Source organism: Rhipicephalus microplus, chromosome X (assembly GCF_043290135.1).
Source record: "Rhipicephalus microplus isolate Deutch F79 chromosome X, USDA_Rmic, whole genome shotgun sequence".
Taxonomy (NCBI): Eukaryota; Metazoa; Arthropoda; class Arachnida; order Ixodida; family Ixodidae; genus Rhipicephalus; species Rhipicephalus microplus.
The window spans coordinates 225,244,679-225,361,713 of NC_134710.1; the positions used below are offsets into that span (position 1 = coordinate 225,244,679).

The 117,035-nt window shown below is 46.1% G+C and overlaps 2 protein-coding genes across 3 annotated transcripts; one reads left to right on the top strand and one right to left on the bottom strand.

Annotated features, from left to right (window-relative positions):
- Window positions 1-42,326: 42,326 nt before the first annotated feature.
- Window positions 42,327-43,912, top strand: LOC142777105 (uncharacterized; the record flags this gene model as incomplete). Its single annotated transcript, XM_075881395.1, has 1 exon — window positions 42,327-43,912. A coding segment is annotated over one exon (531 nt), but the record flags the coding sequence as incomplete, so codon positions are not given.
- A 7,786-nt stretch (window positions 43,913-51,698) lies between these two features.
- LOC119187500 (ribosomal RNA processing protein 36 homolog) lies at window positions 51,699-109,245 on the bottom strand. 2 transcript variants are annotated; one of them, XM_075878707.1, is made up of 9 exons: window positions 109,108-109,245; window positions 108,955-109,045; window positions 108,851-108,866; window positions 108,730-108,790; window positions 108,514-108,585; window positions 106,405-106,471; window positions 95,568-95,747; window positions 81,500-81,611; window positions 51,699-52,027 (listed from the first exon to the last, which is right to left on the bottom strand). In XM_075878707.1, the coding sequence occupies exons 2-9, from the start codon at window positions 109,036-109,038 to the stop codon at window positions 51,891-51,893; spliced, it is 729 nt and encodes a 242-aa protein (XP_075734822.1). In that variant the 5' UTR covers window positions 109,039-109,045; window positions 109,108-109,245; the 3' UTR covers window positions 51,699-51,890. The 2 variants fall into 2 exon arrangements, with proteins under 2 accessions (XP_075734822.1, XP_037291527.2); XM_037435630.2 differs by having other exon boundaries at window positions 108,955-109,060.
- Window positions 109,246-117,035: the final 7,790 nt, after the last annotated feature.

The following is a 117,035-nucleotide window of genomic DNA, read 5'->3' on the forward strand; positions in this document are numbered from 1 at the left end:
GCGGGAATACAAAGGCTGACGTCATAGCCTCGGTAATGAACTTGTGGCGCATAAAGAGTGGGGGGAAGTCGTCACACTTATAAATCGCAGCCCTGAAATGACTGTAGTGACGCCCAGGGATCCGTTTTTGAAGAAGTCTATAGACCGTTATATGAGCGAGGAGGACCGGACTGGGACTTGGATGAGTGGCGTCGTCGAACAATTTTAGCATGTTTTAGATTGAACTGCAGACTTTTCTCTATTCTTGTTGCGATGTCAGTCTGCGGAAGATCAATGGGAACCATTGTGCTGTGTTTGGATGTTCTAACAACTACATAAAAAATGTAACCTCAGAATAAATATAAATGCGACGCACATCACCAAACGCAGAGTTTTTGCAGTTGCGCACACTTTGGGGTACATCGTTTGTGTTACGTTACAAGCATCGGCAAGTGCAGCAATATATCCCGAACGTCCAGTGTTGCACTCAGTCAAATGACAATCGGGTATGTCCAAATTGACGACCAAGCAAAAGCTTGGTCCAGTACGGCTGTGTCCGTTAAAGTGCATAACCTCTAAACACCACTCGAGCCGCCACCAGTGTTGTTTAGCTTCGTTTTGTTATTATATTTTAGTATGATGTGTTTGGTCAAAGCAATTAACCTCGTAGCTCGGTTCAACACGATGATCACTGCAGTTGATGTAGTTGTGTTAACACGGACGAGAAATCCCTTACTTCACAGCGGGCTAATCGGCATGATGTTTGTGCTCCACACCGGACTTACAAATGCGATAAGACTGAACGGATACATCGAAAAGTCGGCATATCAGCACTGCTACATATGCCGCAACGCAGTCACGAAAAGTTTAAGTAATGCCAGTAACGCGTAGGGTTGAAAAAACATCGCTGCTAGAGTTCGCGCCACTGCCCTATTACACAACACGTGACGGTTTTGTGAAGAAATAAATTAGTTTATCCTGCCAACAATAATTACTCGGTTGTCAGCGAGTGCTTTGAGGCGCGGTTCCTGCACCCAACCACGGCTAAAAAAATGTGAGCTTTCAATGTCTTGTATGACTTTAGCTGGTCTGGAGTGATGAAGCTTGTTGCATGGACGATGTCTTTGGGGTCTGTGAAAGCTATCTGCGGCAAAGGACTCGCGTCGCACTTCACCAATACTTCGTTCAAGTCAAGGGGGGTCAACACCACCACACAGGCACCCCTTTTCCTCTTAGCGCGACTTTGCAGCCCACGCAGGTAAGCGCTTAACAACATGCTAATAGAAGTAAGTCTCCTTGGGAAAACTTTCAAAAAAAACACGCAAAGCCAGGCTTTACTGTTGTAATATACGATGGCGTCTGCTCCCCAGACCACGGGTATGGCAATTACCACGGCCCCTTGCGTAATTGCCTTGAATGGGAAGGGGGTCGCAATCTTGTCGCTGTTTCCATATCACCAGTGACTGGTTGTTTCGCTCGCCACTAGATAACGCGAGAAAGGCTGTGGTTGCTCTCGCTCCACGTTGAACGCGCTGCCAGCAGCCGCCAGAGCGCGCATTCCACGTGCTCCCGTGTTCCCTTTCATAAAAAGTGAAAGTGTACGGATGGACAGCGAATCGATGCGACTTCCACAGTTCGTCATACCAACAGCAACTATACTCGATTTCAACGGATAAAAACACTTACACGGCATCACCTGCCGGCGAGCTCAGTCAGCTGTCCTCATCATCCCGAACATGATGTCATGAAGCTTCGACCAATTGCAGGCGGCAGCGAGACTCGCGTTGCCGGCCGAGGCACCTGTTGCTAGGTTTTGGCAAAATAAAGGTATCTGGAGTGATTTATGCAGATTTTCTACTTGATTTTTGAGTTCGCTGCACGAAATTTTGTATCATGACACCATAACTTTTTTTTGAATTGCTTCAGCCTACGCGCCATGAAGTCGCTACAAGCGTCCCGAGTATATCGACGGTGCGTATATTTCTGTTTAAAAACGCGGACAGATCTGAAGGTCTTCGCTGCTAAAATAAATTAACACTATGTTGTTTTTCTCGAAATTAATAAGCACTATAAATCACCGTCAAGCGAACTCAAAATGCGGAGCTCAGCAATTGTACTTTCCATTTCCTGTTGATAACCAGTTGGCGGTGCGTAACAAAAACTGTGGACAACTGTGCGCGTTTCCTCAGAGGTTCAATAAACAACGCGGAACATGCGGAACAGTGGAAAGCTGGGAATGACAGGGCGATTTCAGTACTGCATGCAGTCGGACGAGAGAGAAGTCGTCGTGACGCTACAGCCACGATGTCTCTTCCTTTCCATCCAAAGAGTACAACGGCCTTCCCCCTAGGAGTCGTCTTGCGCGCGGCACCCTGTTTCTCCCCGAGATTGCACAGAAGTTCCTAGCCCGAAAAAGAGAGAACCGGCAAGAAGGTCTTGAGAAAAAAAATGCTTTCGGCCAATCACTAGCCCTCTCCTGTTGCGATGGGAACCCAGAAGGCGGCGAAGAGCACGACGTGCTCTGCTCCCCATTTTGGTGCTCTTTCCCCCGCATTCCCCGGCCAGATTGATAGCGACATCGCAATCTCTCTCCTCTCTACCTCCTTGTGCATCTTTCGGGCACGTGTTTTATTCTTCGCGCACTTTCTCTGGCGCTCACTCTTCCTGGTTTGTTTCGCACCCTGTTTACCGCATCTCCCTTAGAGATTCGTCTTTCTTTATTTGCTTTCCCCGCGTAATGTCCGTGCGTTTTTTTTTTTTCCCCTTGGCCGGTTTATCCTATTTCAGGGGTCTCATTGGTTGACGCTGCTTTCCGGAGACAGGAACTGCTCTACCAGCCGGCTGAGCGGAAGCGTCTTCTTAGCTGCGTGGTGCAGGCAAGCAGGCCCCAGCGGTGCTGCAAGCCCAAGCAAAAGAGCGGAAGTGCAACGGCGGCCGCGGGATGAAGCAACCAGCGTCATCTGGTTTCCGCGGCGGAAAACGACTACTTGCTAGAAACAGTGCGCGGTTTTTCAACGCTGTTCGAGGCAGCCCGGCAGTTTGCAGCGGAAGCGTGATAGTTGAAACACTGTTGCCGGACAAACACTCGCAGCTTTTTCTTGAAACGAGTGGAGAATAAAGAAATAAAGAAAAAAAAAGAGAAATGAATAAATATTCAATAAAAAATAAATAAATAAATAAATAAATAAATAAAGAAGGAAAGAAAGAAAGAACGAAAGAAAGAAAGAAAGAAAGAAAGAAAGAAAGAAAGAACGAAAGAAAGAAAGAAAGAAAGAAAAAAAGAAAGAGAGAAAGAAAGAAAGAAAGAAAGAAAGAAAGAAAAGAAGAAAGAAAGAAAGAAAGAAAGAAAGAAAGAAAGAAAGAAAGAAAGAAAGAAAGAAAGAAAGAAAGAAAGAAAGAAAGAAAGAAAAGAATGACCAAGCCCCTAGAACGCAATGGAAACAACGTGACGCTTCTGCATGGTGTACAAGTGTAGGCTTCCGACAGTCCGGTTTGCCCCGCCGCGGTGGTCTAGTGGCTAAGGTACTCGGCTGCTGACCCGCAGGTCGCGGGTTCGATTCCCGGCTGCGGCGGCTGCATTTCCGATGGAGGCGGAAATGTTGTAGGCCCATGTGCTCAGATTTGGGCGCACGTTAAAGAACCCCAGGTGGTCAAAATTTCCGGAGCCCTCCACTACGGCGGCTCTCATAATCATATGGTGGTTTTGGGACGTTAAACCCCACAAATCAATCAAATCAACAGTCCGGCTTCTAAACAAGGGAATGCACTTGAACGAGGAAGAAAGCACCACGTGTCAAAGCGAAACCTACGAGGGATTATATTGCTATTCACGCTCTTTGTTTGCACAAATGACGGATTGTCGTCATGATATCACCACTCAGGCACTTCCCCGGTGTCTGAAGGCTGGTCGATTTGCGCTTTATCGCTCGTTATGGTGCTAGTAGACTGGCAGCTATCAAAGGATGCATAGAGAGAAAGAACGCAAGTGCGTAGTGTGCTCTCTTACTTTACCGTGAAGCCGTGAGAAGGGTGATTCACACACGCTCCCGTGGTCTCTACTAGTTTGGCAAGCCACTGTGCTTAGCGACGCATACTGCCAAATAAACTTTAACGCTACAGAATCCACGGAAGGCTATTAACTGGTTCATGGATAACACATAGGGCTTGGTGAGAAAACTTATGTTGCTGTAAGATGACACTTATGAAATAACTCAGTCACGTCTAGCAGCTGCGCAGTAAAGAAATTTTAGAAGCAGAGCGGGAAGCTACCATTCTTTTAGACACGCCTTTTTCATACTGAGACCTTTGTTCGCAGTGTTCGGAGCTTGTAGCGCCTGCTGTTTCACGTCAAACAAAATATATAGTATGCTGTTGGCCCATAGTTAACATAAATCAAGAGTTGCGTTCGGATATAAAGAAACGGTTTTAGTCCGATGACATAAACCAGCATTGGGCTCGGTCAGTACTTAGCAGGGAGACTACTTGGAAAAACCTGGTGCTGGTGGTAACTTTCTTCATTTTTTTGCACCTTTACCATTTCAACATTATTGATTACATATTTTAATTATATGCACGCAATGACGTATACTGAAAGCGAACTCGATGCGTGTTAGATAATTTCTGTGTCGTTAGTAAATGTATTGCCACAATATTATTTGGTATGCAATTGTTCATGCATACATTTGTACTGTAAATGAGCTCCTGATATCCTTAGCTATACCTTAACCTTAAAAGACAAAGCTGGTGTTACCAGACGCGCTCATCAGTGGACGTTTCCTCTCACGAGAACAAATTACGGAAATCAAACTCTTCAACTTCTCCTGCCAACGATCTTAAACAAATATCAAAAACACAATAGTCGCATACTAAAATATTTTGTAAGCTCCAGTGTATAGGAATCTTGTTTTTGATTTTGTTTGTGCATTAAACCTGTCTAGTACATAATTTTTTTTTGCTTCAACTGGCATTTTTCTATCTTGTATTCAGTTTTGCTCGTTGGCTGCGTTAGTTTCTCTGCCATGTGTGTCGCATGAATGTACTCTGTTGGACCTCCAGCACAATCAACCTATACAGTTTTGTAGCTTACGGTCTGATATACCTTCCACCATTTGAGTGGGAAAATAAAGATAATTATTGCTATTATTTCGTATACACGCGCACCGCTCAGTTATAAAAGTTCACTTAGCAGATGTGTGGCACATATAGCAACTGGATTTGTTCATTGTAACCTATCATACTGCTTAGACTCATAGGGATGGACCTTTAAAAGTTACCTCGATTCTGTCCACATATTACAAAAGTGAGCGCTCAAAATAATAGATAATGCGGCATATAGTGAAACCAGTGCGCCTTTGTTTCACAAGTTCAAAATTCTACCTTTTGATTACATACGGCAACATAAAACAGCAGTCACCACTAGTAATGTCAATGCACACAGTGTACCTTTCGATGTATCTATCTTTTCTTCCTCTTGCCACGTTATTAGATGCATGACATCGCGGAATTTCAATCTTCCACCTACTAATAACGTCTATGGTGAACGCTTACTACTATTCATAGGCGCTAAAGTGTAAAGTAACATACCACTTCAGATTAAAGATACTAAGGCTTTATCAAACGCGCTTGAAAATATTTGCTGCATGTACAACAATAGTAATGACCATGTACAAAGCCCTAATTGATTGATTGACTGATATGTGAGGTTTAACATCTCAAAACCACCATATGAATATGAGAGACGCCGTAGTGGAGGGCTCCGGAAATTTCGACCACCTGGGGTTCTTTAACGTGCACCCAAATCTGAGCACACGGGCCTACAGTATTTCCACCTCATCGGAAATGCAGCCGCCACTGCCGGGATACGAACCCGCGACCTGCGGGTCCACAGCCGAGTACTTTAGCCAATAGACCACCACGGCGGGGCATGTTCAAAACCCTACACTTATATTTTTTGTTTCGTCTCTACTTGCTTCTTTGTTTGATTATGAACTGAGTGTAACAATGTTCACACATTTGCCCATGCTCACACATTTGCGGACACACATTTGCCCATAGGTAAGACGTCGTACGGTAGCCTTCGAGGCGGACACGCTGACCAAGGCTGCACACCAGCCGGGCACCCCCATCCCCCAGGCCGTGGCAGCCAGGGAGTGCACGCAGGCTCGCATCAAGAAGCTCCTCGCCTCTGTCCACCCGGACAAGAGGGTGGCCAAGGGGCAGGAACCCAAGCGTCTTCCAGAGGCAGGGCTTACCAGGAGGCAACGAGCTGACCTGCTGCTGCTGTGGACCGGATGCATATGGACCGTGGCTCACAGCTACTTCAAAGGACGCTGCGCCTCCACCACCTGCAGCCGCTGCGGCGACCCCGAGACCCTCGAGCACCTCCTCTGTGCCAGTCCTGCCTTGGTACAGGAACGCTCGAAGTCGCCGCGGCCTGCCGGAGACATGGCCTTGCTGCAACCACCCTGGAGCACCTGCTCTTCCCGTCTCGTCCCCATCTACAGGCACTCCGGAGCCTGGTGGAGTTCCTGGACGAGACGAGAATCGCGGCCTACCGCTGAGAACGGGACCCTTGCCACCCCTACCCTAGCTCCCGGACTGCTGTTCGTGCTAAATACGTCTGCGCCACTGCTTACCTAACCTTTTTCTCTTCTATCCAATTTTCTCCCATTCCCCATGCCCGCAGGCAGTGCGCCGTGCTCCCTACTGTGCTGCAGAAATTAGGCGCCTTCTTCCTCTTCTAATGACTACCACCACCACCACCACCTTCTTCCTATTCTACCTATCCCTTTCCTTTGCAACCTTCAGGTCATATTAAATAAACCAGTCTTGAAACTGTCACGAACAAGTGGAGTCGCTCCTAAGGCTCCTGCGCGCGTGACCCAGCTGCCCTGCTAGTGGGCGCGAGGACAAACCGTGCCGCCACCCTGCGGAGGCATACCTGTGACGTGCGTCGTTGCATTGCGCCACCACCCTTCCGCGCGCAACCCGCAGTCCCTTTCGCGTCGCATTTTTTTTATAATTATTCTTCTGGTACTTCCATGGGCTGATAGCCACTCTTTTAAGGGGGGGGGGCGGTCCCTTGAAGTAACACCGAAGAGGGGTCGTGGTCATTACTTTTTTTACGAGCAAAAAACTCTGTCATAGCATATATACTGTTAGTGTGTGGTCAAAGTGGTCCCCCTCAAATTTTCTGATTGGTGACAGCAGGTGGACGGCAAGCACAAAACAGAGGGGGAGAGGGTGCCGACAGGCTTTGGGGGAGGGGGGCCGTCGCCCCTGCCACCCCCCCTCTAGGTCCGCCACTGGGTGCTTCACTCAACGAAATCCATAAAATACTGCTGGAGCTACTTCCCTGATTTTACGAGGTGCTACATAACTACCCCGGAAAAGCGTTGCGCTTCTCATATTGCCTGACTGCCAGCGTCGTGTGATGTGGCCACCAATTTGAAAACCACGGGGGCCGAGCGCACTGCTCCTGTAAAAAGTAACGAGTCATTCCGTGTCAAAATGAAGCATCAAATAAGTATTAACGGTAAATAAACGTATCTTTGCTGCAAGATATGCGTGCAAACACTATAAATATATCATTGTAGGTTTGAATCTAAAGACCGGCCGCGGTTGACTAACAAGCATGTGCAAGTTTACATTTTTGTTAAACACACATAGCCTTACGAAGCACCGCGCAAGGTAATTCCTCACTTTGTGGGAAACAGCACAGCATTAATACAGCCGCAACCTTTCTGTTATAATTGTGGGAAAACGTCAGAATCACACACGCACGTGTCTCATTCAGAGTTGGACCTTTTCTCTGTGGCACAATTCTGGTCTTTATAGCGCTAAATTTCTAGGGTGGTCACACGTGCGTTGCACTTCGATCCCCATCAATTGACACATACGTGAAAATGAATTATGAACGATTGGTTTAGTTCCAAGTACGAAAGTTATGAAAGATGGCGACGCCAACACGGTACCGAAGGCGCCACTGCTTCGAAATCCGCCGGGAAGGTCACCAGCCGTTTGGTAGCGTAGGTTTCTCAGCTCGCGACTGCTTCTGCGCAGAGCTGATAGACGAGCGGACGAGACGACGGTGAGTTAAACAAGGTTTATGTACAGCAAAGACATAGAGACGTTACAAATTCGGCACTGTGGCCGACAGCTTAGAGACTCGAACAGCCGAGCTCTCTTCTCTGACACATAGGTCTACTGCTCGCGACGCGCCACAGGGCTTTTTTTATATACACCGGGATGATTCTTTGAGAACCCAAACGTCTAACCCGAAGCGCCCCTGGCCGTGAAGTCAGAATCCTCCAATGGGGTCGCCGCGGGGCCGCGTCATTCTCATCGAATCCGGAGCCGCTGCGCTGCACGTGGCTGCACCCAAGGACGAGTGACGTCGCCACGCATTGCGTTAGACTTGCCAGACAGAAAGGCGCCGATTGCTTCGACGGGTTCGCTGTGCGTGCGCGACAGAAAGGCACCACCGCGTGATCACGCCGTTGAGTTGTTCGCATCAGGCGGGCTCGCGTGCTGGCCTTGACACCGATTGCCTTTTTCAGAGGCATGGACGTTCGGTATGGACTCCCAGGCATAACAGTACGTACCCCCGCCGCCAGACAATGCGCCGGAAAGACGAGCTGCTTCCACGTGGCTCGGATGTCAGGCGCACTCTTTTGCCAGGTCCCTCCAGGTTCGCCTCCAGGGCCATGGTGAGAATGCAGCTCCAGACTCTGTTCCGGGAACACATCCCATTCTTGAGGACGCATCCCCGCTCCACTGGCTAGTCGCCACAACTTGTCGACCAGCTTCGCTCGTCTCTTCTGACGATCTTTGGTCTCAGCACTTCTCGATGGTTCTGCAACTTGTCAAGAACGGTTCGACAACAGACAACACACGACACAAGCAAGTGCTCTCGGTCACCCGACAGAACACCAGACAAAGTATAGTACATCATATACCAAGCTACGTGTCTATCGGAATTTCGTTCCCTCTGCACCAAGTGGCACATGTGGGACACAAGACTCTTAAAATGAGAACTCAAATTTTTACACGTACAACAACATAACAAAATAGAATAGAACATAAAGTTGGCTCGTTGAAATTACTCTGGACGAGAGCGCTCAGCTAAGGCCGTGATGACGACAAAATTTGCCCCGCATCACCAGCGAGAAACCAAAAGGTGGAGAAGGTACTAACTAAACGCATGGCTTAATGCGTCTGCATTAGCGTTTAGCTTTCTTTTGTTTTTGTAGCAAACTTCAAAGTTGAGCTGTTGGAGTATCATGCTCCACCTCAGTAACCAGCCACATTTAGGCGACGATACCTATATGCGGTACCAACAGCTGCTCATACGTGCGACGTTGCACAGGGGAACAACGATACGGCTTGCTACGGATTGGCTCTTCACAAGTTAGCTCGATATCGTGTTCAATCACCATCGCGTTTCCTGGACGGTCCGAAAACACGTCTTCAAACTCGGAAACAATCCTTCTCAAGTCATCCTTCAGGACTTCACTTAACCTAGGCTCTAGGTTCAACTGCTCCAAGATTACCTTCGATCCCCTTTCTATTACATCACTAGAACTCAAAATTTCTGCTCCCTCTTCCTCTGAAGCATTCAACAGCGGATTTACGACCGCTTGACGTTGAACGTATGGTTTCATCAAGTTACTGTGGTAAATTTTCTTCGGCCACCTTCCTAATTCCACTTCATAATTGGTATCAGAAAGCTTCGATATTACTTTGGTGAGCCCTTCCCAATGAACCTCAAGCTTGTTCTTTATGGACGGCCGCAGCAGCATTACCTGACTACCAACTTCAAAAGCGCGCTTCTTCGCCGATTTGTCGTAGTACTCCTTCGACAACACTTGTGCAGCCTTCATGGGGCTTTCCACTAGATCTTTCGTTTTTCCAAGCCTCTGAGGGAGGTCTAGAACATACGCAACTACATTAGGGTTCTCATCAAATACCTCCCAGGACTCGCGTAGCATTCGCAGTGGTGTTCTCAAACTCCTGCAATACACAAGCTCTGCAGGGCTAAAACCAGTGCTCTCATGAGGATCTGATCTCAAAGCGAACATAGCGGGAGGAATACACGCTTCCCAGTCGCATTTGTGCTCGTAGCAAAGAGCTCTCAGTATCCGTTTCATTACGGAATGCATACGCTCTACTGGATTAGATTGCGGGTGATGGATCCAGCTGTGCACTACTTTTATTCCGCATTTATCCATAAAGGCAGAGGTAAGGCCGCTGGTGAAGACACTACCATTGTCGCACTGGATTTCAGAAGGAAATCCGACGCGTGCAAATATAGATAGCAGTGCATCCACGACATGAAGGGAATTGAGCTCCTAAGTGGTATCGCTTCCGGAAATTTTGTGGCTACACAGAAGGCCGTCAGGATGTACCAACAACCTTGCATTGACTCTGGCAATGGCCCGACGATATCAATTACTAGGCGCCGAAAAGGTTCTGCGATAATTGGTACAAGCTTCATGGGTGCCTTGCACTTGTCCGTGGATTTCCCCGCTCTCTGACACGTGTCGCATGAGCGTACGAAGTCTTCGATATCCTTGCAGCATTTCGGCCAATAAAACTCAAGGGAAACTCTAGCCTTGGTCTTTTTTATGCCGAGATGCCCTGCCCACGTGTTTTCATGCGCAAGTTCCAATAGTTGGCGACGATACTTTTGTCGCACCAAGAGCTGCTCATATTTGCGACCTTGCGCATTTGTGTAGCTCCGATACAGAAGCCCTGCTTTCTCAAAAAAGGAAACATTCTTTTTCTTTTTTCCCAAGTTTACGCTTTCCATTAGCGCTTTAATCGAAAGCTCCTCACGCTGCTCTCGAATGAGCGTTTCTCGATCAACCCTCGACAGCTCACTCCAACTTTCCGCTACAGGCGAAAGCGTTGAACTCCTCTCACTCTGACTCAATGGCACCATGTCGTCTCCTCCTGCTACGGAAACCGCGCCAGTCGCTTCGGCGACGGGCCGCTCGAGTGACTGCTCAAATGACTCACACAGAGAATTTCGTGCCTGAGGTTCTGTCGACTCGCCGCCAAGGTCACACAGATCTGCTGCTTTTGAACTTGTTGTTTCACTACATTGAACAAGATTAAGCTCCCGCGAAAGCTTCCGCGCTTGCGATCGCGTGAGGGCCATGTACGCTAAGTTGGAGAAGAACGATTTACCCTGCTCTTTAAGAAGCTGCTCTGAGTTCTTAGAGAAAATATAAGAAAAGCTATTGCGAAGCGCGACAGACACATCCGCTTCGGTGCGAAGCTTACCAAACGGGCCTTCAATGACAACCGTAGCGATTGGTAAGCAAAAACTCTGCTCCTCGGCGACTTGCCTAATCCTTGCGCATTCTCCTGCAAAGTCATCCGGAGACACCAACGAAGGATGGACAACGTCTATGGTTGCCGCCGAGTCTCGAAGCGCTCGACACGTTTTCCCATTCACACTGATTTCTTGGAGATACGGCTCCAACAACCGCATGTTCTTTTCCTATTCTCGGATTGTTGCGAAAGCAAACTTTTGCTTACAGTTTATCGCGATGTGCCTTTCCTTTTTGCAGTCATAGCAGATTAGCGGCTTCCGTGATTCAAACGTCCGTGTGGTATCAGTGCATTGTTTAGGAACCGCACTCGATTTCTGCGCTTCCGTTTGCCCTTCCCCTGCAGTGTCCTTCGTAAGAGACGGGTCCTTCTTGAAATTACGGTGCGGGGCGGGTTTCCGTTGATCAGGTTTCTTTGAAAAGCCCTCTTTTCTTTCATCATTTTCAACGCGCACTGCCCTGTTATGCAACTTTCGGCGAGTATAATACTCCTCAGCTTACTCTGCTGCCTTGTTTAGTGGTACTTCACCAAGTTTGTCTTGCAGCCAAAGCTTGACATCCTCCGCGATGCAGCGGTACAATTGCTCCAATGCAATGCATTTTACCACTTTATCGCGATCGTCATTAACACCTTCGCCCTTGAGCCATTCAATTAAATTGGCTTTAAGACGAAACGCGAAGTCAACGTGTGACTCGTGCCCCTTTTTAGCATACCGGAACCTTTGCCTGAAAGCCTCGGGTGAAAACTTATAACGCCTCAAGAGCACTTCCTTAACCTGGCCATAGCTCTCAAATGCTTCCCTCGACAAGCAAGTTATCGCGTCAGACACTACGCCGGGAAAAAGAGCTAACAGGTTCTGCGCCCAAAGAGACCGCTTCAAAGCATTTCGCTCACAGACGTGTTCAATTTTGACGAGATACTTCTCCATGTCATCGCAAACTACGAACGGTGGCAGTTGCTCGCGAATTCTCTGACCGCTGACCTGAACAGTCGCAGAAGCTACGCTAGGCGCCTGCGAACACTGTAGGATTGCCAATTCTATTTGTTTTAACTCAAGGCGCTCCTTTCTCTCGGCCTCCTCACGGCGTTCTCGCCTTTCAGCTTCTTCACGTTCGCGAACTTCTCGCCTTTCAGCCTCTTCGCGTTCGCGAACTTATCGCCTTTCAGCCTCCTCGTGGCGTGCTTTAATAACCACCCAGGCCTCATCGACTTCCTCAGCCGACACTCCTTCATCCTTCATGATCTCAAGGATCGCTTGCTTTCGTTTCGCACGGCCCAAAGTAATGCCGCGTTCCTCAAAAATTTCGATGAGTTCCTTCACTTCAAGGTTCTCCATCGTTCACACTAAAATCTTGCTGTTTGCCGCTGTTAAGAATCTACTTGCCGTACCCACTGTAAGTCTACTAGCAAGACGCACAAGCATTTTAACACTGCCGTGTTTACACCCTCCGTCTTAATTTTGGTTTCAAAGCGCTCTGACTTTGCTTGAAACGATCAAAGCTCACTCTAATCTTTCACACAGCCCTTCTCTAAACTACTATAACCCGAGCTAGAGTAATCTGGGGAACTGAGGGGAAAACATCAGGCACTCACCGCATCGATGTTGCTGACGCCGGCCGATCCCGCAGCTGCCAACCACTGTTGCGAAGCGCGCCTCCGACGACGTTACGAAGGGCGCCACCAATCTCACCGCTGCAACCACTGTTTACGAAAGACGGCGACGCCAACACGGTCCCGAAGGCGCCACTGCTTCGAACTCCGCCGGGAAGGTCACCAGCCGTTTGGTAGCGTAGGTTTCTCAGCTCGAAACTGCTTCTGCACAGAGCTGATAGACGAGCGGACGAGACGACGGTGAGTTAAACAAGGTTTATGTACAGCAGATATACAGAGGCGTTACAAATTCGGCACTGGGGATGACAGCTAAGAGACTCGGACTGCCGAGCTCTCTCCTCTGACACATAGGCCTACTGCTCGCGACGCGCCGTAGGCCTTTTTTTTATATATATATGCACCGGGAGGATTCTTTGAGTAACCAAATGTCCAACCAGAAGCGCCGCTGGCCGTGAGGTCAGAATCCTCCAATGGGGTCGCCGCTGGGCCGCGTCATTTTCATCAAATTCGGAGCCGCTGCGCTGCACGTGGCTGCACCCAAGGACGAGTGACGTCGCCACGCATTGCGTCAGACTCGCCAGACAGAAAGGCGCCGATTGCTTCGACGGGCTCGCTGTGCGTGCGCGACAGAAAGGCACCGCCGCATGATGACGCCGTTGAGTTGTTCGCGTCAGGCGGCCTCGCGTGCTGGCCTTGACACAGATTGCCTTCTTCAGAGGCATGAACGTTCGGTGTGGACTCGCAGGCATAACGTTCTCATACTGCCTGACTGCCAGCGTCGTCTGCTGTGGCCACCAATATGAAAACCACGGGGGCCGAGCGCACTGCTCTTGTAAAAAGTAACGAGTCATTCCGTGTCAAAATGAAGCATCAAGTAAAGATTATCGGTAAATAAACGTATCTTTGCTGCAAGATATGCGTGCAAACACTCTAACTAATTCATTGTAGGTTTGAATCTAAAGATGGGCCGCGGTTGACTAACAAGCATAAGCAAGTTTACATTTTTGTTAAGCACACATAGCCCTACGAAGCACCGCGCAAGGTAATTCCCGACTTTGTGGGAAGCAGCACAGCATTAATACAGCCGCAACCTTTCTCTTGTGATTGTGGGAAAACGTGAGAATCACACACGCACATGTCTCATTCAGAGTTGTACCTTTTCTCTGTGGCACAATTCTGGTACTTATTGCGCTAAATTTCTACGGTGGTCATACACACGTTGCACTTTGATCACCATCGATTGACACATGTGTGAAAATGAAATATGAATGATTGGTTTAGTTCCAGAGCTTCTACAAGGGGTAAATAGTGAAAACAAAATGCAATCAGCCAACTGTATCATTTTGCCCCCTTGAATGAGCATGCTACGAGGTCTTGCGTACCGTGAACTGAACGGCAATTTCATGTTTCAGTGAAATTCTTTCGGTCCTGTTTTTTTACAGCTTTATTTATAAGCTGTGTGATGTTTAGTAGAAGCTCTCAAAAGATGAATCAGTTTTTGAAGCCAACCACGTATTCGCTTGTACATCAAAACAACATTCAGAGGAAGTGACAGTGGCTATGGAACAATTCTATAGACGTAATCTGTTAGCGAGGAACCCTGTGAGTTGAAGTCACAGACGGCACAAATTTCTTTTTTTTTTGTTTTTGGAGGGGCGCACCTTGATAATAATTGGGCCCGGGCAGGCAGGCAGATGCGGTACACCGTTATTTTGTGCGCTATATACACCATAGGGAAAAATGAGAAGGCAGTGTGCTAGGGCTTGGTTTGCCACCTCCTGGCTATGTTACTGGCAGTGAGACGTCCCCGCTACGCCACCAATCGCCAAAGAGAGGGAACAACACTCAACCCTTCTTCTATCGGTTCCCTCTTGGCTACGTGTCTCAATCACTTTCCACATACAGGGATTCATGCTGGGGCCGGGAAGTAAGAGACGCTACGATCTGTTCCTGTTTACTGATGCATTTCATTTATTACTAACTGCAAACATCGTATGCCCGTGTACATTATCCACTACACAAAATTATAACACATTATTTGGACATTCGCGACGTTCGACACAGGGCAGGCACATAAAGAAAGTAACTGCAACAATACAAGGATATGCATATATAAAGGAGACACACGACGACACATTTGATGAGGTTATCAATGAATAAAGCCACGCAATGTCTCAACACGCCACTCCCCTTCCTGCAAAGCTCGTCTAAATAAGGTGCATAATGTTCGTCTCACGAATCGTCCATGTTGTCGGTCTTCATCGTCTTCGTCCTCTCTCAGCGATTTCCATCTTAATCTACTTTCATAATGTCCCGCAATCACTCGCTTCCTCGTTTCCCATCTCTAACTTTCATTCCTCGTCATACCATCCCTGCCTCAGTCTTCATCTCATCGACTGTCATCACATCATCTCCTCGGTCGCCGTTCCGTAGTCCCTTTTCGTAGGACACGACTCCGCCCCTCAGTGGCACCTAACCAATCGCCACTGTTGACACGACACATTTCTCTGTGAGTTGGTGTGTGTCAGCTTCTACGGCCGCCCCCGCGGCCCACACCAGTGGAAAAATCTCTCCCAAGCAAAGCCGAGCAAGTAACAATGTACAAACTCAAGCCTCAGAGAGAGAGATGGGCGAGCTGTCCGAAGACACGTGAATCACGGGCGAACAATAGTCCCAATGCTCCGACAAAGCGCGTCGTCCGAAATGGCCAACGTCCGGAGTTTGCAGTGTTGTGCTGAAATGTTTTTGGCCGAACCAATTTCCCCGGTTTCTGGTACCCGATGACCCGATGTCCAGATCGAGTCCCAACGCCTCCAAGCAACTCGGTGTCTCCCGCGAAATTCTCCGCCGCAGCCATTTCTTCGTCATTCAACGCCGCGGGTGGCCATCCACGCAGAACGCAGTAATGAGCACTGGAGCCACCGAGGCTGACAAAAAGTCAGGCTGGACCCGGCACAGGCTCTCCAGCAGAGTCGCATTCACCGAACCAACAGAAGGTGCTCTGCTGCTCCCCCATACCACAAATCTGAAGGGTGCGCGCGGAGTGTTACCACCGCACACTGTCACACTGCCCGTAGACAACAAGGCGCCACCCGGTCCTGGTGTTTGCGTGGGGGGGGGGGGGGGGACAGAATCGTCGACAGAATCCTTCCACGTACTCCACTTTGGAATGCGCATTCGTTACCCCGAAAGTTTCTCTTTTTCCTTTTTTTTCAATGCGTGGGTTTAAGAAATGAACGTAAACATCTTGAAAGGGCCGGGGTTCAGTCCGCGTTTGTGTGGACGTCACAGCAGATAGAAACCCGTGTGGTCGGCGACACACTGTTGCGTTCGACGAGCGCGTCACCTTTACGCGGGCACCGGGATCAAAAAAAAAGCAGCCGCTTCACTTTGTGAAGATAAAGAGGAGCGTGAAGATGGCCGGCTGGTTTTCATCAGACAGTTATAGTTTAGCGTTAGCGTGATAGCGTAGGTTAAGGGAATGGCGTTACCATGGAGCAAACGTTCATTGTGGGCAGCGTCTTATAGTTTAGCGGGATATCGTTTACGTGGTTTACGTGCCCCAGCTGGGACGGTGGCGCCACCTATTAGATGGTTAATAAGTTAAACAGTGAGAATGAAAAGAAAACGAGAATGTTTGTCTCTGCCGCCGCGCGAAGCATTGTTAGAAGTTTATTTTAGTGATAATACAAGTAAATAAATATGAACCACGCACCAAACGCGAAAACATCTGCGTTGCCGATTTGTTTAGATCGATCTTGTAGTTAGGCTTAGGCACGTTCGAAATGGGAAGCTATCTCGAAAACTACGCCATCTTATCCGTAATACTCGGTCATCGAAGCTGACTGAAGGCAAGCGAAGCCACTTTGAACAGTCGTTTGCGGCGGACAAGGTGAATCTTTCAACAATTACGCCAAAATCACTTCGAAGCGGGCGTCTGAGAGCGCCGCCATGTTTACGTACACTACGTACACCTACGCTACCACGGTAACGTGAAATATGAAAAATACCACGCGTACGAGAAGCTTTACGGGTGACGTACGTATCTGCGCATGCGCACTTCGATTCCGGTATCACGGTACACCCGGTAAACCCGGTAAGCCCGGTGTACTATAACTCTGTATCTACTGGGAGGCAAGGCCACAACACCACGTTTCCACCGAAGACGGAAGTTAGACCACCACGCTGGGCGTCTCTGACTGTTGGGCCACCGACGCTCTCAAATCAACACCAGATGTCTAGGCATTGGCCCTTGGAGATGCCGAGCCCGCGACCACCGTCCGACAAAACATGGGTGGTCGACCCCAGAACCCCGCTCGCTGGAAACAAGCTTGAGGGAGGCAGCGTCACTGGGACCATATGCGTGTTTGTGTTGTGTATGTGTGTATGTTGAGGGTGGTGTTGGCATGATGACGCTAGAAAGGACTGTAAGACCTGTTATTGGACAGTGTGGTCCAGACCTATTCCCTGATCTACAGATCTCGGGAGAAAGTACTATATATAATGAGCCCCCCCCCCCCCTCCCCAGCGCCTTCGAGGAGGCTCTCTCGAAATGTATACTATGTAAATATGCTCTCTTAAAGTCTTCTTTCCTCCGGCCTCGGCGTCATCATCCCGGACCTCCGGTGCCGCAAGGGCCAGTCGCAACAACACATGGAGACACACAGCCGGTAGGAGAGTGGGAGTGGCACAGACTGCGGTTACTTTACCTTGGCGAGAAGAGCAAGCTTTATCAAAGTCTGGAGCGGAACAAGTATGATGAAAGAAACAGGGTATTATCGAACCTGCTGGCCGAACATGCAGAAGCAACTGGCCACGAAATACACCGGAATAGGGTAAAATTAACGAAAATGAAGGGAAAATAGCAGGACTTCCGGGCTATATTTTGACCCTCCGATAATTCAGACAACGATGCACATTCCTAATATAATGGCAGCAACTTGCCCTAGTTGTAAACAACTTCGTCTCATTTTAAAATATACATAATTGGACTGCTTGCACATTCATTTTTTTTGTTTTGAACGAGGCTCCCGTGAAAAAACTGAAACATTCTGCTTTTATGTGACCATTCATGGTCGGTGCTCATTTAAAACCCATAGGCTCGAAGTAACAACCACAACAACAGAGTAAGAGAGGGGTGACAGTGGCGCAGACAGCGGCCATGATAGTGCACTCACGTAAACCTAGTGCACTGTGGCACGCTGCCGGTAACTTTTGCTGATACTTTCCGGATTATCTAGTCAGCAGGAGTCCGCACACAATGGGGCCAGAGCAACGCAACGCTGTTCCCAAATGAAAACACCGCGAAGTCGCGGTAAAAAGATGCATACAACTACCAGCTTTCCTTTGCCAAATCGAGGCGAGATCACTTTGTCACGAAGGCAATGTCTCGCGGAAAGCTTTTTTTTCTTTTTCAGCTACAGCTGGAGTTCATTCTTTGCCAGATGTTCTTGTTAGAGGCGCTATTTAACGTCTTTTCTTGAGGAGGGAGCCTCGACGAAGAATGAGAGTCTGGGGAGAAAAAGCTGCATCCTGTCGGTCACTGTGCGCCCCGCGCTTCAAACTCTGCACTGCACTGTGCTCCCGACCGGGCAACAGAAATTAGGTGCCTTTCCCCTCTTCTAACCACTACCACCCCCACCCCAAACGAGCTAGCCATCACTTGGGTCCTCTGGGGCAATTGGGGACCAAAATTTGAGCGCTTGTTTGCGCGTCAAGGCTGTTTTAGAGAATGCGCCTGTTTCAAGAAGCTGCTACAGTTTTTCGAGGCAGGATTCACGCGACCATGAAAACTCGTGTTGGGGTTGGTGTATCCTCGACTTGCCTGATTGGTCCGCATAAGCTATTTTCCAATTGGTACAAAACAGTGGTCTTCCACGTGGTCCGCGCACCCGAGGATGCTGTAAAACCGTATTTAAGCAGCGACTCGGGCCCTTTTTGTGGAGAGCGGACTCGGGGTCAACAGCGCATCTGACCACCGGAGACCAGTCATGCAAGCCGAGGGGTATTCCATCATTTTTCATGTATTGTATTTCTAGCTTAGTGCATTGTGTAAATTTAAGCTGTTTTAGATAAATGAACCCCCAATGAGTGCTCCTCGAAATCATCGTGTCGACTTGTCATCGCTTGCCTGCGCGGAATTGCTCCCACACTTCTTCGTCTACATGGTTATCAGATGTGTCTATAGCTTAAACGACTCTGAGGTTTCGCTACAAAGTGGTGGAGGTGCGGGGTAGCGATATTACCGCTCTAAAATTATGCCCCGAGTCAATAACAAGCATCAGAAAACAACCTCGAACTTTTCTACTATGACGGAACCCCCTACCTTCCTCTCCGCTATGTCTACCCCCCCCCCCCCCCCAAGCAAAACCTTTCGTCGGACCCCCAGTGTTCAGAGGCGCGCCGGAGGAATCTATTTCTGAGTGGATACTTTGCTACGAATATGTAGCGTGATTGAAAAATTCGGACCAAGCCAAAAAGGTTAATGTTTATATTTGGCCCTAGATGGGCATGCAAAACAGTGGCACACGACACAAATTCTAACGGGTGCCACAGATTCAAGGGAAGAGTATGGACGCTCTTGAGGACTTCTTTCACCAGTCGGCACTCGATTTAGATCACTCATTTGCGGCTACAAAACCGGACCCGACTGCCGTCTGAAACCCCCGAGCACTATTATTATGATGTTGTTCAACTTTGTGCTAGGGTCAACTCGTCTATGACAGAAGATGATCGGTTGCGGCACCTTTTGCGCGGTTCGCGCCTGGACATTCAAGAAAAATTTATAATTGCAAACCCGGAAACTTGCACTGCTTTCCTCCAAATTTTGCAGCGCATTAATCAGGCATCTTTATTGAGCCGTGCATCAAGGCCCTAGCCGATTGGCACCTACTATCCTACTGGCATGCAGTCATGGACACAAAACATCACGCCTCCGGTTGGAATAGCACCCGCCGCAGCAACAATACAGCCCCCTCCATGTGTCGTCAGCTGCGCCGCGGCCAAGTTGCGTTGCCCGCGGGAGGCTCCCGACCGCGAAAGAGACATAGAGCGACGCGATTGCTTACTCCATCACGTCGCTTTCCGACCGGCTAAAAGACATCGAAGATGAGATGCGCCGCCTCCAAATGCCTTGACCACCTAAAACTTCCCGTGCCAACGACGGGAATCCTAAATGCCAGATTCGCTCCCGCATTGGGCACATAGCACTGCAATGCTGTCACCGGTTCGAAGGCTGCAGAAACAACCATGAAGAGCCCGTTGAAAAACAGAATGGACAGCCTAACCCTTCGGGAAACGAGAACGGCCGGGCCTAGGGGGCCAGCCCGGCCGTTCTCGTTTCCCGAAGGGTTAGGCTGTCCATTCTGTTTCTCAACGGCCCGCCCGGCCGCCCCATCGCCACATTGTCTAAATGTCAGCTGATGACAGCCCAAGTTGTGCGTCAGTTTGAGCGGGCTATTGCCGTCACGCTTTCGCGCCTTCCTCATGATCCCACGCCCGCAAGCGAAGAAACCCCCTTGCCGTTTCCGGTTCTGGACCAGGCGAGTGTTTTAAAAAAGCAGAGAGAGGACTTGTGGATGAGAGGCATCATGCGACACCTCGAACAGCCAGGCGCTTCTGTTGTCAGAAAAATTAAAAGAATGGGACAGAGCTTTCGACTGGTCGACGGCGTATTGCATCGAAAGGCGCAGGGGTTTCGGGATCGCACGGCACTCGTTATTCCTCACAGCTTGATAACCGAGATTACAAGACATTGTCATAAAGACAAAACGGCAGATCACCTCGGATTCTGGCGAACTTGAGAGAAAGTGAGGAGGCGCTACTTTTCGCCGGATATGTTTGAGCATGTACACAATTACGTAGCGTCCTGCCCAGAGTGCCAGATGACAAAACCCGAACCCGGCGTCCGTTCGTTTTCCTTTCTTGCACGGCAGCAAACCAGTTTTACCCATTGACGCGAGCCCCCACTCTCAAATTCGGGAACGAGACAGTGCCGCACCTGCTCAACAAAGCCCGAAAAGATAAATGCAAAAGAAAACAGCGAGCAAAAAACAAGAAGGCCTAACGAAGCCAAACGACGCAGTGAGGTCTATCGCGAGGGGAACTTGCTGTACGTGTGGACTCCCCCACGCGCAAGGAGAAAGATAACAAAGCTTTATGGCAGCGACAGCAGACCTTACCGTCTTCTGCACGGCGTAGGCGAAAACATCTGGGAGATGTTACCCCAAGATGAGCAAAAACGTCAAGTTATTAATGTTAAGCGTCCAAAGCCCTACCGCGTTCGATGCCGACGATGAATCTGGTAATAGTCAGGAGGTGCGCAATCCATGTGGTGATGTGTGCGAGTGCAGTGCGGACAGTGATGAACAGAGATTGCATACAAATGTTGTGCGCGAGTGTGGTTCACGAGTGAGTCAAGAACTCCGTTTGCGACATGGTCTGCGCGGGACAAAGACCACTGTTCCGGTACAACAGCGCGAAAGCTCCGACACTGACATTGAACTTTACGCCTACTGGAAGACATTTTCGAGTGATAACAACGCACAACAGAATGTTGGCGCTTACGACACGGGCACTGACTTGTATTAAAGTGCCCACGAGTAAACTCTATTGATTTCTGTTTCACGATGATATTTTTGTTTTTCATTTCTGGTTTTAAATATGTGATTGTTTTCACTTTTTAGACACGTGTATAAGCATATTTAAATAAGCCCCTCACACACTTGTTGAATACAAAACCTTTTTGTGTTTTACTCTATTTGTTTTCGCGTTTTGCAGATAAAACGAGTGGGTCACTCTTTTTCGCAGGGAGAGGTGTCGCGAATGCAATGTATAGTGGAAAGCTTTTTTCTTCTTTTTCATCTAAAGCTGGAGTTCGTTCTTTGCCAGATGCTCTTGCTAGAGGCGCTATTTAATGACTTTTCTCGAGGAGGGAGCCTCGAGGAAGAATGAGAGTCTGAGGAGAAAAAGCTGCATCCCGTCGGTCACTTTGCGCCCCGCGCTCCAAACCAGGCACTCCGCCGTGCTCCCGACCGGGCTGCAGAAATTAGGTGCCTTTCTCATTTTCTAACCACTACCACCACCACCCAAAAGCGCGACGCCGCTTGGGTCCTCAAGGGCAACCGGGGACTGAAATTTGAGCACTTGTTTGCACGTCAATGCTGTTTTAGAGAATGCGCCTCTTTCAAGAAGCTGCTACAGTTTTGTTGCGAGGCAGGATTCACGCGACCATGAAAACTCGTGTTGGGGTTGGTTATCCTCGGCTTACCTGATTGGTCCGTATAAGCTATTTTCCAACTGGTACAAAACAATGGTCTTCCGCATGGCCCGCGCACCTGTGGATGTGGGAAAACCGTATTTAAGCTGCGCCTCGGGCCCATTTTGGGGAGAGCGGACTCAGGGTCAACAGCGCATCTGACCACCGGAGACCAGTTATGCACGCCGAGAGGTATGCCATCATTTTCCGTGTATTGTATTTCTGGCTTAGTACATTGTGTAAATTTAGGTTGTATTAGATAAATAAACCACCAATGAGTGCTCCCCGAAATCATCGTGTCGACTTGTCATCGCTTGCCTGTGCGGAATTGCTCCCACACTTCTTCGTCTGGATGGCTATCAGATGTGTCTATAGCTTAAACAACCCCGAAGTTTCGCTACAACGTGATCCAACCATGCACGTCACAGCGATTGCAGTGCTTGCGATTCCTGTGGTGAGCCCCGCGCCCATGTTGAATTCGCTTTCTAATTAGAGTCAGCCGACGAAGATTAGAGCCCATGTACTCATCTACACGCGCTATACACGTGACCACGGCTGTACCGTTTTCAGTGCATTATATACGTCTACGTCTCTTTGCGGCTGCAACTGTTGCTTTCTTATCCGTCTTTATCACCTCGCGTGCACATGGTCAGGCAGGATCTGACATGAAGCGGGTGCGAGAGAAATGCACATGGCATCGACGCGATGGCAATGTTGTCACGCTCCGTGTTCATGAGGATTTAAGGCGATGAAGAAGCACGGCCAGCAGCAGGGAGATTCGATAAATGTGTGCGAAAACGTGCCCGGCGTGCATCGTGGTCTTCCCTTCTTTCGTCTGCCTTTCAGCTTGGCTGCTGCTAGGTACAAACGCCATCATTACTTTGCAAAGTGCGTAATGCACTCGCCATTGCAGCCTTTAACTAACGTTTCTCGCATTGTGCTGTACGTTCGGCGCAAAGAGCTTTTTTGTGCTCTTCACTTCACGTATTATTTTCGTGGATCGCTGCACACGAAAAAGGAAAAAAAACTGTTTGGAATACTGCGCTGCATTTGCGAGAAAATCGTTTCTTGGCTCAAGAAAGTGAGTCGCCGCTCGCGTTGTCAGGTTTTCTTTGTGCCGATACACGTGTTAGAATTCACTTCATGAGTGAGATTTTGTGCATAATGCAGTTATGCTCAGTATGTTATATGTGGCGTTCGCAACTTGTTTAAAGCTGTAACGAGCGCATAGGTGAATCTAGAAAAAAATGTTTGTTAGCTAAAGCCTATACTTCAGTAAACACTCCTGCCTCGTTAACGGCAGCTTGCATGGCACCTAAAATCGCTTTGTTTTGGCCGCGGCATCTGCAATTGTGACTGTTTTTTTTTTTGCGAAAAAATGATGTGAAGCGCGTAAGAAAAAAAATTGTGCAAAGGTGGCAAAAAAACGTAAGCAAAATTTTTATTTTCTTTATTCAGTTCATTACGAAGTCAAGTGCTGTGGCAACTACTGCCGTGTTGCGTTGTGCAATGTATGTGTTGTGTGCATTTCTTGCAGTTTTACTGTTCTGTGGGTCTTCTTATAATGTTGCCTATAAGTTTATTTCTTTTGTGCAATTCATACTATTGGTGTGACAGCTGTATTTCCGCGTCTTGCAGTACAATCAATCTGTCTCTTCGTACCCGCGTTCATCAAAAAAGCGGTCATGTACTTACCAAGTTACCAAGTACCAAGTATTTGGGGCGCCTTTTAGGCACACCTTCGGCGTCTTGAAGATGCTGCAACCATCTTTCTTCGAATGCAGCTTATATGCCTTATATAAGGTGCAACTGCCACAACATGCAGCTGCACAGTGCACCATCACGCCAGCAGCGTTCGAGCGAGAGTGGCTAACTAGCCAGTGAGAGCGTTACAGTTAGCTGCAGTTGGCGCCAGCAATGCACAACCTCCTCGTTGCTAAGCTGCGAATGGAGACCTTCTGACAAAGAAGAAATCATTGCGATTCTATCTATCCAAGGCTGGCGCTATCGTGACAATGAGGTCAAAGCACAAGTAGAGGGTATGGTGGAGGGCTCACCTCCACTCCTGTATAGCTTGAGCTCCCCCTGATGCTGGCTCTGGATACTTCTAAGAGTGTGGCTTAGGTCCCTGTCTATTGACAATGGTCAGTTGGCCGTCCTGTCCAGCATCTTTATTAGAGGGACCTGTTTATGCCCACTTTTCATTTCATACTTTTAAAATTGGGATCATTTGCTTATACACCCAAACACAGCGATTGCGTAGCTGTTGGGATATCAGCCTCGCGTTAAGAGGCTGTGGTTCGATCCTGGAGAAGGCTGGCCCAAGTCACGCCACCGGGACAAACTGCGGAAACGCACTTGATTGCAGCCATTCTCTCACTAGCAGGTTGCTGAACTTTATTCCATGCCTCGTTAGTGAAGAAAGAATAACCGCCATGGTGCGTGGACGTACGTCAGGAAATGGTAGAAGGCCCTCTAAGCCGAAAGTAACCTCTTATGTGTCCTCCAACAAAGCCATAATTATTCCGGCAAGCACCCCCCTTTGTTGGGTAGCACCATCGGGTAGGCACTCTTTTCGGCAAGCCGGCTGAGCCGAGGGTTTTCTGTCTGCTTTGTCGTCATCATCTTCCAGCGTCTGACCCTACCGTGCTACCAACCGTTCCTGACCGGTGCCCTGCGGTGTTCTCCGACTTGACCTGGTTCCCGCCTTCTGCCTGCTGACACTGCCTTACCTGGCGTCATCGGCAGCCACTTTCAACGGCTCGTCCGCCCTCTCAATATTTGGCACAGACCCGAGCGTGGTCACTCCGGCTTTTGTTCCTGGCTGCCTGCCGCTCCAGCCGGCCGTTTCTGCCGGCCCTCGTCCCAACGGCTTTTGGTGGTTGGCTGCGGGGCGCACCTTGCATTTCGCCTCTCACATTCCCGCGGCTGCAAATCTTCCTGTCCGGTGTCCTTCAAGCGTGCTGGCGGCCCCCGCGTGCAGCCTTGCCCTGTTCCTTCTGGGCTGTGGACCTGCTTCCTGGCTATAAGTTCTCCCTGGTGTGGTGAAACTTTTGGTGGAACTTTGGTGTGACATTGGTGAACCACACACTCGTGTCAACTGAAGCGACTACCTCGCCTCTGGGCTACGACAGAAGGGTGCAGCACCCTTGTGCCGTGGCCTTCGGGTAGACGGCGCCATATTGCTGGCCATTGCCCCGTTGACCAGGCCCCTTGCGAATGAGCCGACCTAGCTACTTGGCTAGCTTCGGACAGCCTCTTTAACAGGCTAGCCTCGCTATTTAGGAGGGGTAATGTAGGAAACGAGTGCGCCCTCCCCTTTTGGCACCTCGCTTCAGAGCTAGCATGAGCGCTAGCGCCGTGCGGCTCGAGCGTCGGGAACATAGCCACCTTGGCTTCACCGCCAGGCCTTTTGTCTGGCGCAAGCCATGCGTCGGTTTTACCTGCACAGAGACGCGTGTGCGAACTTTCCCGGACAACGCTTCCCCCTCGCATCACGCTAGCACACGTCACGGTGTTCCACCGATCATCACTGACCACCCGTGACAGTCCATCTCCAGGTAGCTTGCATTCGCCCGGCGCTCGGCCACATCCCGGCAGATTCACACAGGCCTGTATGAGAGGTCCATGCGCTGCTTTATCAGGGGGCTTCTCGTGCGCACGTTAGGCTGCTGCTCTTTGCGTGATGGCCCTACAGCGCCTGCCGGCAAGCGTACACTCGGTCGGTCTTGCGGAGTTCCCTGTCGGCCCTCAAGCCCGTGATTGTCGCACTGTGATTAATCTTGGGTTAATAATCCCGTGTTTGTTGTTGACCTGCCTCGGATGCCATCTCTGCGCCGTGTCGGCGAGTCAACGAAGTTATTAGACCAAATTGTAATGTATATGTGAACAAAGAAAAGTGGGTGAAACATAACATGCCATGGGCAGGAACCCGAAGGTCACAGGTTCGGTTCCTGCCCACAGCAAGTTATCTTTTCAGCCACTTTTCTTTCTTCACATTTACAATACAATTTCGTGAAAGTTGTTTTTTCAGCCACTTTTCTTTTTTCACATTTACATTACAATTTGTTGTAATAACTTACACCAAATTGTAATGTAAATGTGAAGAAAGAAAAGTGGCTGAAAAGATAACTTGCTGTGGGCAGGAACCAAACCTGCGACCTTCGGGTTCCTGCCCACGGCAAGTTATCTTTTCACCCACTTTTCTTTACGAATCCGGCCGTAGCGTCTTTGTGCGCAACGGCAATGAAAAGCATCGCGTACCTTCCCGGTCACTTCGTAGGGTAATACCCGTGTCACACGGCCCCCATCGGACTCTGTTAACTCCGTTAACCTATATCTCGCCTAGGGAGTTCAACAGAGATGGACTTGAGGCAGTGTCACGGGGCAATGGCAAGGTTGCAATAGTTGCCGCTAAGGGGCTCAGCCGGCGCTGTTTCATTTTCACAGAATTTCCAGATTTCATCTCTAGTTTTTTTTTGTTGTTGTTGTTGTGAGTCTTTGTTATGCGGTTTTTGCGAAAACACAATATTAAGTAGGTCTGAAGTGAACAAAGCATTAAAAATTCTTTCAAATGAAAACGTATTCGCTAAATGTAACGATGCTGGCAGCGACGCTGCCCACCTTGTGCCTAACGCTATGTTTGTTTACAATTGTGCCATGCTCGACGACTAGTTGTTTTTTAGCTCGTGTACAAAAATTATTGCGTTTCCTTCCCTCGTGAGCGATCTCCAAGTTTGAATTAGGTAAGGTCCCATTACACATTCCTGCAGCCGTCGAAGCAGGTGACGATGATGGAGCGCTGTCAGTCATTTCTCTCACGGCCAAGCGCGAACACGGCAACGACATCAACCGCAGTCCCGGACGATATATTTTTAAATGGCGGCACCCAACCCGACTAGGAGAGCATCGGTACAGTGACCTCTAGCATCGGTAAAGCATCGGTGTGGAGAGTAGGTGCACTCTGGCGAGTGTATATATGTGTAAATAAACACACAATATGAATGAGTACTGCAACAAAATAACGTTTAATATTGCAAATGTGTATTGTTGTTCTCACTGTGGCAATCTGGTGCTCAAAATTTTTTTCTGACCAGCACCTACTGGGGACGAGAGTACCTCGTCCCGCTGCAAAGAGAAACCGTCGAACGTCCTTTGCGAAATGCTCCGTTTACTTTCGTTTGCGTAAGGGTGGTCGTGCGACATGGACCGTATCTCCCTGGTCGTAAGGACGAGAAAGTTAAACGATGTTCACGGGTACCCGTGTGACAGGGATATAAACCTTTAGCAAACCTATCTGCATATAACTGCCAGCTACCTCAGTGAGTAGAGCATGAAACTCTTAATCTCAGGCTCGTGGGTTCGTAACCCACGTCGGGCGCCACTGGTGGGATTTCCGCGCTCCTGGGCGCGGAAAGCCAACGCGTCCTAACGTCCCTAAAGGCTAAAATAGTTTTAAGAGGCGAAGCAGCCTTTTGACAAGCCTGTGTAACACTGACCCTACGTCCACACCGCTCCCCTCACCGCAGGTGTTCGAGCGGTGCCAAGTAGCTCACGCCCTCCTATAACAGTGCGTGGTAACGTCTCTCCCTCGCCTACCGCGCGCTCGCCGCGTGTCAGCTTTCTCTCGTTTCACCCTGTCCAGCATTCGCAACGCTCGATCCCACTCCTAACGTGGACATTATGTCACCCGCGCCCCCTCTATTCATCTGTCGGAAAGAAGAAGCCGTGAGTCGGCGGGTGCGCGTGCTGCGCGCCTCGAGAATCTCGCAGCGCCCATAGCGCCGACAGCGCGTCGCTGCTTGCCACGCAATCGTGCCGACGGGCGGGACGCCATCGCAGCGTCTTTCCCGCTAGTGTGCGCGTACTTTTCCTGGCTGTCGCCGGCGGTGCGAGGGTTAGCGAAGCCGATCACGAATGGCGACGTCAACACCGACGAGGCGCAAGCCAGGGAAGTCGTACGCAAGCGTCAGCAGTGGAAGACCAGCGACACCGACGAGGTGCGAGTCAAGAACACCAATCGCGTTCGAGATTACAGACAGTGCGCTAGTAACACCGACGAGACGCGAACCAAGGAAAGCGCGCGCAAGCGTCTTCAATGAGTCCCACCTCCCGTGTATTTTCGTTTCAAATAAACGTTTACTTGAGAAAACACTACACTAAGTTTCGCTTCGAACCGTTGTTCTAGCACCCGCGTCGACGCCCGTTTCAACCGGGTAAACACCGTGCGCCCCACTGCTTCTTCGCATCCCATCAGGATTCCCTTCGGGGAGATGGTCCATAGTTTTATTTTAGAAACTTTGGCAGGTCCGACGCAGCAGCGGCGCGGCGTGGCAGTTCGTCGCAAAAGGCCCACGCAGGAGCCGGCAGTTCCCTTTGGACACTACCCCAATTCTAGCCCCTGTATTCACAAACGCTCCTCGACTCGACTTCCACCCTTCACTTGACAGAGTTGAGCACTGCGCCACTACTCGGCTGAAAATGACACTGCGCTACTCAAGAATCGCAGCAGACTATCGCTGATATACAGTGACTTTCCATGCCTCGAGATGGCGCTCCCATCGGCTTTCTCAAGTGAAGCCGAAGCATTGGGTGAAGGGAGGTTCTAGAATATGGGGGTAAGTCCCTCTACTCAAGCCAGAAGTAGCCAAAATAGCAATATGCAGTTTAGTATATTATTGGCCGATTTGTAGCCAAATAGTACAGAAGCAATGTTTAATATAGCGTTTAGTACTAATCAATAAAAACTGCTATATTCAATAAGAGTGCAGTGTTAATAAGTGCGCAATATTTCCCCTATTGCTTGGTCTTCACTCCACAAGTAATTTGCATTAGGCAGATAAAATCTTAAATTTAATGCACGTGCATACAGTTTTTCAAGCAATGTTCTTTCCAGAGACAGAGTAATAGAACATTTTAGCAAGCAAGTCAGTAGGAACTTTAAATGTTGAAACAGTTTTTTAGGGGCGAAGCTCCTTATGGCTTGGCTTATGCATCCCTCGTAGTGCGTAACCACCGGTGGCACATACCCGAAAGAACGGTCCTTAGAATGTCCGCTGGATGGCGGCACTTGTGTATGCTGAATACAGGATGAAAACATGTGAGATGGCTGTACTTGGAGTGTCCACTAGATAGACGGGTGGACAGATGGACATACATATTGACGAACGGACTGACCAATGCACGGACAGACAGACAGAGGGGCAGACGCACGGACGGACGGACAGAGGGATGGCCGCACGAACAGACACGCCCACGGACAGACAGACAGACGAACGCATCGACGATCACACGGATGAACACACGTATGGACGGACGGACGCATGACCGAACGGAAGCAAGAACGAATGGACAGACAGAAGCACGGACGGACTGACGAACGCTTCGCCTCACCAATCACCATTCACTCCGTGGATATGCTGTGATTTTTTTGCGCAAACCGGATTTCATTTGTAGAGCTTACGTAATACTTGTACAGCATCAGATAGAGAAATGTGGTTAGTGATGAAAACACACTCTTCGTTTTGTTGCGGATCTCACTTTTGATAAAAGTTTACACGAGAACACGCACTGCACATAAGAATAACTCGCAGAAACTTGCACATATAAGCCAGGCAACATGAGCAGCGCTCTGGCCACGCGTTTGCCAACAAGCACCTAACTTTGCCACTCCGTATTTACAGGCACGCCTAGTATTACTTAAAGGTGCCTCGATGCACATCGCCCAGTTGCTGGCGCAGAGTGCACACGTACATCGGCTAGAACGACAGAAAAGCTAAAGAACAATGCATTTCATCTGCATATAGCAAGAAATTTTATTTCTGTTCTGTTCCGTGCCAAATCGCAAATTAAAAAAGAGCGATAAGGTAGCCATGGAGCCAAACCAGATAATTTTGTCACCAGTCGATGTCAAAAAGTAGCCACCAACAGCAACCTACAGCCCTGCACCACGCTCGATAGTACATGAGCTGAAAGAGTGCATTCAAATAAACCGTATTTCTTATATGAATCATTTATGGGGGCTATATGGCGTCAGGATTTGGGAACAATGTGTTTGTTCTGCAGTTATGTTTCAACACACGGCGACCACATGGGTTGCCTCGCTGGAAAAAAAACTGAACACCCAGCCTGTTTTTATAACTCCCCCTCCTCTAACCGCTATATTAATAACAATAGGTGAGTGAATACTTCAAGTTCCATTTAACAAGGGCACAAACATTTGTTTTTTGCGTACATGTGTGTGTGTTTGTTGATGGTGGCGTCATCGAATTTCGAGGCTAGAAGCCTCTCGTGGGTTCCTTCTGTATGCAAGGACACTCCGCGCGAATGGTCGGACACAGCAAACGTTTACAATATACTTTAATTCACTTCCAAAGTGTGCTGAATGCTCATTCTTCCAACCAAGGCCCATCGCAAGCGAGTCGAGCATTGACGTAGCTCCCTAGGAAGGGCAACGAAAGTTGTAGTGACGTCATACGTGGATCTGTAGTGAGCGTAGGCTTGCGCAGGTTTCGCCTTCAGAGGAGATGAAGCTTTATCGCAGCACCCCACCCGCTCCCTGTGGGGAGGTGTGACGAGCGCGGCGCTATGGTGGCTAGAAGGATAGCGGCGCTTTTCGCTTGCCGGAGAAGGCCCTTCGGCGCGCTGATGCCGCTAGAGGCGCTGATGGCAGTGGCGCGGGCAGTAAGCGGCGCACTTCACAGAGTTTTCCTCGGGTGCGCTAGCTGTTTTGTTTTGTTTTGTTTTTTCACAGGTTGTAGCTGCTTTACAAGAGCTTCGTCAGTCGGTGCTTGCGCTGGGTTTCTCTGAAATTTCTGAAGGTGTCAAGGACAAAAAGGAAGACTGTCACAAAACGAGCGCTCAAAATAGACCACGCCGCCGAATTCTCGCGACGAAGCACCGAGAGGTCAACGATAAAAAAGAAAACAAGCATCCAAAGACTCCCCGGGTGCGCGTCCCTCTTTCCTCGGAAGCGTGGGTTCACAAAGGAACCTCCTCTCATCGGCGCCCGAGCAAGCCCTGGAATGTTCTCGATGGAAAGGGGCGTGGTGATGCAGGGTTGCGTCATCCGTCGCGGACGGCCCTCGTACCGTCTCGCCCTTTCCCCAGCCTTCGCTGTGTATCGCGCCGACGAAATGATGAGAACTTTCTCGAATCTCGCGCGGAAGTTATTTAATCGAGCAGCCGAGATGGGAGAGCAGGAGAAGAAGGAAGTTAACGCCAGTGTGCGTAGGGTATCCCGCCGCGTCTGTCGGTGAAAATTTTGTCCTTAGTGACAAAGCAGGAGAAGAAGAAAGTATGCGCCAGATTGCGTAGGATGTTCCGCCTTGTGGGCGAAGCCTTTTGTCTTCCGTGACAAAGGCGGAGAAAAAGAGGATTTTCACCTGAGGGGCAAAGGCTCGAGCTACAGGCAAGAGTGTGTGTCTACTGCTATCGAGCGAAGACGCGTGGCAACAGCTGCGTGTGTGAAGCCGACGTGTTTCCGGCGAAGAAGTTTGAAGCTTGGAGAGTGGCCATTTGAAGACGCGAGGTTTCCTGGAAGAGAAACTTCGGGGGCAGCGGAACGGCAACAACGCTGGACTTTGAGTGAGTGATTCTCGGAAGAGTATCATCCAGACTTTTGTTCCAAGAACTTTGGACTGAATAGGTTTTCTAACTTTTTAGTCTTTAAGTGTCTTGGTTGTTCGATGCATGCGACTGCATTGTAGTGCGCATTGTTGTCTGTGTCCGTTGTTTCGAGAGTGGCTGATTGTACTGTGTAGTATGGTGTATGAATGGTGACATATTGTATTCAACTATTGTCGAGTGTGCATACTTGTGTATCGTATTGATCTGCCATAATTGAGAATATAATTTTGTTTTGTTTATCAACTCTCGGCTCTCACTTGTTCTTTGGGTCACAGCCGGCGTCCGCTGGCGCGCCAAATAGGACCACTTCTAAACTGTCGACGCTTTCGTGGTGCGGTTCGGGGGGCCGATACTTCGGCCCTTGGAATTAGCCCGGCGATCACCTCCCTAACTAACGGGACCTGTGACAAATAATCTGGAGTCTGCGACAGGACCTTTTTGGTGCACAGTGTGTCCAAAGTAGTGAGAAAGAGCCTCGAGTTGTTGATCGTGCTGACGGAACGGTTTTGTGTGTTGCTCAGTGTTCTCGTTAACAAGTGCAGGAGAGTGTTCCGATAGACTGATTTAGGCAGATACTTTTTGCACGCAGCAAGGTTTTATTTGCGAGACACAATGGATCTCGAAAAGTTAGTCGCTCTTGGTGAGAAGATGGGTCTTTCTGGTGCCAAACTACGGAAGTGGGTACGCCAGGAGGAGAAAGAGGCGGTGGAGAGAGAGAGGTTGGCAGCTGAGAGGGCCAAGGAAGAAAAAGCAGCTGAGTTGGAACGAGAGAGGTTGGCAGCTGAGAGAGCCAAGGAAGAAAAAGCAGCTGAGTTGGAAAGAGAGGGGTTGGCAGCTGAGAGAGCGAAAAAAGAAAGAGAGCAGCAATTGAAGTTGGAGGTGGAGAGAGAAAGACTGGCAGCTGAGAGGGCGAAAGAAGAAAGAGAAGCGGAGATGGCTGCAAGAGAATGGCAGGGGCAGCACGAGATGGAACTCGAGCGGCTCCGTTTGCAACAGCGAAGCGAAACACCGGTCCAAGCTAGAGTTGAAAGCAGCGAACGGGAAGATCATGGCTTCCGCTTGAACCCAAGCAAGCTGCTCGTAGCGTTTGATGAAAGGAAGGATGACCTTGACGCGTACCTTCACAGATTTGAGACGATTGCAAGGAGCCAGAATTGGCCGGAACATCTATAGGCAACTGCTTTGAGTACTTGCTTGAGTGGTGAAGCGCTCAGTGTGTACGGTAGGCTGACGCCGACCGATGCAGCCAACAATGCAAAGGTGAAAGCTGCTTTGCTGAAGCGATTTAGATTTACTGTGGAAGGATTCCGGGACAGATTTCGGACAGGAAAGCCAGCTGATGGTGAGACGGCTACGCAGTATGCCGCCCGACTTTGCCATTATTTCGACAGATGGATTGAACTTTCAGGGACAGCGCAGGAGTACGATGAGCTTAGAGAGCTCCTAATTAGAGAACAATTCCTTACTAGTTGCCACCCAAGCCTGTCGCTGTACTTGAAAGAGAGGAAGGCTGAGTCACTTGAAGGAATGCTTGAATTGGCTGATCAATTCTTGGAAGCGCAAGGTGGCACAAATTTGGCCAGAGTCAAGACGGAGTGTCCCGAAGATTCGAAGAAATCGACACCCGAACCAAAGAAGCGTGCACCGGAGAGTGTTCCGCGATGTTTTCTGTGTAACCGAGTGGGTCATCGCGCGAACAACTGTCGTACAAACTTTACGAGCCCTACGGTATTAAAATGTTTCAAGTGTGGTCAGACTGGGCACAAAGCAGACGCATGTCGTGACGGAGCGAGTCTAACTGACCAGGTATCCTGTGTGCTAGCAGCACCAAAATCCGATGATAATGCCGTCACCTACGGATTCGTAAAGTTGAAAAATGGGGAAAAAATTCCTATTGTGGGTGCTGTAATGTCAAAACAGCCAACCGGTGTTACGAAGGGAATGCCAACGCTGCCTGGAAAGGTTTCGGGCAAAAAGATTACGGTTCTAAGAGACACCGGTAGCTCCACGGTTATCGCGCGCAGAAATTTGGTACGGGAAAGTGAGTTGACAGGCAGAACGAAACCGGTTTGCCTAATTGACAGTACGGTTCGGATGCTTCCCGAAGCAGAAATTGAGGTTGAAACCCCGTACTTCAGCGGCAAGGTTACTGCTCTATGCATGACGAACCCCCTGTACGACCTCGTCATCGGAAACATCGACGGGGCGCGAGGGCCGAATGATCCAGAATGTTTGGGAGAAGACCCGAAGATGGAGTCCCCGCCGACACAGGGACCGCAAGATACAGCGGAGAAAAATCCCGTAACGGATCTTACTCGAGCCCAAGGTGAAGCCACGGTGCAAGAGACAGTGAATGAAAAGATGATCGTGTTGAACGAGTTCACGTGCTGGGCAGCTGGACTTACGTCGGCAGGACCTCAACCGACCGACAGTGTAAAGGTGACGGAGTCGGCCAGCCAGGCCCAATGTCGTGACATGAACAAGCGGGTAACAAGATCGGTTGAGCGTTATGACCCGCTAACAATGTCGGAAGTGACAACGAAGGCTGAGACGCCGCCTCAGATACCATCGGTGGAAAGGGCTCGCCGGAACAAAACGAGGAAAAACAAGAAGAGATCGAGCGAGCACCGCAAGAAAGAACGCAAGCGCTGCTCGAAGTACACGGTATAGGTGTTGAGGTCGAATCGGAATGTGTTTGACAGTGCTATATATTAAGTTAATGTGGTTGTTGTCCTGTGTCAAAACTGTATGTCGAGTGAGTCAAAAGTTTTGTTACGGTGATGTGATGTATAGTATGGTACAATTGTGTAAAGACAGACCTTTGTACATTTGTGTTGCTTGAAGTATGTGATGGAGTATTGTATTCATGTACCTGTGTCTATATTCTATGTGTTGTGAGATTGAATTGCAATGCACAATTGTATTGAGTGATCTATTGTGAGTGTGACGTGGCATGAGCGACGGACTAGGTTACAGTCTTTTAGAGTGTGGGGACTGTTCGCGCTCGTTTGTGTGGTTTTGAATATTATGAGATAATATTCTTAAAGTGGGGGGCAGTGTCACAAAACGAGCGCTCAAAATAGGGCCCGCAGCCAAATTCTCGCGACGAAGCGCCGAGAGGTCAACGATAAAAAAAAGCAAACAAGCATCCAAATACTCCCCGGGCGCGCGTCCCTCTCACCTCGGAAGCGTGGGTTCGCCGACGAACCTCCTCTCATCGGCGCCCGAGCAAGCCCTGGAATGTTTTCGATGTAAAGGGGCGTGGTGATGCAGGGTTGCGTCATCCGTCGCGGACGGCCCTCGTACCGTCTCGCCCTTTCCCCAGCCTTCGCGGCGTATCGCGCCGACGAAATGATGAGAACTTTCTGGAATCTCGCGCGGAAGTTATTTAATCGAGCAGCCGAGATGGGAGAGCAGGAGAAGAAGGAAGTTAACGCCAGTGTGCGTAGGGTATCCCGCACGTCTGTCGGTGAAGGTTTTCTTCTTAGTGACAAAGCAGGAGAAGAAGAAAGTATGCGCCAGAGTGCGTAGAGTGTTCCGCCTTGTGGGCGAAGCCTTTTGTCTTCCGTGACAAAGGCGGAGAAGAAGAGGATTTTCACCTGAGGGGTGAAGGCTTGAGCTACAGGCAAGAGTGTGTGTCTACCACTATCGAGCGAAGACGCGTGGCAACAGCTCCGTGTGTGAAGCCGACGTGTTTCCGGCGAAGAAGTTTGAAGCTTGGAGAGTGGCCAATTGAAGACGCGAGGTTTCCTGGAAGAGAAACTTCGGGGGCAGCGGAACGAAAACAACGCTGGACTTTGAGTGAGTGATTCTCGGAAGAGTATCATCCAGACTTTTGTTCCAAGAACTTTGGACTGAATAGGTTTTCTAACTTTTAAGTCTTTGAGTGTCTTGGTTGTTCGATGCATGCGACTGCATTGTAGCGCGTACTGTTGTCTGTGTCCGTTGTTTCAAGAATGGCTGATTGTACTGCGTAGTACGTTGTTTGAATGGTGACATATTGTATTCAACTATTGTCGAGTGTGCATACTTGTGTATCGTTTTGATCTGCCATAATCGAGAATATAATTTTGTTTTGTTTATCAACTCTCGGCTCTGACTTGTTCTTTGGGCCACAGCCGGCGTCCGCTGGCGCGCCAAATAGGACCACTTCTAAATTGTCCACGCTTTCGTGGTGCGGTTCGAGGGGCCGATACTTCGGCCCTTGGAATTAGCCCGGCGATCACCTCCCTAATTAACGGGACCTGTGACGAAGACCCAGCGTCGCTGCAGTGTGACTTGATGCCTCAGCTCAGCCTCTTAATGATTGGCAATGTGGAAGACTTCGTGGGGGAGTCTCTTCTATCTGTAGAGGGAAAATGCTACGTGAGACGGAATATGACGAGGAAGACTACGAAAGACTTCCATCTGATGCACTAGCAGTGTCTGTCGTTCATGAACAGTACACTGCCTGGGCGGCGGAGGGTCACCCTGTATATTATGTGGCAAGCCATGCTGCGAGAAATCTGGTACTTCGTAATAATCGTGATCAGTGCAAGAAGGCCGTCTTGTTTCCAGTGTTAGCGGTAACGCGTTATAAGTGATACCATTACTGGTATAGCACGTTACTTCGGTAATTTATTAGTAATTAACGCACTCGTTACCATGTAGAAATAGAGCTGTTGCTTGAATTATGCAGGTAGTAGTTGTCAGCAAGTGACACCTGGAACACGGTAGCGGTGTTTGTAAGTTCTGTTTCCAAAAAAAAGCCTCCTGCTGATAGTACAGATCACGGAGCATTTGCTGAATACGTGGAAAAACCAGTTAATCCTTGAACGCCTTTGCATAAATAATTGCAATTCTCGCGGGTCCTGTGTAGGTTAAACGGGCAAAAATTATTTACACAGCAAATATCTCTTTTCACGGGGATAAATAGTTGGGCATTTCTGTATTCGTTTAACACCTGCGATTATGGTCCCATAGCAGATATAAGCTGCCAGAATTACTGTAAATTTGTTGAAGCTAGAGATTACTTCTTTTGGAGAGGGTTGTTGGTGAAATATTATTTCTGCTTTATGTGACAATAAGAAATGGATTTAACATGTGCCACAGCGTTATAAGCCATCACGTACAACTCTCCGGTGCACATTATACCATTGTGTATAAAGGCATATCTCAGACTCACTCTCTGGATTTCATGCCGACCGGTTGTGCCTTCGCTATCTCCGACGACAGCGCAGCTCTAGCCGACTGGCTCGCCTACGCCATCTCCTGCCGCCGACACGAGCTCTCGCTGAGTGGTGCCCCGTCCTCGGACTCCTGCCACCGTGTCCTTTCCTATCTCCTCCTTACTTCCGTCGTTTTCTGTCGTCCGCTGTCCCTGCGCCTCGCTCTCTCCTTCCTCTCTCTCTCTCTCTCTCTCTCTCTCTCTATATATATATATATATATATATATATATATATATATATACACTTCAAGTGTCCTTCAAGTGTCCTTCTTTCCTATCTCCTCCTTACTTCAGTCGTTTTCTGTCGTCCGCTGTCCCTGCGCCTCGCTCTCTCCTCTCTCTCTAACTCTCTCTCTATATATATATAAATATATATATATATATATATATATATATATATATATATAATAACCTGCTCACGGCTGGTTATTCTTTCACCCACTTTTCTTTCTTCATATATACATTCCATTGGTTCTAAAAACTTTCCCTATACATTCCTTGGCATTACTGTCCGTTAGATCTCATTAATATTGTGTCAAAACACAAAAAACGAGCCCTTAGGTATACACTTCTTTCCCTTATATATATATATATATATATATATATATATATATATATATATATATATATATATATATATATATATATATATATATATATATATATATATATATATATATATATATATATATATATATATACATACATTTTAATCTAGTCTTTTTAATCCCTCGTGAGCTACTGTTGAGGTGTTGCACTCTGATGCAGACAGTTACGGGACTCACTTTTTTCTTCTTTTCTCTTTAAGAATCACAAAAGGCATATCCCGTGCTGAGTTTTCTAGTTACAACAGTAATTCACCAAAGTTAGCTAGTTGTTTTGGTTAGAGACTTCATTTCTTTTCTTTCGATAGCACGGGACTGAAAGCTCGAAGGTTTGACGAGGTACTGACCTCGTCACAAGTTGGCAAAGCTGCAATACACGACAGACATTCATACACGTAATATACAAAATAAACTTTACAATTTTAACATGACATCAAGTGTGTAATAAAAAAGTTATGAAAGAAAGCGCCACAAATAGAAAGCGAAGGAATACATATGTATAGTGATGACGTGGCGTGAACATCAAAATCAAAAATCAATAATTAATAAGAAGAGTGACCGAAATTCCGGAGATGTACTGTTCGGGAAAATAAATGAGTTGGACGAAGTGTCTAATGTGACGATATTTATTTATTTATTTATTTATTTATTTATTTATTTATTTATTTATTTATTTATTTATTTATTACATATTCCTACACCGTCCGACTTGGGCATTATTGTAGGTGATTAATTACACATAATATTAGAATGAAGTGTCATAATTCATCATTATCAAAACTATACACTGGTGCATAATGACATCACAGTAAAAAAGATAATACAGTAATAATAGTAGTGAAAAATGTGCAAGACAGTAAATTATGGCGACGTTTCTTGTAAATATTTTAATCGATTCATAGAAAGTTCTCAATGACAGAAGAAGGATGAAGGATCAGACGAAGGATCAAAATGTTCATAGTTTAGGGTAATTCGTACGTAAGGTAGCCTATAGAACAATCTTCATCATTAACAGTTCTGGGGGTAGATATTATCCACATTTTATATTGCCTAGTGAGACGAACTTTTGGGTTTAAGTTTAGTTTTGTGAGATTAATTATGATAATAGAATTATTTTAACGAATGCTTTATGACATGTCAAATATAAATACGAGGTTTGTTATAAAGTAATATTCTGGATCCCGTAGCAAGGGCACACTGATTCAAACTTCTCATCTTGGAGTATAACCGAAAACGTGCGTTATTTTTACTTCAGTAACGACAGCCCGTTGCCTATCTCGTAGGCAACGTAGGGTGGTAACGCAACTCTTCATTGTTAGCGGAGCAGGTAACCTATATCTCGTTACTTTTTTTCGGTCAGGCATACAATACTGCTTGCTTCTAAGGTATATAAATTTGTCGAATTCCCTTGGTGCGATGTTATTGCCTCAATCAGTCTCACTTTCTTTTTTGGAAGGCATGAACCAAACAGAATGAAAAGAGAGGGCAAATAGTAAAGCTAAGAGTGTTGTAGTGCATGAACACCTGACATGCATGAAAATGAAGTGTTATTGTAAAAGCTGTTCGCATGTCTGCTGCTGTAAACATGGTTAATGTGCTCTTTGTTTGTGACTCATACGAGTTAATGAGTAACTGTACACTGCTAAAACTGCTACATTCAATGGCCGATAATCCGCGCTAAGTGCGGATCATCGCATAACGTGTGCGGCTTGCACAGGATTATGCATTCGGAACAGCGAAACAGGGATTTGGTACCAACGTTTCTGCTCGTGGTTGAATGAATTTAGCATGTTCAAATAATTATGGAGCCTTCCATTGAATAACGTCACTCAGCGCACCTGCAGCTCCGCTGCGAAAAACCGGAATATCGTTAAGTCCACCAAAGTTGGCATCCAGTCTCGCTCGTCGGTCTTTTCGAGAATGGTTTTCAGAAATGAGACTTTAAAGTGCTTAAGTACCATGTACTGCCCAACAGTTGCTCGATCAAAATAATTTTACCGAAAACCGGTGACCACCCCATAGCCTGGGAGCGATTTTTGCGGAGAACAGCGCGTGCTCACTCGTTTGTCGCCTGCGCAAGGCTACCCACGCCAGTGCGTGCAGCGCCCCAAGCGGCGACGGCGCGCTTTGGGGACCGGTTTCAGCAGCCGCTTTTCACACCTCTGCATTCTAGCCACGCTAGCACGGCCACTGGATCACACTGTCTAGGCAGTATATTTCTAGGCACTGTAGCTGGATGAAAAAGCACACGAAAAAGTGCTCCGAAACCAGTGCTACCGGCGCGACAGGTCTAGTTACTCGGACCACCGCTGCAGCACCACCGGGGGGAGGGGGTTCGCGAGCACCCACGGAATCCCATGCGCAGCGCGCTTGCAGTAGTTACGATTGAGCGCGTGCATCTCTGTGTGACCCGCGAAATCTTTTATAACCATCTAGCGTATGCCCATCAGGTAATTACCGATGTTGCTTCTACACACATGCAGCCCTAGCAAATTTTCAGTATTGTTTTGCCCGAGATGCTACCCGCAAAAGTTATATATATATATATATATATATATATATATATATATATATATATATATATATATATATATATATATATATATATATATATATATATATATATATATATATATGTGTGTGTGTGTGTGTGTGTGTGTGTGTGTGTGTGTGTGTGTGTGTGTGTGTGTGTGTGTGTGTGTGTGTGTGTGTGTGTGTGTGTGTGTGTGTGACGTATCAAGTGATGGTTTGGAGAAGTAGAGAAGGAGGAAGTGCAGAGTAGAATAAACATGTGGTATGAGCCAGGCCACGTCACCCATTCATCATAAGCGTCACACAAGCCGACAGGATGAAGACCTCCCAGCCACTTCATCAGTGTCTCATCATCGACGCAGTTCTACACAAGACGCCCTGACCATACATCGACTACAGAATCATCTCCTAGCCGCACACAGCGACCAGCACCATGACAGAATCATCGACCGACCTTCCCATCCCCAAGTACACCGGAGCAGCGGATGATGGACCTGTACAGGACTGGTTCGACCTATTCGAGTTCCACGCTACCACTGCATTTTGGTCGGAACGGGAGATGGTTACGAACTTCAGTGACTACGTCACCGGTGAGGCATTTAAGTTTTACCTCACCCACATATTCGACAACGACGAGTCTTGGCAAAAGATAAAAAAAGGAATGATCATCTGGTTTCAAGACTATAATGAAGATTCGATTAGCACACGCACTCTATGCGCATTCAAACTCAGTCATCGCAGTCATAAGCAGCCTTCACGCACTCGAGTACAGAGCATGAATTTACAATTCCCGTCAGGTGAAGTTAGCCGCATGCTCACGGAAAGACCACGTGGTCGTGTTCGCAACCTTCCACCTGGTTCCTCATCCGCGAATATGTCACCAATGCTCAACTCACCGCTGCATAAAGGAATTGAATCCGCTATTGATGACCCAGATGCATTTAATACTTCATGCCGCATGCGTACTTTGCAAACTGACTTGGCATTCAGCTCAGCAGTGCCACAAAAACAGAAGCATTCACAATCAGCATCTTGTGAAGGAAAGTCTTCTGCAGAAGCGTCTAGTGTTAATCAATTACAAGATTGAAGTGACGTGAATCCAGTGTACAACCTCACTGCCAACAATGAAAACAAAAGCACAGGTGCGACTTCTGATGACACAAGTAATCTTCAGGCAACCACCAACAATGAACGATTTATGAATACAGAAGATTCAAGTGCACGAAACCCCGCACATTGTTTTGTGCCGGGAACATCTGCATTGGTTCACGTCGTAGAAGCCTGCGAAGAACTTGCTAAGAATCCTGACACAGCACGATCAATGTCACGCCACAAGCAAGTCGACGAAACCAAGAAACTACAACGTCAACGTATACTTCAACATTGTCTACGACGAAAGGAAACCTCATTGAAACCACTTTTAAGGCTCAAAGAACATTGCAAAAGGGCCCATCATCGTGTATACATTCTCCACCAGAGATCGGGAATGTGCCTTCCATCTAACCATCTGCGACATCGCCATGGAAAGGTCTCAAAGGGCCACAAGGGCACCCCTTGTGCTCGGCAGAAACACAGGCAGCGCCCAATCAACCTCGATCAGCGCGCACGCGGGCTGCCTGCACGACCTGTGCCACGACGAGGAATTCCATGCCTGCGATATCCGAACTGTCCATTCTGCAGGGTGTTCGAACCTCGTTTGTTCTTCACAAGAGTGCCGGCTGCGATTTCCGCTATCTCCACGTCCAAAGCATTCTTGTGTTATCCAGGACGCAACCATCAGCCTCGCCCACCTGAGGTCTCCTAGATGTCACTGGACTGCCTTCCCTGTGAAGATTTTTGTGCAAGTGCATGGAACTGCCGTGTTACATGGAACTATTCTATTTTGTGATACTTTTTCCTATGATGAGACACCACTTGTTCATGCTTCATAGTTTGTAGCTCGCGCATTCTTTCGGGGGGAGGGGGAATCGTGTGACGTATCCAGTGATGGTTTGGAGAAGTAGAGAAGGAGGAGGTGCAGAGTAGAATAAACATGGGGTATGAGCCAGGCCACGTCACCCATTCATCATAAGCGTCATATATATATATATATATATATATATATATATATATATATATATATATATATATATATATATATATATATATATATATATATGCTTTTAGGACTCTATCGTGGCCAGGGTTAGGGATGGCGTCTTCGAGACAGTGAAGGAAGATGGGAGAGTTAGGGTGGAGGCACAGTCAGGGAAGAGCATGGTGGATGCACTGGCCAAAGTTCAGGGGGTTGTATACAACAGCATGGAGGACGAAAATCTCGTCATTATTCATGCTGGGCTCAATGATGTGTTGAAGGGCAAGGATCAGAACCTTCAGAGACAGTTAGAGGATTGGATGGGCAAGCTCAGAGAAGCCTCTGGGAGTGTGCATGTGACCATATGCACCGTCCCAGAGGTCTGGGGGCAGTCTCGTGGGATTGGAAGGAGGGTAGTGGAGGCCAATTGTGTTATCAAGGGTATGAGCCGGCAACTCGAATACAGCGTAATGGAAGTTAACCAAGACGTGTACGAGCCCGGCGATCGCCCCTTTGCACAGGATGACATTCACTACAGTGGTGCGACGGGCAGGGGGGTCGGTAATAGAATGGGTCGTCAAGCTACAGCTTTTTTAGGGGCACCCAGAGCCATGAGGCCAACAGTGTAGCCAAAGACGGTTCTAAAGGGGCACAAATATTCAAGCCACACGGAGTCCGTGGGAGAAAAAATCGACGTAAGCACAAGGGCCGAGCTAAGTCAGACGTAGGCTATAATAACATGCAGGGTGGCAGAAATAGGTTAAAGTGGGAAGAGATAGAAGAGCAGTTGAGGGAGGAGGAGCTGATGGTATATGGGGTTGTGGAGACACATCCTCTGGATAGAGAGCAACCACCTTGCAATCCGGACTACGTATGGGAATATTGCAATAGAACAGAAGGCAGCAAAGAGGGGGGTGGTATTGGTGCATTCATACATAAGAGCATGGGTTGGCAAAGAGTCAAGTAGGGATGCATGGAATATTTATGGTTAAGAGGGAAAGTAGCTGGGAGGATGACACTCCTTGGTTTGGTGTACTTCTAGACGGGAGCGAAGGCCAGAGAGAGAAACCAGGCAATGGTGGAGTGTATATCAAAGGACATTGAGTAATTAGGAGGAAAGTGCAAGATAATTATACTAGGAGATATGTACGCGCACATAGAAGATATAGATGGGTATACTGACTGAACAGGCAAAATGATCATGGATATGTGTGAAAGGCATGATTTGATATTTTGCAACAGTACTGAGAAGTGTGAAGGGCAAATAACATGGGAGGTAGGAAGGCTGCACTCAACGGTAGATTACTCACTGATGTCACATAGGATGTATGATAAGCTCAGGGTAATGCACATAGATGAAGGTGGCTTCATAAGTCTGGGTAGTGATCACAAACGTATCAAGCTCACGCTAAGTTTTGGAAGAGCAGCAAAAGTGGGAAGGAGACAAGATGAGCAACTACAGGAAAGTTTTCATTCAGAAAGGCAAATATAAATTGCTAAACAAATTGAGAAAGTAATCACTGAGGATAATAAAACAGTGTGGACATACACAAATCTAATTAGACTGTTTGGACTAGAGCTTGCTAAGGCACGTGACAAGTCACCCCAGAAAAGAAGACACAAGCCCAAGAGTTGGTGGGATGAGGAAGAGAGCCATAGAAAAACGTCAAAAAGCCTCTAGGGAACACAGACATGCTGAGCAGCAGGGTGAACCGACAGATGGTGTTGAAAGAAAATGGGACATTTTTCTGAGTTCTAGAAGGGAAGCATCCCTCCTGATCAATGAAAAGATTAGAAGAAAGGGTGCTCAGTGGCTGGCCGAAGTATATAAAAAGGACAGAAAGGCATCTGCGAAGTTTTGGAACCATCTAAACTCCCAAAGAAATGAAACAAGCCTAGAGCAGAGGTTTGTAACTACAGCTCAAGGTGCTAGGCTAGAAGGGGACGAAGCAATTGAATATATAAAAACAAGGGTGACAGAAAAATTTGAACAAAGAAGTGCCTTATGCACCACAATAAAGAAGGATGGATCAAGTGGCGCAATGGCTTCATTTTCACAACGAGAGTGGGAAAGGGCTCAGAAGAGGTTTCCAAGTAGTACATCAACAGGCCCAGATGGCATTCCAATTATGCTGATAAAAACGTTGGGTCTGAAGTCTAAAAAGACTTTGAGTGAGTCAGTGAGCAGAACAATAATCTATGGTGAAGTCCCCGATGGATGGAAACTTAGCAGGATGAGCATGATCTATAAAGGAAAGGGGGACAAAGCTTACAAAAACAACTACCGTCCTATAACAGTGACATGAGTGGTCTACAGGCTGGCGATGCAGATTATAAAAGAAAGACTGCAGGCATGGGTAGAGGATGACGGGGTGCTGGGGGAACTGCTGAATGGGTTGCGGAAACACAGGAGGTTGGAATACAATCTGTTCTCACTGATGCAGTGCATCGAAATAGCAGAAAAGGAACTCAGGCCCCAGTGGCTAGCATTTTTGGATATCGAGGGAGCGTAGGATAGCGTGGTTCAAGAGGACTTGTGGGGAATACTGCACACACTAGGTGTGGAAGATGGAGTCACTAATCCTTTAAAGGAGATCTATAAAAGTAACAAGAAAAAACGGGTATCCGTTTTTTCTTGTTACAACAAGGAAAACTCATTGATCAGGCACTACCAGCAGTAATGTACGCAGATGACGTAGTGCTAATGGCCGACAACAAGGAAGATTTGCAGAGATTGATGGACATTTGCGGTAATGAGAGAGATAGGTTAGATTTCAGATTCAGTAAGGAAAAATCAGCAGTCATGATATTTAACGATAATAAAGGTTGTGAGCTTAGGATACAGGAAGTCACGCTAAAGATAACAGATCAATGCAAATATCTGGACGTATGGATAATCAATGGGACCGAGTACTTAAGGGAACACCAAATATACGTGACGACTAAAGGTAACAGGAATGCAGCAGTGATGAAAACTGGGCACTGTGGAATTACAATAGGTATGATGTTGTAAGAGAAATATGGAAAGGGGTCATGGTTCCTGGGCTGACGTTCGGCAATGCGGTCTTGTGCATGAGATTAGTAGTTCAAGCAAGATTATAAATTAAGCAACGTGGAATAGGTAGGCTTGTTTAGGAGCTCACGGGAATACACCAAATCAGGGAGTACAAGGTGATATGGGATGGACATCATTTGAGGGCAGGGAAGCTAGCAGCAAGATGAAATTTGAGAAGCGATTGAGTGAAATGGGGGAGGAGCGTTGGGCTAGGAAGGTTTTCAGCTACTTGTACATGAAGAATGTAGATACAAAATGGAGGAAGCGAACCCGAAAATTGACTGGTAAATACTTAGAAAACAACAGGTTGCCAAACCAAAAAAAAAAAACTATCGGTTAAGAAGAAAGTGAAGGAAACGGAGACTAACATGTGGAGAATTTGCATGATTAAGAAGTTCGCACTAGAGATCTATCGAGCTTTTAAGCAGGAAATTGCCAAGGAAAGGATCTATGATAATACTCGGGGTAGTTCTCTACTGTTCGAGGCCAGGACGGGAGTATTGCGAACCAAGACATATCGGGCCAAATACGAAGGGGTAGACACGGTATGCAGTGCATGTGGAGAGGAGGAGGAAACTGCCAAACACTTGATAATGTTCTGTAAAGGGCTTCACCCTATAGTTCAGGATGATGGCGCAGAGTTTTACAAAGCACTGGGGTTTAGGGACAGGGAGGGCAAAATAGACTTTAAGCGGGTAGAATTAACTAGAAGGTTATCTGATCGGTAGCTAAAGTCAAGGCACGAATGAAAATTAAACCCTTCACTGCAAAGTACCAGTCCTCAACTCCACTATTTAAAGAAAAAAGAAAAGATGAATCTAGTGGTTAGTTCACTAAGTATTACGGCTAGGTGGCGTTAGCCGCCGCCCGATCTAAATGGTACAGCCACATCCACCCATCCATTCATCCATCCTAGATGCGCTGGTTCGCCTCCGTTACACGCTCGAGGCACACTAACACAGCGCTTTCAGAATACCATTCACCGATTTTCTTGCGGAGAACATCAGATAAACGTTTTGATCAATCTCTCCAGACGCAAGGCTATCGTCTTTCGACGACATTTACAGTGTAACATGTAGATTCGGGCCAATTTTTTTCATCAAGCGGCCGTAGCATAGAGCCATTGTATATTAACTCTAAGGGTTGTGGCATGGGCCTGACTTTCCGTCCCTCGCATGAGTCACACCGCACCCTCCCTATTACGTCAATCTGCGGGACTGCCTTTGCGCCCCTCCTCTATAAATGACTGCAAAAATGACCCCCCCCCCCCCCGTGCGTCTGCTCGCGAGGACATACCACGTGGCGCCCCTATCTGGAGGCATCCCTGTGACATACGTGGTTGGATTGCTCCGCTGCCCTGTCGCGCGCAGCCTGCAGCCACTTTCGCGTCTCCTTTTTTATTGATTGATATGTGGGGTTTAACGTCCCAAAACCACCATATGATTATGAGAGACGCCGTAGTGGGGGGCTCCGGAAATTTCGACCACCTGGGGTTCTTTAACGTGCACCCAAATCTGAGCACACGGGCCTACAACATTTCCGCCTCCATCGGAAATGCAGCCGCCGCAGCCGGGATTTGATCCCGCGACCTGCGGGTCAGCAGCCGATTACCTTAGTCACTAGACCACCACGGCGGGGCTCTCCTCTTTTTTTTATTGTGCTTCACTCAAAGAAATCAGTAAAATACTGCTGCAGCTTCTTCCCTTATTGCCCCAGAAAAGTGTTACGCTTCTCACTATGCCCGACTGCCGGCGTCGTCTGCAAGGGCCACCTAAATGTAAAACTACGGCAGCCGAGCGCGCCACCTCTGTAAAAGGTGACGACTCCTTTTGTGTTTAATTGGAGCATTAAATGGGTATAAATGGGTAACGGTAAAGAAGCTTATCTTTGCTGCGAGAAATGAGTGCAACAACGTTGCTTCGTTCATTGTAGGTTTGCATCTTAAGGCGGGCCGCGGTTGATATGACAAGCAAGGGCGAATTACATTTATGTCTAGCACACATAACCCTACGAAGCACAGCGAAGCAGATTCCCCGCTTTGTGGAAAGCAACACAGCATTAATTCTTACCGCTGAATGCAGCCGCAACCTTTCTGTTAGATTGTGGGCAAACGTGAGAATCACGCACGCGTGTGCCTCATTCAGAGTTCTAACTTTTATCTGTGGCACGCACCTAATATTTATCGCGCAAAATTTCTACGGTGGTCACACGTTGCACATTCGATCACCATCTATAGCCACACATGGGTGAAAATTATGAATGATTGGTTCAGTTCCAGCGGTTCTACAAATGGGTGAATCGTGATTTTAAAAATGCAATGAGCCAGCCGTATCGTTTTACATCCTTGAGCATGTTGCGAAGTCTCGGGTACCATTATCTAAACGGCAATTTCCTATTTCAGTAAAATTGCCTGTGGCCAGTTCTTTTTTTTTCAGTTTCATTCATAAGCTGTGTGATATACTTCATGGCAGCTCTCCGAAGACGAGTCAGTTTTCGAAGCTGACCACGTTTTCACCTGTAGATAAATATAACATTAAGAGTATGTGACAGTGGCCATGGGTTCATTCTACAGACGTAATCTATAAGCAAGGAACCCTGTGATTTGAAGTCGTCGACGGCGGACGCGTTGACAGAATTTTTTTTCGGATGGGGCAACACCTTGATTAAAACTGAGGGCCGGTCAGGCAGGTGTGGGCAACCGTTATTTTGAGCGCTATACACCATGGGAAATTTCGGGAGGAGGGGGCACGGGCTTGGTGTGCCACCATATGTTCTGTGGTGCCACCGCCTGGCTACGCCACTGGCAGATGAAGACCCACGTGGTCGCGTTTACACGAATGGGGACGGACGCCCGGGGAGGAGGATGGTGATGGCGCAAACTGCGGTAAAAGTTACCGTGGCGAGAGAAGTAAGCTTTAGCATAGACTGGAGCGCACTTTTATGATCTAAGAAAGACGGTTTCGTCGAACGGGCTGGCCGAACACGCAGAAGCGATTGGGCCCGAAGTAGACCAGAATAGGATAAAAATAACGAAAACAAAGGGAAATAAACTAGACTTCCGGACTATATCTTGTCTCTCTGACAATTCAGAGTCCCATTTTAAAATATACATAACCGAACTAATTGCACATTCATTTTTCCTAGCGAACGAGACTCCTGTGTAGAAACTGAAACGTTCTGCTTTTATGTGAATTTTCATGGACTGTGCTTAATAAAGTTTCTAAAGTTTTGTGAATGAATGAATGGTCTGTGCTCATTTTAACCCCATGGGCTCTAAATAAAAACCACAACAATAAAGAAAAAGAGAGGTGACAGTGGCATCACGTACGTAGCGCACTGTGGCACGCTGCCGGTAACGTTTACTGCAACTTTCCGCATTGTGTAGTCTGCAGAAGTCCACATAGATGAAGTCAGAGCAATATAACGCCATTCAAAAATGAAAACACCGCGAAGTCACCGTTAAAAACAACGCATCCAACCACCAGTTTTCCTTCGCCAGAGCGAGGCGAGATCACGTGATAAAACCCTGGCACGTCACAGCGATTGCAGCGCTCGCGCCTCCAGTGGTGGGCCTCGCACCCAATAGTAATGAGGAGAGTGACCTCCAGGCCTTTGCCACGTACGTAACGGCAAAGCATCGCGGCTGCTGCAGCTAGCCACGGTGGTGGTTGTGGTTAGAGGAAGAAAGAGACACCTAATATCTGCAGCCCTTAAGAGAGCACGGTGCAGCGTCTTGTAGGGGGTTGTTGGAAGGGGAATAGAGTAGGAAAGTAGAAGATCGGGAGAGAAGCAGATCGCAGGTCGATAAACAAGGAAGGGGCAACTGCTGACGATGTCTCCGCATTTGTTTTGCAGGTGCTTGTGTGGCACATGTGTGCGGGAGCAGGCGATAATCAGCACGACGTGCGTCACCACCTTGTGTGGTCATGTGACTCAGCCTCGTACACTTCTGCGTCACTGCCCAACTCGGCGCCCAGAAACCGACACCAAAAATTGTCCCCATAACAAAAAGGCAATATTAATATTTTTAGGGAGAATCAAAGAATCTTGGTGCGTGTATCGTGCTTCCTTGAACTATAAGAAACGCTTGCAGCAAAGAAAGAACGTGCATGCCACAACATTTATGGTTGCACCACCCTTAAAGAACCCCAGGTCATCCAAAATTTCAGCGCACCCCACTACTGCATCTAATCATACAATGTGGTTCTGAGACTTAAAACGTCAACAATTACCACTTTTTAATTAGGCTCACTCGTAATTTTTCTTTGTTTTTTAGGATCCACTTTTCGTTGGTTTCTTACACCGTAAATCACAAATGCTTGCTTTGAACCAGCCAGCCAGTTCCTGAAGTGCAATCCTCGCTGTGGAAGATATATGGCTTGCTGCATGCTTTACAGAGGCAGTGTAGACTCCAAGGATGTCAGCGTAGCTGCAATCGCTGTCATTAAAGAGGTACTGGACGAAAATCGGAAAAACTGACGAAACTTCGAAATTCAACTCGAAAGATACCACTGTTCCGATAAACAGAGTTATATTCCCGTATTTTTGAACAGTTAATAAAATTTTTTAATTGTCACACGAAGGATCATGCAGGATGCACGTGTTCCTTGTCCTCCTCTTCCTCTTCTCAGCTTTTCTTTCCTCCCACTCTTCACCTTCCACAAAAACGAGGTGCTGCGTCGTGCTCCCTACCGGGCTGCAGAAATTAGGCGCTTTCTTTATCTTCTAACCACTACTGAAGCATTGTCTGCTGGTGTTGTTCATAGCAGTTTGGGGAACCGAAGTGAAAGTTCAGCGAGTCGAGAGACGCGGCGACAGCTGGCATTGTTGACTTGCCCACTCCAGGTGTGTGTGACATCACCAAACGTCACTTTCTCTAGTTCACGACGCAGCCGCTAGACGTGGCAATTTGTAGAAAACACACTAATTTCATTATTTTCCCGTAGTTTCTGCCTGGAATGAAGGTTGTCTCTATAGATTTCAGGGCCCAATCTTTCAATTTGGCTCAAAATCTAGGACACAAAAATTTCGTTCAGTATCCCTTTAAGGCCAAGCGAAATGTTCAGTTTGTCGACTGGTGCCCTACCGGATACAAGGTTCCTTCTTAGCATGCATTCCACTCATATTTTTCTAAAATCATGCTCACTAAGCTCATCGTAGTTTCTTTTCTTCTTTTTCAAGTCAACATAAACTGGTAACCACCAAAAGAGATTCTGGGTGGACATTTGGCCAAAGTACCACATGCAGTGTGCATGTTGTCTAACCCAACTACAATTGCTGGAGCTTGGGGTCATTTGAATCTTAAGACTGATCTTATGTATTCTAAGCAAGTGTTTGTGCACTGGTATGTAGGCGAGAGCATGGAGAGAGAATTATCCAAGGCTAGAGAAGACTTGGCAGCATCAAAAGAGATTACGAAGAAGTTGGTTCAGATTCTGTAGATGCTCCACAATATGTTACAGAATATTAAGCACATGCTCTACAAGGTGGAGGAAAATCCACTGTGCCAAGGCTTGTCTTTTTTGTCCCTCCACAGAAGCCAGAGAAGATTTGCAGACTGTGTTGGATTTTTTTTTTCTTCTTGCATAAACTTTCCTGTAATTTCATGCCCCAACTCTGATAAGTACACATACCACGGGGGTGCCCTCCACACGTTTGTAGAACAACAAACTCAAACCATGTACACACTAAGAAGTCGTGGGAAGCACAGAAACTCGTCCTTAACTTAAACAATCTACAAGCTATGGAGTAGTGGGAGGCCCAGAAATTAGTGACCTTTAGGGCCTGCCAAATGGCCTTTATTGAAGGAGCCAGCCAGGGTCCTGGGCTGAACTACTTTACCCACACATTTCACGAATCATTCTTGTTTATAAATGCTAATAGATGCTGTTGGTTTAAAGCATAGTGATGAGTTATAATACCATAAATTACCCTCCACCACCAGTGAATCAACATGTCAAAAGTTTGTGCGTGCAGTTTCAGTTGTGATGTATGCAAGTGCTAGCACCTTTTCGCAGACACTATCTCAGCCACCAGAGTGCTAGTGCCACGAACGCAGCACTACAAAATAAGCTAACTCTTGGAAGCTTGACAGCAGGGACCCATTGCTGGCAGGGTGGGCTACGACAATGCAAAACAAACAGATAAGAACTGAATTTAAGCAAGCTGTTTTATGTAGATGACACCTCAGCTAAGTCCACCAGGATGCTAGTGCCACATATGCAACATTGCAAGATAAGGCATCTCTTTGAAGCTTGACAGCAAGGATTCAATGCTGGGCAACGTGGGCACCGAATATGCACAACAAACAGTGCACAAAAAAAGTGGCACAATCAGGGCATGATTTGAGAATTTGCAGGACCTAAAAGCCTCTAGAAGTGCTCTTAAACACACAATTATACAGAAGAGTCCTCAGTTTCATTAAGACTTTCAGCAATTTTATTTATTTGTACACTGTAGCCACCTCAAATCTCAAAGGATTCCATTGATTTTGTATGTGCAAGTTATGTCGGTTATCTTCCATTGAGTAAATGCATCAGCATGGTATGCAAACAAGAGAATTAATTGAAGGAATACATGTATTTAAAACAAGACATACAAGCCAAATTCAAGTAACTGATAAAGGTAGTTTTTTCCGCTCCTTCTGAACATTCTTCTTGCGTCTTTTCTCCAGGTACTTGTCGAGTTTTCCAGCCTTTTTTAGAAGCTTGAACCTTTCAGCCAACTCAATTTTTCGTCTTGCAGCTGCAAACAATGATGAAGCAAGTGCAAGGTGGTGCATTCAATCCATGTGCTTACACACTATACCTAGTTATAATGAAATAAAGTATATGAAAAAGCAAACCAAACTCTCCTGGAAAACCCCAGAGAGGGGCGTGCACATGAAACCTTCTTTTAACAAAATAAAGTTGCCCTGCACATGAATACCACGAACTAAAAGAGTACCCAAAATTAAATCCCCGTGCATTCAGGTCGACAATATCTAGGCTTGTACGAATCTTCGAATACTTTCAATGAATTCGAATTTGCTTGGATTCAAATTTAATTTATAGAAAATTTCAAAGTATTTGAAGTGAACATATACGTGTTCATTAGTACGCATGTCCCCCTATAAAAGCGGTTTCACTGTAGTTGAGAAGTGAGTCGTGAAAGCACCTACAAAATCTATAATAGTTTGCATGTCATCTCCTATAAAGGAGGTTTCACTACTTCGAAAAGATGCCAAGCCACGCAAACACTTATCCGGAGGAAATTCACATTGCCGTGAAGCCCCACTTAAAGTTGAATGAACATGTTACCCACACATTCATTCATAAAACTTTTTTTCAAGTTTATAAGCTTGCTATACTAGCTTATATGCTCTGAGTATAGTAAACTATAAAATTTTGCATATTTTACAGGTTATCACTTAACATTCTACACAAAGTCAAATCTCTCTACTATTCAAAGTCGTTTCCATTTCCTTGTTCCAGCGACCTTGTTCCCCTTGTTAACAAATATTGCACAGGTTATTAACGTCATGACAAATACGTCCCTTTTTCTTTATAGTATACCTTATATACTATTCGAATTCAATTTAGAATTACTCGACTAAAACCACTGTTTTCTTTGAATTTGTTTCGGACCTAAAATTCACTATTCCAGGGGTGAAAGCGGGCTTCAGTCTTTTTGGAACAGCTTTGGGGGCAGGATTAGTAAGGTTTTGGAGTAGCTTTGCAGCAGTAAAAGGGGCGTTTTGTAGCAACTCTGGAGCACCAAAAGGAATGTATTGGAGCATCAAAATTTAGTTCTGGAGCAAATTTGTTGGGTCACCTCTGTTAATTATAATTTTTACTTTCTCTTTGCTTTCTCATAAACACAAAAAAAGTCATTGGTTTTTACTAAGCATTCAGTGCTAAATTGATATGTGGGGTTTAAAGTTCCAAAACCACCATATGATTATGAGAGATGCCGTAGTGGAAATTTCGACCACCTGGGGTTCTTTAACGTGCACCCAAATCTGAGCACACGGGCCTACAACATTTCCGCCTCCATCGGAATAGCATTCAACACAAGTCAAGTGATCAGGCTTACCCCAAAATGATATATATATATTAAGCCTTACAACATCAAAGCCGAAAGCACAGCAACTCAAAGAAAAAAACATAAGCTACTGAAGCTGCATAAGCGGCACTCTGAACAGCTACTCAGACAAATAAAAAATTTAATGTTGAAATGTTGCAATGTTCAAAATGTGATTAAAACACTGCATCAGCATGAACAGCAACTCAAGACTAAAGATAAACTAATATAATAAAAGTTATGTTCATGTTAAACCCCATGTTCCGATCAGTGAAGTGCCACAGCGGACATAATAATCGCGAAGAAATTTAGAAGGATTCACCACGCTATTGCAAGGCAATCAGGTAATTGTTCTTTTATTACAATAGGAACTATATGGACACTCGACGAGGTTTCGCCGTTGCCGCCGTGTTACGCGTAAACTACAAGTTGGTAACATTCCCCACACGGAAAATTGGGCAAGCTGGGGTGGTGAGCGCTGCTCAAGCAGAAATTAAACGATGCGTCCGATCTCGGTCGCTTGGAGGGCTCATGCAATAGATAGCACCCCATGCCGTGTTAGACCTGCCGTCGAATGCTCAAGAAGAGATGAAACACGTGGCCCATCTTGAACGAGGATGAAAAACATTAAAAAAATACACGCAGGAAAAGGGGGGGGGGGGGGGGGACCGTCACTAGAGCACCAGCAGTGAACTTTGATTCTAAGGATGTGGTTGCGATAAGCTGGGGCACGCGTTTCAGCAAGCATCAGCACGCGGCTCGTAAACCGTTCTACGTGGTGCGTCCCAAATGGGAATAGATTGTGCGATAAAAACATTTCTCCCCGGAGCGGCTGTACTTTTCCCTTACACCAGTGTTTTGTAGAATGTCAAAAGGTCGGATCCAAAAAAGTTAGCTTTCAGCCTTCATATTGTCCCGGGGTCGTGAGGTTGACGAAGGCAGCAGCCACTGTTTTCATGAGTGAACTTTATTTGGGCAAACCTGTGCCTGGAAAACGAAATGTCACTCTAGAAGCAATACAAGCTGTAGACCGATAGCAGCAAACCAGACAGTCAGCCATCGACAACCTGCCAAGCAGCACAGTGCGTTGACATTTATACATGTGCCATCGAAGATTCCAGCGTTATCGCTAGCAGCTCCGTAAGTTCCAGAACAAACTCTACAGTACGCATTGTACACATAATCTCATCGAAGGATTTGAAGATAATTTAGATTGTTTGCAGTCCTTTGGGTGCTGCTTGCGCAAGGCAGCGTTACAAGCATAATGGTGTAGTAGCAAAAATAGAAAGAAAAAAGTGCATGCGACCCTCCCATTACAACTTTACAAATTCTTGCTATTGCAGTCATCCCTTCGCCGGTGAAACTAATTTTTTTTTTAAGTTTATGTAGTTCGGCTAACAGCTTTGCTGTTAAAACATATATAGAGTCACATAATGAGGCATGTGCACAAACGCCACATCAACAAAATGCATGCATGAACCAAAATACGATGTGATCGAACTGATATGACATAGACGCAGTTGCGTCCTTTGTGTAGCCTACGCTTAGTGCTCGGTCGATGATAAAACTCAACTTAATTTGGTGTTGCACATGCAAATTGCCATTTTAGGCACTGCTTGGCGCAGCCGGTCAGATTCGCGCAGAATGGCACAAATGGCTCAACACTTGCACCCCTGCTATTCATACAAGTCTAAATATTTTGCTTTTCGCTGTATTCTATAGTCATTCATAAAGCGGCGGTTCAAAACTCCAGCCTCCAAACTCACTTGTATAAGCAAGTGGAGTACAAATCTGCAAGCAGCAGTACACACTATTTATTCACACTTCTGCCTTGCATTCTTAAGCTGTCAGCCCTCTCCCCCAACTCTCAATAATGACAACAGTGGAGTATAAGAGCAACTAGTGAATATATAGCGAAGTATAACAATACGGTTATGCAAAGATGACCATCACTCCCTTAACTACATAAAGCTGCTCCACTGTAATTCTGTTCTATCACTTGATGCCAAACATGTAATTTTTCATGCAAGCATGAACAGGAACCCGCAATTTTTTTCAATGACTAAATAAAGTAATTTTCTTGTAACAGTTTTTTTTTATAACTAATAGCATTGCCTGCTCTGATTAAAGTTCCCCTTATCTTCCTATCTGAAAAGAGTTGAAGATTGCTTAAGTGGGGTGGTGTGAGTAAGGCTAATTAAATTATTTCACAAAGCAAAAGCAGAACATCAGAGTAAGCATCTCTGATCAGTCTACAACTTACCCCTCGTTTATCTTTGAGTCAGTGCTTTATAGACAATAACAGTGGCTTACCTCGGGATAAACTTTATTAGGATGAACTAAACGGAAATTCTCATGTCTCCCAAACCACAAAGGAATGTTTGCTTCATTTTACTATCATTTAAAGTGACACTGGACCTTTTTCCAAACTTGCATGACCCCCTAGCAATGGGTGGCTAAAGAGACCAAATGAAAGCGCACCAGTGTCGCTATCATCCGCTAACACAGACAATTCAATCGCGATCATGACCAACGCCAACATCACATATTTTGTTGCTATTTTAGGTAGACGGTCAGTGAGCCTGATTTCCTCCAATCCCAGTAAATATTCAATTATCTTGCTTAGATTTTGTGGAGGTACAGTCACTAGAGATTGACTGATATGTGGGGTTTAACGTCCCAAAACCACCATATGATTATGAGAGACGCCGTAGTGGAGGGCTCCGGAAATTTCAACCATCTGAGGTTCTTTAACGTGCACCCAAATCTGAGCAAACGGGCCTACAACATTTCCGCCTCCATCGGAAATGCAGCCGCCGCAGCCGGGATTCGAACCCACGACCTGCGGGTCAGCAGCAGAGTACCTTAGCCACAAGACCACCACGGCGGGGCAGTCACTAGAGAGGACACTGGCAAACTATATCAGGAGACGAAAAATCACATTAAGGGACAAAACATGAAAGCCTCAAATGTGACCAACAAAATAGAGCTAGCGGAGCTTTCGAAGAATCAATAGGCGCAAGGTAGCCAACATCAGAAGGTATAACATGGAGAGAATCGAGCAGGCTGTAAAAAGCGGCAGAAGCCTAAAAGCTGCGAAGGCAAACTTACGCATAGGCAAAAATCGAATGTATGCATTAAGGGACAAAAAAAGCAATGTCATAACCAATATGGATAGGATAGTTGAGGTGGTGGAGGAGTTCTAAAGAGAGCTGTACAGAAGCCGAAAAAAACAAGATGAGAAGCAATAATAGCCCAGAGGAATTCGACATCCTACCAGTAACGACAAGAGAAGTAAGGAAAGCCCTATAGAAGGAATGCAAAGAGGCGAAGCCATTGGTGAGGATAAGGTAACGACGGACCCCCTGAAAGATGGCGGAGAAATTGTGTTATAAAAACTGGCCACCTTACATACGAAGTGTCTCTCGACGGAAACGGTACCAGAGTTTCCGAAGAACGGCAACGTCATCTTAACTCATAAGAAAGGAGACGACAAGGACTGAAAAAATTACAGGCCGATCAGTTTACTGTTCGTTCTCTACAAAAGTATTTACGAAAATTTTAGCAAATAGAATTAAGGCGACATTAAAGTTCAATGAACCAAAGGACCAAGCAAGTACTAAAGTGCTTATTTGGGCCGGTTGGTACATGGTCAACGAAGTGAAAAAACAGCGCGTAACACAGGACACAGGACAGAGAAGAGACGGACGAGGCGCTGACTTACAACCAAAATTTATTTCGTACAGGGGTGTATATATAGCACACGAAACTTGAAAAAAGAGGGAGAGAAGTCGAGTGACATGAAAGAGTAATTTTTGTTATGATTGTATGCGTATAACAAATAAACTGTGATTGCGCAATCATTCGCTTGTCAAATACGCCAATTCCCTGGTGAGGAGCGTTATCGAAGGTGCACTGACACACATATCGCCTTTCTTGATTATGCAGAATGCCTCATAAATCTCACGTGTCCTTTTATCTCTGTAGCGTCGAAGTATCTTGCATTTGTCAAACAATGCACGGCATCCACAAATGGAGCTGTGCGCAGCTAAGTGGCTGCCAACAGAACCCCGCATTAGATTGCGGTGTTCCCTGAGGCGGTCATTTATACAGCGGCCAGAATGCCCGATGTAACAGCGGCCGCAAGAGAGGGGAATTTCATAAATGGCACAAAAACAACATTCAACAAACTTGATTGCGTGTTTTTTATCACACACGCGAGGCCCTCTGTCCTCTCTGTTCACCTGATGGCACATACTAGAGAACTTATTTCTGGCTGAAAAAACAACTCTGATTCCAGCTTTTTGTGCTACCTTTTTTAAACAATGTGACACCTTATGCAAGTAAGGAATGACTGCTGTTCTTGACCGCCTCAGGGAACACCGCAATCTAATGCGGGGTTCTGTTGGCAGCCACTTAGCTGCGCACAGCTCCATTTGTGGATGCCGTGCATTGTTTGACAAATGCAAGATACTTCGACGCTACAGAGATAAAAGGACACGTGAGATTTATGAGGCATTCTGCATAATCAAGAAAGGCGATATGTGTGTCAGTGCACCTTCGATAACGCTCCTCACCAGGGAATTGGCGTATTTGACAAGCGAATGATTGCGCAATCACAGTTTATTTGTTATACGCATACAATCATAACAAAAATTACTCTTTCATGTCACTCGACTTCTCTCCCTCTTTTTTCAAGTTTCGTGTGCTATATATACACCCCTGTACGAAATAAATTTTGGTTGTAAGTCAGCGCCTCGTCCGTCTCTTCTCTGTCCTGTGTCCTGTGTTACGCGCTGTTTTTTCACTTCGTTGACCATGTACCAACCGGCCCAAATAAGCACTTTAGTACAGTTCATTTCTAATACATCGGGCTCTGTTATATCCTACCCCTTTCTCCGCTCTTCCGTTGTGTGTATAAACCTGCTGGCTACTGCGATCTGCAGGACTCGTCTTTATACGTTCGCCTTGAAGAATTCGTCTCTGCCTCCAGATGTTCTTCAACTTTTTGGTGGTTTAGCGCCATCAAAGGGTCATGCTGACAGAATATGCCGAATCTTCCGGTCGGAGGCCTGGCGACAAGTGCGGTTCTACTCGAACTGCCTATATGCTGCAAGCATGGGAAATGCATCGCAAAACAGTGCTCTGAGGGCCTACCGCAGAGACCTGGGTATTGCATCCCGGACAGCGGATTTTCTTTGGAAGATGATATTTGCCAGCCTGCCAAGAAGAAAGAAGCAAACATGCCAATCTGGACAAGAAGTTGTGACTCTAGGGAACGCAAGCATCCCTCCTGGAGTAAAAAGCGCATTGGAAAAGGGCCCAAAATTTTGCGAGCCACCAAAATTGGACCAAGTAGAGCTTTTGAGCTTAGTAAGGAGCACGGCGGCACGAGCCTCTGTTGATAATAGAGACAGGTGCATTCAAGAAGGCGTGGATTGTTTGTTGCCAACAAAGCAAACCGGAACATCACGTCAGCCTTCCGTGATTAAGTCGCTACGCGCTGCAGATCTCAAGCTCCTTCAGGCGGACAAAGAAGGCGGTTTTGTCCTTGCCCCGACAACCGTCTACAAAGAAAAGGCGGACGCTGCTGTCACCGAAAACTTCCAAGTCGCGAATGTAAAACCTTCCAAGGTCAAGGCAACAGCTAGCAAACTTTGTGAAGAGGCTGGCCTTCAAAAACTGGCGTCATCAGTGAGAGCAGCGAGGGGTGTGAACCTTTCAGTGTTCTTTTCAGCAAAGACGCACAAGCCGGAAGTTCCCTTCCGCGTCATTGTCTCGGAACAGGGCACATGGCAGCGCCTGGTGGGAAGGTACCTGCAGCGTTCCCTATCTGTCCTTCCTGTGGAAGACCCTTGCCTCATCAGAAAGCCTCAAATAGTATCCGAATTTCTTCAACAAGAGTGCCCTTCAGAAGTGAGCTTCTTTTCTGTGGACGTAAAAGACTTATACTATTCCCTGCCGATGGACCAGGTGTGCGCAGAGGTGAGCGACTGCATAGACCGCTATGGGAACGTCAAATTTCAGGACTCGTGCGGAATTAGCGTCAGAAACTTTTTAGAAATGTTGACCTTTTATTTACGTTCTACATTTATAAAGCATGATGACAAACTTTATATTCAAAAAGAAGGTGTTTGCATAGGTTCCTGTCTCGCCCCGATCCTAAGTGACATTCTTTTAGCCAAATATGACAGATCTCTCATTAATTGCCTACAACTGACGAGCGCCGTGAAAGTGTTTAGATTTGTTGATGACTTCTTGATTTTGTACCGGTCCAACCACTCTGAAGCTCAGCAACGTGCTGATCAAATTGTTGATGTGTTTCGCACTTGCTTGGGCTCACTGCAACTAACCACTGAATTCCCCATTGCTAACAAACTCCGGTTCCTTGACATTGAAGTTTTTTTGTCCGACCACGTGTGCTGGCAGTATGCCCCCCGCTCCAAAAAAAGTTTGCTACCCTACAGTTCTGCGCATTCAAAACTTGTAAAGCGAGCGATTGCAAAATCCTGTCTAAAGGCGGCCCTGATGCGGTCTTGCCATCACACATTGTGTACTAGTTTTGAGTCACAGGTGCGCAGATTGCGCAAGGCAGGGTACCCGGATAACATACTGTGTTCCATAGCTGAAAGTATCTTAAAAGACATCAAACAGCTAACCGAACCGACTAGTGGTCAAGAAAAAAGTTCTTTTTCAAGAACAGCAGTCATTCCTTACTTGCATAAGGTGTCACATTGTTTAAAAAAGGTAGCACAAAAAGCTGGAATCAGAGTTGTTTTTTCAGCCAGAAATAAGTTCTCTAGTATGTGCCATCAGGTGAACAGAGAGGACAGAGGGCCTCGCGTGTGTGATAAAAAACACGCAATCAAGTTTGTTGAATGTTGTTTTTGTGCCATTTATGAAATTCCCCTCTCTTGCGGCCGCTGTTACATCGGGCATTCTGGCCGCTGTATAAATGACCGCCTCAGGGAACACCGCAATCTAATGCGGGGTTCTGTTGGCAGCCACTTAGCTGCGCACAGCTCCATTTGTGGATGCCGTGCATTGTTTGACAAATGCAAGATACTTCGACGCTACAGAGATAAAAGGACACGTGAGATTTATGAGGCATTCTGCATAATCAAGAAAGGCGATATGTGTGTCAGTGCACCTTCGATAACGCTCCTCACCAGGGAATTGGCGTATTTGACAAGCGAATGATTGCGCAATCACAGTTTATTTGTTATACGCATACAATCATAACAAAAATTACTCTTTCATGTCACTCGACTTCTCTCCCTCTTTTTTCAAGTTTCGTGTGCTATATATACACCCCTGTACGAAATAAATTTTGGTTGTAAGTCAGCGCCTCGTCCGTCTCTTCTCTGTCCTGTGTCCTGTGTTACGCGCTGTTTTTTCACTTCGTTGACCAAGCAAGATTTTGTACAGGCTACTCTAAAATAGACCACATTTATACAGGTGATCAAGTGATAGAGAAAGGTGCAGAATACAACCAACCATTATACATACCCTTCATAGAATACGAGAAGGCATTTCTCGCAATCAAGACATCAGCAATGTTGCAGGCACTACGGAATTGGGGCATTGACGAACCCTACATAAACATACTGGCAGAAATCTACAGCAGATCCACAGCCACCATAGTTCTCCATAAAGAAAGTGACAGAATCCCAATAAAGAAGGTTGTAAGGCAGGGAGACACGATCTCTCCAATGCTATCCACCGCGTGTTTACGGGAAGTTTTCAGGGCACTAGATTGGGAAGAGTTAGAGAAAAAAGTTATCGAGAGCATCTTAGTAACCTGCGATTCGCTGATGACATTGCCTTGATGAGTAACTCAGGGGACAAATTACAGCTCATGATTACTGAACTGAACACAAAAAGCAGAAGAGTAGGTCCAAAAATTAATATGCACAAAGCTAAAGTGATGTGCAACAGTCTCGGCAGAAAACAGTGTTTCGCTATAGGCGGAGACGCTAGAAGTTGTAAAGGAATATGTCGGACAGGTAGAAACGGCAGAGCCAGACCATGACAGTGAAATAACTAGAAGAATAAGGATGGGACGGATCACATTCGGCAAGCATTCTCAAATCGTGAATGGTAATCTACCACTAACCCTCAAGAGGAAGGCATATAACAGCTCCATCTTGCCGGTACTTACATATGGAGCAGAAATCTCGAGGCTTACAAAGAGGGTTCAGCTTAAATTAAAGAGAACGCAGTGAGTGATGGAAAAGAAAATGATAGGTGTAACCTTAAAAGGATCATGACACCCAATTTCTGACCATAATCTACGTGGTGTGGATTGATCCTTGTATGTTCCCAGGCAAGTTGGCAAAATTTTTCCGCATTTGGTTGTGCCGTCTATATTGGTACATTTTTTTAAATTTTTATGTGACATAATAAATACGCCAAGGCACATCAAATATAACAAGCTTTATTTATTTTGATCGAGTTTGCCATTTTCCCAGATTTTTTTTTGTTCTGCAGTTGAGACGGCGGTCTCACTTTGGCGGCACGAACACACCGTTTTTGCCACTTTTTCAACCTACGTGGCGGCTGTTCTTCTTGTTTTGTATAGTTAATTTCTATATCATTGAAAAGCTTGACTTTTCCACTTTTCAAATACGTCTATTAAAATCAAATGAACTGTTACGGTTTGGGGATGGCAAGGCAAGAATAAGTGCTATTTACGCGGTTTGGGCTGACTGCACCTCACGTGTGACCATCTTCTGAAAAAGCTGCTACAGTTACAGCGCTGTTTCTTGCACAGCGCATTGAAGACATATTTATCTATCCCCTTCAATGTAGCGAATTTATGTAGAACTTCTACTTTATTGTTGGTCATCTTTTGAATACAGCCAAATTTAGTAATTTAACCTGCAGACTGGCCATTAACTACTCACTATAGGAGGTTCATTTTGAGGACGTACATAGAAAACAACAGTCGGTATCTGTGTGTTTAATTTCATTCTTTTATACACTACAGTTTTTTATTACAGTGATCTAAATTGGAAAATTTTCTCATAACTAGGATCCACTTTTGCCAATTTTTGTGGAAATATACCGATGTTCTGGGGCTGATTTTGCGCATAGATGAACTAGAGGCCCTGATCTATTTCCTCAACGTAGCATTTTTAAATGAAGCTAGCAGAAACAGAGCTCGTAGCTTCATTATACCCAAACGCCAACAAAACCTCAATAATATTCAAACTGCATTCAAATTTGAGCATGTGTAGCTTACTATACAATAGTTCCTGTCTGCTGATATAGGTATACACACGAATCATACACAAATGCTGCATAACCACTGAGAAATCAACCTTAAATTCACCATTACAATGAAAATCTTCTTCAGGTACCATCTAGACGGACAAAACGAAAGTAGTGCATCAAAAAGCTCCTGATCTTCCCGAGGATGACGTGTAAAAACATTTTACCTCACATAAGAAAGTTTTCTAACTTGAAATCATGCACCTTATGTCCCCCTTCAACTAGGCCCCGACAGGCCGCTCCTTGAACCCGTCTTCTTGCATTCCCTCAGAAGGAGAGCCGAAAAGAAGGTGCGCAATTCTTTGAAAGATTGGGATGAGGGTCATCAGGTGAAAAGGAAAATCCTGTTTCTCGAATATCCCTTGTGTGTATGCGTGTTTGTTTTGCGGCCCTACTCGTTTGCGGCTATACTTTGAATAAGCGAGGAGTGATCAACACAGACAAAACAAAGCATAAACACCGACAGTGCATGTGGATACAAGCAAAGTGAGTAGACGTGCGTGGGTGAAGTATGTTTTGAATATCACCTCTTTTTTTTTTTTTTTTTTTTGCAAAAAGTGCAGTTTTCAAGAAGTGTGGTTGGCTGGGCTTATTGGTATGAATTACGTAACTTAGAATGGACGCCACTGTGGTCACTATCTTCCGGTACCAGCTAGTTGAGATGCAGCACAAACTCTTGCTCGATCGCACGGAGCAAGAAACAGTGACATCCGATTAGTGTCGGTGCACCTCCCCCCCCTTCCTTTTTCCCCTTGACGTGGCTGGCGAACAGAAGGAAGCAGGCATAGCACAAAAGAATGCGAGGGGTGAACAACTCTGTCATCCCTTGCACTGGCACTCTCAAATGAGATGGAAAATTAATGTGGCCGCCATCTTAAAGTACCCAGAGCAGACAACATGTCTTTGACGTCACATGCAATAAACAGCAAAATACAAGACGAGCCACACATATAGAAATAACACAAAAACTGTTTTCTACATGCTTAGTTTCTTTCTGTTATTGCTACGGACCGAACTCCTCAACAAATATTCACAACCTCCGCGTCAATCCAATGTGGGACAGTCAAACTACAGCGTGGCAAGAGAGCATCTCGCTAAAGTAACTCACCAAGGTCAACTGTGCTTGCTGTGCTCTAAACTTGATAGATTAGGCTGCAAGTGGAAATTTGGCAGGATTTGCCCACTCCAACCAGCCGTGTGTTGATATACCTTAGAAGGTCATGCGTTGCATTGTTTAACTGGAGGAGGCAGGTTTGATTCTCACATACGACAGGTGTATTACCATTGCAGTGAAACGCAGGAACACCCGTCTGTATATTTTCGAGCACTCGAAGTGTTCAGGGGTTCCCCATGACGACGTTCTCCATAAGTTGATCAAACTTGCTCCAAGAGGACGCAGGCACTCGAGAACACTTAAAGCCGGCTGTGCGTATACATCATTGGTTTCAACAAAACACAGAAACAAATTATATTGCTACTGGGCGCCCAAAACGTGCCTCATCCAACTACGCAGCAACCAACAGCACTGCATCCAGCACTAAACGCACCGTTGTTCTGACCCAACCGCGTGACCCAGGCATCTTTTCAGACAGCGACAGCACTGACGTGGAGGAATGGCTTGAGCTGTACGAACAAGTGAGTGCTTTGTACAACTGGGATCCGATGCGCATGTTGGCCAATATTCTTTTCTACCTTGATGGCACGGCTAAAGTTTGGTTTTCCAACCATGAGGAAGAGATCACGAGTTGGGACATCTGCAAACAGAAACTTATCGACCTCTTCAGCAAGCCCATTGGGCATCGTCGTGCTGCGCAGGAAGAACTAGCATGCCGACTCTAGTCCTGCACCGAGTCATACGTTATATACATACAACATGTGCTCGCCCTCTGTCGGAAGGTTGACGACAAGATGCCGGAATCTGAAAAGATCACGCACATCTTCAAAGGAATCGCGGATGACGCCTTCACTCTCCTCGTGTTTCGAAGCTCATCAACCATAGATGACGTTATTAATGAATGCCGACGCTTCGAAGAAGCGTCGGCAATTTCTTGTTTCACTACACACTTTTCGCATCTTCCCAACACGGCTGCAACATCTACCTGCGAGGACGCGCATTTGCCACCAGCCCCTGCTTCTTCCAACAATATTGTGCGCATTGTGCAGCGCGAAATCGAGGCAGCATCTTTACTTTCTGACCAAGTCCGGGCCCCCAACGACTCTCGCGCCACGATTTCTTTGATCCAGAGTGTTGTGCGCCAGATACTGGCCAACACCGGACTTCAGACTCTATGCCCCATAAACCAACCTGGCTACTGGCTGCCCAGTACACCTAATATGTCTCACAGACCGAACAACTGCCCACGTTACCAAAACTCGACAGAATGGCGAACTTCCGATACTTCCCATGACAGGCCGATCTGCTTCAACTGTGAACGAGTCGGCCATATTTCATGTCATTGCTGCACTTCCTGGAATTGGCAGCCATGGTCACATTAGGTAAACACCCGGCGCTCGCCTGCTGGTTCCCGGATACCGATCCACGTGGAACAAGACGATGCTTCGCCATCCAGAACCACACAACCGAACGCAGGTACCGCTCAACTAACCGACGTCGCTCTCCCTCACCCTCCAACCGCCAGTCCTTGGAAAACTGACGGGCTCAGCTCCTAGAGGTGAGCCTGCCTTGACGACCCGACCCGAAATTCCTCTACACACGGTACCCGGACACAACAACTTAATTAAAGTAAATGTTGACGGTACTTTGTAGCAGCACTCATTGACACTGGCACTCACATATCAGTCTTTGTGCTCGACTCAAGAAAGTGCTCACTCCTGCTACGATCATTGTAGTCCGAGTAGCCTATGGTGCAACACCAGCGGTCACTGGGATATGTGCCACCCGCGACCCTGTTGCTGGACGTCATACCACTGTTCTGTTTCACATACTGGACCACTGCCCACATGACATTATTTTGGGACTCGATTTTCTGTCGGAGCATTCCACCCTAATTGACTGTTCTGCTGGTGTTGTTCAGCACATCCTACCATATGCCGTTAACCCTCCTGATCCTGCGCTGCCAAAACTGCTCCATCGACTTTATTCACCAATCTTGTCGAGCTGTGGCGTATATCGATGTCTCTTCTGATTCACCTGTGGCTGACGGCGATTATGTCGCGTCACCTAATGCTACCGTGCTCTGTTCGCTCAATGTTGCTTTCCCCCACAAGATCATCACTATGAAGGACAACGCGGCATGTCTCCCAATTGTGAACTTTGGACTTTGCTCTGAAGTGCTGCCACGAAGAATATCCCTAGCAACTTTTGCCCCAGCCGACAACTACCATATCTCCGCCTTAATAGAAGATACCCCGTCATCTGCCAGCCTTCAGTCGGGCAGTACACTAGGCTGCATAACTAAAATGATCGCCTCTGATCTCCCGGCCGAGCATGAGTCTGAGCTTCGTGGCCTTCTTCTGTCGTATCAAGACGTCTTTGATCTCCATGACCGACCCCTAGGTCAAACGAACATCGTAAGTATCAACACCGGCGATGCAAATCCAGTGCACCGGCGGCCCTATCAGATTTCCTCCACTGAGCGTCATGTGATCCAGGAAGAAGTCAACAAGATGCTTGCCCGAGACATCACTGAACCTTCTTCAAGTCTTTGTGCTTTGCTCCTTGTGCTCGTCAGAAAGAAGGATAATAGCTGGCACTTCTGTGTCGACTACAGAAATCTTAAAGTAACAAAAAAACACGCGTATCCTCTGCCACGGATAGATGACGCTCTTGACTGCCTTAGTGGAGAAATTATTTCTCTTCCATCGACCATCGTTCCGGGTACTTGCAGATATCAGTTGATGACCTGGACCATGAAAAGACAGCTTTTATAACTCCCGACGAGCTATATCAGTTTAAAATAATGCCGTTTGGATGATGCAATGCCCCGGCTACATTCAAACTGATGGACGCTCTCCTTCACTGTTTTAAGCGGTCAATCTGCTTATGCTACCTTGATGACATCATTGTGTCTTCACCGACTTTCTGAACTCACATCGAGCGCCTCTCAATAATTCTTTCGATTTTCCGCAAAGCACAGCTTCAATTAAACTCGTCGAAATGTCACTTCGGCCGCCGGCAGCTCACTGTCCTTGGATACCTTGTCGATTCTTCTGGTGTTCGTCCCAATCCAGAGAAAGTCTTCACCGTCAAAAGATTTCCCTATGCCGACCTCTGCGATTGAGGTTCAAAGCTTTGCCGGCCTTTGTTCTTACTTTCGTAGATTTGTGCGGAATTTCGCTGACGTCACACGCCTACTCACGGAACTACTAAAAAAACGTGACTTTTGTGAGGGAAGATTCGCCGCTAGGGGGCTGTGAAGCACTGACTGGCTTCACATGGGCTCCTGCTTTCCTGGCTTTTCAACTAGCATCACAGCTCACGACCACCTTCACTTTGGCATCCGCGTAACAGGAAAGATGTCAGCGATCAGCGGACACTAGCCACCGCCAAGTGAGTCCCTGATTTCTTTATTTTAGCGAGGCCACACACCCGCCCGGCTAAGCCTAACACAGAACGCAAACCCATCGAGAGACGCACCGTTAGCGCGCAGCGCCTGCTGGCGACGCTCGAGTGCTTCGGGGAACATTGCACCGGCGCCAGCTCACGCGGCGTCCAGTTTGCAAGATGAGCCAAGAAGGAGAAAAAACAACCGAAACGCACAGTGATCAGCTGGTCTATGATACGAACGCTATGCATTGGAACGCGACCAAAATGCAGAACGCTGAGACTTCTTGGCGTTATGACGAGAGCAGTGGCAGAACTATTGAATGTGAAAGCGTTTGGATCACGAGAGGAAGAAAAGGCAAGAAGGACGCAAGGGAAAACACGATGCCAGAAGAGAAACTTCTCAAGGAAAGAATGACAACGCAGCAACACCAATCGCACCGTAGCAGGCCTAAGATGCCACCCCTACCGTTTGACGACTACAAGGTCGTTTACCGCCCGCAAGCAGGCCTCGAGCTAGCAAAGTGGAATAATATCGCCATCATGCAAGCCATTTGAAGGGCCAGTGGTCTGTCACAGCAATATTTCGGCGAGAAAGTGTGCGTACAAGTGCAACGCCAAGAAAACCCGATTATAGCAAGCACGGCGGAATGGGAAGATGCGAAAAAACTTGAAGGCATCACCAGCATACAACTTGGCGGCACTTTCTTTACCACAAACGGCAACACGAGAACGCCAGACGACATCTCTCGCGGTGTCATAAGCGGACTTCTGCCTGGCACGACGGAAACAGAACTCAAAGATGGCCTTCGTGCACCAGCGCGGTACACGATTTTCCACGCCCGTATGCTTGGACAATCGTCAGCTGCAGTGATCTTTTTCCAAGGGCCGCATGTTCCCTATTACGTCCGGTTCTACGGTCTTGACTTTCGATGCAGACCGTATCGAAAAGCGGTGCAATATTGTAAGATTTGCGGCAACACGGGACACCATCACGATGTCTGCCCTCGGCCACTTCAAGATTTCTGTTCTAAGTGTGGCAAGGCCAACCAACCATCAGACCATGCATGCAAACCCGTCTGTAACATATGTGGAGAGGGACATGAAACTGCAAGCAAGGATTGCAAGAAAAGGCTTAAACCCAATCCGCCAACATTCCACATCCGACAGCAACGAATGAACAGGCTAAAAGCACGAGACTGCCGTAATAGTCCTGGGAATGAGGACTTGCGGGACCTAGGAAGCCAAACGACCAATTTGAGCAGCAGCGCTAGCATCACTCCTGCATAAGGTCGATCACGGACCATACTCCGATGAAGCTCACAATCGCCATCCCGATCACGCTCACGCTCGCCCATAAGAGTGAGCTATGCTACCGCAGCAAGTGGTTCGAGTAGCTCTGGAGCAACAAGCAAGTGTGTGCCTTCGTCACTTGACAACGAAGCCTTCCGATCACTCCAAGATATGGTGCACAATCAAGAAAGTGCATTACAGTATCAAGCCAGTCAACTACAAAGTCAACAAACCATTATCGACAAGCTGGTACATAGCCACCAGAAACAGCAAGACAGTATGAACAAGCCTCTTAAATCATGTGAGGAGCAAAAGAACCTGATAGACAAGCTTCACCAGAAATGCACTACCACCCAAAAGCATGATGGACAACCGGGTGCCCTCGTTCCCTCAACAAATGTGGAATCTAGTGTCGACGCCCGATTCCAGACCTTACAAAAAAACTTTAATGAGAAGGATCCACACTACCGTAGAGAATTTTGTACAGACAGCAATAGCGAATTTCGCCGTAAGCATAAACAACAAGATTACCACATTTGACGCCAAAGTGGACGGACTTGCAGCGCAGCTGAACAACTTCATAGCATACGTGAAGAAGATCTACGCCACCAAAGAGCACCTTGATACTTCTCTAAGTGACGCTCATCCTGACAGGAAGCGGGCACGAGCAAAAGGCCGAAGTGCTTCTCGTTCAGCTTCACCTACCCGCGAGCACCAGCAAAACCTGAACAAATTGAAGATGGCGGTCCCTTATAAGAAGGCAACAAACCTGCTCTCAACTCTCCGCATCTGGCAGTGGAACTGTCGTTCTTACCGTCCACATTTTTCTACTTTGCAATAATTTGTCAAGCAAGACCCACCCGACCTCATAGCACTGCAAGAAACAAAAACACATAATGTGCGGCTACAAGGGTACAACGCCCACGTCCAAACAAAGCGTACAGCAATCCTTACAAGAAAGACTCTCACGGTACAAGAATTAGAACCAGTAAACACACTTTTCGAGCGCACCGTGGTAGAAGTAATACTGGAAAGGAAATCACAAAACAGACTCATTGTTGCGAGCGTGTACAGCCCCCCAAAAGACCAACTGCCAGAATTTGACCTTCTGGTTCGAGAACTGAAGAAACGCGCTGATGGCCATCAAGTTGTTATAATGGGAGACTTTAATGCCCCTCACACAGCTTGGGGCTACCATACCACAACAAAGAAAGGTGCCCAAGTAAACGACACAGCTCAGCAGCACAGACTGTCTTTGTAGAACGATCCGCTCCAGACAAGAGTAGGGAATAGTGTCTCCAGAGACACAAACCCCGATCTCACGTTCACGTTAAATGTGCGTTCAGCGGAGTGGAGCTGTCTCCCAGAAACCCTGGGAAGCGACCACCACATCATCCAATTAACCGTAGCTCATACACGCAAACCCAGGAGGATTGGCACGGCCCAAATAACAGAGTGGTGTTCATTCCAGGGTGCTCTATATGTTGAGACCACCATAGATGCCGTAGACGATTGGGTGAGGAAGGTCCTCGACATTGTGGACCAACACACCAAAAGAATACAGCTGAATGAGGACTCACCAGTCGTTGACACGCACCTCCATCTCTGGGAAGCAAGAAGATCTCTTCTCAAGAGATGGAAGAGGCAGAAGCTAAACAAGAAACTCAAGAAGAGAATCGCCCTGCTCACTGAACAAGCGCAGGAATATGCAGAGAGGTTAGGAAGACAGAACTCGTCTGCATTTTGCGAAGCACTACAGGGAACTTTAAGGACAAAGAAAACGTGGCACATTCTGCGCTCTCTACTCGACAACAGCCCTACAAGGACGGAGCAGCGCCAAAATATTTGCAGGCTGATACACAACTATGCCGGATCACAGGAGGACCTCCTTCGAGAGCTCCAGAAGCAGCTCTCTGGAGACGCACCCATAACCCCGACGGCACACGACAAAGCCTACAATGGAAAACCAAACCCCGAACTTGATGAACCTTTTACGTTGACAGAACTAGGTGCAGCACAAGCTACACTCACTAAAAACATCAGCCCAGAGAAGGATCGCATTATGAACAAGCATCTCCACAACATTCCTCAACAGGCCACCGATGCCCTACTCCAGTATCTCAATGCTTGCTGGGAGAGTGGTGAGATACCAGCTACCTGGAAACATTCAGAGATTACTATGATCCCGAAACCCAACAAGCCCTTCAGCATCGAAAACCTGCGCCCCATTTCCCTTACCTCCTGTGTAGGGAAACTATTCGAGCACATGGTACACAACAGGCTAACCCCATACCTGGAAGACAAGGGATATTTTCCGAACACAATGTTCGGATTCAACAGGCTAACCCCGTACCTGAAAGACAAGGGATATTTTCCGAACACAATGTTCGGATTCAGGCACGCAAGACATCTTCCTTTTGCTCAAGGAAGACCTCATCGATCACCTCAGCACCAGAAGCAAATCTTCAATCGTAGCAATTGATATAAAGAGAGCTTTCGACCACGTCAGCCACGACGCAATCCTCTGCAATCTTGAACATCTGGACTGCGGGCCTCGGTTATACAACTACGTGAGAAATTTCCTCAAGCATCGCACGGCCACAGTGGGAATTCACAAACTTCGCAGCGACACTTTCCGACTACCGAGCAGAGGTACTCTACAGGGTTCGATCATTTCGCTGTTGCTTTTCAACGTTGCATTGATCAGGTTACCCAGCCTTCTCGATGCTATACAAGACCTGCCACATGCCTTTTATGTGGACGACATTACGTTATGGACAAGGGCCTCAAATACCGGAATGCAAGAAATGCGCTTACAAGAAGCAGTAGATATCATCAAGAGGTACTTGAAAAAATGCGGCCTCGAATGTGCTCCCGAAAAGTCGGAACACCTCATCCTGAAGTGTAGAACGAGAGGGCGGCCGGCCGCCTACATTGAACCTGATCCCAGCGTCACCGTCAACGAAAGCCCATCAAGAAAGTGGAAACATTACGAGTACTGGGGCTCCACATCCATTAAGATGGGTCAGGTGCGGCCACACTCCCTCGACTACAGCGCACGCTATCTCAACTAACGCATCTCGTCAGGCAAATCACGAACCGTAGAAGCGACCTTAAAGAGCAAGACACGCTACACGTTGTGCAAGCTCTCCTCAGCAGTCGAATAACCTATGGCACTCCATACCTCGCCCTGAAGAACGCAGAGGTAGAGAAGCTGAACATCATGATTCGTAAGGCCACCAAAATTGCTTTAGGGCTCCCATTCACGGCTTCCACTGCGAAACTACTGAAAATGGGCGTGCACAATACCTGGCAGGAACTAGCCAAAGCCCACAGGGCTAGCCAGCTAGAAGGACTGAAGCTGTCGCCCACTAGAAGATCAGTGCTACAATGGCTGAACTATGGCGAAACCTTTATAGGCGACACAGACACTGACCGAAAAGAACAGATTCCGCCAAACATCCGCGAATCTTTCTGTATTGCGCGAATTCCCCGCAATATGCACCCCACACATCACAAGGAAAGAAGGCAGGCACGAGTGAATGCTCTCCGACTAAATCACAGCCAAGATCCAGACGCCAGATATACAGACGCAGCCAAGTATCCTGGTAGAGACGCCTACGCTTTGAGCGTTGTTGATACTCGGGGTGTAGAGCTTGCATCTGCCAGAGTACGCACCCGAAGCCCAGAAACTGCAGAGGAGGCAGCAATTGCCTTAGCTACCACAACGTGCTTGGATGCAGCTGTGGTGTTTACAGACTCTCAAGCAGCCATGCGAAACTACAGCAAAGGTCGTGTGTCTACCCAAGCAATTCAGATATTTAAGTGCCGAAGCACTCCGATGCCATTCACTTGTGTGACATGGGTTCCTGGGCACGAAGGGATGGAGGGAAACGAGACGGCTCATGCTGCGGCCCGCGATCACGCCTACCGGGCCACCCCTTCCCGCTTTCTAGACGCCAGGACTGTGTCCGTGGAGGCTGAGTCGTTACATAAGACTTACTCTGCAATACTGTAACACCATAGGCTGGCCCGCAGAGTATCCGCCACCACACTCGAAGCTCAACAAAGAGTACAGCACCATACTGAGAAGACTGCAGAGCAACACTTACACACACAGCATACTAATGCACCGATTGTACCCAACATTACACGAATATGTTTGCCCGATTTGCGCCGTACCTGACACGTTGGCCCACCTGATCCTCGAGTGTCCATGCAATAAAAATACAGATCTATCGCCTCCGCCGAACACCATTGATGCTGGTAAAGAAAACGAACACCTTCTCGAAACGTGGGAGACCAAGCTCGCCTTGGAGGACCTGGACCAACAACGACGTCTCGTCGCCAGGGCCAAGGAGGCAGCGAAAACCAGAGGGTTCCTGGAGACCTCCCACCTAAAATGAACGCGGAACCTACACCGCCACACTGTTTTGAAAATAAACGCTTATTCCTCCTCCTCCTTTTGTGTGGGACCTGAACAAGCCAGAGCATTCGTTGAACTGATGACCAGACTTACTTACAACGCCACCGATACTCGGCCACTTTAATATTTGCACTCTAACGGAAGTACCTACACCAGCGGCCACGGAATCGGAGCCGTTTCGGCACAACTACAGCATGACTTCCAGCGCGTCATTGCATACGCTAGTCATCTTTTATCACCAGCAGAACAAAATTACTTCATCACGAAATGCAAATGCCTCGCGCTTGTCTGGAGAGTGGCTAAATTTTGGCCATATTAGTATGGACGGCCGTTCACGGTTGTCACTGATCATCACGCCTTCTGCTGGCTGTCGTCCTTAAAAAAGATCCTAGTGGACGTCTCGGCCGGTGAGCTCTACGGCTACAGGAATATTCGTACACGGTTGTCTACAAATCAGGCCGCCACCAAAAGCATGCTGAATGCTTGTAGCGTCAATCAGTAGACCCAGCAGACCTTTCTGAGAGTGGTGAGTCTACTTGCGTTTTGGCACTTTCCGCGTTCAGCAACATTGGAGATTAGCAACGCCGTGATCATCGCCTCAAAAATATAATCCTTCGACTCAGTGGTCCCACAACTCCTCTGTCTCTCCGTATGTTCCTGCTCCAAGATGGCATACTATATCGCTACAGCATGCATCCTGGCAGACCTGAGCTGCTGTTGGCCATACCACAACATATGCGTCAGACTGTCCTCGCACAGTTGCATGATATTCTGACAGCTGGTCACCTGGGAGTTTCAAGAACTTATGACTGCATTCGACGTCGCTTTTTTTGGCCCGGTGTTTACCCATCCGTCTGCCGTTACATCGCCTCATGCAAATTCTGTCAACACCACAAAAAACCAGCAACTCTTCCAGTAAGACGCCTTCAGCCCATTCAGATCCCATCCGAACCATTTTATAAGGTAGATCTTGACATACTAGGACCTTTCCCTTCATGAAGTGGATAGCAGTCGCCACGGATTACACCACTCGGTATGCCATCACGCAGGCCCTTCCTACCAGTTGTGCGACCGACGTCGCTGACTTCCTCCTGGAGGACCTCGTACCACACCATGGCGCCCTTCAGCAACTGCTTACCGAACGAGGTTACTACTTTTTATCACAAGTTATCAAGGACATATTACACTCTTGCGCTACAAAGCACAAGTTCACAACAGCGTATCACCCTCAAACAAACGGGTTCACAGAACGGCTCAATAGAGCCATCAGACATGCTCGCCATGTACATTTCTTCTGAACATCGTGACTGAGACTCCGTCCTCGCATTTGTGACATTTTCCTATAATACGTCCCGCCATGATATCACAGGTCCCTCGCCATTTTTCCTCTTGTACGGATGAGAACTCACGCTGCCTTTTGACAAGCACCTTCCTGTCGTTAGCCACACATCAGAATATGCCCGCGATGTGATCTCTAGAGCTCTAGAAGCACATGAGATTGCTCGCCTGCGTCTGAGCGATTTGCAGGAACGACAATGACTGGTCTAAAATTCCTGCCATCGCGATGTCCACTTCAGTTGTGGTGACAAGATCCTTCCCTGGATGCTGTCACGGTGAGTTGACCCGTGCGAAAAGGTGACTTCGCGGTACCTTATGATGCGCTAAGTCACCGACATGACATGAAATTGAACCTCTTACTACCACCAGCGCGCAATCGTGTTCTGACATTGTTCACGTCACTCGGCTAAAGCGATATTACTAGGACCAACCAAGCACCGAGACGGTGCCTTCGCCGCCAGGGGTGATGCTATGGGGTGCCAGAAATGAACATGGCAGGAAAGAAGATGATGTTTAGTGCAAGCTCGTTCAGACTAGGCTTCATATTGTATGCCTGCCTGTTTATCTAAAGTAAATATATTTTTCAGACACGTTTAACCCGTAACAGTATTTATTGCATATATAACTGCATAAACACCGCACTGGTTCTTGTAAATATCAGCCAGTAATAACGAAACGAATTGGCATAAACTTCTGTAAGAAAGATACTCTAATGGCAGGAATAGTAAGGTGGTGCTAGGATCCTTCTTTTTTTTTTACTGGAGAGGAGCCTCGACAAGTGAGTTCCTTCGTGATGACGGGGAGGAGGGGCATTTATGCACTGTGTTTTGACTGTGTTTCCTGTGACAGTGGATCACAGCGGCCGCATTTTGTTGCACGTAATTAGCCAAACTGCCAGTCTTTCGAACATCCGGAAGCTTACGTTACATGGTGAAGGAAGAGCACAGTCAAATATAATTTGTCTTCTCCTACAGAAAAAGGAGACGGTGTTTCGTGTATAATGATGTTAGGAGGGAGAAGACAAGACCACTTCCTGCATAGGAGAAGGATAACTATAGTTTCATTTACATCCCATGTTGTGAGTCAAAAGGGTTACGACTGAGCCGTGTTCCCAGCGAGGTCTGTAGAAATAATGTGGCGACTCTACAGGGTATCACAAAGGTCAAGGTTTTGACAGCGGCAGAGTCGACAACTCTGCTGGAAGCTAGCTGGTATTTGTTTTTTTTCTTTTTGTAATGCCGGGGCCCTGTCGCCTGAATTGCTTCTGCTTTGCCGCAAATATATATATACAGTTGAGCCCACATATAACGGCCCCACTTAAAACGAACTTTCGCTTAAAAAGAATAATATCTGCGTGACCGTGAAAATATACATCGGTTCAATGGCACAAAATCGCACTTACAAGGAACGTCTTTGAGCGCCGCTGATCAGTTACAGCTAACGGAGTCAGCGGTCTGCCGGCTTCCCGGGAAACCAATTTCAACAATTGATCAGGCATCGGCGAGGTGCCCATACATTCTTATTGTTAAACGCCGACCCTGCCTCCGCGCTCCTCTAGTTGCCGCGCTCGCCGACCGCTTTTATTACGCACCCCTCTGTCCTTTGTCCCCTTCCCCCCCCCCCCACACCTTCTACTCTGAGCATTCGGCATCGCCAGACGAGGCCCGTGTTTTCACACTGCCACCGAACTTTCGAAAACCGGTCTGCCATCTACCTCGTTTTTGATGGCTGGTACTGTCGCTGGCGTCACCGGCCTGGAGTGACCAGACCATTTGCCAACATCGTCGGCCACGACTTTATCCAAATAGTCTGTGTCTAGTGCATGCGCGTACGCTACCCCACCGACTCTGGGAACTTGCGATTCGTTTCGTGTTTAGGACTTGTTCTCTTTCACTTCGCACTCGGCTCAGCATGCCTTCCGCGCGCGTGCAAAAGCGCGAAAATGGCTGTTAATTTGCGCGGAACGAATCGCGAAATATCGAAGTTCGGGAGGCCACGCAAACCCGCCGGCGCCACAAAAGATTTTTTATTACGGCCACCGATTCTTCAAACACCGCCCCGCGCACCGATTCAGGCGGCCATGCACTCTTTTCAAGTTTTTCTACGCACAGTTTCGTGGACCTTTCAAGCAAGCTACCTAACCTGCCTCCCTCCCGTGTGTTTTGGTTTTCAAGGTCGCCCTCCCGCCACATCCTCCCCTCTCTTTATTGCAGCTTCTTGCCCTTCTCTCGCAAGTCTGCTCTCCCCTCTTGATCACCACCCCTTCGCTCATCTCCACCACTCCGCGACACCCGCCACGCTGGCTCGAATCAGTCTCGTTTTCTGACTGGAAACGGGCCCAGAGCTGTTCCACGTGTTTGGGCATGTGTGTTGCGTGTGCGGGTCTTGCTCGCTCTTGGTGTCCGTGTGTGGTCATGGTGGCCAACAGGACTAGCACGCTTTTTCCTGCCGCTCAACAAAACGTCGAAAGTGTGACCGCTTGGCTTGAGCGTAATCCGCACGTTAGGTGCCGCGTTGCGGAGCACTTGCTTATAGCTGTTGACCACGTGACAGCCAACTTGCCGCTTCGGGCATCCCGGTATGCAGCTGTGGAGATGGTGAATATTTCGTGGGCGGCGGTGACGGCTACATGCACGCGAAACTGTTCTCGAGAGGCCGACTTCGTCGACGTCGGGCCCAATACCGAGCCTGAAGCTTCCGAACAAGACCACTGCGGCGGCGATTTGTGGCAGCGCGTCGTCGACTTCGACCTGGGAGAGCGGGTGGGACATCTGTTGCGATGGTTTAATTATGGCCGATGATGATACCGACACTGCGAAACCGTGCACCAATTAGGGCATTGTGAATGAAGTACATGGCGACAGCGATTTGGAGGAATCGGATTGCGAGAACAATGAAACTTTGGAGTCAGTGCCTCATGCAGCTTATGCCACAGGCCTCGGCAAACGAGCGCCCTGCCGTTTTAAATGAACTCGAAACCGCCCTTATCGCTTCTGCTAGCTATTCGAAACACGTGCATCACGGACTTTTGAGGGCATAAAAATTTTGTGTTTTCACGCACAACTTTTTTTAAAAGCAGTGTTTCATTTACTACGAACTGCGAGATACAGCGAAGTCACGCTCAGGTCCGTTATAAGCGGGCTCGACTGTGTGTGTGTGTGTGTGTGTATGAATATATATATATATATATATAGAGAGAGAGAGAGAGAGAGAGTAGTTTTTTATGCCCTATAAATTGAATGACGTATAACAATACCTGTAGATTACTTCATAAATACTAAATATCACATTCTATTTACATGATATTGGCCTCGCTTCTTTCTCCAGAGAAATAAACATTTAGTGGAGAGTGCACTTGTGTCAGTGTGTGTTACGGGATAGAGGGTGGTACAGTCGAACCCACTTATAACGAACCTGAGAGTGACTTGACATCCATTCTGTGTATCCCGAAGCAAGCGCTCCGCAACGCGGCACCTAACGCGCGGATTACGCTCAAGCCAAGCGGTCACACTTTTGACATTTTGTTGAGTGGCAGGGAAAAGCGTGCTGGTCCTCCCGTCGGCCATCATGACCACACACACTCATTACGAGCGAGCAAGATGTTCACCCGCGACACACATGCCAGAAGGCGTGAACAACTCTGGGCCCGTTTCCAGTGAGAAAACGAAACTAATTCGAGCCAGCGTGCCGGGCATCGCGGAGTGGTGGAGACGGGCGAAGGGGTGGTGATCAAGAAAGGAGAGCAGACTTGCGAGAGAAGGGCAAGGAGTTGCGATAAAGAGAGGGGAGGATGCGGCGGGAGGGCGACCTTAAAAATCAAAACACACGGGAAGGAGGCAGGTTGGGTAGCTTGCTTGAAAGGTCTGCGAAACTCGCACGTAGAAAAATTTGGAAAGAGTGGCTGCACGTGCAGAAGTCAAAGCATGGCCGCCTGAATTGATGCGCACGGCGGTGTTCGAAGAATCGGCGGCCGTGATCAAAAAATCGTTTTGTTGCGCCAGCTGGTTTGCGTGGCCTCAGGAACTTCGATATTTCGCGATTCGTTCCGTGCAAATTACCAGCTGTTTTCGTGCTCCCGCACGCGCACGGAAGGCACGCTGAGCTGAGTGCGAACTGAGTGAGAACAAGACCTAAACACGAAACGAATCGCAAATTATCAGAGTCGGTGAGGTAGCGTACGTGCGTGCACTAGACGCAGACTATCGGACACGGTCGGTGGTAGACGATGTTGGCAAATGGTCTGGTCACTCCATGCCGGGAACGCCAACGACAGTACCAGCGATCAAAAACAGGGTAGATGGCCGACTGGTCTTCGAAAGATCGGTAGCAGTGTGAAAACACGGGCCTCGTCTGGCGATGCGGGGGGACAAAGAACGGAGGGGTGCGTAACAAAAAGCAGTCGAGGCATGGAGGAAGGAAACAGCTTTCCTTCCTCCATGGGTTGGGGAACACGGCAACTTGAGGGTCGCGGAAGCAGCGTCGGCGTTTAACAATAAGAATGTATGGGCACCTCGCCGATGCTTGATCATACCTGATCGGTGGTCAAAATCGGTTTCCAGGGAAGTCGGCAGACCGCTGACTCTGTTCACTGTCTGCAACCGATCAGCGGCGCTCAGAGGCGTTCGTTGTAAGTGTGATTTTGTGCCATTGAACCAATGTATATTTTCATGGTCACGCGAATATTGTTCGTTTTAAGCGAAAGTTCGTTCTAAGTGAGGCCGTTATATGTGGGCTCGACTGTAGCAGCAACTAGCTAAATAGAGAAAAGCAAATCCACAGTTTGATATGATGATTGCTGCCTAGCTAAACTACAACTGAATAGCGGCCATCAGTAAACGAGGTAAGAGTAAAGGGCAGTGCCTGAGGGTATCATCTACATATGTTCACGTAAAGATGTAATGTCTCATGGTTCGCTTCTGATGCAACGTCTGGGATATAGCTCGTCACTGAACCTCCCATTGCGGCACTGCTTGTCTGGGAGTGTAGCTGGCCAGGCAGCCTACGTCAGTGGTTTGCAGCGTCAAAAGCAGTGCAAAGCAGAGGACAGGGACGAGTGAGTGAGGGTTTCTAGAGAAGCAGAGAGAGACAGAGGGCTGTCGTCGACAGGGAGAAAAAGAAAGCCCCCGCTCAATGCTTCGTTTCACCGAATCACGACCCTTTCCGCGCCTGCTTCTCAACCAGTTTGGCACGCTAGCACAAGTTCGGGTGGTACAAGGGGGGTGGGGCATTCCCCTCCCCCCTTCGGTCTTTGCTCCGTCCTGTTTCCTTTTCCCCGTTTGTGTACCAGGTGAGGTGTCCTTTTTGAGCTGACAATTATCGTTAGTGGCATGGTAAAGAGTGGTCGGAATCAAAATGAAAACGTAATTTCTTTATGATGACCGCTGCCTGGCTCAAGAACATTTATTTATTTATTTAGTCAATACTGCCGAATTCTATTCAAGGTAGTAGGCAAGAGAATATCTCAAATGAAGGGTAGCCAGCATTGAATGAGGCAGGCAAAAGTGAAAGCGGAGGATTATTTACACATGTACACCGAAAGATGTCTCATAGCTTGAGACGTGGCTTCCGCGAGAGAGTTTGTCAGCCAGTCGCACATTCCGCCACTAAGTGTCATGCAGAGCAGCTGGCCAATGAGGCAGCACTGGTCGACAGCCTGCTAATCAAAAGTAAACTTGAGTTGTTTGCAGCGCCATTGTTCCTTGCGTGAAAAGCCCAGCGCTGCAGGGGATGCGGACAAGTGAGTATAGACTTTAGAGGGAGAGATACAGGTTTTGTTGAAGGGGAGAAAGAAAAAAAGCCCCTGCTGAATGCCTCATTTCTCCTAACCATGATAGCATGCTTCCCCCCTCCTAAGTGTGCCAGCTAAGTTCGAGTGTTTGACCTCCCAAGCGTTCTCCTTCTATTGCTGACTTAGTGGTGTCGTTTTCGGGATTACTGGCAAGATGGCGACAGTGGAACCGCTACCTTAAATAAAGCATTCATGAAATTCACTTTGACGCGTATTAAAATAAGAAAAAAATTTCAACACATCCTTTACAGTGCACATTTAATTTACCTGCAAAATGAAAAATGTTGCAGCAAGCAATAGCGAGATGCGCGTGCTGCCATCTTCAAACATTTTTTTGGAGCACTGGGATCAGGTTTTAGGAATTAAATTTTCAGTTGCATGCACCTCAAATATACCCAAATAATATCATCCGGACATGCATGTTCGATCTCTCGTGGAATCACCCACTAGTTATAGAGCATCAACACGTTATTTCAAGGCCACAGGTTCGGTCGCTGCTGGCCGCAAGTTATCGTATTGTCCACTTTTCTTTCTTCAAATTTGAATTACAGCTACTGTAAAAACATCCACTATACTTTCCTTGTCATCAGTGTCTACTTGTTCTGATTGGGATTGTGTCCAACAAAAAAAATGAGCACCTAAATTTAAACTTTTTTGCGTTATGAAAAACGTAGCTTCTGACATGAATGGAACTGTTAAGGCCATCAAATTATAAATTGATCTTTGCATGACGCTGAAAGCATTACCTAAAAATTATCAAGAAGCATTAAATACATCAGGAATCCTCTAACACTAACCTTTATAAGAGCTATAAGGCGGGCTAATTGGCGTTGATTATTCTCCAAAGTGCACTTTGTAAAAATAGTATGAAAAACAGAGTACAGGATGCAACGAGCGCAAACTAGAATGATAGACAATTATAGAATGTAGATGGAGCACTAACACATGCATCCTGGACCTTTTTCATAATGCTAGGATCTTTAAAACCTTTCAACAGCCCTCCAACAAAAAATCTATCCCCTAAAACTGCTTGAAACAACCACTAAGGTTTTGTTTACACAGAAACCATCACTGAGTGGTTGCATTACACAGTTGCCACGAAGCGACGACACAAAAGCGTGCATGCTAGCATGTGCCTTGTAGCAAACGGTTTTTTCACAAAGCAATGAAGTTCACATTTACAAAGCGTTACATTGAAAGATATGTCAAATAAACTGCGAGGTTTCTACAAAATTTTAGCAAACACAGAGCAGTGGTGACTGCAAAATCTTTTTTTTTCCAGGGCCTTCACTGTTAGATGCATAACTCTGTAAGTTCTCTACTATAATTCTGTCATGAGATCAAGGCATAATGGCTCATATATTATTTCAATGCATGCTTTAGAATTTCCAGTAATACAGGAAATGAACACAGAATCAGTTCTCTTGGCTGCATTCTTTAACGACGAAACACAAACACCGAGTGCATCATGTTGTTCCTGAGTATGCAGTATTACTGAGACCATAGCCCAAAATACAGTAAGACACAACTTACTCTTGTTCAGGAAGAGTGGCTTGCTTTCACGGTTGTCAGCAAGAAACTGACTGTACTGGTCATCAAGGCGATCCTTCAAACTTTTCATCTTTTCAGTGGCTTCCTGATTTTCCTACAAAAAAAAAAAGAATTATTACCACTCATATTCAAATTAAAAAAAAAAAGGATGGAATGAGACAATGGCGGTGAGAATTCAGCGTAGAATACATCATGCAGCAGTTATGGCAATGAAAGTGCCAATGACAAAGGCAACGAAGGACGTGTTTTGAAGCAGGAAACTTAATGCACTGCGACAGATTCGGAGACAGAATTGCACATTTTAAAACAGTAGATATGGACACTGTAGCAGCTCTATAAAGCTATACATGAGCAAAATTCTTGCTTATTTAGAGACAATAATATACATTTAACTTTGCAGACCATAAATAGATCTCAGACTGGCTTTGCCAAATGCCTAATAGTAGTATCTTGGTGTTGCCAAGCAATAACCCAGAATTTAGTCTATATCAATGTTGCAAAGATAGCTTGTTACTATAAGGGTCACTCTATGCCAGCTTTCCCAACCTCAGCCCTCAGCCATTTTCAATTTAATTGTGAAAATTGCAGACTATTTATTTAAAGCAAGAACTCTGCTGGTTAAGTAATTTTTGCGAAAACATTTTTTACACGTATGAAGCCATATGCGACACTTTTTAAAAAGCTAAAACCTATGGCTCATATACTGGGTTGCTTAAAAATGTGTTATTTCTCAATTAGGACTGTTAAGACAAAATTCCCCCTATCGTACAACTACATGCATTTCACTTGAATGAAGTTTCATGCACTTTCATGCTTTCACAGGTTTTTTTTATCCTACCTTAAAGAGGGATAATTAATACAATCCACATTGCGTTTTTTTCTTTCAGGAAACTTTTACTTAAATGGAATATTTTGTATTACAGAATATTCTGTAACTCTTACTGTACGTACAAATATAGTTTGCAATCTATAAAACATGTGGGGGTACTATAACCCCTGGAAAGTCATTTTTGCCTCATGGTGCACAAGCATCCACTGCATTAGATAAAATGCCACGAAGCAAGAGGTGGCGCTGAGTCATGCTTTCTGTGTGCTGTATTAGCATTATGTATCATACCATATAGCGTATTACTATTGATGTACAAGGTTCGGCTGGCGAGCTTGCCGCTGTAAAAGCAGATTGGTCGAGGCGTGTTGTTCGACAGTGTGACGGTGTCTGCGTGTTCCAAGAGCAGTGCGCTCAGATAACACAAGCAAGAAATGGTGTCTATTGCTGGCAACAAGGTTGCGAAAAAGTTCGATTTTGCACAAGATTAGTCTAAATTTCATACTGTAGTGATCCTAGTGAAAATATGTTAAACAGCATGTTTACTAGCAACATTAGTCGTCAACTTACGAAGAAATGTTTAGCAAATCACTCTTTATTTGAAGTTGCAAAATAGAATTTTCGAAGTTCTGTTATGCCGGTCTCTGTGCTTGCACATGTTTTGTTTTCGCAAGGAATCCGTCCTTGTGGCAAGTACAATCTACATAGACGTGAGGTTTGCCTCAAAACATCTACAAAATATAATCATCTTTGTTCACGCATATTTAAATGCTTTACTAGAGCGAGTAGTGCCCACAGCCAGTGAGAAATCTGAACCCTACTAGAGTGCATTTAGCCACATTAAGCTGTCCAATGATGGGCCTGTATAGTCTGCTTAGGCAATAAGGGAAAGTACACCCATTCATGCAACACTCCACCTGTGCTAGTCTTGCCATGTAGCCATGACGGTGAAGTACGTGGAACACAAGCTGGTACACACAAAAGCGTTCTATTGGGTAAACTTGAGCCAACGGTATGAAAAGTCAGGCTACAAGAAAAAACTAATTCGGCAGATACCACGTTCCAGGGAATCGTCGTTATGCGAAGCATGCGGATTGAAGGTTCCCGTGTTGCAATTTTTTTTTTATTGAGCGACACGTCATAAAATGACGCTACATATAGGTACAAATGTTGCGCGCACAGAGATAAGTTGAAAAGTTGCAGATGGTTATACAACCAGTTGTTTGCACTAGCGCAACAATACAACTGGAACATGCGTATTAGAAACACCAGAACCTGGTATGTAGCGTTGATGCTTGCGAGGATGCTGGCCCTGGACACTGCTACATAAATCAGCTTCAGCGCATGGCAACTAACCACAATTCACGCTAACCCAACGTGATGGCTGTATCAAAGGAGTACATAGTAGTGTTTATAAAATTGGGTAGGCAGCACTGCAACCCCTATCGACGTTTCACAAAGATTAGAGTCCATATTAAAAGTAGTTCGGAGACCTGGCGTAGCTCTGTGGTAAAATACTTCATTGCCACGCAGAATGCCTGCGTTCGATTCCAGCTGGAACCCTGACATTTATTGTTTGCATTCATCGGGTCGACGCTTCTGATATCGGGTATTTAATGCTTGTGCGTTAATATTGCCCATGTGTGTTCTCGTTGTTCCTGGGTAGATACTAAGTGTTAATCACCTGTGGCACATACCCGCATACTAGCGGCACATACTCGCCCATGGGTATGTACCACTGTCTGGCGAGAAGTGTTTGACGATGTACACGAGGGGATTGTGACATTATTCATGTCTTGACTAGTGCGTCATATTCATCAAACCATCTTACCCTCCCATGCTAATTTTTATTCTCGCCAAGTTAAGGGGGTTACCACGAGAGCACCCAAATATAAGTGGCTAGATAGATAGATACGCTCAAAGTCGCTGAAGATACGCTCAAAGTCACTGCACACTCATCAACTTCAATCAGTGCAACTCGCACAAGACAAGATTCATTCATTTTCTTTCTTGGAATGTAATAATGAGTGCCTAGAAATTACGCCCCGCAGATTTATTGCCCTTCTGACAATAGCACCATTATACATGTCTCAAGGGGATATTTTTGGTGGTTAAAGAAGCATGGCTTGTTTACGGCCGTCTTTTTTCTAGCATAGCTTTATAAAGAATCTTTTCCTTGTGGAGCAAGGCTCCGCCTCGGTGGTCTAGCGGCGAAGGTACTTGGCTGCTGACCCGCAGGTAGCAGGATCGAATCTCGGCTGCGGCGGCTGCATTTTCTATGGAGGCTAAAATGCTGTAGGCCCATGTTCCGAGATTCGAGTGCACATTTAAAAACCCCAGGTGGTCAAAAGTTCCGGAAACCTGCACTACGGTGGTATGGTGGTTTTGGGACATTAAACTCCACATACCATCGCGTATTTGGAACGCGTGTTTCATGTGCACCCATGCAGATTTAGTCTGCTGCAGTGCGTAAGCTGAAGAAAGAATTTACAAGCGCCTTTAACTGGCGTCGACAGAATGCTTTTTCAAAGCGGGCAATTCCTTATCTAATGAGAAGGAAAACGAAAGACGGAAATACGACTGATGGGCCAGGGGATAGCTATCTGATTAGAGATCATTCCAGACATATTTATTCTAGCTCGATAGAAAACGACTATTCGAAGATTCCGCGACCACAGTCACGCTTTGCGACGAGCTGAAGCGCACTCGCAACTGTAGCAGACGAAGAACGAGCGCCGCCCACTGTGCTCACTGCTCCTACACGAAAATGGTTGCCGCTGCCGGCCGGCAGTGGCACCGAGCAGACGGCATGCGCTCCGGTGTTCCCTTTAACAGTGAACCCCTCTGTACATGCGGCGTCAAGGATTCCAGCATTATTGCCAGCGGCCAACTTAGTTCCAGAATAAACTCTTTGTTTCCGTTGCATGCAAAAGGGTATTAGAAATACTAAAATAATCGGGCTGCTCCTCAGACAGAGAGGACCTTACTCCACCTGTATTTTGTTGGGTGTAGAAGCATGAAGAGAGCCAGGGGGGGGGGGGGGGGGGGGGTGCTGCATCGTTCGAGCAGCGAATGCAACTATGATCACTAAGTTGTGGTCGCTAGCACTGAAGCCCTCTATCTCGACTAATATCGGCAAAGGGCCTGCTTACATTGCATTGAGACGACAGACAGCCCGAATACTGTTTCACTCCCTGCAGTGGTCACATTACCCTACACCAGCGTTTTGTAAACGCTATGCAGACCAGATCCAAACGAATCTGCTGCTAGCCTTAGTTTATATAACATTATAATTTCTTGCTATCACATTCACTGCTTCATTCCTGCAGCGAAACTGATTTTTTTAATGTGTTGTCAATGTAATAGAGAATGCAACAGGTAATCACGATAATAGGAGCTCGCATGGGCATGTCACACAGCGAATGACAGTGCCACATGAAGGTACCAAAGACCACTTGGAAGCAGTTTCAGCACAAAAATTCTGTATGGAGCAGGATGGCGCAGCAGAAGATTGGTGCCACTCTTCCAGCCCTTCACATGTAATGGGCCATTTACATAGAAAAAGTGGGTAGAAGACTATCATTAGGAAAAGGATCAGTTGCTATAATATGAAGGACAGGTACTTTTGCACCAACACAAGGTCACTAGTCAAACATAAATTATACACTCATCATTTCTATATACAATTGTATAGATTTATAAGTGCAACTTGTTCGCTATATGTTTTATCCACTTCTAAATCTTGGCACAAGTAACATAGTATTGCACACACTGGTGTCACTTCTTGCTGTGTTGTAGGCACACCACGCTGGACATCAGTGGACAGCTGCATGTAGTTAAATGCACTCTAGTGAGGCTTGCATTTCTCGTTGATGCAGGTTAATACACCCTCCCATTTTTGCGAACTGAAATTTCTTCATATGGCTATGATGCTTGAACTGCAAAGAATCCCTTGCTACGTAGGAATGAGGGCACGGCAGGCCACCACAAAAGTTTTGAAATATGTCATCTTTTGAAAGGGAAAAAAAACATACTGAGACAAACAAATGACTAATCCTGGTTCAGAAAATGCCGTAGATTTCAAATAACGCAAAATTAAAAATTATGTTTTCAATACTTTTGCTTACCCCGTCCCCTTAAAAATGAAAAATGACTCATTATCTAGGAACCCCTCGAAATTGTCACCTGGCTCCTTGCCACTGCATTTCACATGAGGAGTTCACCAAAACTATATGCCCAATATAAGTATGATTGCCAAACTTCAATGATGAAAGAAGTCACTTTAAAAAGCATCTTTGCCTTACAGATGAGATTTCGTCTTTACGTCTAAAATGCATTTTTTTTTCAAGGTGCACCTTCATCATCAGCCTGACTACACCCACTGCAGGGCAACGGCCTCTCCCATGTTCCCCCAATCAACCCAGTCCTGTGCTTTCTGCTGCCATGTTATACTTGCAAACTTCTTAATCTAATGTGGCAATCTAATTTTTTGTCTCCCTCTCCCGCCTTTGCCTTTTCATAAAATTCAGTCAGTTACCCTCAACCATTCACACTCTGTTGTCCGGCAGGGCTCGACAAGCAACACGGCTGTAGCAGTTCGCTGTAGGACAACACCCGACAAGGTGTTCGTGGTTCAAATTTCGCGGTTTTCTCACAGCAACTCATGCGCACTTTTTCTAATACATGAAGCATCATCTTTTGAGGAATAAGTGGGCTTTATTTGTTGAGGTTCACTTTCTTTCCCCACAGGATGCAGCACTATCTTCAGCACGAAGCCTAGAGCATACCCACTCGTGCGTGTTTCGTTGAGAAACATGGACACGTTTTCACCACGTGCGTTTACAGTGGTCCTTTTAGTGAAGATGAGAATGACTTTAGTAAGGAAGAGAATTACGTGCCTACACCAAAGAGTGATGACAGTGATTCGACAGAAGTGACAAAGACGACAGCAGTGGATACAACACCTCTTTTTCTGCAATACCTTCAGTAACAACCATGGCCTGCACCCAGGAGAACGCTCTGAGTGGTATCGTATGCTGCCTAAATATCGCTAAAGGAGTAGCTTCCAGAATTCAGGAACAAAAATAAATATCCTTTGAGTTTTTCTTCCACAGTTTGTTTTTCTTCATGCCACCAGAAACTGACATATTAGTTTCGGACCAGTAGAGGCAGAAAGTTAGTAAACGTTTCCAACTTTTTTTTTACGACCCCCCCCCCCCTAACAAGCTCGGCAATTCGTAGAGTAGACTAGAGCAATTACGTTTTCTGAGTATTACAGAGCTGTGTGCCGCGCAGAGCCTCCATTTCAACACAATTCCCACACTCCTTCCCTATGCCTGACCAATGCTCCTTCTATGCTCAGTGACGCCAACTCGGAAATCTGCGGCGTGACGCAGCACGCAGCTCATCGATTGGTCTAAAGCAGGTCTCAACAAATAGTAGTGAAGTTAACGGCAGTTCCCGTTCCCACCCACAGCTACGACAGAGCTATGCAATCATGCAAGTTGCAAAACTCCCCATAAGCTCCATGTATCGGAATCCGAACACGTCACTGGGCAAGTTTTCAGGAGTGAGCAGAATGTCGCACCACCTGTTGATCAGCACACCAACTATTAAATGCATTATTTGTGTTGCTGCTCCCAGATGGCACGACAGCTGCTCCCAAAAAATCGAACCCCCAACAAATCGGGCCAAGTTTATGTTCGGGTTTGCCATTTTGCTGCAAATCGTTGTCGGCTGCAAACTGAGCGAGTGGGTTGCAGAGAAACATCGGCACCGGGTAAACAGTAAACAACCAACCATCGCAGCAAGCGGAAGTGCATTGCAAATTATTGAGTTCACCAATGACATCACTTGCTAATGTCTTGTCACATTGCCGAAGTGGGCAGAGTCACAACGACAGGCTACGCCTTCCCCTCCTTATGAAGGAGAAGGGTGGGTAGACCACGCGAAAATTTGAAACCAGCTGAAAGCAAAACTGCGATTCGAGCAAATTTGTGTTCTCTTCTGTCTCCCCGTGTGCCTCGGCAAACATTTCAAGATGGGCAGCTGAAAGCAATATTCTAGCCCCTGTAACTTCCTTAATACAGTACATATTTGCAAAATTCTTACGGAAGGATGTTCACGAAGTAAAAGGGCACATATTTTTCTTTACAACAGTTTTCGGACCTTGGGGTTGTTTACTGGCCCTTTAAGGACCAGCGGTTATCCTGCCTATGTGCTACGTGCCCAGCTCATGTCCATTTCTCCTTGATTTCAACTAAGCCATCCTTAGCCCCTGTTTGTTGCCCGACCCACTCTGCTCTCTTCCCATCTCTAAGTTACACCTATCATTTTCCTTTCCATCACTCGCTGCGTCATTTTTTATTTAAGTTGAACTCTCTTTGTAAGGCTCCAGATTTCTTCTCCATAGGTAAGTCCCAGTAAGATGCAACTGTCATACACCTTCCTCTTAAGGGATAGTGGTAGACTACCATTCATAATTTGAGAATGTTTCCTAAATGTGATACACCCCATTCTTATTCTTCTAATTATTTAACTCATGATTCGGCTCCACAGTTACTACCTGTCCTAAGTAGACATATTCTTCTACAACTTTTAGTGTCTCGCCACCTATCGCAAGGCGCTCTATGCGGAGACTGTTGCGCATAACTTTAGTTTTATGCATATTAATTTTCAGGCCTACGCTTCTGCTTTCCTTGTCCATTTCACTAACCACGAGCTATAGTTCATTCCCCGAGTTACTCCTCAATGCAATGTCACCAGCGAATCGCAGTTTACTAAGATACCCTCCATTAACTCTTATCCCTAACTCCTCCCAATCAAGGGTCCTGAAAACCTCCTGAAAACACGAGGTGAAGAGCATTGAAGAGATGCGTCTCCCTGCTTTATGCCCTACTTTTTTAGGGTTCTGTCGACTATAGAGGCAGTAGAATTGCTGAAATTTTTCCAGTTATAGGCTTTGTAAATGCCCTGATCCTGCAGTGCCTGCATGACTGCTAATATCTTGATCAAATCAAATGCCATCTCGTAATCTATAAAGGTTGGTTATATTCCGCACATTCCTCTATCACCTGATTGATAGTATGAATATGGTCTATTGTTGAGTAGCCAGTACGAAATCCTGCTCGGTCCTTTGGTTGACTGAACTCTAATGCGCAGCTTGAAACTGTCTTGCAGCCCCGCCTGAATTGAGTGAGGATGAGCTTAGAGTCGGAGTATAAGAGCACCTCAGCTTCAAGTTTTATGGCGATAATATTTTGCGTCAGCCTGAGACATCTGCAGCCGTTCATACGTTTGTTTTGTTTACGGCCTCAAGTTGGCTCCTCCGCTGCAAGCGCGTAACTGCTGACCTTTGTGCACAATCCTATAGCTGCTCTGGTTATGTGCAACGTTCAAACGTCGCTGACACGCGATGTGCTGGCACCGGCTATAGAGCTCCTCAAGACAAGAAGGCCACCAGAGCACATCTTGGCTCTCCCTACAGAACAGCGTGAAACGTTTTAGAATTGTGTGCGATATTATTAACTTTTCATTACAGGATGCGCAAATATGCAAAGAAATATGCTTTGATGCATATCTTTAAACGCGAGCCTATGCCGAGTGAGGTGGCTTAACGGAAGAGGTGATGATCGACAAACTAGCGAAGTTCATTGACCATCTGATTTATTGAGGGATCATTCACATCACGGGCATCCATCTATATTGCAACATCTGCTGGCTGTTATCGCACAAAAAAAAAGAAAATTTAATGAGAAAAGTGTACGGTTTACATGTGTCTCAGGAAAACCCAAAAAATGCTCCACCGCATGGCATGAGCAATGAAGCAGTACCTCGGTTCCAATTTTTTTTGTCAGTGTGAATAGAAACATTTTTTACGACATTTATTATTTTTATACTATTCTTGAGTCATTTACCCACAAAATCTATATTCTGCTTTTTGTTTGTTCTGACTATTTTGGCATATGTAGTGCTTTTTATGGAACTGTTTTCCAGCTGGCAACCATACATTGCACACTTTCCCCGTTTGCACACTTTCACCAGATGTGGGATAACATAACTTTAATGTTTCCGCACTGAAGGTTCTACCACGACTGCCCTGAAACGGGGCACGCACACAGTTTTCTTGCTTCTTTCGGGCGAGAGTTTTCTTATCGCCGGCGCCCGTGTTTGGAGGCATTGCCGCGACGCGCAGGCGCAGAAGCGGCGCCGACCCATTTCGCCACATACTCATTGCAAAATATTTTTGTTGCTCTACAACATATATTTTTTGGAAAAAGCACTTCATTGTCCAAAATTTGGCATGCTGCAATGCGTGCTGGAGTAATTTTCAATCTCGCAAAAAATTATTTTCCCAAGACATGAAAAATGACCAATTTCGTGCAGTAACAAAAGAGAAAGAGTTATTCCATGAGAGAGGGGAGGTCAAGGACTAAAAAAATTACAGGCCGGTCAGCTTCATGTCCGTTGTCTACAGGCTATTTACAAAAGGAATACTAATAAAACTATGAAGACATTAGAGTTCAATCTCAAAATGGAATTTGGGGCAACTTCTTGAGTTTGGACATCATGTTTTTGTACTTCTAGTGACCAAATCAGGATCAAATTTTTCTCACATATTTCTTAACATGTGAAGAGTGCAAATGTCTCCTTTAAAACGTAATATTTAGTATATAATTATTATGAACTTAAAATAAGTGATAGGTATGAGCTGAGTATTTTAAAACTTCTCCCATTACAACTTTCCTTGTTCATTCATATATTTCATACAAATTTTCCAGGTGGTTATTTGCATTATACAGTTAATGTGGAGCAATATGAGCCATTGACCCCTTAACTGCTCATTTTTTTTGAAAATTTCCAGTAATAAAGTGCCTATTTTTTTTATTGCTGATTTCGATTCTGATCGTACTAAAGAGCAGCTAGTCGATGTGTAAAAAATATTTTCACCACATACTTAGTCAAATGAACGGACTAAAGCTTATTTCTGAACAACACATAGGAAATAAGCTACCTGCTGATAATAAAATTAAAAACCTTCAAAACAAAACAGTTACTAACGCCACATCTTTCTTCCCTTGCGTAGGCTAAGCACCCTTGAGATACTTCACTCGGAAAGCTTCGGGACTATGCGGAAAATTTGAAAACAAGAAATAACGCAAAGTGCCTTCTCTGGTGGGCACTCGCAATCTTCCCGTCCGCGCTGTCTTCTTCATCACTGGAGGAGCTGCTCATTCACTGTCATGGCTGTCTTCACTTCCAGACACAAGACAAATATCTGTACTCGAACCATCATCCCTCAATGATGACGAAAACGAATAGTTTGTTTTAGTGTTCACGGGCCAGCTATGCATAGCTTGCCGCCACCGCGCACCGTCTTTTCATACAAAAACCACGCTCCTGCAGAAGGACAAAACTAAATCCCCGAGAAAATGTTGGCATCTAGCGGATGACGCACAATGTAACCCGTAAATGCATGCTTTTTCGCCTAAACGCTAGAGGGGAGTACCTATTCCACTAGGATGAGTTCTACTCCTCCAAAGCAGTTCGGTGACAGTTTGGGCAGGATGAGCGCTGCTCGTCCAAAGCAGTTAAGCGGTTAATACAGTCGAGCCCACATATGACGACCCCACTTAAAACGAACTTTCGCTTAAAACGAACAATATCACTGTGACCGTGAAAATACACATTGTTTCAATGGCACAAAATCGCACTTACAACGAACGTCTCTAACGCTGCCGATTGGTTACAGCGAACGAAGATGGCGCTCTGCCGACTTCCCGGGCAACCCCTTTTGACCACTGATCAGGCATCGAAGAGATACCCATAGATTCTTATTGTTAAACACCGACCCTGCCTCCGCGCCCCTCTAGTTGCGCTCTTCCCAACCCCTTTTTGTTACGCACGCCTTTGTCCTTTGTCCCCCCCCCCCTTCCCCCGCTACTCTGCGGCCCGTGTTTTCACACTATACCACCGATCTTTCAAAGTACGGTCAGACAACTATAGTCTCCCCACAGTTTTGATCACTGGTACTGTCATTGGCGTCGACGGCCTGAAGTGACCCGACCATTTGCCAGGGTGGTCGGCCACTGACTGTATCCGATCGTCTGCGTCTTGTCTCATCGTATCATTCTAGTCCACACGCGTACGCTACACCCCCCCCCCCCCCTCCCAACTCTGATAATTCGTGATTTGTTTCGTGTTAGGGTCTGTTCTTGCTCACTTTGCACTTGGCTCAGCATGCCCTCCGCACGCGAGGGGAAGCGTAAAAAACGGCTGTTGCGCTGAACGAATCGCGAATTGTCGAAGTCGGTGAGGACACGCAAACCCGCCGGCCCAACGAAATGATTCTTTGACCTCAGCGTGCGCAGGCACTCTTTCAAAGTTTCATTTTATGACTAGAAACTGGCCCAGAGCTGTTTAGCGTTCTGGCATGTGTGTCACGTGTGCGCGTCTTGCTCGCTCTTGGTGTGCATGTGTAAATAGTATGGCGGACGGGAGGCTTTCCACGCTTTTTCCTGCTGCTCAACAAAACGTCGAAAGTGTGACCTTGGCTTAGGCGTAATCCGCGTGTTAGGTGCCGCGTTACGGAGCGCTTGCTTATAATTGTTGACCACCTGGCCGCCAACTTGCCGCTTTGGGTGTTGCGGTATTCAGCTGTGGAGATGGTGCACATTTCAGGGGCGGGGGTGACAGCTACATTAGAGTGCCTCGATGCCCGCTCCTCCACTCAGAGTGAAGACATCTGCGGAGGCCGCCATTGTCACTCCTGCTGCATACAGGTTTTGTTTTGGCGCGTAGTGGCCCACTAGCTTAACGCGAAATATTGTGGCCCTGACAAACTCAACATCTGGGCAAAAAATGCCGAAGAAAGTCGGCACGCGAGCTCTACAGCTACAATGACGGATGAAGCACTACAATGACGGATGAGGCACTTCAATGACGGATGAAGCAGTACAAAAGGTGGCAGCACCCTGAGCGGGGTCGCGCGCATCGAGGCACCCTAAGCTCCATACGTGCAATACTGTTTTCGCGAGGCCGACTTCGTCGACGTTGGGCCCGATACCGAGCCTGAAGCTTCCGAACATAACCACTCGTGGCGATTTGTGGCAGTGTGTCGTCGACTTTGACATGGGAGAGCGAATGGGACATCTGTTGCGATGGTTTCATTACACCTGATGATGATACCGACACAGCGGCATCGTGCACGAATTAGGGCATTGTGAATGATTGATTGATATGTGGGGTTTAACGTCCCAAAACCACCATATCATTATGAGAGGCGCCGTAGTGGAGGGCTCCGGAAATTTCGACCACCTTGGGTTCTCTGACGTGCACCCAAATCTGAGTACAGGGCCTACAACACTTACGCCTCCATCGGAAATGCAGCCGCCGCAGCCGGGATTCAATCCCGCGACCTGCGGGTCAGCAGCCGAGTACCTTAGCCACTAGACCACCGCGGCGGGGCGGCATTGTGAATGAAGTATGCGGCAAGAGCAATTTGGAGGAATCGGATTGCGAGAACGACGAAACTTTGGAGCCAGTGCCTTATGCAGCTTATGCCACGGACCTCGGCGAAGAGCGTGCTGCCGCTTGAAATAAACTCAGGACCGCCCTTATCACTTCTGCTCTTCGAAAAAAATGCATCACGGACTTTTTTGGATAAAAAATTTTGTGTTTTCGCTCGCAACTTTTTTTAAAAGCCGTGTTTCACTTACTACGAACTTTGGGATACAGCGCATGAATGCCGCCTCAGGCTCAGGTTCGTTATAGGCGAGTTCGGCTCAACTGTAGCTCATTATCATCAAAGTTTGGTGCCAGAAATAGTTAGTTCAAAAAGAATTACATCTGACACATTGTCATGTTACAGAATGAAACCTCTGCAACTTATAACTGATGACATATTGAAATCAGCATAAAAATTTATTAGGCAAATTTCATTGCACTAAGCTACAAATTTTAACGAATAAGCACCTTCTACCTTTTATCGGATAAGCAAGCAATTATCCCTGGTTTTAGTATCACAGTAGTAGCATCGACTGCTTTCTAATACTAAGATTATCTGGAATGTTTACGTAAATATGGCATCGACAAATTTTTAATACTAAGATGATCTCCAATGTTTACGTAAATATGAAAGAGTGAGTTTTTATTTACAGTTGCTACCTCTTCACTTTAACGAACCGCACACTATGTTTTGTGTACTTAAAATGACTGCTGACAAAAGTGGTCTTGCATACAATACATAGGTGCAATGTCAAGGCAAAGCATATTTTGCCTTTTATGAAGCATTGTGCATAGTTTCTCTTCTTGCCTCATGAAGGGCATCTTCAATGCAAAAAGTTTACTCTGATGCATATAACACCATGGCAGTAGGTATATTGGGATTATTTCAACCAGCATTCTTTACCAACCGCTGTTTTAGTCTTTAGGCCACAGATGGATAGGGTGCAAAATAACAGTAATCTGTAAGCCAGCATTTTCACACAAGTGATGCATGTGTTCAGTCACATAGCAATGAATAGCTTTTTTCAAACAAGCGAGTTTCCGCCTTCTTCCTCCAACACCTAGAATTAGGAGACACTAAGAGATATCACACCAGCGTCTTTGGTATCTACACAAGTTATAATGGTTGTAACATTTCATTAAGTACATAAGTAACATTATCGCCATTCTTACCATAAAGTTGTTGCCTGGCCATTAATCTTGCACCATTTTGCAAAACGCAAGACCTGGACCGATAGCATGCTAACATTGCAAAATGCTTTGTGTTTTGCAATGGTTACAATAGTGATTAGTCCACATCTTCTAATAAGGAACTTCTTGTGATCTAGCCACCTCACTATAAATATAAAATTTCAATACAAATGAAAATGGCTAAAGTTTGGGCTTACCAAAAAAAAACAGTAAAAAATACTTGATTGATATGTGGGGTTTAACATCCCAAAACCACTATATGATTATGAGAGCCGTAGTGGAGGGCTCCAGAAATTTCGACCACCTGGGGTTCTTTAACATGCACCCAAATCTGAGCACACGGGCCTACAACATTTCCGCCTCCATCGGAAATGCAGCCGCCGCAGCCAGAATTCTAACCCGCGACCTGCGGGTCAGCAGCAGAGTACCTTAGCCACTAGACCACCGCGGCGGGGCAGTAAAAAATACTAATAACAATAGTAAAACACAACCTTATGACATGCTATTAGCTAGAGACAAAATACAAACCATCTTTTGTAGAAGTCCTTTCAATTTCATACGCTGCTGGAGATCCTTTTCTTCTTGAACCATCTTGACCAGCTCCTGCCTCTCTCTTGATCGTATATCATTTACAAATGAGTAGCTTTCCCTAAAGGCTCTCTCATTGTAATCTCCAGCCCTCGCATCAAAACGAGGATCCTGCTTGACCTGCGAAGAGGGAAAAAAATTTACAGGCAAGAACACATCAGTAATTTTGCCTATTTGCTTGTTATCAAGTTTTCAAAAGCATAACACGTACCAACTCATATCTATGAGAAACCACTATTAGAGAAGGTGTTAGCTTTTAAAATTTGAAACACAGTACCACAGATGTCACCTACTACAATTATCATGCTTCTAGAAGTCTGTAAAGCAAGTGAGCTGACCTGGCCTTGCATTTCTCCTTTTTCTCAAGGAGTGAACAAAATTCTAAAGGACATATAAAGAGTGCAATTATCACCTTAAAACCGTGATATCACGTATAGCATGAAGTAAGCATGTACGCAGCACTGAAATATGAAACATTTTGGTACGAAATTTCCACAAATTACACATATCTGAAGCAGTACAATGTGCAAATCTGCAAGCAAAAATAAAGGAGGAGGAGAGGTGGCAGCTGAACCGTACAATGAAGCACACAAAATCAGCTTGCTGAGATGTCGAAATTTCCAAGTTTATTTACACATGGTTCATTCTAGCAAAATACTACTACACGCCATTGACTGGAGGCAGCCACTTATAGCAGTTCTCTAAGGAGGGCTTATAGAAACCAGGAGGGCCTGCAGCAATCACATGAAAACAATGAATTGCACTCAAGTTGCCTTGACTAAAAAATAACAGAAACACATGGTGCAGCTCTGTTACTACTACTTTAGCATGTAAGATTGTTATATCTTTATAGCTTTGAATACGATTTCTTCACTAAAGCACTGCAACATTATCACCCGCTACACAGCATTAGCTTGCTGCATGGTTTGTTAGCAATGCTGCTGCAGGCATATTTATAAACAGTAGATGTTTTTTTATTATCCAAAGTTACCCCTTTTTTTTCTCTCTTTTATTTCAAAAGTGGTGGTGACCAAGTTTACTCATTAGAACTTTACTGAAGCAAATGTGCACTAATCGCACTCTATTGCTATGATAATTTCGATGAAGTTTAAAGATGGCTAGCCCAAGTACACTAGTACTACCATTCAATTATTTACAAGCACAAACCCCTACGATGCAGGATATTTTGACAAAAATTGGGGAAGGACGCTTGCTCGGTCCTGGACCGGTCATTGGCGCTTATTTCAGATCTCCCAAGAAAAGAAGGGGGCACTTGCTCGGCATTTCATGGCATTTCAATAACTTAAATAGTACTCATGTACTTGGGCTGGCCACATAATGCGTAGGTGAGACAACAATAGGTGGTCAGCCAGAGCAACAGATTGGTTACAAAGGGATGAAAAATGCAGTCGTGGACAACAAAATTAGATGGAACGACAAAATTTAATGGTCACAGCGATAAAATCTTTAAAGAATGCAGTATAAAGTGGGCATCATTGAAAGAGGTGCCTTCATCAGGCAGTGGACATAAAACAGGGTGATTCAGAAATTTAACTCTCTTGCTTCTCAGCACTTTTCAAAGTCTGAATAGGTATAATTTCTGGAGCTCGAAACTTGTATTTTCTTGGGAGGTGTTTTCGCACAACATTCCATCACGACCTCAGTTTCACAAATCATTAATTTGGTGAAACTGAAACTACAGAGCGGTTTCCATTTAACTGCTAAAACTTAAGTGCTATATTTCCGAATTTCCCAGTTTCCGTTACACTTTGAGGTGTTTTTAATCAATTTACCTCTTTTTACTCATCCAAACCACATTTTACTCGTTCACTGAGCTAACCAATAAATGCATTAGTCACCCCTACAAACGAGTCAGGAGTGAAGAAATGTGTCATGTAACGAACTATCCTGCAATCTCATAATTCCAGCCAGCTCCACTTCGCAAACACTTTAAACAGCAAAACTTAAGCCAGTCTTTCCTCAGGCTATAGTATGCTTCTATATTTTTCTTCAGCTTCTCTTTCATTCTGGCCGACACCTGACAAGCAATCACTTCTGGTGACGCCTTCACGCCACTGTCCCAAAATGCGTCAGTGTCTCCAAACAATAATGTAGCCCTCTTAACATAGCGTGGGACCACCATGGTCCGTCATATTGCAGGTAGCCTTTTGAAAGTGAGAGTACCTCCGAAAACGATCGTTAAAAAGTCACCCCCGCCAACCACCGACTCCTAAACGTCGCCACTAGTGCACTCACTGCCGCACTCTGCTGTGATCTAGCCCACGGATTGAACTATGAAGTTGAGAAAGGTGTCATTCTAAAAAATGTAATAAACGTACATGGTTTTTTAGGCACCAACAATTGTAGACGTGAAAGAACCAAGCACACGCGCAACTCGCACGAACTCCTCCAATAAATAAGAATGATGAGCCCACACCAATGCAATGGCGGAAGCACATGCAAATTTTGAAGGTCTTATCTTTATGACTCAAATTAAAACAGGTTTAAAACAATGTTTAAGACCAATTACATCATACTCGCCATCTTTGCAATGCTAATCTCAAAAGCTATGCTAACGTTTGCGGCAACCAGAAGTACATTATGAGTGTCACTTGTGCATACCTGCCAACCTAGCAGCATGAAAATTCGGAAGACAGCAGTGGGCGGGGAAGTTGCATATAGTAAATTACAGAGACAGAAGACTCCCACCAGAAAGGGGGACGGATGTTTATATTGAGCTGCTTACTTCCCTCATCATGAGAAACGACATAGTACATCGCCACAATTGGGAACATTTGCGATCCGCTGTCGTTGCTTCAGTCCACTGCGATTGCGAAAGCACGGCGTCGCACCACAATTGTGTTTTCGGCATGTGGAGCTATTCTCTGACGATAGCACTTGTTTTCGTACGTCCGCACTCATATCGTTTCGCGTCCTCGCACTTCAGGAACATTTTTTCTAAACAGCCCGCATGATTCATCACTGACGGGGCAAGCTGTGTACAGGTGCTCTGCACAAATCGGTCTGTCAACGCAGCTGTTTTGGAAGAAACTGCGGATATTGCCCTGCCCTTCCTTAGTACAAATGTAGCTTTGATGCTTCTGTGAAAGAATATGCACATTTATGTCAGCCTTGCCACCGTGCGAAACGCTTACATCATTAGCACATGATTCATAACCCGCATACAAGTGACCTTTCGGCGAAGTCATAAAGCATGGAAACTCATCTGTGTACGAGTTCCGAGACACTTGCAAGTACTTCTTCTTTGCTTTGGACATCACTAACAACCTTCCAACTGAACGCAGAGAAACACACAACCCTCACAACCCTGTAACAAACACAACTGATGTTTAGACAGGTGACGTAAGTGTAGCATACGAAATGCGGGGGCCAAGACAAACGCACAAGTTGTGGTACTTGTTCTCCCGTCTTCTTTCGGTGCGGTGGCGAGTGAGTCTCATGGCGGCCTTCGCCCAGATGCACCGTACTTAGTACCGAAAATATGGTTAGTGGTACTCTACGGAACAGTTACCATGAGTGTAGTGGTCAGCGCTCTTCTACAGCATCGCAACTGTTCCAGAAGGAAAGAATGATGAACGCACATGATTGAGAAAAAAAAGAAAAATGCCTCTCCTGCGGCAGCTGCTTTTTGGGAGACCCAACATTGCATTCGTACAATTGGGAAATTAGGTGGAAACTCGGGAGTCTCCCGGACAATTCGGGAGTGTTGGCAGGTATTCTGGTGCCAGTCCCACAGCTATTTTACGGTCAGGCCAGTCTAAGCTGTGTAATAGCACAAAGCGAAATTTATGATGTATCATGAGACAATTGCGACATAACAGTGGGGTTTCCAATACAATAAATCGTATAGAAGCAATGTTGGTACCGGCCGAAAAGAACGTAACAGGTGGGAAAATGCAGCAGCGAGGAAACTAACAGTGGGGTTCTAGCGGGCATCGACCGAAACAAGTATTGTTTTTTCCATTAAGCCAAAATTTAGGCTTCAGTTTCTTAAAACCACTACCAAAAAAAAATGTTTCATATCCAACATGGCAAAAAATACAAAAAGAATAGCCTTTGATCAGTTCATGCAGCTCCTGGGTCGTTATATATATTAACCTTTTGACAAATACAAAGGACCTAGCGATAGTTCCTGCTTAAGCTTTTTCTTCTAAATAAACTATACCACATGTAATTGTAAGCACCCCCTCTGCCAATAAAGCAGATATATATATATATATATATATATATAGTCCAGTAGATCCTCCGTGAGCGGTCACAACGTGGTTTATTTCGACGTTTCAGCCTAGAGTCTGGCCTTCATCAGGAAATATATATATATATATATATTTCGCACAAGCATATTACCTGAAAAATGAGTGGGCAACTAAACACATGACAATTAAACCATGGACAATTAAACACATGAGAGAAAGCAGGACATGTGTTGTCTCTCTGCCTACTTAAAGCTTCAGGTTCACAGACTCAGGGGTGATTATGGCTGTTTGTGAAGGCACTAAAAACATGCAATGTAGAGAGGCCCTTGCTAAAGGTCTGGTGAAAAAGGAACACCCGCACTTAAGTTAAAGGGGTGGTGCCATCAAACTTCTAGGCTATAACAAGCCCGTCATGGGTTTCCTCTGAATGCAAGGGCATTCCACCAAGGGTCGGGCACAGCAAACATTTAGAATACCGTATTTATTCGCATCTAGGCGTATAGTTTCTTTTTTTTTCAAATTTCTTTGTATCAAATTCCGTGGTCGGCTTAAATTCGAGGATTTTGAAAAACGCCCCATTTTTCATTGAGAAAAGTGGTGCACAACGAGCTCCACTTAGACGGTATTGCAGCTGCTATACTCACGGACAACTTTTCTTGGCTATGAAGGGAAGGCTACGAAGCCAAACTATGCGTGTGCCACTGCTGAAAAATGCAGTCCCACAAATGCATCCACGTTTTCCACATGGAAATACTAAAGAAGAACAACACTTCGCTTTCTACAGAAGGCTGTTTATGAAGAGACACATTATGCACCAAATATATATTCATATCTGTTTTTAGGGGCGAAGCTCCTTAGGGCGTGGGCTGTGCGTCCCCTGTAGCCTGTATGTAGCCACCTCTAGTTTAGTTCTTGCAGTGTTCACTAGATGGCGGTACCGGCTCCTGTATGTAGCCACCTCTCGTTTAGTTCTTGTAGTGTTTACTAGATGGTGGTACTTGTAGCTGATGATGAAAAGATGCAAGATGTTATAAACTAGAAAGCGGTACTTGTAGTTGATGAAAGACGTGAGATCTTATAAAATAGGAGTGATGTCACATATGGCGCGTGTCATTGGTTGAAGGCAATCGTTCGATTTAGTGCGGCGACGTACGCTAGGGGGAGCGTTGTAATAAAATCCGTTCGCTGTTGGCGCGCGCTCGGAGTCGCCGGATGGATAAGGCTGCACAGCGGAGAGAGCACAAGGCGGCAGCAGCGCGCGCTCGCAGACAGAATCCCGATGTGCGAGCGCGCGAGGCAAGGGACATCGCAAGCCATCCATCGTCTAAGAACAAATAAAAGTTGATTTGTGTATATACACACACAGCGTTTCTCACGTCTTTACATGATGATCGACTGGGCGAATTACACGGAAGATTCACAGTTTACCGATGAATCCCTCCGGAGCTTCGCCCATTCATCTTCATTCACCCCGTGAATATGCCGTAATTTTTTAAATTTTATTCAGTGCCATTTCATGCTCTTGTTCATGTGAAAACGTCGCACGTGTTACGTGCATCTCACAATCAAAATGGAGTTTTCGTCTTTTGGTGAGCGCTTGTTGCCCTCCAGCCAATTCGATGACTCACTAAATTAGCTTGTGACGAATTTCCCTCCCAAATGGCTGTCTAAACAGACAAAGCCGATAGTATACACTGTTGTTTTTCGAACATGATAGTCATTCGAAAGGCGAGCCGAACCACACTACTTCGCGGAGGAGTACATGTGAAGTAGCTCCGCCCCCGTAGCTTTCCTCTTATTGCCAAGAAAAGTTGTCCGCAAGAATGTTAGTAGAGCCAACACCTGGCTTAAGTACTCACGTGATGCCGCCATTTTGACCTTTGTGGCGAGTGTTGCGGCGAGCCGTCTGTCATTTCGAGTCGCGCTTAGAGTGATTTGTGTGGGGCATAGTTCAATGTCCTTAAACAGGCAATGTCATTATAGTACCGCTTATAAAAGGAAAGATGTCCTAGCCGCAGACTCGTCCTCCAACACGCAAGCCGGGCAGACTTTGGAGTGGACGAAAAAATTGTGCGTCGCTGGAGGGGCTGCAGCATGGGACGACAACCCAGAAACTTTGATTGTGTGCTCTTTTAAGAAGTGCAGCATATTCAATGCGCACTTCTTAAATGGCACCGAGGATTGCACACTGTCTGAAAACAGCGACGAGGGAAGCAGCAACGACGACTCGGAATGAGCACGGCCCCTGCAAGTGCGGCATCTTTACGATGCAAATAACTAGAAGCAGCGTGAGAAAAGCCAAGACAAAGAAACACACGCAACAGGACTACCGGCTGTAGGTTTCTCGAGTTATTTGCATCATGAACCAACTGCTTTGTTTCATCTTCATGTTCAATAACTGTTTTCTCTTTGTGAACACTGTCCTCGCTGTTTTGTTCAGCCTACATTCGAGGTGAGGTGAGTTTTTTCTACCCCCCCCCCCCCTCCAAGGCTCTGGACTTTTGGGCATCGACTTAAAATCGTGGTCGCAATAATTTGGAGCAAATACGGTATTTTTAATTGATTTCTAAGGTGTACTTAAATGCTCGTTGTCCCTTTCTAGACCTATCCCTAGCACTGACGTAGCTCTATAAGAAGGGTAACAAGTTGTAGTGACGTCACACCACATCTGTAGTGACAAGAGTGACCTCCCGCCCTCCGCCACCTCCGCAACATACGTACCGGCAAAGCATCAGTTGCTACATCGCTCGCGGCTGCTGCAGCTAGCCATTGCAACTGTCAGCGCATTTGTTTTGCTGGTGCTTGTGCGGCATGTGTGGGTCAGAGCAGACAATACTCAGCATGACATGCATCACAGTGTGGTCACATGACCAAGCCGCCTAAACTGCAACGTCATTGCCCAACTCGGTGCCCAGAAACTGAAACCGGAAATTGTCCACGTAACAAAAGGCGATATTAATCTTTTAGCGAGAATAAAAGAATTTTGGTGTGTGTATCTTGCTTCCTTGAACTATAAGAAACACTTGCACCTAAGAATGTGCAAGCCACAAATGTGGTGGCACCACCCCTTTAAGAAATAGCAGTTTTATATACAGTATTTAAAGCTGACAGGAATGGGGAGGGTGATGTCTGCTAAAAATTAAACGCCACGTGAGTTATCTGCTTCCATACACCGTTTTCCAAGTAACCATGGAATGAATTATGTAAAGGTACTTTTTTCGTCAGGAATTGATCACCGCAAATATTTTCACAATGTGTCTCCATCTAGTACAGGCAGAGTTACAAATATTTGTCGCACGCTGCATCTTTCTTCTCTCGTCCCAACGAAAGCACTGGGAGCTAAGCAGGGATGGGTGGATCAAAGGAAGAAGGTACGTCACCACGCCTCTTGACCTTGAGCACTTTCTCTCTCTCTTGTTTTTTTTTTCTTTGAATGTGCACTTTCTCAGTGCAACCACGTCAGCATGCGTGGACAGGTTGCGGCCTCTCAAAGCAGCCAAAGTAACTCCCAAGCAATTGAGTGATTGATTGATTGATATGTGGGGTTTGACGTCCCAAAACCACTATATGATTATGAGAGACGCCGTAGTGGAGGGCTCCGGAAATTTAGACCACCTGGGGTTCTTTAACGTGCACCCAAATCTGAGCACACGGGCCTACAACATTTCCGCCTCCATCGGAAATGCAGCCGCCGCAGTCGGGATTCGAACTCGCGCCCTGCGGGTCAGCAGCCGAGTACTTTAGCCACTAGACCACCGCGGCGGGGCATATCTCCCAAGCGTACCATGCTCAAATCAGCCAATGACATAATACTTGGGCCGGTGATGCACCGATTTTTGAGTATGTAGCATCATTTGTGAAGAGAAGTGAATAGCAATTTTTAGCTGACTTACGAGAATTTATTGTCAATACAATGCCACGTGCTGCACTATAATATTTGGCTCACATGTTTTCGGTAGCTTTGACTACCAATCTGCAGCATATTTGACCACGCTCAAAAGGTGTTGCAGGGCCCCTTTAAGTATACAGTTTTTCCAACTGAGGCACTTAAGACCAGCATGACTGTGGTTGCTCCTAACATATGCAGAGTGCCTATTGGCTTTACTTGCTTTCACAATGTCAGGGGTGGAAACGGGCTTCAGTGTTTTGGAGCAGCTAAGGGAGCAGGAATAATGCTGTTTAAAAGCAGGTTAGGAGCAGTATTAGAGGTGTTTTGGAGCAGCTTTAAACATCAAAAGGTGTGCTTTGAAGCAATTCAATTTAGTTTTGGAGCTGATTTCCAGGGCCAAACATCACTGTCAATTGAAATTTCTTATTCCTCGTTCAAACAAAAATTCCACAGGTCTTTACTAAGCATTCAGTACTGATCAACCCACCAGATTAAATAACCCCTGAAACCAGATTTGAAAACTCGAGATGCCTGTTTTTTTTTTTTTTTTTTTTTTTAAGAGTCCTGCGTGCTTCTGACCGATTATTAGTGATAAGCACTGCCTATAGAATACTTTAATTTAGTTTAAAGTAAGGGTGAGTGCTCATCCAAGTATTCTAGTCAAATCGACATTTCCTGTGATTTGATATAGACAGGGACATGGACATGGCAGAGATCATGGCAGAGATCAAGCAAGTATTGTTGATGTCAGAGAACACTTCCGGGCGTACACAAAAGTCGACAGGCACCCGGCAAGGACTACTGTTCATAACCTCACTAGCGCTATTGTCGAGCAGCTCCCAAGGTGGTCTTGGCGGCATACGTCAGGAATGCTTCTTTTTTTTTCCGAGGCTTGAGTCCACTAATCTCAGGAGCTGCCCCACCGTGGGGCGCTACTCTCTTATGGTATTTAAGAGGGCATTTTGAAGTGACCCGAAATTGTTCTGAATTAACAATGCTAGAATTAATTATACAATGCATTAGAGTACTTAGGATTCAATTTCGGCATAACTAGATGCAAAGCAACAAATTACAGTAAAAAAGTCGCAAACAAAACTTTCGTTGTCCTTTATGCTAAACCTTTAATGCTAAATTATCAGTAGACTCTCAAAAAATGGAAGTCTGTTAAACGGAACACCTGCCTTCAGCACGATTGGTTTCATACTTGGGTCCTCCACCCTTAATGATCTCTCAGTAAACGAAACTCCTGTTCAACGGAACACATTTTCCTGATCCCTTCAAGTTCCGTTTAGCGAGAGTCTACTGTGTGCGTACAAGTGTTTGCATGTATGTGCACATGTGCGCGAGCACGCTCATATATTCCCATCATTAAATGATCGCTGCTGACAGAGCAATAACTCAGAGAAAGCAAGAAAAACTAGTGCTTTTGATAACTACATTAGACTAGACCTCACAGGAATGAGAAACATCCCCGTTCATTAAATACCATAGCGGACAGGAATAATTGAAAGCTATAGTTAACTCAGAAAGGTTACCTTCACTCTAAATCCAATAAGACTGAATAGTAAAAATAATTTGCACATAAAGATCAAATTTTCAGTCCCAATTTTCTCCCACCATTTTCCAGATGAAGCTCAAAACGATAACATTGCCCCGCACATCTACGTTCTAGTAAAAGCTCTAGTGGAAACAAACGCGGCCGAAGGGATGAAACGAGCCAGATATCTACGTTGCATAAAAGGTGCGTGCGAAAACTTCATCCTGCGTGGGAGGCCTACAGTCAATTGCTCTTCCCCACTTGTGTTTTGTCTAGTGAAGGGGCTGCTGCGTCGCTTGAACTGCAACAGCAAATAATTATTGTTGTTGTTTGCACGCACTATCTTGGCCGGCATGAGCGATCCGCTCGCTTACTTTGCATTGAGACAACAGACAGCACGAAAACCTCATTGCTCCAGCAGCGGTCATATGCCCTACCCCAGCATACGTTGTTTGCCTTACTTCACAAAACATAACAATTACTTGCTATTACATTCACTGCTTTGCCCTTGGAGCAAAACTGAGTTTTTCATGCTGTCACTAACCTTATAAAGAGTGCACCAGGTGGTGATGATGATGATTATAGGAGCTCACATGGGTGTGCCACGCCGCGAGTGACAGAGCCACATGAAGGCATCAAAGACCGCTTGGGGGAAGTTTCGACGCAATAATGCGTTTTGAGGCAGGATGGTGGAGCATAAGCGGATTGGCGCAGCGTGGCGCAAATGGCGCAACTGGCATAGCACTTCCATTGATTGATATGTGGGGTTTAACGTCCCAAAACCACCATATGATTATGAGAGACGCCGTAGTGGAGGGCTCCGGAAATTTCGACTACCTGGGGTTCTTTTACGTGCACCAAAATCTGAGCACACGGGCCTACAACATTTCGCCTCCATCGGAAATGCAGCCGCCGCAGCCGGGATTTGATCCCGCGACCTGCGGGTCAGCAGCCGAGTACCTTAGCCACTAGACCACCGCGGGGGGGCGGCATAGCACTTCCACCCCGGCAATGTCTGATGTCTAAAGAGTGAACTCCGTTTCATGATGCAATTCAGGTATGTGCAATAGAAATGTTTGCTCTTAAAATTTAAAAATGTTCATTTAACACAATATACCCGTGCAGCATGCCCACCTTTCTTTTGGCCTGAAACACTTCTCTATAGACTGGTACTTGTTGCTTGGCAGTCATCTCTCGCGGCCTGAAAAAACAAACGTATGCTTTTCAGAACAAGGTATTTGGATAATGCTGTCTGAATACAAAAAAATTACCAGCGCGAAATGGTGGAATGTTTCATCAGACGCACAGGGCTGTCCCTTTTTTCAGTGTTAGACCAACTCAGTTAATTTTTCTGTAATGGGCCAATTACCAGTCTACACCCACCACCATTTCCAGTTTTTTTTTTTTTCTACATAATATCTCTACTTTTATTTCTTGGGGCATTTTATAAGCATCAGTTGAACAACTGCGATGGTAAATGTTTATCGTCAATCATCAAATCCCCCACACTATTAGTCAACCACTTTCTACGATCCCTTCAAGAGTAGCAATCACTGAAATGTAGCATATTATAGTGCGTGCAATGTACATGATTATCCGACATTCTTGGGGCAGATGTACTCAATACATTTTGAAGTTGGTGTCTATAATGTCATTGGGCTGTCTTATTCAAACACAAAGAAGAGCTTTTTATGGAAAAAGTATTGCGGTTCCTTTTCAGTGAAGCACATTCAGAGGAATAAGTAAAGCATAATTCCAATTACAGTTATTTTTACGTCAGTAATTAAATTAGTTGGTCAGCTCAGTCTGTTACTTTTGCTCGTGCATTAGGTTTATTTGGCTCAAGGAAAGCAATGTAACGTTAAATGGCACTGCATGCGGAAAACTACACATAGCGTCTATTTAACATCAATCTCCTGTGCGTCTATTTAACATCAATCTCCTGTTAACACCATTACACCGATCCCGGTCGAAAGGCCGGTTGTAATTTCTTTTCAAAGGTGGCAACCCCAAATGTACACTAATATAAAAAAAATCGCACTTTTTTTTTTTTTTCAGCTCAGCCATCTTAACTGAAGCTGCGATTCCAAAAATGTGTTTTTGACAAGATCCATTTTGGGGCAACTTCTTGAATTTGGACATCATGCTTTTCGTATTTCTGATAGCCCAATCGGGATAAAATTTTGCCCACATAGTCCTTAACATGCGAAGGGTATAAAACTTGACAGAGCCTGCACAATTATTACAAACCTAAAATAAGCAATTAGTATGGGCTTAGGATTCTAAGAATTCTCACATTATAATTGTTCTTGTTCATTAAAATGTCTTATACACTTCTACAAATAATATCAAGTAATATGAGCCATTAATGGCTTATAATGATAGAAGTTTTGTGGCATATGAAATTTGTCCAAAACAACACACTGTCATGGCATAACTGTACAACTTACTACAAAAAAATTTCATATCTGAAATCATCATAAAAGCCTATATATACCACAAAAATTTCATTCGCCTAGGCTACAGATTAATGCAACTTTTTTTCCAAATCTCATCTATACTTAAAGGTCACTAAACAGTAAGCTTCTCCGCAATCAAGGTATGGAACACTCTGCCTCTGGAGACTATAACTTTATCCCCATTAAATCTTCAAACATTCAGTTCGCCTTAACCTGAATCATTCTTCGAATTTCTTAATCATGTGTAGTTACTGTTGTTGCTTTTTTGTCACTTTTTTACAAGGCGTCTAATGTTTTCTTTATCCACGTTGATTAATTTTCTTGTGAAGCATTTATTAGTTTACACTCGTAACGATTGCATCGTTGCACTTCGTTAGGTTTTACTTTGCTAATTTATTTTCTATGCATATTTCACAGTCAAATGTTCTAAATGTCATTGCATACCACAATGCGACTCCTATTATTTTGTATGCACATCACGCTTGTTTTTTGCTATTCTGCTCCTGTTTTTAATTTCTTTATATATTCCATAACAAGAGGACCCATCGCAGTGTTCACACAAAGGTACCTCTTCCTGTATACCTATCCCTATAGGTAATCCCCCTCCCCCCAATACACTCAATGAACTGAAACAAACTCCACACGTTTACAGCACACATAATTCAATATGCGCTACTGTGCTTATTAAAAAACTGTTACATAAAACAAAGGTTCAGTAATCAAAACGTTTGTTTTTTTTAACATGCATTAGACATAAGTGAACTTTTGTACTGAAGTTACTCACCGGTTTTTGTTGTCCCGCGTAAAATTCCGATTCGGTTTTTTGCGGTCCAGGCCGAAAACAGCCTCTTTATACCTACACCGACAAGAGCAAGCACACATGTGTAGTCACGACTTCCGCAGATAAGCATTCCACAAACAAGTTTATCATTTAAGTTTTACAAATAAAAATATGCTAGAGCGATTGTGGCTTTATGGGATAGTAGGTACACGAACTTACATCTTCAAACCAATCTTCTCTTTCAGAGACTGAAGCTCCTCGAAAGACATAGCCGACAGATCTGGAACACAGAAAACGACTCTTATATCGGCTTCGATTATTCGATAAGTTACAGACTCACCATTTTTTATTTCCCCCTAGTGGATTTCAAATGAAGCCATGTATTAGTGCTCAACTCAGAAGACAGCGAACATACTTAGCGCTTAAACACAAACATCACCATACCTCACTTTTATCCTCCAGCTCCAGTCCATCTCCAGAGAAAGAACACGCGCTGTCTGTAGCGTCGTCCATGTTTTCTTTACACATATGACACCTATACACAGAACACCTACTAGTTTGCTTACCACACTCGTACCTGTACTAACAAGCGGTTACCTGTGCGGTTAACGCAGACCAAATATACAAACATAAACTTCATGCCGCGAAGCCGAAACACATGGCATGTTCTGTGGCGTGCATATGGCCATACACGGAGGAAGCTTTTTCCTTCCTCCGTGTGGCCATATAAGAGTGTACTAGGTATGTTGAGTGGCATGACCGCGCCTCGCCGCCTGATCCCTTGCGCGTTGCCCGTAGCAGCGGCGCTGCAGTCGAAAAGTACTGATAGCGTCACGTGCCGCGCGCAGGAACTGCTATGCCCTTCGGCTCCTCCGTCGCGCTTTCTTGATGCAGATTTCTTCGTACCTGCCCGTCATTCATGTCTAGCACACAATGCCATAGCCCTTGATATATGACACGCCAATCTACTGAATTTGAACTCCATAAAAGCCCTTGTAAGAGATCTGAAATAATTCAGAAAGGGCGTGTCTTATATTGATTTTTTCTGTCTCAACTCTTTCTCTTTGGTTAAGTGTCTACAATAATCAGAATAACTGAGCCGATTTATTGGAAGTAAGCTGTGCTCATAAATGTGTGAGATTTAAAAAAAATACCGTTTCAAACGCACGCAGAACCAGGAGGCCGTAAGTAGAGAGGGGAGAAGAAGGGATACTGAACCCCCCACACCACAAAATCTTTTCGTAATTTAACTTTTTAGGGTATGCTAAAATATTTGCACGCATTCACAGCGACCACTAATTGCCAAAATTAATCATTCTGCTGCACCCCCCTCTCAAAAAAAAAAAATTCTGGGTGCTAGCGTTGCGTTGAACGTTTACAGTTGGCGAAGCTGAATATAGTGGGTCTCTGAAGAAATTCGCACTGTAAATTTTACCTTTTCGACAATATGACGTCTTAAAACTAGTTCAAGTGTAACGTAGTCAGACCAGAAATGCACCGCCTAAAAATAGTAGCTGTGCTAAGGGGCAAAGCATGGATATTGGTACGGTGACGTGTGACTTAAATGCGCGTACTTGGGAATATATATATATATATATATATATATATATATATATATATATATATATATATATATATATATATATATATATATATATATATATATATATATATATATATATATATATTTCATTTTTTTTCTGTGTAGAAGTGGTCAGCTGTGCCGTGATTTGGAGGTGACAGCGAGGTAGCGCCACTGCTGGTACTCCCAGCGCTAAAAATGGCGGGATGGCCGGCCGTTTTTGAAGAGGGCTAGATCCCAGTAATATAAATCAATACAAGTGATAGTTATTCACCTCTTAGTTGAGTTTTATGTCGCGAATCGCTGCTACGGGGTCTATAGCTACTCGCTGACACAAAAATATTGGCATGAGTAAATTTGATGTAAGTGCTCCTTACATCAACATGCACCAGGCAATGGTGCATGTTGTTTTGAGAAATTTAATTCTCAAAACAACATGCACCATTGCCTGCCTACACTTTTGACGCTTAATAATAGAACTACACTTATAATACAAAACGTCGTCATAAATGTGCTGGTTTCCAATGTCGTTACGTCAATAGAATATTTGGAAACCAGCACAATTTAAGCTATTGATACAAAATAAAGTGGTTACAATGAATTTACGCAGATTAACAGACGGGCTATATATACAATTGGCACTTTTTAATATGCTTGTGTGTTGTTTTTAATATGTTCAATATGTAATAAGCCTTTCAAAAAGCAATATTTGTTATCTTCCGCCAAACTGGCATAATAAAACTGAGTCGTCACCGATATAAATGTTGTAACAACGTTACTTATACTCGGGTTTCTCATGAAACAATCGAGTGAATGTAGGCTCATATGAACTGTGCTCTATATATTGTAGAGACTGCCGACAAAACAAGCGTATCATTCATTCGCGGTTTTGATACTTCTCCTCTTTTTGTAGTTCACTAGTAGCCACTTATGATGTAACACAGCTCAAAGCGCTGCTTGAGTGAGAAGTTAGGCGGATCCGTGCAAATTCCGAATGACTTTGTGTGTGTGTGTGGGTTGGCAGGCTTTTGAAACAGTGAATCAATTGCCGCAATTTCGGCATGCCTGCATATTCATTAGTGCACCATGGCTCGTAGCAGGCGCGTTCACCGATAAAGGCTCAGAAACGTGTTAAACACGCTAAAAACGGGCTATTACACGCTTTCGCAGGCTTCGGCGCGCGCTCTCCTAATGCAGACGCTCCTGAGATCTTTAGTACTGTGAGACAACAGCGCCGCCGCTACTGTCACCCGCCAGATAATCAGTCGAGATGCGGCACGGCCGCCTCGTTCATTCCACTGCCCCCCTCTAGTACACAGTAGGCACGTCTTGACTCTTGCCAACGCCTCCTATACTTTGAGATGCCTGGCACGTTGACCGCTATCCTATTGTTCACCTGCGGCCACCGTGTTTTACCGGACTGCCGCGAGGCGGCGCCAGCTTCTGACACTACGCTCCATCAAAGAAAGTCACTACGCTAGTCGCTCTGTGAAGCTTCGCAGCGCTCATCTTTGTGAAAATTTTGTCCTTCAAGGTTTGTAGGGCTTAGCAGAGTGAATAAAGTCAAGAACGAAAATAAAAAGTAAATCAAGTGGAACTACAATAGCACAATATTTATTCACTGCAGCAAAAGGCTAGCCTAAGCATATAGTTTTGATTGGGGTGTTGTGAGACATTCCAGCTCTGCACTCAGCCTTCTCTTGACATGTTCACTAAATCCAACCTCTCCTGATGAACTTCCGAGGTATTTCCTCAGAGTATTTCTGCACGGAAAGGAGAGCAGGTTCTCAGTTCTCATACGTTCGTAAGATTTTGCTGAGAGGTGGCGCAAAATGGTACATTGCCTAATAGTTGTTTCTTACCATATAGGCTTCTTGGCCTTATAATTTTTCACTTGGTCCAACTTAATTTTGGCTTTCGTGCACGCAAGCTCCGAGTCTCTGACGACGTTAAGAAATTTGCTGACATGGCACTCCTCCTTCAATCGTTCGAGCTCCTTCTTGTACGCGTCAACCGTTGAACGCAACCTCTCATTCTGTGCCTTTAAGGCCTTTTCTTTCTCACGCCACTTTTTGCTCTGCAGGAAAGCCGCTGACGAACTTCGCTCATTAGTCTGCGTGCCAAATGACCTCATGGCGTATGCGGCCTGGCCGGCATGTGGCAGTCTATCTGCGCTATTTGGATCAGGCCTCTCATCGGAATTTTCGCTGGCACGGGACGTGCAGCATTGTTGCATGAAGTCCTGAGAGACGATGCTGCTGTTGTCACACACGGGCACGTCCACGCAATCAATGGACAACATTGAGTCCGACACATTCTGCTGCGTTGAACGAACACGAGTGAGGTTTTCAGACGCGCCATTGGAAGCTGATTTCGTCGGTGAACATTCGCGTTTCCTTTTTGCAAATGTTCTCTCACCTCGCGGCTTCGACGGTGCTGGCCTGAGGTAAGAAGGGTATTGTGGGAAAACACTGGGCACAGTACCTGGCTTCAGCATGCGTCTCTTGGTGTCTTCGCGAAAGTCCGCATCGAGAAAATGAAGGCTGCAGACAGCTGAGTAGTTGGATGTGGAATTTGGCTGCCAGTCCTTTCTTGATATAACTTTCAGCCATTGTTCCCGGAGTGTTGCATCTGCAGGTATCTCGTGGAACGAAACGCCAGGCTGCTTCTTGCGCTGGCTCGAGGTGCAAAAAGGCACGCCGCAGTACCACATGGCTGGGCTTCAGCTGCGGTTATTAGATCGAGCTCTGAAGAGGCAATACGCGCGATAAAAAGTAGCACGTGGCACCCTGAGAAAAAAATGACCAACAGCATTAGCGCTCACTCCGAACGGGCTACCGCAAAGACTGCGCGGGCGCTCGCCAGCCGGCAAGGCGCACGATAGTGTCAGAACACAGCGCCGCGGCGCGGCTTGGCGTGCGTAAACAGGAAAGAGTCGCGCAGAGAGGGTCGCGCCGACGCGCCAGGCATCTCAAAGTACAGGAGGCGTTGCTTTTGCCCGCTTGGCAGTCTTGACTTAGCCGTTTGGAAGGCTTGTCGGATCGTTATCCCGCACAGGCACACTCCTAGAGTGAGTTAGAATCACGACCACCTCAGAGGAGGTCGTGGTTAGAATATGCGTACAACACTTCTAGACACTAGTACACTCTAATATGGGAGCATGGTGGAATCCTTCCTCCATGTATGAGTAGAGGTGTGCGCCGAGGGGTCGGCGTGCCGCCGCCGACGTGTTCTCTCAGCACGCCACTTAAATAATTTTTTTTCAGCTTGCCTACATTTACTTTGCACCTTCTGTTACCAGTCTGGCCTTAATTCTGTCCACTTTGCAAACGCATCGAAATCGGTTCACCTGCCATTTCAACTTAAATAAGTGGACTATAAAAAAAACTTGTCGACTGCTCCTAATAATGTTGGATTAGATTTAAACGTGAATTTTAACATACTTTTGAGTTCACTATATTTCCGCGAATCCTAGTCAGGGACAGGGCCAACGGTGGTGTTTGGCGAGGGCTGTCGACATATTCTAGCTGACGAGAATTTGTAATAAGTGAGGCGGGCTTTGAACAATGATGAAAGGTGTGTAAAGTCGGTACTGGAATATTCATAATTATGACTGTGCAAGCGAGTCGAAGAACAAAGGCAGTTAAAATGCGAAGGGTGGGGGCCAGAACTGGGGGTGGTCAAGGTAGAAGCGCGATGTGTATGCAAGATATTGTTATAACTGAGCAAATGCTAGCTGTTTAGGGCATATTTGCAAAGAAAGGTAAAATGACAATTATTATACGAAATGTACTATCAATCAGGAACAATCCCCATTGTGTCGGCAGGTTGAGCAAGATCAACAATATTGGACGAAATGGTAAATACCATAAATTAAGTCAGTGTAAACTGTGAAGTAGCGCGCAGATGATTAATGCGGACAAAACACTGAAGTGTGGGCTTGTATTTTCCACATGCTTTGTCCTGCACACCATGCGATGTTCCACGCCGCGCTATCAAACCAAGTAATCTGCGTTTACTTCACCAGTTTTTATCTCGGACTTAATTCAACTAACTATATATGCCGATTTGTCATAACCGAGTTTTAAAAAGGACACCACATATGTAGCTTACTCTGCGAGTTGGTTTAGAATGTTTTTGAAAGAACAAACTCAGGAGCTCAACCTGAAAGGACATCGAGCGAAATGTTTATGGCGGAAAGTCCACAAACCCATGTACCAGAAGCGCATTCATGAAAAATAGGCTGAGACATTTTACAGCTGCACACCTAACACTACAAAGGCAAGAGGCGTGTATAGTGGTTAAAACAGCACACTTCCATGATCAGCGCCCCGTGCACCCGCTATCTAGCAACATGAATTCCTTATCTAGCTGTGAGGACAACTGAAGAATCACTTATACATGCGTTGCACTTTGCCCCTTTCTTTAAGGCTTCAAATTCTTCACGTTCAATCTCTTTCTTCCTTCGCCGATGACACTGATATATTGGGGACGCAGAGACTAGCTAAGAGGTCAGTTTTGTGCCTGAAGGATGTTCACTAGGCCTCGACCCGTCTGATCTCTGTAGACACGGCCACATGACAAAGGAATTTTTTTCAAATTATTATATGTCATTGGCAAAGGAAAAAAAGAGATTGAACGCGAAACTCGTGAAGCCTTCCAAATAAAAACAGAGCGACGTGTCATGTGTGAGTGATCCTCCAGCTTTCCTCACAGATAAACTTTGGCGTTTATATTTTGGCGTTTCATGGATATCGGCTGCTTCATACCACTACCTTGAAACATTTGTTGGCAAAAAAAAAAAATGTACGGTTAATTGTGCAACTGTTGTTTACATAGCCTTTTTAAACATGTGCTTTTGGTTAGTTTTTGTATGGACTTTCTTTAATAACATTTAGTTTTAAATCCAGCACATGTCTTTTCTGGCTCCTACGCTTCATTCATGTTTTTCTTTGATTTCCTCTTGCGTAGATTGGTAAAGATCACCCCTATTATCGTCATGTGGGCCTAACCAACCTCCCTTCTACCATTTCTCATTCTCCCATATTTCACCATCGTGAACGCACACAAAAGGTCTTCATCAACGTGTGACGTGAACGAGATACGTGTTCCGATTATAAATCGGCAAACTCATTGATGAGTCTATTAAAGGAACTGAAAGACTCAGATCGAAGCGTGAGTCAGAGTCTGAGTTAGTCCGGCTGAGTTTTACCATGGTGCGTCTAAGTTCGAAGCGAGTTCCTGGTTCGGTTGAGCAAAATTTGGTTAGTCTGGGACCTTGCGAGTCCTATGCGAAAAAAAGCTTATTTTTTATTTTGCTGATGACCTATGGTTACAAATATTTAGTCTTATTTTATGGCGTGCATAGTAAGCATGTATGTGCCGCCTTGTAAAGCCACAAAATTGCTTTTCTAAATTGTAAATCTGTCTAATTCCCCACACCCTTTGAACTCGTTCCAGAGAAGGTCGTTGATAAAAACCACTTGCTCATATCTTAGTACAAGGATGATACCCTTAACTTAAAGGCACGGAAAAAATGGCGACAGAAAATGCACCACTGAGGCGAGATATCAACATTAAAATGCTAACATGACTCAAAATCTAATGCATACTGCCTACTTCCAAGGTAAACATCTATTTGTAAATTTGTTTGCAGTGTCATGGACATTATGCCGTTTCGCGCTGGCATGATGTCGAAATTTGAAGTTAGGATTTCCAACAAGACGTTAGGAGTTTCTCCTAAAAAAACTCGTAATTTTTGGTGATGTAATAGCGATTTTATGCATCGCACTGGCTTCAACTTTAATGCTAATAGGTAATGCGTTTATAGAGTTTACCGTTTGCATACTATGACAAAGTATAAGGAGCAATTTATGCTCATGCATGCTACAAAACTCGTATGATCTTTTCTGAGAGCAGAACGCATATCGGATTGCTATGATAGCGAGAGGAAAAATTCAATAATTATCCGTAACTTCTTTATTGCGTATCTATTGTAATTCACAATTGTTCGAAATGAATGAACATGGCTTTAAGAGGGTATGAAAGTGGGTTGTGCAGCATGTTCTGGCTGACGTGACTCTGCCGGGAATTTCATTACACAACATCGTGATTTACATTGAGTTTGATCTACAATGATGTACCAAATCGAAGGAGAATGAGCACTGTATTCCACCTTCATAAATCATGCGCTTTCCAAGGCGACAGAGCGGCACGATTCGCGAGCATCGAGCGCCCCTACGCTCTCTCCTGCATTGAACTGCTTGTCCTCAGACGCCACTTCCGTTTTTGCATGAATAAGTGTGGCGATCGGGAAATTACGGAGTGCCGAACAAAATATTCACAGGAACGAGACAGGCGGGACGGGCGCTTGTGAATGCCCTTTCGATGTATTGTTTTGCGCTAAAAAAGCCTACATCTCGACGAATTTCAAGATTTGTAAATGTAGTGACAACACATGCTATCAGCTTTTATACCATTTCCTGCCTTGAAAGCTTTCCGAGTGGATTACAAGGAGGTAGGGGGCAGGAATTAACACACCGCCCCTGCCCTGCGCGACGCTTAGTCACTGGCAGAAACAAATTATTTTAAACTGTAATGTGGTCAAACATTTTTGTGGCCCCCTGAGAACTTGAGAAGCTTCTAAACACTTTGCCAGCACATCTGCAGTTCAGGACTCCGTAGCGACACAACATAGCAGCGCCCGGTTTTTTTTTCTTTTTTTTTCTTACTCAACTCCTTTCCATTCACAATCAGGTTTGACACGCAGATGCAATTTCGGCGGTGCCTCACCCGTCATTGTGTTCACCCAGTTCATTCTGCGAAAAGCTTGAGACACGAGCTTTTCCCAGGCTCAAGTCACTCATACCTGAGCTTTTGCGTTCCTTGAACGCCCCAAGAAATGCAGACAGGCTAGAAAACGCAGCAACGTACGAGCTCTACT

Coding starts and splice junctions, on each gene's coding strand:
- LOC119187500 (XM_075878707.1), bottom strand. CDS start 109,038: ATGTGTAAAGAAAACATGGACGACGCTACAGACAGCGCGTGTTCTTTC. Junction 106,472..108,513: donor ACGCGGGACAACAAAAACCG/GTGAGTAACTTC, acceptor TTGTTTTTTCAG/GCCGCGAGAGATGACTGCCA. Junction 95,748..106,404: donor TGTTTCAGGCCAAAAGAAAG/GTGGGCATGCTG, acceptor CCCTCTTCGCAG/GTCAAGCAGGATCCTCGTTT.